This window comes from Pan troglodytes, chromosome 15 (assembly GCF_028858775.2).
Source record: "Pan troglodytes isolate AG18354 chromosome 15, NHGRI_mPanTro3-v2.0_pri, whole genome shotgun sequence".
Lineage (NCBI taxonomy): Eukaryota > Metazoa > Chordata > Mammalia > Primates > Hominidae > Pan > Pan troglodytes.
Window position 1 is genome coordinate 102,941,400 of NC_072413.2, and position 125,393 is coordinate 103,066,792.

Sequence of the window (125,393 nt, forward strand, 5' to 3'; positions counted from 1 at the left end):
GCGGGAGGAGGTGGTGGAGGGCAAATGGGCCGTGTGGAGAGGCCGGAGGCTGAAGGGGCTGGGTCCCCGGCGGAGGGGCAGAGAGGGCCAAGGACATGCCCAGCTCCTGGCCCAAGTGGCCCAGATGTGGGGACAGTGGGTGAGATGCTCAGGTGACAGTTGGGGATGCAGTCAGGGAGCTGGAGCTGAGGAGAGAGAACCCTGCGGGACAGAGGGGAGCTCAGTGGCTCAGGGCCTGCTTTGGGTCTTGGGTCATTTGCAGGAGTGAGTGAAGCACACATGTGGTTTGTGTCCAATTAATCTTGCTAGTGACAAATATGAGAAACCATTAGACAGAATGAAGCCCACACCTTTTCTATGCAAAAATTAATGGCTTTTTCAGAAAAATTCAAAGAAGTGATGGCCAAACATTCAAATTATGACAAAAAAGACAGTAAACTGTTTTTACTCTCAAATACAATAAAATTTTACTGAGAAGGCTGTCATGATTTAGCTTGAAGAAGAACTTAAAATCATGCCACAGGCCATTTCTCCTTTTGGCCGTGAGTAACGGGGTACAGGATGGATTTGCCTTCTCACCTTGAACAGTGAGAAAATGACAAAATATGTGAAACGGCAGTTTTCAGACACTGGACAGCAGGCAGCACAGGACCGTGATGTCAAGAAAGGAAAGAAATGAGGTGAGCCCGACCGCCCGCCTTGCTCACAGCATAGCTTGCAGGCCAAAGGGCGGAGCGGCTCCCACGGGGTTTGGTGATGTTGCCGAGTTGAGGCCCAGATCAGAGTTTGGGGAGGCCAAAGCAACTGGAATTTGCAGAGTGAAGCAGCGGTGAGGAGAGCACCACACACAGAGCCCCAGCGCCGGCAGAGGACCCCCTGCACACACGCGAGGAAGCCAGGGGAGGCAGGAAAACCACCCGCAGAACGCTGGAGCCGAGCACGCCTCGGATGTGATACAGGCCTGGAAATGCTTGCACCCCCACTGGCTGGGGGAGAAAGGCTCGTGGTGCACAGGCCACTGGATGGTCCTCAGAAGGGAACTGCCAATGAGTAGGGCACCATCAGCCCACAGCCCTGCCTCCCCTCCCGCTGCAAAGCTTGGGTCTGGTTTTCTCACTGTCCGAAGTGAGAAGGCAAACCATCCTGTACTCCTGTCGCTCACGGCAAGAAGCAGCCTGTGGCATAATTTTAAGTTCTTCCTTAAGCTATCAATTATAAGGCAATTTCTTTCTTTCTTTTTTTTTTTTTTTTTTTTTGGAGATGGAGTCTCGCTGAGTGCAGTGGTGTGATCTTGGCTCACTGCAACCTTCTCCTCCCGGGTTCAAGCAATTCTCCTGCCTCAGCCTCCTGAGTAGCTGGGATTACAGGCATGTGCCACCACACCTGGCTAATTTTTGTATTTTTAGTAGAGACGGGGGTTTTGCCATGTTGGCCAGGCTGGTCTCGAACTCTTGACCTCAGGCAATCCGCCTGCCTCAGCCTCCCAAAGTGCTGGGATTACAGGTGTGAGCCACCGCGCCTGGCTGGGAATTTCTTAGTAAATTAGGCTACCTGAAAACTAGGAACCTCTATTCATCCAAAGACACCTTGAAGAGAGTGAAAAGGACAAATAATTTGGACTCAAAATGTATAGTAACTATTATAAGTCAGAGAAAAAAGATGGGCAACCCAATAAAGAGCAGGGAAAGTGAACAGGTGCGTTGCAGGAGGGTGTCCAAGTGACCAAACACCTTTATGAAAGCAAGCCCAATATCATTTGTCAAAAAAAGAGAAGTGCAAATTAAAACCATAATGAGATACAACCATACCCACCAAGGTAGCTAAAATTAGAATCCTTGGCTTGGCAGGTGAGAGTGTAGTGGTTCAACTATTTTGGAAAAAGTGGCAGAATTTACCAACGCTATACATATGCCTACCTAGGACCCAGCAATTCTACTCCCAGCTTTATACCCAAGAGAAACAAGTGCATTCAGCCCTTCAAAGGCATGTCCAAGACTGCTCATAGCAGCTGTATGGGTAAAATCTCCACATGGAAAGCAACCTCATGGCCCTCGACAACAGAATGGGTGAATAACATCTGGTATGTTCGAGCCCTGGGCTAGGACATGGCAAGGGAAAAAAAAATGACTACACTTCATAAAACATGGATGACTCTCCAGACATTGCAATGAGCAAAAGTAGCCAGACACCAAAGTCTACATGCCGTAGGATTTCAAAAGCAGGAAAAAGCGATCCATGACAGCAGAAATCACAACACTGGTTACCTCTTGGGGGGAAGGTATTAACTAAGATGTTCAAGGAAATGTCTTCCACCTGTCTCCAAAAAAAAAAAAAAAAAAAAAAAAGGCCAGGCATGGTGGCTCACACCTGTGGTCCCAGGCTTCCAGGTAATAGATGGATTCAGGGATTTTCTGGTTGCCAGTTGATTGAAAGAGTTATCTGAAGACCTGGAATCAGGCCGGGAGCAGTGGCTCACGTCTGTAATCCCAGCACTTTGGGAGGCCGAGGCAGCTGGGATCACCTGAGGTCAGGAGTTGGAGACCAGCCTGAACTGGTGAAACCCCATCTCTACTAAAAATACAAAAAAATAGCCGGGCGCGGTGGTGTGCACCTGTAGTCCCAGCTACTCTGAGGGCGGAGGCACAAGAATTGCTTGAACCTGGGAGGCAGAGGTTGCAGTGAGCTGAGATCGTACCGCTGCACTCCAGCCTGAGAGAGAGAGCAAGACTCTGTCTCCTAAAATAAAATAAATAAATTTGGTCACTCTACATATGTATGTTATACTGCAATACAAATTTGAAAAAAATAAGGATAGAAAATATCTAATAGCATCAAATTGTTCCTAATATCCTCTTGTCTTTCTCGCCTCTGTAGGAGCCGCTGACGCTCTCATTTTCACTCCTGATGTTGGTGATTTGTGCCTTTTCTCGCTCTTGTTTCATTCTTGCTGTGGTTTGCCAGTTTCAATACTCTTCTCATAAAACCAACTTTTTGGTTTTACATATTTTCTGTTGCCTGTTTATTGTTTTCTCTTTCATTGATTTCTGCTGTTAGTTTTAATTTTCTCTTTGTTTGTTAGCTTTTTTCTTTTCTTCCCTATCTGGGGTTTCTTTCCTACTCCTTTCTTTCCTTCGTGACATGGACAGTCACTGATTTTTCTGCGAATCTTCTTTTCTAATACACAGATTTAAAGCTATACATTTCCTTCTAAACATAATTTTAGCTGATCCCATAAGGTTTGATATATTTTCATCACTATTTAGGTAAAACAATTTCTAGCATTTTGTGATTTCTTTCTTGGCCTGTCAGTTATTTAGATGTGTGTTGTTAAATTACCAAACATTTGAGAATTTTCTGGTTAGTCTTTTGTTATTGATTTGTAGCCTCTTTTCACTATGGTCAGAATATATGCTTAAAATTATTTCAGTCACTTGAAATGTATAGAGAATGACTTACGGCCCAGTATATGGACACTTTTGATAATTATTACATGTGCCCTTGAAGAGAATATGTAAACTTCCAATTTTTTTTGGAGAGGTGTTATTTTTTGTCAATTTGACCAACTTCATAATTTATGTTCAAATAATCTATATCCATATGAATTTTCTTCCATCTGCTTATTCTACTAGTAACTGAAAGGACTGTGTTGAAGTCGCCGCCGTGATAGCAGATCTCTCTATTTCTCTTTTCAGTTCTGTAAGTTTTTATTTTGTTTTATTTTATTTTATTTTTTGAGACGGAGCCGCACTCTGTAGCCCAGGCTGGAGTGCAGTGATGTGATCTTGGCTCACTGCAACCTCCACCTCCTGGGTTCAAACCATTCTCCTGCCTCAGCCTCCCGAGTAGCTGGGATTACAGACTCCCACCACCACACCTGGCTAATTAAAAACCCCATCTTTTTAAATGGAGATGGGGTTTCACCATGTTGGTCAAGCTGGTCTTGAACTCCTGACCGCAAGTGATCTCCTGCTTTGGCCTCCCAAAGTGCTGGGATTACAGGTGTGAGCCACTGTGCCAGGCCTATAAGTTTTTCTTTATGTATTTTGAAACTATGCTATTAGGTGCATACAATTTAGAATTATTAACTTCCCGGTCGATGAGCCCTCTTATCATTATGAAGTCTTTGTTATCTCTAGTTATTTTTTTATCTGAAGTCCAGTGTGTCTCATATTATTATAGTTCTGCCAGCTTTTTTTCTAGTTAATGTTATCATGATTTATTTTTTCCATCCTTTTATTTATTTATTTAAACCAACTCACTTCAAAGAATTTCTATCCTTTTAACGAAATTTTTGTGGGGCTTGTTTTAAAACATTCAGTCTGACAATATTTCTTTTAATTGGAGTATTTTTAGTATACATCTATTATATTTATCAATGTACTGAGGTTTAAACCTGCTATATTACATCTGCTATTTGTTCTTTTTTCTCCCTTTTTTTCCTTTTTTAGGATTAATTAAAATATTTTATTTTACATCCTCCGATTTGCTTGTTAGTCATACTTTTACTGTACTAGTAGCAATTACCCAAACAATTATAAAATTAATCCTTCACTAATTATGGTCTAAGGCAAATTGTTCTTTTTACTACTTTCTGGCAATTATACAATTATAATTATAAAATCATTTACAATTATAAAATGTAATTATAAAATTCATCCTTCACTTACCAGGGCCTAATGTAAATGTGTACTTTTATCACTTCCTGGACAACGTAAAGACCTTCTAACGCTTTATTTATTTATTTATTTTTTGAGACAGAGTCTCGCTCTGTCGCCCAGGCTGGAGTGCAGTGGTGTGAACTCGGCTCACTGCAACCTCTGCCTCCTGGGTTCAAGTGATTCTCCTGCCTCAGCCTCCGGAGGAGCTGGGGCTACAGGCATGTGTCACCATGCCCAGCTATTTTTTTTATTTTTATTTTTAGTAGAGACGGGATCTCACCATGTTGGTCAGGCTAGTCTTGAACTCCTGACCTCAAAGGATCCACCCGCCTTGGCCTCCCAAAGTGCTGGGATTACAAGTGTGAGCCACCACGCTCTGCCCTTCTAATGCTTTAAATCCATCCGCCTCTCCCCCACTTTTTGTGCTGTCATTCTCAGGCATTTCAGTTCTGCACAATGTTAAACCACACAATAAATCATCTTATCATTTTCTACAGCCGGCGTGCATGGAAACGCACTGGCGTGTTTCTTCTCTGCTGCTCTTTCGTTCTTTCCCTCCTGCATTTCCATGTTTCCATCCAGGACCATTTTCCAAAGGCCTCCGTTGTGATTTGTCTTGTTTATTAGTGCATGTTTGCTGTAAGGAATTCTCTCAATTCACTGGGGAGGGTGTCTGAAAATGTTTTTGTTTTGCCTTTCCCTTTCACTTGAAATAGCATCCCAAGTTGGCAGTTATTTTCTCTTGGTACTTAGAGAATGTTGTTCCATTGTCTTCTGGCTTTCAGTGCTTACGTGGAGAAGTCAAGAGCCTCATTATTGCTTCTTTGAAGGTGGCATCTTGTTTTTTCCTGGCTGTTATTTGTTTAATTTATTTTTATTTTTGTAGAGACAGGATCCTCCTGTCTCGGCCTCCCAAAGTGTTGGGATTACAGGCGTGAGCCACTGTGCCCCTCCTCCTGTTACTGCTTTTCTCCTAGTTAGTGGGTTTTCAGTGGTTTTACTACAATGTGCTTAGGAGTATCTTTGTATTTCTCTATCTTGAAATGTGTAGCACTTCTTGCATATGCAATTGGTATGTCTTTCATTGGTTTTGGAAAAGTTGCACTCATTTTCTCTTCAGATATTGTTCTGCCCCATTTGCAATCTCCCTTCTTGGATTTGAGTGACAGATGTGGTAGGCCTGTTGACGGCACCCTATGTGTCTCTGATGCTATGTTCCATGCAGTTTTCTCTGCGTGCTTCGGTCTTCTGTCGGCTGCTGACCTCAATCGGTGCTTGTTAATCCTCTCTTGAGTTCTGTCCACTAACAGTCTGTTAACCCATCTGTCACAGTCTTTACCTTGGTTATTGTATTCTTAGTTCTAGAGTTTCTATTTGATTTTTTCAAGATTTCATTTCTCTAGTGAAAATTTCCATCTCGCCGCTTATTTCTCAGAGCAGTCATCAGAGTCACTTCAAAGCTCCAACAGTTTCATCCCCTGCTTTTACACTTGGGTCTATATATTTTTTAATGTGTCTGGTGACTCTTGGTGTAAAACGACAGACACTGTGACTAGGGAAAAAAAGTACAATCTCTGGATGATATTGTGGCCATCAGAGAGGACCCGCCCTGTCCTCTGCCACAGAGCAGGGACAGATCACCAGTCAAGTCAGGACTGAGCTGTCTAGGACAGGCTGTAGACATGGTAAGACTGGTTCCACCTCTTGTTTGCCCTCTGATTTACCTCTTTGTCATGCTTCTAGGGCACACCCCTCTGGGGTCTCAACTGCAAGCCAGGAGAGTTAAGCAGCACCTCCCTCCTCCCTCCTCCTTTGAAGGAAGTCCTGGGCTCAATTTTGCTTCCCCCGAGCCATAATAGAGTGAAGTTTCACTGAACTCTTCAACCACTCAATGCTCAGCCTCTTAGCTGAGCTGAACGTGACTCTCATGTCAGGTGAGAATTAGCCACTGCCTCAAGAGGAAAACCAGCACAGGAAGTCCGCCTCTCTTCTCAGATCCTCTATTCTCTGAATAATTTCCACCCCAATCCTGGTGGTCCTGGCAGGGTTGAGAGCCAATGTCTATCTCCTGAGACTTGTGAGTTTGCCAGAATCTATTATGCATGTCTTTTCTGCCTCTTAGCAACCATCCTCTGCCCAACTTCTCAGCCCCTCACCCTCACTGCTTAATCTCTACCCCTTGAAACAGCTAGAATTGTCAGCTAAAAGTAAAATCAAAATTAGACATCATTATAGGCAAGAAAGGGAAATCCCCATATGCCAAAAATGGAGTGGGAACCGCGAGCCAGGACGGGCAGGGAGCTGTCGCTGCAGGTGGGAACCATCAGCCAGGATGGGCAGGGAGCTGTCGCTGCAGGTGGGAACCATCAGCCAGGACGCGCAGGGAGCTGACGCTGCAGGTGGGAACCATCAGCCAGGACGCGCAGGGAGCTGACGCTGCAGGTGGGAACCATCAGCCAGGACGGGCAGGGAGCTGTCGCTGCAGGTGGGAACCATCAGCCAGGACGCGCGGGGAGCTGTCGCTGCAGGTGGGAACCATCAGCCAGGACGCGCAGGGAGCTGACGCTGCAGGTGGGAACCGAGAGCCAGGACGCGCAGGGAGCTGTCGCTGCAGGTGGGAACCGCGAGCCAGGACGCGCAGGGAGCTGACGCTGCAGGTGGGAACCGCGAGCCAGGACGCGCAGAGAGCTGTCGCTGCAGGTGGGAACCGCGAGCCAGGACGGGCAGGGAGCTGACGCTGCAGGTGGGAACCGCGAGCCAGGACGGGCAGGGAGCTGACGCTGCAGGTGGGAACCGAGAGCCAGGACGGGCAGGGGCTGACGCTGCAGGTGGGAACCGAGAGCCAGGACGCGCAGGGAGCTGACGCTGCAGGTGGGAACCGAGAGCCAGGACACGCAGGGAGCTGTCGCTGCAGGTGGGAACCATGAGCCAGGACGGGCAGGGAGCTGTCGCTGCAGGTGGGAACCGCGAGCCAGGATGGTCAGGGAGCTGACACTGCAGTATCTCTGGGACGTTTATGGGCCCAGAAATAGCCCTACTGGCTAAGCACCCGAGATGTTCCAGCCACCCGGTCAGGGGATGAGGCCTTATGCTAGGAGAGGAGAGAGATGACATTGAGAATCCTGCTCAGAGATGTGTGTTCAAAGGGCAGGGAAAGGGGCCAGATAAACTTGACTTGTGGCTCCAGTGAACAGGCAAGGAAACTTGTCTATCCCCTGACTGTGGGTGAGAAGGAAAATTCCACAGTGAGAAATTGAAACCTCAGGGAAAGTTGACCAACTAATTAACAGAGCTGAAGAAACAACTTGCAAATGGGAAGGTTGATCATCAGAAATTAGGCAGATGCAGGAATGGGATGAAGACATGTAAAATGTCAAAGGAGATTATGAGGCATGGAAGATAGAATGAAAATCTATTTAATGAGTTTTATAGCATGAGGATAAAGAAATAAGAGGAGTCGATATTCAAAGAGATAATGGCTGAGATCCTTACAGAAATAACCAAAAGCATAAATCCTTAAGTTTAAGCTGCACGAGTCCCAAGGAGAATGCATAAGAATAAATCTAACCTGGACACAGCATGTTGAAACTGCAGAACTCCAAAGACAAAGAGAAAGCCTTAAAAGCAAACAGAGATAAGAGAAACTGTTTTCAAAGGAACAACAATTAGGTTGGTGCATATTTCTCCACAGCCACATTATGTTTCAGAAGTCAGTATCTTCAAATTGTAAGAATATAACAACCAATACCCAACTTAAGTATTATTCAAGAGTGAAGGAGGGAGCAGGGCACAGTGACACATGCCTATAATCCCAGCACTTTGGGAGGCCAAGACGGGAGGATCACTTGAGCCCAGGAGTTCCAAACCAGCCTGGGCAACGTAGTGAGACCTTGTCTCTACAAAGAATAAAAAAATTAGCTGGACATTGTGGTGTGTGTCTGTAGTCCCAGCCACTCAGGAGGCTGAGGTGGAAGGATGGCTTGAGCCTGGAGGTCAAGGCTGTGCTGAGCCGGGATCACACCACTGTACTACAGCTTGGGTGACAGAGTAAGACCTTGTTTCCTAAAAAAAGAAAAAAGTGAAGGAGGAATAGCTATTTTCAGACAATAAAACCTGGCAATTTACCACTGTTAGAGCCATGATGAAAGAATCACTTAAGGATAATAAACTTTAGGAAGAAAAAACCCTTTAATTCAGAATTCAGAAGGAAGTTGGGGCATGCAAGAAGAAATAGTGAGTAAAGAAATTGGTAAATATGTGGTAAATCTAAATAATCATTGAATGTTAAAAAGTTATAATGGCTATGAAAGTTTATACCAAAAGGTAAAACTAAAATACTGAGGAATAAAAGCCAGCATCCCTCAGGAAGCAGTTGGAACAAAACATTCTGAGCCCGTTTTGCTGTTCAAAAGGGTGGAGAGATGAAGTCTAGACTTCTGAAAGTCAAGTATCATGTTACAAATATAAATGTAGCCACTAACAGCACAGAAAGATAATGGGTTCTTTTCTGTCAGCTGTATCGTAGGTTCCCAGGAACCAGCAAGTACGATAAAACCTTTAAGCTTTCCTGTTCTGTCTCCTCATCTGCAACTGGTCCTACCATTCCTCCCCTAAGGTAACATGATTAAAGCAGGGAGAAGGACCACAGCCCTGAAAAGTTCTGCACTCTCAAAGGGAAAGGGAGAAGTGAACGTGTGGGAGACCATGCAGTGGCCTCATTATCAAGGGGAGCTTCTGGATCTCAGGACTTAATATCAACTTGTTCTCTTATTAGCCTCATTTGGAACTGTTGAACCAGCGTCTTACCAAGCTACAGGCAGAGATGAAAGTGAGACCTCAGCCCACCTGGGTGTATCTCTCTTCAGTCTCCCCTTGTTTCACGTGGTCTCAGGGTTGACATTTATGTTACAGCTGACCATTAAAGAATCTAAGTAGGCCAGGTACAGTGGCTCCCACCTGTCATCCCAGCACTTTGGGAGGCTGAAGCAGGCAGATTGCTTGAGCCCAGGAGTTTGAGACCAGCCTGGGTGACATGACGAAACCCTGCCTCTACCAAAAAATATAAAAATTACCTGGCTGTGGTGGCACACACCTGTGGCCCCAGTGACACAGGAGGCTGAGACAGGAGGATCATTTGAGCCTGGGAGGTTGAGGCTGCAGTGAGCTGTGATCATGCCATTGCACTCCAGTCTGGGTGACAGAGTGAGACCCTGTCTCAAAAAAAAAAAAAAATTAGAATCTGTAAGTAAAGAATTAGAGAAATTCATTCAAAGTTTTGTGGGTTGATGGTGACCCCTGCAGAAGCAGAAAGGCAAGCATCTCCAATCCAGGGCCCTCAATGCTCCCATGCAGCAAAGCCTGGCAAATATGAGCTCACATCAAAAGTTGGTTTTTTTTTTGTTTGTTTGTGTTTTCTTTTTTTGAGACAGAGTGTCGCTGTGTCATGCAGGCTGGAGTGCAGTGGTGTGATCTTGGCTCACTGCAAGCTCTGCCTCCCAGGTTCACACCATTCTCCTGCCTCAGCCTTCCGAGTAGCTGGGACTACAGGCACCTGCCACCACGCCCGGCTAATTTTTTGTATTTTTAGTAGAGACAGGGTTTCACCGTGTTAGCCAGGATGGTCTTGATCTCCTGACCTCGTGATCCACCTGCCTTGGCCTCCTAAAGTGCTGGGATTACAGGCGTGAGCCACTGTCCCTGGCCCAAAATTTATCAAGCAGCAACACCAGCAAAAAATGGCAGATGGACACAGTACTGGAAGATGCAAAAGGAACAAAAGAGCATGGGATACAGCCAGAGTCAGAAAAGCATCACATGGAAAACTATAATGACTGAAAATAAAGATCTTTCAAAACCTCAATGAAAGAGTTAAACAGCAGATTAGACACAGTTAAAACAAGAATTAGTCAACTGTAAGAAAGATGAGAAGAAATTACCCAAAATGCAATACACAGGAACATGGTGGGAATAGAAAATGTGAAAGACACGTTAATAGGCATAGAAGACTGCGTGACAACATATAACATACATCTATCTGGAGTTTCTGAATGAGGGAGTCGAAAGGATGAGACACAGGAAATATTCAAAGAGATCAGGCCAGAATTTTCCAGAACTGGGAAAGACACATGCCATGGATGAAATTGTCTCTCAAAAGATGTTAAAGTCCTGATGCCCAGTGCCTGTGAATGTGGCCTTATTTCGAAATAGGGCCTTTACAGATGATCAAGATAAGATGAAGTAATTGGGGGAGATTCGGTAAACCAAAAATAAAAATCTAAGCTCCCGACCGACTGATGGACCCTCCCCTCAGCAAAGGGCATTCCAAAGTTAACCTAAAAGCCTAGCTCAGGCCGTGATGCGAATTAGGGGTCATATGCTTCATTATACCCTCTTCCCTTTGGAATTCTGGCACAGCTGACCAGCATTAACATTTCAACAGAAAGATTAAAATTAGGACTGATAGAACAGACTCTTGAAGTCTGATAAGAAACATCTGCAATCCATTCTCTCTGAAGTCTGCTACGTGGAAGGCTTCATCTGCATAGTAAGAACCCTGGTCTCTACAACCGTTATCTTAACCTAGACACCCCCTTCTATTGATTCCAGGTCTTTAGATAACTCTTTTTTTTCTTTTTTTTTTTTGAGATGGAGTCTTGCTCTGTTGCCCAGCTTGGAGTGCAGTGGTGTGATCTCGGCCCACTGCAACCTCCACCTCCCAGGTTCCAGCGATTCTCCCACCTCAGCCTCTGGTGTAGCTGGGATTACAGGCATGTGCCACCATGCCTGGCGAATTTTTGTATTTTTAGTAGAAATGGGGTTTCATCATGTTGGCCAGGCTGGTCTTGAACTCCTAACCTCAGGTGATCCTCCAAACTTGGCCTCCAAAAGTGCTGGGATTACAGGTGCGAGCCACCATGCCTCGCCTATATTAACTCTTTCAACTAACTGGCAACCAGAAAATCCTTGAATCCATCTCTGACCTCGAAGCCCCCACTTCAAGTTGTCCCACCTTTCCAGACCAAACCGATGTACATCTTACATGTATTGATTGATGTCTTATGCCTCCCTAAAATGTATAAAACCAAGCTGTAGCCAGACCACCTTGGAAACATGTCTCAGGATCTGCTGGGGCTGTGTCACAGACCATTAGGCACTCATATTTGGCTCAGAATAAATCTCTTCAAATAGTTTACAGAATTTGACTCTTTTTATTGACAACCCTAATCCAATGTGACTGATGCCTTATGGTAGGGGAAATTTGAGACAGACATGTACAGAGGGAAGGCATGAAGACACAGGGAGAATTTCATCTATAAGCTAAAGAACACCTGGGGCTACCAGAAATTATGAGAGAGCCACAGGATCCTCCCTCACAGCCTCAGAAGGAATTAACCTTGCCGACACCTTGAGTTTGGACTTCTAGCCTCTGGAACTGTGAGACAATACATTTCTGTTGCATAAACTACTCAGTTTGTGAACTTCACTACAGCAACCCTAGAAATGAATACAACATATATCCACAGAAGATACAAAAACATAAGGGATGCCAAACAGAATAAATGAAAGTAAAACTACACAGTTACATCACAGTAACATTGAGGAATACTGTAGATAATAAAATTTGTTTAAAACAGCCACAATAGTAAAGAAAGATTCTCTACAAAAGAATGGTGGTGGCCAGGCATGGTGGCTCACACCTGTAATCCCAGCCAGCACTTTGGGAGGCAGAGGTGGGTGGATCACCTGAGGTCAGGAGTTTGAGACCAGCCTGGCCAATATGGCAAAACCCCGTCTCTAGTAAAAATACAAAAATTAGCTGGGTGTGGTAGTGTGCACCTGTAAACCCAGCTATTTGGGAGGCTGAGGTGGAAGAATCACTTGAACCTGGGAGGTGGAGGTTGCAATGAGCCAAGATCATGCCATTTGCACTCCAGCCTGGGTGACAGAGTGAGACTTTGTCTCCAAAATGAAAAAGAATGGTGGTGGATTTCTTAACAACAATGGGACCCTAAATACCTCAAAGTTTCCAGAGAAAATAATTGTCAATCTGTAATTCTATACCCAGAAAAATGATCTTTCAATACTAAAGGAAAATTAGAAATATTTTTATGTTACATAACAACTAAGAGTTTACCAACACATCTTGACTCAAGGAAAACAATTGACAACCCAAAATTTTATACCCAGCTAAACTAATATTCAAGTAGACTTTAAAGGATATATTTCAGGAAGGACAATGATCACAGAGGGAGAGGCTGAAGTCAAAGAAGGAATAGTGAATAAAGAAATTGCTAAAAGTGGCTGGGCACAGTGGCTCATGCCTGTAATGCCAGCACTTTCGGAGGCCAAGATGGGTGGATCGCCTCAGCTCAGGAATTCGAGACCACCCTGGGCAACATGGTGAAGCCCCACCCCTACTAAAATACAAAAAAATTAGCTAGGCGTGGTGGCATGCACCTGGAGTCCCAGCTACTCAGGAGGCTGAGGCATGAGAATTGCTTGAGCCCAGGAGGCAGAGATTACAATGAGCTGAGTTATGCCACTGCACTCCAGCTTGGGCTACAGAGTGAGACTCTGTCTCAAAAAATAAATAAATAAATAAAAATATTTTAAAAAGGAAATCATTAAAAGTGGATAATTCTAAACACACTCTCACTAGATAAATAATATCTAGTTAGACAAATATATAATTATAGTAGTTAGATAAATATATCATCCTTATAAACATTTAATTTATGGAGTTTAAAATAATAATATTACAAGTGCTATGGTCAGGCAAGTATTAATAAAAAGAAAGCTGATGTGGCTAAACTAATATTCTCTCTTTTTTTTTTGAGACAGAGTTTTGTTCTTGTTGCCCAGGCTGGAGTGCAATGGTGCAATCTCGGCTCACCGCAACCTCCGCCTGCTGGGTTCAAGTGATTCTCCTGCCTCAGCCTCCCGAGCAGCTAGGATTACAGGCGTGCGGCAGCACCACGCTGTGCTAATTTTGTATTTTTAGTAGAGACGGGGGTTTCTCCATGTTGGACAGGCTAGCCTCGAACTCCCAACCTCAGGTGATCCACCTGCCTTGGCCTGCCAAAGTGCTGGGATTACAGGCATGAGCCACCGTGCCCAGCACTAAATTGATTTTCAAAAAAAATATATTTTAAGACAAAAACCATAATTAGGGAAAAGAAGGCCGGTATATAATAATGAATAGTATTGTTCAGAGGATGTAAAGATTCAAAACATGTATGTACCTGAAAACAGCCATAAGTATGGGGAAAAAATGAACAAGACTGCAAGTAGAAATTGATAATTCTATCATAAAAGAAGATTTCAACACAACTCTCTCAGTGACTGCCAGGTCAAGCGGATAAAACATTAATAAAAGGTGAATAAGATTCCAATAGCACATTTCGCGAGCTGGATTTAAAGCCATATCTAGACGTGACCGTTAGAGAGGACACATTATGCTCTGGTACGTGTGGAGCACTTACAACAATGAGCACACGCTTAGACATAAGGCAGGGCTTAACACACTTCAAAACCCACTTAGGACAATGAGCACACGCTTAGACATAAGGCAGGGCTTAACACACTTCAAAACCCGGTGTCATATGACTTTACTCTCTCAGCCAAATGTAATTCAACTCTCAATCACTCACTGAGGAAGAGTGTTAAAATACATCTGGAAACCTTATAACAGATTTCTAAATCATTCATGAATGAAAGAAAACGTAAAATATTTAGAACTAAATAATAATGTATCCCTGACACACTTACATTAGTAAAGAAGAGCAGCTGAAAATTAAAAAGTTAAGAATCCGGCCGGGCATGGTGGCTCATGCCTGTAATCCCAGCACTTTGGGAGGCCAAGGTGGGCGGATCATGAGGTCAGGAGTTTGACACCAGCCTGGCCAACACGGTGAAATCCTGTCTCTACTAAAACACAACAATTAGCCGGGCATGGTGGCGCAGGGCTGTTATCCCAACTACTCAGGAGGCTGAGGCAGGAGAATTGCTTGAACCCAGGAGGCAAAGGTTGCAATGAGCCAAGATCGTGCCACTTCACTCCAGCCTGGGCCACACAGCGAGACTCTTGTCTCAAAAAGAAACAAACAAACAAAAATGTTAAGCATCCAACTGAAGGAAGTCTAAAAATGACAATAGGAATATACTAAGAAAGTAGAAGGATGAAGATAAAGGTGAAACATAAATAAATGAAAAACAAAACAAAACTAGAACTAAAAATATCTAAAACTAAATTAGAACTAAAAGCAGAACTAACATATATAAATTTGATTTCTTGAAAAAATTAATAAAATGGCCACAAGATCTCTGAAGGGAAAGACCGGCAAGAGGCACAAAACCCTACTGAGAAATGAGAGGAGGGCTGCTCTACAATGCCGCAGAGGGCAACATGAGTGATCTCACAGCAAGGCAACTTGGAAAATTACACAAAATGGACCATTTCTAGAAAATATTATTTGCCAAGTTTGATTCATAGAGAAACAGAAAGCCCAAAGAGTCCTATAATCCTAGAAGAAATTAAGAAGTTAAAATCTTCCCACAAAGATGTCAAAAATCTAAGACAATTTTACATATTCTGCCAAAATTAAAAAGAATATTTTATCCCATTTTACAAACTTCAAAATGTAGGCAAAAGTGGGCACATGACCTAGTTCACTGTAGGACTCTATCATAATCTCAATACAAAGACAGGACAAGTGTGTACCACAAAAGAGAAAGCACACTCTTGGGCACGGATGAAAAATCCTATATAATTATTGCCCTATCCAATCTCAAAATGTATAAAAAGTACCGTTAACCACTGCACCCCCAACACACAGTCAAAAATCTACGTATAACTTTTGACTCCCCCCAAGTTGATGACTAGTAGCCTACTGTTGACCAGAAGCCTTACAGATCACACAAACAGTTGATTAACACATATCTTATGTTGTCTGTATTATATGCTATATTCTTACAATCAAGTAAGCTAGAAGAAAGAACATATTATTAAGAAAATCATAAGAAAGAGAAAATATATTTGCACTTCATTAAGTGAAGTGGATCATCCTAAAGGTCTCCATTCTCGTCGTGTTCACAATGAGGAGGCTGAGGAGGAGGAGGAAGGGGAGGGCTTGGTCTTGCTGTGTTAGGAATGGCAGAGGCGGAAGAAAGTTTGCGTGTAAGGGGACCCATGCAAGTCAAACCTGTGTTGTCCAAGTTTCAAACTGTGTGTGATATTTTGGTTCAGTTGGGATTATTCCAGGAATCCAAGGTTAATTTAATTTAGAAAATGTCTAAGTCACTCCATTCACATATTAAAGGAGAAAAACCATATTGTCATCTCAATAGTTGCCCCCAAAGCACATGGTGCTTCTAAAGAAGGGAGAGACTTGCTCATCAGACCGCGCACCTCAGAACAAAGGTGATGATGAATATAGAACAACACAGCATGGAGAGAAACGGATCAACGGAATGGGAAAGAGAACCGGGACAAAGATCCACACATGTGGCGACTTGAGTTCGTCACAGCTGGCCAGACACATCTGTTGGAGGAAGACGGAATAGTCCTAAATACCCACGAAGAAAAGTGAAATGGAACTCTGCCTCCAGCCTTCCAAAGCAATCAGTTCCAGGTGTAGACAACACCTCAATGTGAAAAAACAGGGGGGCCTTTAGAGCAGAGTATTTGACTTTATACACTTAGATAATAGCAAAAGAAAAAAAATACTTGCAAAGAAATCTTAAATTTCTCTTACTAGTATTACTGGCTGTAGAGATATTGGAATTGTTATTTTGAAAACATGTTAAATATAGGGTAAGCTAAAGCTAGTAATTACATTAAAGTTGTTAGGAGCCAAAATTTTCCATATAAGAGAAATGAAATACAAGTACAAAACCAAAGAAATTAAGAAAAACTTTTTTTTTTTTTTGAGACAGGGTCTCTGCTCTGTCACCAAGGCTGGAGTGCAGTGGTGCCATCTCGACTCACTGCAGCCTAGACCTCCTGGGTTCAAGCAATCCTCCTACCTCAAACTCCCACATAGGTGGGACTACAGGTGTGCACCACCACACCCAGCTAATTTTTTGTATTTTTTGTAGAAATGAGGTTTTGCTATGTTTCCCAGGCTGCTCTCAAACTCTTGAGCTCAAGCGATCTACCCATCTTGGCCTCCCAAAGTGCTGGGATTACAGGCGTAAGCCACTGTTCCCAGCCTAAGGAAAATTTTTAATGTTAAATTTGAATTGGAACTATCGATAGGAACTCATGATTTAACCTGGGTTTCTAAATGCCATTTCCCCACTTTAAAGACCCACGGACTCCTCAGTAAGTAGCTGAGTCCAGGTCTGGTGCGGGAAATGTGTAATAAGGTAAGGCTGGAAGATCTTGTTGTGGCAGAAAGCAGCTGAATTAAGATGCGTAGATTATTGGAAATATGAAAAAAGAATATAGTGGCCAGAATGATGGATTCTGTTAGTGGGGTAATGAAGCTGTGATTATGCAGGAAGCTTTCCTTCTTTATTCAGAAAGGCATACTCAAGTATTTAGAGGTAAAATATCATTTATCTCTGCCCATTACTTTTAAATTTTCCAGCAAAAATGATGAAAGAGCTCCCACTGACCAAAGAATGATGACCGAACTGGATCAAAACACATTAAATATATAATAATCCGTGAGTCCATAATGATACATCAAAAAGTCAAAGAAAGAAAACTAAAGCAAAAAGCAAACAAAAACTCATCTGCCACCATCAGAGACAGCCCATTGCACAAACCCCTTACCCTGAAAATTGGTAATTAGAGAGAAAGATTCAAGCTCTTCTCCTGCCTCGCCAGCAAGAACTACACATATGTTGCAAGTATTGTCGACTCAATTCCAGGCCGCTGCAATGTCACATACATGTTTCAGCTTTCCAGTGCATACAAAAGTTATCTTTATACTTTACCGTAGTCTAGTAAGTGTACAATACCATTAAGTTGAAAAAAAACTGTACGTACCTTAATTTTAAAATATCTTATTGCTTAAAAATGCTAATAATCATCTGAGCCTTGGGGGAGTTGTAATGTTTTTGCCGGTGAGGGTCTCGCCTCAGTGTTGATGGCTGCTGACTGATAGGGTGGTGCTTGCTGAAGGCTGGAGTGGCTGTGGCAGTTTCTTAAATAAGACAACAATGAAGTTTGCCGCATCAGTGGACGCTTCCTTTCATGAAAGCGGCACTCCCCACGATTCAAGTACAGATGGTCCCATCTTAGGACAATTCGAGTTAATGATCTTTCAACTTTATCGTGGTGCAAAAGTGACACACCTTCAGTAGAAACCATGCTTTGAGCACCCACACAACCATTCTGTTTTTCACTTTCAGTGTAGTTTTCAATAAGTTACACAAGGTATTGACACTTTATTATAAAGTGGGCTTTGTGTTGGGTGATTTTGCCCAACTCTAGGGTGAAATCATATGCCTGTTGGCCATGTTTTTTTGGTTTTTGTGTTTTTTTTGAGACAGAGTCTCACTCTGTTGCCCAGGCTGGAGTGCAGTGGTGCCATCTCAGCTCACTGCAACCTCCGCCTCCCGGGTTCAAGCGATTCTCCTGCCTCAGCCTCCTGAGTAGCTGGGACTAGAGGCACCTGCCACCATGCCCGGCTAATTTTTGTATTTTTAGTAGAGACAGGGGTACACCATATTGGTCAGGCTGGTCTCAAACTCCTGACCTCAGGTGATCCATCCGCCTTGGCCTCCCAAAGTGCTGGGATTACAGGCGTGAGCTACCAAGCCCGGCCTTTGTATATCTTCTTCTCAGAAATGTCTGTAAGTTGGCCAGGTGCCGTGGCTCACTCCTGTAATCCCAGCACTTTGGAAGGCCAAGGAGGGCAGATCACAATGTCAGGAGTTCAAGACCAGCCTGACAAACATGGTGAAACCCCATGTCTACTAAAAATACAAAACCTAGCCAGGCATGGTGGCGCTTCCCTGTGGTCCCAGCTACTCCGTAGGCTGAGGCATGATAATCCCTTGAATCTGGGAGGCAGAGGTTGCAGTGAGCCAAGATTGCATCACCAAACTCCACCCTGGGCAACAAAACAAGACTCCGTCTCAACAACAACAACAACAAAAAGAAATGTCTGCAAGTGTTCTGATCACGTTTAAGGTCAGGCTATGCTATGATGTTCAGTAAGTTAGGGGTATTAAATGCATAATGCATTTTCTTTTGAGACAGAGTCTTGTTCTATTGCCCAGGCTGGAGTTCAGTGATGCAATCTTGGCTCACTGCAACCTCTGCCTCCCGGATTCAAGGGATTCTCGTGCCTCAGTCTACGGAGTAGCTGAGACCACAGGCACACGCCAACATGCCCAGCTAAGTTTTGTATTTTTTGTAGACACAGGGTTTTGCCATATTGCCCAGGCTGGTCTTGAACTCCTGGGCTCCAGTGATCTGCCCACCTCAGCCTCCCAAACTGTTGGGATTACAGGCATGAGCCACCTCACCCAGCCTGCATTTTTGACATGATATATTCTTAATTGATACCTAATTTTTGTACATATTCACGGGGTACATGTAAGATTTTATTACCTGCATAGCATGTGTAATGATTAACTCAGTATTTAGGGTGTCCATCACTTCAAGTCTTTGTCATTTTTATGTGTTGGGAATATTCCAAGTCCTCTCTTCCAGCTATTTTGAAATAAACAATACCTTGTTGTCAACTATAGCTACCCTACTCTGCTATCAAACATTAGACATATTCCTTCCATCTCACCGTGTATTTGTACTCATTAAGCATCCTCTTTTTGTCCTCCCCCTCCACTGGAAGGAAATAATGTATACAGTGGTCCATTTTCAAGACAAAGTGCCTTAAATCGGCTTAGGTCAGCAAACTACAGAAGAAACAGGATATACTAGGCCCTGGGTTGGATAGCCAATGCCTGCTTGTCGCCCACCCTCCCGCCACCTACTTAAGTTGCCCTCACCCAAACCAAAGAAGTTTGGTCTAAGATAAAAGTTTACTAGCCTGTAAAATAGCTTGGTCTGTTCGTATCAGCCTGCCCAGCTACTTAGGTCATAAGTCAAACACTTGAAGAGCCCCTGAGCTAACTAGGATTGCAATGCATTGTGGGCTGCAACAAAATGCAGCAAGACCACCCTAAAGAAAACACCTAAAGCCCCTGCCCAACAACCAATAGGTGACGTCCAGGAAGGTTGTGACCCCATAGTACTCAGCCTATGAGGAACCGGGGGAGGGACCTGCACATGAGGGGATAAATTGCTTGTTGAAACTGTGCTGGGTGTGCCTGCCCACCAGACACCCGATCTTGCAAGACTGTCATTAAAAGTCTCACTTTGGCTTTCCTCCGGGTCTCTAAGTCCATTCTTTGGGTTTGGATGGGTGAGTTTGTTTCTCACATACCCACGCACCCTTCCTAGACTCTGGGATCTATCGTTCTCTTCTCTGCCTCAGAGGTCAACTTTTTTCACTCCCATGTGTGAGTGAGAACATGTAATGTTTGTCTTTCTGTGACTGGCCTATTTCTCTTAACATAATGACCTCCAGTTCCATCCATGTTGCTGCAAATGACAAGATTTCATTCTTTTTATGACCAAACAGTATTCCATTGTGTGTGTGTGTATATATATATCACATTTTCTTTATCCATTCATCCATTGATAGACAGTTAGGTTGATTCCATTTCTTGGCTCCATGAGTAGTGCCACAGTAATCATGGGAGTACAAGAATCCCTTTCATATACTGATTTCCTTTCCTTTGGATAAATACTCAGTAGTGGGATTGCTGGATCGTATGGTAGTTCTATTTTTAGTTTTTTGAGAAACTTCCATACAGTTCTCCACAATGGCTTCACTAATTTACATTCTCACCAACAGAGCATAAGTGTTCCCTTTTCTTGGCATCCTTGCCAGCATTTATTTTTTGTCTTCTTGATAACACCAATTCTAACTGGGGAGAGATGATATCTCATTGTGGTTTTGATCTGCATTTCCCTGATGACTAGTGATACTGAGATTTTTCTCATATGCCTGTTGGCCATTTGTATGTCTCTTGAGAAATGTCTATTCAGATCTTTTGCCTGATTTGTTTTTTCAAGACTGAGTTTCGCTCTTGTTGCCAAGCTGGAGTGCAATGGCACAATCTCGACTCACTGCAACCTCAGCCTCCCGGGTTCAAGCGATTCTCCTGCCTCAGCCTCCCGAGTAGCTGGGATTACAGGCGCCTGCCACCACGCCCAGCTAATTTTTTATATTTTTAGTAGAGACAGGGTTTTGCCATGTTGGCCAGGCTGTTCTCAAACTCCTGACCTCAAGAGATCCGCCCACTTTGGCCTCCCAAAGTGCTGGGATTACAGGCGTGAGCCACCGTGCCCGGCCTATTTATTTTTTAAACAGTGTCTTGCTCTGTCACCCAGACTGGAGTGCAGTGGCATCATATTGACTCACTGCAACCTCTGCCTCCTGGGTTCAAGTGATTCTTCTGCATCAGTCTCCCGAGTAGCTGGGACTACAGGCATGCGCCACCATGCCTGGCTAATTTTGTATTTTTAGTAGAGACAGGGTTTCATCAAGTTGGCCAGGCTAGTCTCAAACTCCTAGACTCAAGTGATCTGCCCACCTCGGCCTTCCAAAGTGCTGGGATTATGAGCTACTGCACCTGGTCACATTAAAAAAAATTTTTTTTAGCAACAGGGTCTCACTGTATTGTGCAGGCTGGTCTCAAACTCCTGGTCTGGATGATTCTCTCACCTTGGCCTCCCAAAACTCTGGGATTGCAGGCGTGAGTCACCTTGCCCAGCCTGCTGTGAGTTTTTATCATGAAGAAGGGATGTCGAATTTTATCACATGCTTTCTCTGTATCTATTGAGATGATCATACGGTTTTTGTCCTTTAGTCTGTGATTTGACGTATTGCATGTATTGATTTGCCTATGTTGAACCATCCTTGCATCCCCAGGATAAATCCCACTTAGTCATAATGTATTATCTTTCAATGTGCTATTAGATTCAATTTGCTAGTATGTTGTTGAGGATTTTTGTGTATCTATTCATCAGAAATATTGACCTGTAGTTTTCTTTTTTGTTGTTGTGTCCCTGCCTGGTTTGAGTATCAGGATAATGCTGGCCTCATAGAATGGGTTAGAGAGAATTCCCTCCTCTTCAGTTTTTTGGAACAGTTTAAGGAGAAATGGTATTAGTTCTTTTTTGTAAGTTTGGTAGAATTTAGTAGTAAAGCCATCTGGTCTATAGGCCTTTTGCGTTGTTGTTGGGAGATTTTTATTACTGTTCCAATCTCATCACTCCTTATTGGTCTGTTCGGGTTTTTTTGTTTCTTCCTGATTCAATCTCGGCAGCTACGTGTGTCCAGGGATGTCTCCATTTCCTCCAGGTTTCCAGTTTCTGAGTGTATAATTTCTCATGTAGTCTCTGGTGATCTTTTGTATTTCTGTGATATCAGTTGTAATGTCTCTTTTTTGTTTCTGGTTTTGGTTATTTGGGTTGTCTCTCTTTTTTTCTTCATTATCAACTTAGAATATTTTCAGCTTCCATTTATGATGGGCTTATCAGGACATAGCTCCACCATGAGGTGAGGTGTGTCTGATGTGCTTACGGTGGGGTTTAAGTGCTCCCACAAGCCTGCTCTGACAGTCTGTACTTATTTGGGGTAAAAAACAAAAAAAAACAAAAAAAAACAAAAAACTTAGCTCTGCTGACAAATAATGAGTCATATTTTCCCACAAAGATAATTTTTGAAATAACAAAGGAAATTAAAGAAAAAATGTTCAGGCTGGGCACGGTGGCTCACGCCTGTAATCCCAGCACTTTGGGAGGCCGAGGCGGGCAGATCACGAGGTCAGGAGATTGAGACCATCCTGGCTAACACGGTGAAACCCCGTCTCTACTAAAAATACAAAAAATTAGCTGGGCGTGGTGGCGGGCACCTGTAGTCCCAGCTACTCGGGAGGCTGAGGCAGGAGAATGGCGTGAAGCTGGGAGGCAGAGCTTGCAGTGAGCCAAGATCACACCACTGCACTCCAGCCTGGGCGACAGAGCGAGACTCCGTCCAAAAAAAAAAAAAAAAAGTAAAATGACAGGAAAAGACATAACATTCAAACAGCAACTCAAAGAGAGGTGGAGTTCCTATACTAATATTAGAAAATATAGATATTAAGACAAAAATTATTGTTAGAGACAAAGAAGGATGTGTTATAATGATAAGAGGGTGATCCATAAGGAAGATATAATAACTAGAAACACATATGCACTGGCCGGGCGCAGTGGCTCATGCCTGTAATCTCAGCACTTTGGGAGGCTGAGGCGGGCGGATCACGAGGTCAGGAGATCGAGACCATCCTGGCTAACACGGTGAAACCCCATCTCTACTAAAAATACAAAAAATTAGCTGGGCGTGGTTGCACGCACCTGTAGTCCCAGCTACTCAGGAGGCTGAGGCAGGAGAATGGCCTGAACCTGGGAGGCGGAGCTTGCAGTGAGCCGAGATGGCGCCACTACACTCCAGCCTGGGCGACAGAGCAAGACTCCGTCTCAAAAAAAAAAAAGTTTTGCTTCATGGGAAATCCCCAAAGTCCCTCCCCACACCCCATGGGACCAAAGGGCCCTAGACCTCAGGGTGGGGCCTGCAGCGCAGGGAGCAGAGCCGGCAAGGAGCTGCCCTCAGGTCGTTCCTGGCCACACAGCCAGCCTCGGAGCCACTGAGGGGCCTGCCCTGGGCCCCGAATCTAGACGCCCCTTCCAGCCTCAATCTTTCTTCCAGGGTAAGCAGCCTGAGAGGCCAAGAGGACAGTCCACCGAACCCTGAGCCCAAGGCCCAGGATTCCTTGCTTAAATGTCCCCAAGCCTGGATCCATCCTCCCGAGGTAGAGCTGCCGGAGCTGTACCCAGTCCTGCTGGCCTGAGGGGCAGCCAGGGGAGGCGACGTGGTGGTTTTCTGGGGCTGCAATGAGCTCAGACCCACGGGCTGGGTGTAGCATGTGGGCTCATTGAGGCCCCTCACAATGTGGGGAAATCGGAGAGGGGACTGGCTGGGGCTGGCCCTCCTGCAAGGACTTCTGAGAGTGCTCCAAGGAGCCCTGGGGTCCTCCACTTGCCCCTGGCCTTCCAGGCCCTCACACACCATTGTTGTCCAGACAGAAGAGACTGGGCGCTGTGGTTCACGCCTGTAATCCCAGCACTTTGGGAGGCCGAGGCGGGTGGATCATCTGAGTTCAGGAGTTCGAGACCAGCCTGGCCAACATGGTGAAACCCCGTCTCTAATAAAAAATACAAAAATTAGCCGGGCGTGGTGGCAAGTGCCTTAATCCCAGCTACCTGGGAGACAGAGGCAGGAGAATCGTTTGAACTCGGGAGGCAGAAGTTGCAGTGAGCCGAGATAAAGCCGTTGCACTCAAACCTGGGGTACAAGAGTGAGACTTCTCTCAAAGGAAAAAGAAAAAAAAAAAAAGACAGAAGAGAACCTGTTCTGTCTAACTGCCTTTTGCTTGAGTGCAGGGAAGGCAGCCTCCCTTCATACTCATGCCCCAGCCCTGCAAATGTCACAGCAGGACCCACCTGGCTGCCCCTCCCCATACCCAGAGTAACCCTCACCCAGAGTCCCTGGAGGACCCAACCCTCGGGGGCACGCCTGGGGCCCAGCTGCATTCAGGCATCCAGCAACCCAGCCAGAGGGCTGGGGCTCCCCAACCATGGCCGGGAGGTAAGGGCTGAACCCAAGGCCAAATCAGAGCATCAAGAAGGTGAAGAGAGATCTGGAAGGGGCTAGGGAGAGGATGGATCTCTTCCCCATTCACTTCCTGGCCCACCCAGACTGGCCCCAGGGGTGCAGCTGACAGGCCCCACCCTTGGGAACTGCACCCTCCTGACTGGTGTCCTGCAGGCACCCTGAGGCCATCACCCTGGACCCCTGCCCTACATAGGCCTTACAAGGAGGAGCCGGGGTGGACACCCAGACCTCATTGAAAGTAGGGGTGTTCTCAAGGTCCCAGACCTTACTCAGGGACCCCAGTCGGGGAGGGGGCAGTGGGAGGCAGAGCCCCTTGCTAGGAGCTTCTAGCCAGGCCCACCTTTTCAGATATGCCAGTGAGCAGCCCCAGCTTCGTTCTCCAAGATAAAGACCCTAGTTACCTCCACTGCTCAGCCTCCCTTGCAGCTAAGTGTAGCCATGTGACTAAGTTCTAGATCAAGTTCCAGATCACAGATAAGTGGAAGTGCCCTGTGGGACTTCCAGGAAGTCTCCTCTGGGATGTCCCTTATTCTCTGCTAAGAACACAGAGGCAATGGCTGAGCTCCAGCAGCCACTGTGAGGCCATGAAGGCAGGGATCCTAGGGACTGGGATCTGAGAGCCTGGCTCCCAATGGCAGTGGAGCAATGCCATCATCTCTAGCAAGGCCGTCTCTAGCCTGCCAGCCCCTGGACCTGCTTAGTGTTCGAGAGTAATGAACAACCTTGCTGAAGCCACTGTTCCTTAGGTGTCTGTGGCCTGCAGCTGAGCTTGACTCTGATTCGTAGGCCCGCAACTGGAGGGCCTCTACCTCAAGGGAGTGGGGTGTAGATTTTTCCTGGAGGTGAAGGTTCTCAGCCCTACCCTCTAGCCCGCCCACCCAGCTCCAGTCGTCTGTTTCTGTCTCGGATGAGAGGGGGCCTCTCAGGACAAAGAGGAAGTAGCTGGAAGGGGAAGGAGCCAGCTGCAGAGAGGAGGAGGTGAGCTGCAGAGAAGAGGAGGTTGGCGTGGAGCACAGGCAGCACCGAGCCTGCCCCACGAGCTGAGGGCCTGCAGTCTGCGGCTGGAATCAGGATGGACACCAAGGCAGGACCCCCAGAGGTATGTGCCAATGAGGCCAGGGCAGCTGAGAAAAGCCAGGCATGGGGAAGGGGCTGCTGTCTGCCTCCCTATGGCCTCAGCCTCCCAGCAACCCCAGGTCCAGAGAGTCACACAGCCTCCAGCTAGTCCTGTAGATGACTCGCTCCTTCCCCAGTCCGTGCAGCTGGGATAAGCAGGGCCCTGGCTCTCCAGCCAGGTGACAGCTGGGCCCCTACCTCAGCCTGGGACTGGCAGCCGTGCCTAATGCCCTGCAGGGCAGGAAATCTGGCACCTTCAGCCATGACCTCTGATGTCTGCAGGGTCTTAGGCTATCTACCATGGGACCAGGGGGCTACAGCCCTACTCTGCAGGGGTCTCTCAGCTTGAGCCAATCTGGCTGGCGGGCCTCCCAGGTTCCATTGCAGGAGGAGGTGGTGAGGCGCTCTGGGGTCTGTAGTCCTGGGAGGGGCCTTGGACAGGCTCCAAGTCTGAGATGGGGCCTGCAAGAGGCAGCGCCTCTGTGCTCTGAGCTGCCCGTCTGCCTGGAGCATTTAAGGGAGCAAGGGTCCTCTCTGGTAAGGGCAGGGAGGGTGGGGAGCAGCTGTCCAAGAACAGCCCTGGCACCTCGTTGCCCAGCCACAGCCCAGGATTCCATGTTTCCTCTCATTGACCAGCCACAGCCCAGGATTCCATGTTTCCTCTTCTGAGAGTTAATGGGGGAGGGCAAAGGCCCGATGCTGGGCCCTGAATCCCTGGGGACAGTGGGGACACGGTGGGCACCCTGAGGTCTCCTCTGTGGGGTGGGGGGAGCATCCCCCAGAGTTCAGCTCTGGGGTGGGGGCGGCACCCACCCACCTTTGCAGGACCCCCCAGCGTGGGGGGAGTTGGGCCGCAGTGACTTGGCCTGAGTCCCCTGTCCCCACACTTGGTTTATGCTCCTACCCCCAATCCCCCATAACGCTTGGTCTCCAGGGCAGACACAGCCCAGGCCCGACTCCTGTGGCATTCCTGGCATTTCCGCCCCATGCTGAGGCAGGCCAGGTTCTCAAAGCCCTCAGCCCTGACCCGTGGGAGGACAGCCCAGACGAACCCCAGAGGCCTGGAGGCTGAGCTGGCTGCTCCTGGGTGGACAGCCGACCCACAGAGCCCTGGGTCCCAGCGCCCAGCCTGGCTGCAGACACTGGCACTCAGTACTGCCCAGGCCCAGGCCCCAAACCTCGGAGACCTCCCCATCCCAGCCAGGGGCCAGCCAGCTCCTGCCCTGGTGGATGTCTCAGTCAGAGGCTGGCCAGCCAGGTGACCGTGCTGGGCACAGACCCCTCCCTGCACCCGGGGAGGGCGCCTCTGTACTTGTGAGGCACCCTTCCCCCATGGTGGCACCTGGGGCAGCCTGACTGCTTGCTTTGGGGGTAGGAGTGGGGGTGGGAGCCCACATCCCACAGGGCCCAGATGGCCTGGCTCCCAGCTCCTTGTGGGGTGACCACTCTGAGGAGATAAGGCGAGTCCCTGCAGCAGAGGACAACCCGCTCCCCCAGCAGTGCAGGGGTCCCACTCTGCCGCCATCTCTGCCCTCTCCACGCCTAGCCTCTCCAGCCAGGGTACTGCCCAGCTGCCCCCTCTGACCTGTGGCTCTCTGGAGGGGCTGCCGTGGGGCCAAGACAGGAGCCCAGCCCAGGAGGGAAGCAGTTATTTATAGGCCAGCAATAAGAGGACCAAGCGACAAAAGCAGAAACGGCCCTTTCAGACGCAGTTTCAGTTGTGGTTGAAACAGGGAACTGAGATGCAAATACCTAGATACTCACTGAGTGGGAGACCCTGAAAGGGGAGACACAGAAAGCCGGGGCATGTGGCCAGGCACAGACGCCCACCAGCCCCTCATGCTTGGCCCAGGCTCAGCCCTGGGGACCGCCCTAGCAGCAGTCCCTCCGGCTTGGCCAGGGGGACAGGGCAGGTGACATGTGGCCAGCTGCGGGCTCCAACACCCACACGGCTTGTCCTTGTGGAAAGCACACCCCCAACATCCAGGGCGTGACCTCGGGCATGAGTGGGGGGCTTTTGGGGGCTTATGTGGGTGTCTGTGCAGGGGTGTCCCCAGTGCCCAGCTGCCCAGGCACTGAGGGGCAGTTCTGGGCAGAGCTGGAGCTGCTGGTGATGCCAGGCTGCCCTGTGCAGATGCTGAAGCCTCTTTGGAGAGCAGCAGTGGCCCCCACATGGCCATGCTCCATGCCGCCCCGCCGCCTGTGGGACAGAGAGGCTGGCACGGTAGGACTGGGGGGCCCCAGGGGGGAGGTGGCTGGGATCAATAGCCTTTCAAGAGCCCCGAGCCAGAGTGGAGAGGTCACAAGCAGCCTTGAGGGGGCCTCCAAGCAGAGGTGCCCTGAGTGGTGGCCAAGGGAAGCCTCCCTGGGCTGCTCCAGACCTTCCCTTTATCCCCCTGCTGGAGGTGCTGGGGACAGCCAGTTACCACGAGCCACAGCATTGCAGAGTGGGCTGCAGGCCCCCTGACCCCTGCCACCACCCTGGGCTGGGGGCCTTCTCTGTATCACCCTCCCCTCTCCCTTGTCCACCCTAGTCCCACCCCAGTGGCAGCCCAGGTCCGGGAAGTCAAGACGGTCTCTGTCTCAGCACTGGAGGGGCCATCGTGGCCCAGCCAGAAGTCAAGCCCCGCCCTGTCTGGTGACCCTGCGGGTGCTGCCCCATCCAGTTGCAGGTCCTGGGAGCGCTGGCTGTGCTGTGGCTGGGCTCCGTGGCTCTTATCTACCTCCTGTGGCAAGTGCCCCGTCCTCCCACCTGGGGCCAGGTGCAGCCCAAGGACGTGCCCAGGTCCTGGGAGCATGGTTCCAGCCCAGCTTGGGAGCCCCTGGAAGCAGAGGCCAGGCAGCAGAGGGACTCCTGCCAGTAAGTGAGCCCATGGAGGCCTGCGGGGGCAGGTCTCAGTTTGGGGCTGCTGCCTGTGTTTCTGCCCTTGGATCTGCCCGTGACATAAGGGCGGCCCTCTATCAGCTCCTCCAGGAAGGTGCAGGTCACCAGGGAGGGCCACGACCATATGAACTGGAGTGGGGGCTGGGGACGGGGCAGGCGTGTGGTGCTTTTTGCAGCAAACAGAGGCTGCCACCTGGGGGCTCTGACAGGCTGGAGAACACTGCCTGTGCTGAGGCTCACCCCCTCAGTCCTTCCACCCCTGGGGGGTAATGTCACTGTCCCCTCCCGCCCCTCAGCCTTCCCTCCCACCCTTCTTTCCCTGCGGTTGGGGTCCTGGAATCCCAGGACTGCCCCGGAGGAACCTGTTGGGCCATCCTGCACACATCCCCTGGAAACGGGAGCTTACCTGCCCCTGGCCCAACCTTTCCCTTCCAGGCCAGCTCTGGCCACCACCAAGGGCTTCCACACCAGGAGGCCACCCCAGACCCCAGACTCCACAGCTCTGCTCTATTCTGCCCGGCTTCAGGAGCAGCTGCTCCCTGTGGGCAGTGCCTCAGGGCTGGGTGGGGCCAGGACCCCCCAGTCTAGCCTGCTCTGGACCAGGCAGCCCCTCTCAGGCTCCTTCCCAACTTGCTCCTGGGTGTCACCACCCCAGCAGCATGCTGGGCTCAGGCCCGCCCTGCCCAGTCTGTTTTGTTGCCTATACCTTAAACCCTTACCCTGCACACTTGGCCTGGGCTCATCCCGGGGGCCACCTGAGCAACGGTTGCTCTGGCTTGGCAGTGGGATGGGGCAGGTGATGTGAGGTGGGCTGGGGGCTCCCGCACCCATACTGAGCCCAGTGTGGCTCTCTCCACAGGCTTGTCCTTGTGGAAAGCATCCCCCAGGACCTGCCATCTGCAGCTGGCAGCCCCTCTGCCCAGCCTCTGGGCCAGGCCTGGCTGCAGCTGCTGGACACTGCCCAGGAGAGCGTCCACATGGCTTCATACTACTGGTCCCTCACAGGGCCCGACATCGGGGTCAACGACTCATCTTCCCAGCTGGTGCGCCCCGCCCTGGCCCCACCGCATCCTGGTGCTGGAAACACAGCAAGTCAGGCTGCCTATCTATGCAGGCGTCTCGGGCACCAGGCCCGGGGGCTCAGCTCGGTGGTAGGGTCTAGCATGGAACAGGGATTAGGCCGCTCCTTTGGGGGCTCTAACGGCAGAGGTGTCAAGGAGCTGGGCCTCTGGGTGACTAAACACTCAGACTGTGCCTGGTGCAGTTTGGCTCTCACCAAGGGTCATCCAGATACTTGACCTGACCTTGAGCTGTGGGCAGTCATAGGTGGGCCTCCTGAGGAGGACATGGGTCCTAGTGGGGATGCGGAGGAGAGGGCAGCCTGAGGTCAGCTCTCATAGCTGGCCTGGCCTTGCAGGGAGAGGCTCTTCTGCAGAAGCTGCAGCAGCTGCTGGGCAGGAACATTTCCCTGGCTGTGGCCACCAGCAGCCCGACACTGGCCAGGACATCCACCGACCTGCAGGTTCTGGCTGCCCGAGGTGGGTACCTGCACCATGCTGGGCACCACTGCCCTAGTGTCGGGCATGGGCTGTCTGGCTGGCACCACAGGACAAGGAAAAGAAGTGGGGGTGGGAAAGGTGCCCTGGACTTCCCTAGGACACCCCAGGAGGGCAGGACCCAGGGCTCTGAGGTCCTTTGAGTCAGCTTCACCTGGGCACAGGGCTGGTTCCAAGGATCCAAAAGTGCCATTTTCCACAGGGCAGAGCACGGGTGGCCTCGGAGCCCTGCTGAGCCCAGCAGCTGACCTGTGGGTGGAGGCTCAGGCTGGGACCTCTGGCTGGGCAGTGAGAGGCCATGGGAAGTCACCACAAAGGCAGGCTCTGGAGCTGAGCTGCCCAGAGGGATCCTGGGCCAGTCTATCCCTCTGTGTCCTCACCTATAAAATGGGGATGAGGATAGCAGCAGCTTAGTAGGACTGTTGTGAGGACATCTGAGTCAACCCCACTGTCAAGAGCTTGGGGTCAGGCTCACCATGAAGCTAGCACTTAGCAAGACCTAGTTCATCCCATTGCCTGAACTCTCCACCAGGTGCCCATGTACGACAGGTGCCCATGGGGCGGCTCACCAGGGGTGTTTTGCACTCCAAATTCTGGGTTGTGGATGGACGGCACATATACATGGGCAGTGCCAACATGGACTGGCGGTCTCTGACGCAGGTGAGTGCCAGGGCCCTAACACAGGAGGCCTGCCTGAAGCGTTTCCCCGCCTGCACTCCTGGGGACTTGGCCTGACATCTCAGTGCATCTGGAGAAAGTCGTGTAGTCCTGTTTACAATTCACTATGGTAGAAACAATCGGAGACTGGTCTAATAAATGATAGAATTCTACACAACCACTGAACTCATGCTGTGGAATCACATTCAATGACATGGAAAGATGTTCAAGTCACATTACCCAGGGAAGCATGCAGATTACAAAACACAAGCCTTTTTAGGAAAAGCAATGCATGAAAAACGTGTCAGAATGGTCATGGCAAAGGCAACCATGGTTATCACTTGACAGTGGGATTAAGAATGATCCCATTCTTAATGGCTTGATGCATTTTCTATTGTTTTTGTAATAAACGTGTATTGCTTTGATCATTGGAATACAATGTTCAAAAACACAGGCAGCCGCTGGGCACTCCTCCCACCAGCACACTCTATTACAGATTCCTACAGGCAATGCTTCCCGCAAGTGGGGACCAGTCGGTCAGGGGCTGCACCTGCCCCAGCATCCCTGGCCTGGGTGGAGAGGGGTGGAGGCCCCACAGAGGGGTTTTTCTCCCACAGCGCCTGACTTTGGTCCCTGCAGGTGAAGGAGCTTGGTGCTGTCATCTATAACTGCAGCCACCTGGCCCAAGACCTGGAGAAGACCTTCCAGACCTACTGGGTGCTGGGGGTGCCCAAGGCTGTCCTCCCCAAAACCTGGCCTCAGAACTTCTCATCTCACATCAACCGTTTCCAGCCCTTTCACGGCCTCTTTGATGGGGTGCCCACCACTGCCTACTTCTCAGTAAGACGGGTTGAGAAGGAGCCCATCAGAGGCACCTGTTCTCCCCTGGCTGGCCAGACCCACAGGGAGCCCTCTGGGCTGGCCCTGCAGACACCAGCAGCATCAGCTGGGTCCTCAGGCAGCCAGCACCATGGGTGGGGCTGTGGCCCTGGGGTGAGCAGCAGGCTGGCATCAGCAGGCTCTGGGCTGTGCCTGGAGTCAGGCTTAGCTCCAGGAGGACAGCTGGTCACCACCATCCCTGGGAAACAGGCCGCCTGGGAGGTGGTGGGAGGACCTGGGGCCCTGGGAGTCTCCAGACTGCTGGGTGAGGCCAAGGGGCTTAGCTGGGCACTGGAGAGGGAGGGGAACCCCACTTGCTCTGCGGGGAAGGAAGGGAAGAGTGAGGGGTGGGCAGATCCTCCTTTATCAGCCCACGGGGGTGGGGGTGGACAGCCCTCCAGCCAGCCGAGGGACTGGTCTGTAGTAGAGGCTGTATCAGAACAAGGGAAGCCTCCCTAGATGGGGGTGGGGGTGGCACCCTGAAGGGAGTGGAGAAACTTCTCTGTGGCCAGGAACTGTTTCTGGGAGGTCAATCCAGCCTGGAGCCCAGGGCAGTCCAGCTGCTTCCCCACTTTCTCCGCCAGGCCTCACAGCCAGTCCCCAGGACCCCTGTTGAGCCGACCCCTTCTTTCCTCATATTTCCAGGCACCTGGGCCCCCTCCCTCCACACCACATGGGGCCTCTTAGGTGGTGCATGGTGGGGTCACAAGTCCAGAATGGGCTGGGCTGGCAGAGCCTTCAGGGATTTCTCTCCCGTCACAGGCGTCGCCACCAGCACTCTGTCCCCAGGGCCGCACCCGGGACCTGGAGGCGCTGCTGGCGGTGATGGGGAGCGCCCAGGAGTTCATCTATGCCTCCGTGATGGAGTATTTCCCCACCACGCGCTTCAGCCACCCCCCCAGGTAGGTCTGAGTGGGAGGCGGGCGGCCTGCTGATGGGCAGCTCCTGGGCACGTCCCCTCCTGCTGGGACCCCAATCGGGCCCGGCTTGTAAGCAGAGCCCCGTCCCTCCCCACCCCAAGGTACTGGCCGGTGCTGGACAACGCGCTGCGGGCGGCAGCCTTCAGCAAGGGCGTGCGCGTGCGCCTGCTGGTCGGCTGCGGACTCAACACGGACCCCACCATGTTCCCCTACCTGCGGTCCCTGCAGGCGCTCAGCAACCCCGCGGCCAACGTCTCTGTGGACGTGGTGAGGGCGTGCTCCCGGCCGGGCGTGGGGAAGGCGGCCCTCCTGCCGCCCTTCCTGACGCGCTGCCTCTGCTCCCCTAAGAAAGTCTTCATCGTGCCGGTGGGGAATCATTCCAACATCCCATTCAGCAGGGTGAACCACAGCAAGTTCATGGTCACGGAGAAGGCAGCCTACATAGGTGAGCGCGAACAGATCACGGCGGGCGGGCCCCAGGGTGGCCAGGCACGGGCGAGGGAGGCACTGGCTTTGTGACCGGCGTGGACACCTCAGGACAGAGGGGCCGCTGCTGAAGGGGGACGGGGTCTCCATGGAGTTCCGGGGACCAGGCCACCCGCCTGTCACCTGGCCCCACAGGGCCCCAGAACACTGAGTCAGGACGCCTGTCCCCAAGTGATGAGGGTGGAGTTCTACCGCGACCAGCTGTCCCTCCCGCACCTAAGCGAGGGGCTTCCCCGGCTGGAGTCTGATGACAGTGGAGGGGCCAGCTGCCAACCGTCCCCAAACCCGTAGCCGGGCCTGGCGCTGAGCCGGCTGCAGAGGGGCCTGTGGGAGCCGGCGCCCCAGTGTCTCCTCCATCCTCCCCGCAGGCACCTCCAACTGGTCGGAGGATTACTTCAGCAGCACGGCGGGGGTGGGCTTGGTGGTCACCCAGAGCCCTGGCGCGCAGCCCGCGGGGGCCACGGTGCAGGAGCAGCTGCGGCAGCTCTTTGAGCGGGACTGGAGTTCGCGCTACGCCGTCGGCCTGGACGGACAGGCTCCGGGCCAGGACTGCGTTTGGCAGGGCTGAGGGGGGCCGCTTTTTCTCTCGGCGACCCCGCCCCGCACCCGCCCTCCCCTCTGACCCCGGCCTGGGCTTCAGCCGCTTCCTCCCGCAAGCAGCCCGGGTCCGCACTGCGCCGGGAGCCGCCTGCGACCGCCCGGGCGTCGCAAACCGCCCGCCTGCTCTCTGGTTTCCGAGTCCAGCCCCCCCTGAGCCCCACCTCCTCCAGGGAGCCCTCCAGGAAGCCCCTTCCCTGACTCCTGGCCCACAGGCCAGGCCTAAAAAAAACTCGTGGCTTCCCGGTGCCTCTGTGTGAGTCCCGCGCGGGCGGCCCTTCATCCTCTTGCCAAGGGCCCGCCTCTACGCGCCCGCCCCTGCGAAACTGCGCCGCGCGACCGCCGTGGCAGCGCCTCAGCTAGTCCCGGGTCCGCGAGAACTTGGGGCGGGGCGGGGCGGGGCGGGGACCAGACGGGCCTCCCAGGCGGAGCGAACCCTCCACCTCCCACCCCGCGCCGGGCTGCCGCGCTCCGGAACCCAAATTCCCGCCCCGAGGCTGCCGGGGGAAGCGAGAGGCGCGGAGCCCACGCCCGGGACTCCAGCGGAGGAAACGCAGACCAAGGCGCAGCGCCGCGCACCCACCGCCAGGGGGCAGCTCCTACGGCGCCGGACAGGTGCGGCGCGGGCGGGGAGCGGGGCTGAGGGGACGGGGAGGGCGGGAGGGGACCCGGGGCTGAGGGGACGGGGAGGGCGGGAGGGGACCCGGGGCTGAGGGGACGGGGAGGGCGGGGAGCGGGGCTGAGGGGACGGGGAGGGCGGGAGGGGACCCGGGGCTGAGGGGACGGGGAGGGCGGGGAGCGGGGCTGAGGGGACGGGGAGGGCGGGAGGGGACCCGGGGCTGAGGGGACGGGGAGGGCGGGAGGGGAGCGGGGCTGAGGGGACGGGGAGGGCGGGGGGGGACCCGGGGCTGAGGGGACGGGGAGGGCGGGGGGGGACCCGGGGCTGAGGGGACGGGGAGGGCGGGAGGGGAGCGGGGCTGAGGGGACGGGGAGGGCGGGGGGGGACCCGGGGCTGAGGGGACGGGGAGGGCGGGGGGGGACCCGGGGCTGAGGGGACGGGGAGGGCGGGGGGGGAGCGGGGCTGAGGGGACGGGGAGGGTGGGAGGGGACCCGCGGCTGAGGGGACGGGGAGGGCGGGAGGGGAGCGGGGCTGAGGGGACGGGGAGGGCGGGGGGGGACCCGGGGCTGAGGGGACGGGGAGGGCGGGGGGGGAGCGGGGCTGAGGGGACGGGGAGGGCGGGAGGGGACCCGCGGCTGAGGGGACGGGGAGGGCGGGAGGGGAGCGGGGCTGAGGGGACGGGGAGGGCGGGGAGCGGGGCTGAGGGGACGGGGAGGGCGGGAGGGGACCCGGGGCTGAGGGGACGGGGAGGGCGGGAGGGGAGCGGGGCTGAGGGGACGGGGAGGGTGGGAGGGGACGGCGAGGGCGGGAGGGGACGGGGAGGGCGGGAGGGGACCCGGGGCTGAGGGGACGGGGAGGGCGGGGAGCGGGGCTGAGGGGACGGGGAGGGCGGGAGGGGACCCGGGGCTGAGGGGACGGGGAGGGCGGGGGGGGACCCGGGGCTGAGGGGACGGGGAGGGCGGGAGGGGACCTGCGACTGAGGGGACGGGGAGGGCGGGGGGGGACCCGGGGCTGAGGGGACGGGGAGGGCGGGAGGGGACCCGGGGCTGAGGGGACGGGGAGGGCGGGGAGCGGGGCTGAGGGGACGGGGAGGGCGGGAGGGGACCCGGGGCTGAGGGGACGGGGAGGGCGGGAGGGGAGCGGGGCTGAGGGGACGGGGAGGGCGGGAGGGGACCCGGGGCTGAGGGGACGGGGAGGGCGGGGGGGGAGCGGGGCTGAGGGGACGGGGAGGGCGGGGGGGGACCCGGGGCTGAGGGGACGGGGAGGGCGGGGAGCGGGGCTGAGGGGACGGGGAGGGCGGGGGGGGACCCGGGGCTGAGGGGACGGGGAGGGTGGGAGGGGACGGCGAGGGCGGGAGGGGACCTGCGACTGAGGGGACGGGAGGACGTGAGGCGACCCGGGGCTGAGTGAGGGGAGGGTGGGAGGGGACCCGCGGCTGATGGGACAGGCGGGCGAGGGTAGGGGTGCACAAGGCTGTGTGGTTTGTGGGCTGTTGTGCAGGGTGGGTCCAAGAATGTGGGGGCAGGCTTGTCCTGGGGATGCAGTGCCCAGCATTGGTGGATGGGGCTGAGAGGACCAGCATTTGAGCTGGAGGGCAGGAAGGTGACTCCAGTCTGAGACCAGGACTTGGATGCAGCTCCACTGGAACTCACCCTATCCTGGGAGCCAGCTGGGCACCTGTCCTGCAGATGCAGGATTTGAACCCAGGTTTGGCAACTCAGTTCCCACTCTTCTGCTATGAATGCTGGGTCAGAAGGATTCTCAAAACACCCTGGCTTATCTCACCTGATGGTTCCTGACCAAGACCACGGGGTACCCTCCCCTGGTGGAGGTCCATGGGGCCACGCTAGGCTGGAGTTCAGGGATGGCTCAGCCGTATGAAGGAGCACTGGATGCTGAATGGACCCCAGGGTGCCCCGAATGCTCTCCCCGTCTTGAGGCACCACTTTCCTACCCTTCTCTACTTCTCTTCTTTTCCTGCCCTTCTCTACTTTTTTCTTTCCTACATTTGTGTCCCTGCCACACTGTGAACTCAGCCATATCTTCCTCTTCCCTCTTTGCTTTGGGGAAAGCTAGCAAAGTTCATCTCAGGTACAGTACAAGTTACTTTTCTGTTCGATTGGTGACCTCATACTTCCCCCATCTAAAGGACACCTTAGACTTCAGCATTCTGTCTGTGCAGAAAGTCTCCTACACCCATCCTGCCTCCCTGCCCAAGCTTGTGAAAAGCTTGCTGCAGATGCTGCAGGGGGGATAGGGATCCACATAGCCCTGCAAGGCCTTCAGGAGCCTCTGGGGGCTGCTTTGTATGTGAGCTGCACTTGGCCAAGCCAAGCTCTGGCAGTTGCAGTGGCTGCTCCCTGTGGCTTCCTATCCCTCATTCATGCTCCATATCTCCTCAGTAACCATCTGGCAAAAAGCTTCGTGGCAACACCTGGCTCAGAAGCCGATATCATCCCAGACTAAGCTCTGCCCTCCAGGGTTGCACATGTGGGTTTGCTCCCTGGTTCTTGGCCTTATACCTGAATGTGTCTCAGAGCACTTGGCCTGCTCTCTTGGCCTGCCAACTATGTTCTAGGAGGGCTCTGTGCTCCAGGCTGTGATTTGGACAACTGGCTGGTGGCCCTCAGCCAGTGAAAGGCCTCTTTCCACACACCTGGGGACTGGCAGTCACACCTCAGTGGCACTGACAGAGGCCTGCTTCAAGGCAGATGCCTATTCCAAAGGAAATCCAGCTTGACAAGGCTTGGGAGACCCCAGGAGGGTGCCACAATGTGGCCCCTTCTGGGCTATAGCAGACAGACTCTAGAATGGCTCCCTTGACCCCCACCTGCTGGTATGCATGCCCTTGTGTGATCTCACCTTGAGTGTGTGCAGGACCTGTGCCTTGTTGTAACCAATAGAATACAGAGGTAAGGGGATGTCACTCCTGTGACACCTTGTGATCATGTGACATAAGATTATAACATTATCAAGGAATAGCAGTCTATCCCTTGCTAGCTTTAAAAAGTGAGCTGCTAGGCTATGAGCTGTCCTATGAAGAGGCCCATGTAGCAGGGTACTGGGGTTGCCTCCAGCCCCCAACTAGCAAGAAACTGGGGCCCTCAATCATCCCATCCACAAGGAGTTGAGTGCGGCTAGCAACAACGTGAGCTTCAGAAGTGGCTGCTTTCCTGGTCATACCTGAAGGGGAGACCACAGCCCCAGCTGACATCTTGATTGTAGCCTAATGGGACCTTGAGCAGAGAACACAACAAAGCCACACTTGGGCTCCTGATCCACAGAAACTGGGAGATCATAAATGTGTGTTGTTTTAAGTTGCTAATTTGTAGTGATGTTCTTATGCAGCATAGATAACTCATACACAGAGAACCAAGGCCACGCGAGAACCCTGTGGGGGCCCCTGCTGCTCAGCCACTCCTCACATGCTGGGACAGCTGTCTCTCTGGCCTCTAGCACCAAGGTCCCCACTATCCCAGGCCTTGACTCTTGGATCAGAGAGGGACAAAAGCCCCATGGAGCCAAGCAGACTCCTCCCCCTGGGCTGCACTCACCTAGCTTGTCTGGCACACACAAGTTGGAGTAGAGAAGGCAGGAAGCCCTGGGAAGGGAGAGGGTGATGGCATTGCTTAACTGGGATGAGTGTCCACCAAATTTCCCTTCCTACTTCCCCTGCTCATGAGCCCCCAGGGGACCTGTGTCAGTTCACTTTCTAGAGGCTTCTATGTGCCCTAACTTGGATGACACCCACGGGCCTCCCCAACTCAGCACAGGGAACATATGCCCATGGTGGCATGGGGAAAGAACCCAGCCTCTCCCCTGCCCAGGCTCCTGCACCCCATAGCTGTCACCCCTCTGGAACCTCTCAGGGCAGCACGAGCGGTAGCCTCGGAGTGGCCTTCACCCTCCAGGCACTGCGGTCCTCCAGATTGGCTCACAGCCCAGCTCTTGCTCCCATACCCACAGCCATGAGAGCAGCCACCTCCCCAGGGGGCCATAAGTGCTTCTCACCAGGAGCCCACCTAGGCCAGGAGGGAGCTGGGGGCAAGTTCCAACTGCCCCCTTGAACACTGCATACCCATGAATCTGGCGGGGGCATCTGGGAAGAGATTTGACCACTGAAAGACTGTAGGGAACCCGTTGAACCTCAATCCGCTACCCCACGTGGATTTGCTTCCTGTGGGCTGCCCAAGAGCGCCTCTGTGGTGAAGGAAGCTTCTGAGGATGGGCCACTGAAGATGGCCAAGGGCACCTTTCTGTGCTGTCCCCACTCTGCACTCCATCTCCCATCCCACACTGCCTCCAGCTGGAGGGAGGGAGGAAGGGTTGTACGTCTGTGTCCCTGCCACACTGTGAACTCAGCCCTGTCTTCCTTGTCTTCCTCACAGCCTCTGGCTTAGAGGAGGACCTGGACAAATGGATGATATGTAGGCAACCACTCAAATGTTCCTCATTGACTGTTCTCTAGAGCTGCTTAGTAGAAACCAGGAGTGTGTGGGAGGAAAGCCCTGGTAAACTTCGACCCTGAGACAGAAGACCTCAGCAGCCTTCAGCATGGGATGCAGCACTTTCTTTATTGCCCATCCAGGGAACAGCCAAGCCAGCTCCATCTGCATTCTGGCTGCAGCGTGTACATTAGGGGACTCAGGGGCCACAGTGTGGGACCGTGCACACTGGCAAGGCACTGGCGGATGCTGGCAGGCCAGTGGACATGGATAGATGAGAATGACAACTCACAGATGTCCTAGCTTCTGCTGGCCCGGCTGCCAACCACTGGCCATCACCCTTTTGCCCAGCATGTGTGCATTGTCACCCAAAACATCTTGAAGCTTGCCATTAGTGAGGCATTCAACAAAGAAGTAAGCTAAGTGAGTAGGAAACAGTGTTTCCTGGAATATACCGCACTCTGCCTGAAATAGGAAAACTATGTTTGCCGGGAAGCAGCAGCAGCAGGAAAGAAGTTATACCAAAAACGACTTGTACACCACAGACATTATAACCCTTTCCTCAAAGAAACAGTCATGTTCTGTTGGGTATTATGGACAGGTCTCTGGAAATTTATCTAATAAAGACCAACAAACTTCCCCAGCAGTGCCTCTGAGTACCGTGTGAATTCTGGTGTCTTGTGGAAGTCAGGGTGCCTTCTTTGCATCCAAAGCTTTGAGGGAGCTGGGAAGCTTTGGTTCCATTTTAGGAGGGCTGTGTGATGGTGACAAAGGTGTTCTGGTCATTTCTGCTCTGTTCTCAGTTCTGTGAAGTGAGGTGGATGTAATGTGCTGTGGGATGGGGTGCTCCATATGTGTGTGTAGCCTTTACTTTCCAACTTAGTTTTTTGCACCTCTCTTGTACTGACGAGCCATACCTCTCAGCCTTCATTTGGTCCCAGGCCTGACCCTTTGCCTTCATCATCAGCTTTTCTGTCCTGCTCCGGCAGGATTAACTCTGTTCTTGCCGCGGATGTCACCATCACTCTGGAGTCCAGCCCAGTGCCCACAGGCCCGATCAGTTCACCCTCTTCCTTCTCTTCAGGGGAGAAACTTTCTCGGGCATCGAAAAAGGTGATTGTTTCTTCTTGAAGTTTTTGTTCTTCCAGCTCTGCCTCATCTTCGGTGCTTTTGCTTTTCTTGGTAGGAGATGAGGAGAACCCTAATTTGGGAAATCGGAACCAGCCTGCCTTCTCCTGTTTTTTAGGCAGTTCTGCCTCTGGTCGTGCCTCAGGCTGTGTTTGAATGGGAGCAGATCTCTGGACGTCATTTTTGGAATCAACACCTGTCTCATCAACAGAAGAGGAAAACCCAATGTTTGGAAGCCAAAACCAGAGCAGACCAGATTTTTTACTTTCTGGTTTGTCTTTTGGAGCCCTGCCTTCATCTGCCAGTGGTGTGGTTGCCTCTTGGCTATCATCAGGGGGAAACTCAAGAATTTCTGCTGGCTCCTCATCTGAACAGCTGTCTGCAAGCTGGTGGCCAGAAGGAACTTCAAATGTGAGTGTTTGCTGTCCCAGTACATTGACACTGGAAGAGATCATCTCAAATGGTTCTCCAGTGTCAGGCTGGAGATCTCCAGAAATGGAGTCTACTCCTGGGGTGGCTTGTATGGGAGCCTCTTCTGTGCCCTCCTGAGTCCTAGAGTGTTGAGTCATTGTTGTGTACACTCTAGCCTGCGTGTGGGGCTCTGGGATTTTCACTTTTAATAAGGAAAATCCGTACGAAGGTGTTTGAATCTCTGACGTGGGGATCTCTGATTCCCGCACAATCTGAGTGGAAAAAGTCCTGGGTACTGAGAGATCTACAAACTCTGGTGTCACTATGCTGTGTATAGTGACCTCTTGACTTTCAACCTGAGCACCCTGAATATGCACTCTGACCTTTGAAATTGGGGGAGCTTCCAAAGGCAGGTTAAGGTCCACAGGCTGCTCCCCGGGGACCCCAGCACCTGCCTTCAGGATGCTGGCTCCCCAGAGCCCCGGACTTCCCTTACAAAGGGCTGTATCAATATTGGCCTCTGGACACTGCACTTCCCTCACAGTGGGGATGAACACATCATCCTCTGAGCTGGGGGCAGGGAAGGAGAACCTTGGTACCATTAATTTGGGGAATTTGACAGTTAGGACAGAATCTTCCCACAGTTGATCTACATTAACCACAGAAATCTGGGATGGCGTATCAGTACTTGAAGCTTTCAATTTAAGTGGACCTTCAGGCTGGGAAGACCATTTCTCTGTTTTATCCTCCATGCTGACAAGGTCATGTCCTGGCTTGGAAAGAGGAGTCTCATCTATTTCTCCTGGAAGAACCTGGGTTTCTGGAAGCCTCATTCCAGGCATCTGAAAAGGGAGAGGTCCTTTGGATGGATGGATCCTGACCTCAGAAGTGGAAAGCTCATCCCCAGTCATCCCAGCAGTGGAGAGGTGCAGCTTCAAGCCTGTGCTGTCAAGATCACACCTTAGAATATCTGTGGATGATTTGCTCTCAGAAGCTGTCACTTCTGCATCTGCCTCTGGGAGCTGTAGGGACATAGCTGCCTCCACATTTGACCCAGAAACAAGGAACTCTTTGACTTTAGCTGCTGCTTCACCCCCTGTTGCTGCCAGTGCCTGTGTCTGAGCCACTTCCAGCTTTCCAGCCCCGCCTCTGTCCTTGAAAGAGCGCCTAAGGCTGGGCATGCGGAACTTGGGCATTTTAAACCAGCTTTCCTGTGAGTCCTTGGTCATGGCTTCCTCCTCTGGGCTTTCCACTGTGAGGACTTCAGCATCTGGTTTTCTACAGGATGGCTGGAGGGGATCTTCAGGTGTGGGGGCTATCCCCTCCCCACAAGGCTGGCTCGCTGGGACATCCCCGAGCCCACATCCTCTGCTGTCACCTTCGGTAGACAGATCATGTTTGGGAAGAGGCAGGTCAGCTTCAGGCTGGCTCACCTCCACCTTGGCCTTGGAGGATCTGAGATCAGGTTTGGCAAAGCCCAAACTGGGAATGCGGACCTGTGGCCGGTGGAGGTTCACACCCTCACTTCCTGTGGCACTTGCTGTTGCACCAAGTCCTCCCCTACCACCGTCACTGCTGGCCTTTTCTGTGTCTTGAAAGCTACCCCCTGCTGTGGCACTAGAAAGGGAAGGATCCACGTCTCTCTGTGGCAGGCTGACCCCACTCTTAGAAGCCTTCATTTTGGGAAGTGCAAGTTTTGGCATGGCAAAGCCAGGCTTTGTGCTCCTCCCCTTCTCTCCATCCCTCTCAGGAGGCAGATCCATGTGGATGGCAGACTGCGGGGCCACTTCATCCTTGTCTAAAACCAGGCTGAGTTTTGAGTCCTCCACGCTGCATTCTGGGTCCACCTGTGGCCCTGTTTCCTTCTTCGGGGACCACCTAAATGATGGAAGCTTAATCTTAGGCATTTTCAAGGGACTCCCTTTCCCTTCGTGGTCAGCATCTTCAGAAGGGGCTTCTCCAGGGGCCACTACTGATGTCTGCAAGGAGGCCACAAGCTCTTCTGGGCTCTGGGACACAGAGGTGCCTAGGGATGGCAGCTGGGTGCTTGGCAAGGGGCACTGCACTCCTTCTCCAGGGCTAAGAGGAGACATGACTGGGGCACCCACTGCTGCATGTAGGTCTCCCTCAGGAACTGCCATTTGGGGGACTGAAAACACAAACTTTGGTTTATAGAATTTAGGAAAAGACACCTGACCAAGAGAAACAGGAATCATGGAATTCAGTGGGCCAGAGTGACTCTCAGCTTGAGATGTTGGAACTCCCTCTGGAGGCTGCAGGTCAGCAGAGCACTCTGTCTTGGGAAGAGAAATATCAGCCTGAGACCCAGAAGGAATTTCCAGAGCGAGCTCAGGGGCCAAGACAGCTCTGGGAACAGTCACCTGGTATTTTGTAAGTGTAACATCCTCACAGGGAGAGAGAATAGAAGATTCAAAGTGAGGACCAGTGAGATCAAGCCGGGATGATGGAAACCCAGCCAAACCCACCTTAGGCATCTGCATGGATGGCTCTGAACAAGCCGAAACCTGTTGTAATTCAAAACTTGAGGATTCTGAAGATGATAAAGGAATCGTGGAAAGACCTATGCTAGACTTTGCACCTGGGACTAAACTATCTTTAGGAGTTTTGGTAGAAGAAAATGAAACTTTGGGCACTTTAAAATGCAGTTTCTTAAACTTTGAATCCATTCCAACTTCTCCAACAGCAAGCCCCAAGTTACCATCGCGAGATGGATCATGAAGATCACCTTCATGAACAACAGATTCCACAACGGGAAATGCGGAAGTCTTCTCATGGAATGTAACATTTCCTTCGATTTCAGAGGAAGACATGGAAACTTTCTTTGACGACCATTCAAAACCAGACGTGCTCAGTTTTGGCCCTTGAAACTTACTGTCTTTCCCAGCTACATCCTCGTGGGCCAGGGACAGGTCCCCCTCAAGCTGCACACCATCCAGCATGGATCCTGGGGCCTGGACGTCCATCTCCACACTGGGCAGAGACACCTCCACGTCGGGGGCCATCACCTCTGCCTCTGGGCCTTTCAGGTCCAGCTTGGGGCCCTTGAGGTCCACTTTGGGCATCTTGAAACTGGGCATCTGCACCTTGGGCAGGTGCCCTTTGAGGCCGGCTACCTCGGGCATGTGGCCTTCTGGAAGTTTCAAGTCCACCTGGCCAGCCTGGACCTCCAGGTCGGCGGAAGGGGCCTGAATGCGGAGGTCAGTGGTCTTGAGGTCCCCCTGCATGGAGGGAAGGCTCATGTCGGCCTCCATCTTCGGCGCAGACACATCCACCGAGACCTCGATGGACTTGCCTGGGGACAACATCCCAAAGGATGGCATCTTGAACTTGGGCATTTTCAACTTGCTGTCTTTGGCAGTCACGTCCTTGTCAGCCAGGGACAGGTCCCCCTCCAGCCGCGTACCGTCCAGCTTGGCTCCTGGGGCTTGGATGTCCACCTCCATGCTGGGCAGAGACACGTCCAGGTTGGGGGCCGTCACCTCCACCTTGGGGCCTTTCAGGTCCAGCTTGGGGACATTAACGTCTATCTGGGGACCCTTGAGGTCCACTTTGGGTACCTTGAAACGGGGCATCTGCACCTTGGGCAGGTGCCCTTTGAGGCCGGCTCCCTCGTGCACGGGGCCTTCTTGGAGTTTCACATCCTCTTGGCCAGCCTGGACCTCCAGATCAGCGGAAGGGGGCTGAATGCTGAGGTCAGTGGTCTTCAGGTCCCCCTGCATGGAGGGGAGGCTCACGTCAGCCTCCACCTTCGGCGCAGACACATCCAACGAGGCCTCGATGGACTTGCCTGGGGCAGACACCCCGAACGACGGCATCTTGAACTTGGGCATTTTGAACTTGCTGTCTTTGGCAGGCACATCCTTGTCGGCTAGGGACAGGTCACCCTCCAGCCGCGCACTGTCCAGCTTGGCTCCCCGGGCCTCGACGTCCACCTCCACGCTGGGCAGAGACACTTCCACGTCGGGGGCCATCACCTCCGCCTTGGGGCCTTTCAGGTCCAGCTTGGGGCCCTTGACATCCACCTGGGGGCCCTTGAGGGCCACTTTGGGCATCTTCAAACTGGGCATCTGCACCTTGGGCAGGTGCCCTTTGAGGCTGGCTCCCTCGGGCAGGGGGCCCTCCGGGAGTTTCATGTCCACTTGGCCAGCCTGGACCTCCAGGTCGGCGGAAGGGGACTGAATGCTGAGGTCAGTGGTCTTGAGGTCCCCCTGCATGGAGGGGAGGCTCACGTCGGCTTCCGCCTTCAGCTCAGACACATCCACGGACGCCTCGATGGACTTGCCTGGGGCCGACACCCCGAACGACGGCATCTTGAACTTGGGCATTTTGAACTTGCTGTCTTTGGCAGTCACATCCTTGTCGGCCACGGACAGGTCCCCCTCCAGCTGCGCACCATCCAGCTTTGCTCTCGGGGCCTGGACGTCCACCTCCATGCTGGACAGAGACATCTTCACATCAGGGGCTGTCACTTCCGCCTTGGGGCCTTTCAGGTCCAGCTTGGGGCCCTTAACATCTATCTGGGGGCCCTTGAGGTCCACTTTGGGCATCTTGAAACTGGGCATCTGCAACTTGGGCAGGTGCCCTTTGAGGCTGGCTCCCTCGGGCACGGGGCCCTCTGGGAGTTTCACGTCCACTTGGCCAGCCTGGACCTCCAGGTCAGCGGAAGGGGGCTGTATGCTCAGGTCAGTGGCCTTGAGGTCCCCCTGCATGGAAGGGAGGCTCACATCGGCCTCCACCTTCGGCGCGGTCACATCCACTGATGCCTCCATGGACATGCCTGCGGCAGTCACCCCGAACGACGGCATCCTGAACTTGGGCATTTTGAACTTGCTGTCTTTGGCTGTCACGTCCTTGTCGGCCAGGGACATGTCCCCCTCCAGCCGTGCACCATCCAGCTTGGCTCCTGGGGCCTCGACGTCCACCTCCACGCTGGGCAGAGAAACCTCCACATCAGGGGCTGTCACTTCCACCTTGGGGTCTTTTAGGTCCAGCTTGGGGCCCTTGATGTCTATTTCAGGGCCCTTGAGGTCCACTTTGGGCATCTTTAAACTGGGCGTCTGCATCTTGGGCAGGTGTCCTTTGAGGCCGGCTTCCTCGGGCACGTGGCCCTCCAGGAGTTTCACGTCCACCTGGCCAGCCTGGACCTTCAGGTCGGCAGAAGGGGGCTGAATGCTGAGGTCAGTGGTCTTCAGGTCCCCCTGCGTGGAGGGGAGACTCACGTCGGCCTCCACCTTGGGTGCAGACACATCCACCGAGGCCTCCATGGACTTCCCTGGGGCCGATACCCTGAACGACGGCATCTTGAATTTTGGCATTTTGAACTTGCTGTCTTTGGCAGTCACGTCCTTGTCAGCCAGGGACAGGTCTCCCTCCAGCCGCCCAGCATCCAGCTTGGCCTTCGGGGCCTGGATATCCACCTCCACGCTGGGCAGAGACACCTCGACATCGGGGACTCTCACTTCTGCCTTGGGGCCTTTCAGGTCCAGCTTGGGGCCCTTAACATCTATCTGGGGGCCCTTGAGGTCCACTTTGGGCATCTTTAAACTGGGCATCTCCACTTTGGGCAGGTGCCCTTTGAGGCCGGCTCCCTCAGGCACGGGGCCCTCCAGGAGTTCCACATCCACTTGGACAGCCTGGACCTCCAGGTCAGCGGAAGGGGGCTGAACGCTGAGGTCAGTGGCCTTGAGGTCCCCCTGCATGGAGGAGAGGCTCACGTCAGCCTCCACCTTCGGCGCAGACACATCCAGCGAGGCCTCGATGGACCTGCCTGGGGCCGACACCCCGAAGGAGGGCATCTTGAACTTGGGCATTTTGAACTTGCTGTCTTTGGCAGTCACATCCTTTTCGGCCAGGGACAGGTCTCCCTCCAGCCGTGCACCATCCAGCTTGGCTCTCGGGGCCTGGACGTCCACCTCCACGCTGGGCAGAGACACCTCCACATCAGGGGCTGTGACTTCCGCCTTGGGGACTTTTAGGTCCAGCTTGGGGCCCTTGATGTCCACCTGGGGGCCCTTGAGGTCCACTTTGGGCATCTTGAAACTGGGCATCTCCACCTTGGGCAGGTGCCCTTTGAGGCCAGCTCCCTCGGGCACGTGGCCCTCCGGGAGCTTCACATCCACCTGGCCAGCCTGGACCTCCAGGTCTGCAGAAGGGAGCTGAATGCTGAGGTCAGTGGTCTTGAGGTCCCCCTGCATGGAAGGGAGGCTCATGTCGGCCTCCACCTTCGGCGCAGACACATCCACCGAGGCCTCGATGGACTTGCCTGGGGCAGACACCCTGAACGACGGCATCTTGAATTTGGGCATTTTGAACTTGCTGTCTTTGGCAGTCACATCCTTGTCGGCCAGGGACAGGTCCCCCTCCAGCCGTGCACCATCCAGCTTGGCTCCTGGGGCCTCGACGTCCACCTCCATGCCGGGCTGAGACACCTCCACGTCGGGGGCCGTCACGTCCGTCTTCGGGCCTTTCAGGTCCAGCTTGCGGCCCTTGACATCTATCTGGAGGCCCTTGCGATCCACTATGGGCATCTTGAGACTGGGCATCTGCACCTTGGGCAGGTGCCCTTTGAGGCCGGCTCCCTCAGGAACATGGCCCTCTGGGAGCTTCACGTCCATCTGGCCAGCCTGGACCTCCAGTTGGGCGGAGGGGGGCTCAATGCTGATGTCAGTGGTCTTCAGGTCCCCCTGCATGGAGGGGAGGCTCACGTCGGCCTCCACCTTCGGAGCAAACACATCCACCGAGACCTCAATGGACTTGCCTGGGGCAGACACCCCGAACGACGGCATCTTGAACTTGGGCATTTTGAACTTGCTGTCTTTGGCAGGCACATCCTTGTCGGCCAGGGACAGGTCACCCTCCAGCCGTGCACCATCCAGCTTTGCTCTCGGGGCCTTGACATCCACCTCCACGCTGGGCAGAGACACCTCCACGTCGGGGGCCGTCACCTCCGCCTTGGGGCCTTTCAGGTCCAGCTTGGGGCCCTTAACATCTATCTGGGGGCCCTTGAGGTCCACTTCAGGCATCTTGAAACTGGGCATCTGCACCTTGGGCAGGTGCCCTTTGAGGCCGGCTCCCTCGGGAACGTGGCCCTCTGGGAGTTTCACATCCACCTGGCCAGCCTGGACCTCCAGTTGGGCGGAAGGGGGCTGAATGCTGATGTCAGTGGTCTTAAGGTCCCCTTGCATGGAGGGGAGGCTCACGTCGGCTTCCACCTTCAGCTCAGACACATCCACCGACGCCTCGATGGACTTGCCTGGGGCCGACACCCCGAATGATGGTATCTTGAACTTGGGCATTTTGAACTTGCTATCTTTGGCTGTCACGCCCTTGTCGGCCAGGGACAGGTCCCCCTCCAGCCGCGCACCATCCAGCTTTGCTCTCGGGGCCTGGACGTCCACCTCCATGCTGGACAGAGACATCTTCACATCGGGGGCTGTCACTTCCGCCTTGGGGCCTTTCAGGTCCAGCTTAGGGCCCTTGACATCTATCTGGGGGCCCTTGAGGTCCACTTCAGGCATCTTGAAACTGGGCATCTGCACCTTGGGCAGGTGCCCTTTGAGGCCAGCTCCCTCGGACACAGGGCCCTCTGGGAGTTTCACGTCCACTTGGCCAGCCTGGACCTCCAGGTCAGCAGAAGGGGGCTGAATGCTGAGGTCAGTGGCCTTGAGGTCCCCCTGCATGGAGGAGAGGCTCACGTCGGCCTCCACCTTCGGCGCAGACACATCCACCGAGGCCTCGATGGACTTGCCTGGCGCAGACACCCCGAACGACGGCATCTTGAACTTGGGCATTTTGAACTTGCTGTCTTTGGCAGGCACATCCTTGTCGGCCACGGACAGGTCCCCCTCCAGCCACGCACCATCCAGCTTGGCTCCCAGGGCCTCGACATCCACCTCCACGCTGGGCTGAGACACCTCCACGTCGGGGGCCATCACGTCCGTCTTGGGGCCTTTCAGGTCCAGCTTGGGGCCCTTGACATCTATCTGGGGGCCCTTGAGATCTATTTTGGGCATCTTGAAACCGGGCATCTGCAGCTTGGGCAGGTGCCCTTTGAGGCCGACTTCCTCGGGCACAGGGCACTCCAGGAGTTTCACGTCCACCTGGCCAGCCTGGACCTTCACGTCGGCGGAAAGGGGCTGAATGCTGAGGTCAGTGGTCTTGAGGTCCCCCTGCATGGAGGGGAGACTCACGTCGGCCTCCACCTTTGGTGCAGACACATCCACCGAGGCCTCGATGGACTTCCCTGGGGCCGATACCCCGAACGACGGCATCTTGAACTTGGGCATTTTGAACTTGCTGTCTTTGGCAGTCACGTCCTTGTCGGCCAGGGTCAGGTCCCTCTCCAGATGCGCACTATCCAGCTTGGCTCTCGGGGCCTGGACGTCCACCTCCACACTGGGCAGAGACACCTCGACATCGGGGACTCTCACTTCCACCTTGGGGTCTTTTAGGTCCAGCTTGGGGCCCTTGATGTCCACCTGGGGGCCCTTGAGGTCCACTTTGGGCATCTTGAAACTGGGCATCTCCACCTTGGGCAGGTGCCCTTTGAGGCCAGCTCCCTCGGGCACGTGGCCCTCCAGGAGCTTCGCATCCACCTGGCCAGCCTGGACCTTCAGGTCAGCAGAAGGGGGCTGAATGCTGAGGTCAGTGGTCTTCAGGTCCCCCTGCATGGAGGGGAGACTCACATCGGCCTCCACCTTGGGTGCAGGCACATCCACCGAGGCCTCGATGGACTTCCCTGGGGCCGATACCCCGAACGACGGCATCTTGAATTTGGGCATTTTGAACTTGCTGTCTTTGGCAGTCATGTCCTTGTCAGCCAGGGACAGGTCTCCCTCCAGCCGCGCACCATCCAGCTTAGCCTTCCGGGCCTGGACATCCACCTCCATGCTGGACAGAGACACCTCCACATCGGGGGCTGTCACTTCCGCCTTGGGGCCTTTCAGGTCCAGCTTGGGGCCCTTAACATCCGTCTGGGGGCCCTTGAGGTCCACTTTGGGCATCTTGAAACTGGGCATCTCCACCTTGGGCAAGTGCCCTTTGAGGCCAGCTCCCTTGGGCACCTGGCCCTCTGGGAGCTTCATGTCCACTTGGCCAGCCTGGACCTCCAGGTCTGCAGAAGAGAGCGGAATGCAGAGTTCCGTGGTCTTGAGGTCCCCCTGCATGGAGGGGAGGCTCACGTCGGCCTCCACCTTCGGCGCAGACACATCCACCGAGGCCTCAATGGACTTGCCTGGGGCAGACACCCCAAACGACGGCATCTTGAACTTGGGCATTTTGAACTTGCTGTCTTTGGCACTCACATCCTTGTCGGCCAGGGACAGGTCACCCTCCAGCCGCACACTGTCCAGCTTGGCTCCCTGGGCCTCGACGTCCACCTCCACGCTGGGCAGAGACACCTCCACATTGGGGGCCATCACCTCCGCCTTGGGGCCTTTCAGGTCCAGCTTGGGGCCCTTGACGTCCATCTGGGGGCCCTTGAGGGCCACTTTGGGCATCTTCAAACTGGGCATCTGCGCCTTGGGGAGGTGCCCTTTGAAGCCGGCTCCCTCGGACACAGGGCCCTCCGGGAGTTTCACGTCCACTTGGCCAGCCTGGACCTCCAGGTCGGCGGAAGGGGACTGAATGCTGAGGTCAGTGGTCTTGAGGTCCCCCTGCATGGAGGGGAGGCTCACATCAGCTTCCACCTTCGGCTCAGACACATCCACCGAGGCCTCGATGGACTTGCCTGGGGCCGATACCCCGAATGATGGCATCTTGAACTTGGGCATTTTGAACTTGCTGTCTTTGGCAGTCACCTCCTTGTCAGCCAGGGACAGGTCCCCCTCCAGCTGCGCACCATCCAGCTTTGCTCTCGGGGCCTGGACGTCCACCTCCATGCTGGACAGAGACATCTTCACATCAGGGGCTGTCACTTCCGCCTTGGGGCCTTTCAGGTCCAGCTTGGGGCCCTTAACATCTATCTGGGGGCCCTTGAGGTCCACTTTGGGCATCTTGAAACTGGGCATCCGCACTTTGGGCAGGTGCCCTTTGAGTCCGGCTCCCTCGGACACAGGGCCCTCCGGGAGTTTCACGTCCACTTGGCCAGCATGGACCTCCAGGTCAGCGGAAGGGGGCTGTATGCTCAGGTCAGTGGCCTTGAGGTCCCCCTGCATGGAGGGGAGGCTCACGTCGGCCTCCACCTTCAGCGCAGACACATCCACTGAGGCCTCGATGGACTTGCCTGGGGCAGACACCCCGAAGGAGGGCATCTTGAACTTGGGCATTTTGAACTTGCTGTCTTTGGTAGTCATGTCCTTGTCAGCCAGGGACATGTCCTCCTCCAGCTGTGCACCATCCAGCTTGGCTCCTGGGGCCTCAACGTCCACCTCCACACTGGGCAGAGAAACCTCCACATCAGGGGCTGTGACTTCCACCTTGGGGTCTTTTAGGTCCAGCTTCGGGCCCTTGATGTCTATTTCAGGGCCCTTGAGGTCCAATTTGGGCACCTTGAAACTGGGCATCTGAAGCTTGGGCAGGTGCCCTTTGAGGCCGGCTCCCTCGGGCACGGGGCCCTCCGGGAGTTTCACGTCCAATTGGCCAGCCTGGAGCTCCAGGTCAGTGGAAGGGGGCTGAATGCTGAGGTCAGTGGTCTTGAGGTCCCCCTGCATGGAGGGGAGGCTCATGTCGGCCTCCACCTTGGGTGCAGACAGGTCCACGGAGGCCTCGATGGACTTGCCTGGGGCAGACACCCCGAAGGAGGGCATCTTGAACTTGGGCATTTTGAACTTGCTGTCTTTGGTAGTCATGTCCTTGTCAGCCAGGGACATGTCCTCCTCCAGCTGTGCGCCATCCAACTTGGCTCCCGGGGCCTGGATGTCCACCTCCACACTGGGCAGAGACACAGCCACGTCGTGGGCCGTCACCTCTGCCTTGGGACCTTTCAGGTCCAGCTTGGGGCCCCTGACTTCCACCTGGGGGCCCTTGAGGTCCACTTTGGGCATCTTCAATCTAGGCATCTGCACCTTGGGCAGGTGCCCTTTGAAGCCGGCTCCCTCAGGCACGTGGCCCTCCAGGAGCTTCACGTCCACCTGGCCAGCGTGGACCTCCAGGTCAGCGGAAGGGGGCTGAATGCTGAGGTCAGTGGTCTTGAGGTCCCCCTGCATGGAGGGAAGGCTCACGTCGGCCTCCACCTTCGGCATAGACACATCCACCGAGGCCTCGATGGACTTGCCTGGGGCTGACGCTCCGAACGACGGCATCTTGAACTTGGGCATTTTGAACCTGCTGTCTTTGGCAGTCACATCCTTGTCGGCCAGGGACAGGTCCCCTTCCAGCCGTGCACTGTCCAGCTTGGCTCCCGGGGCCTCGATGTCCACCTCCACGCTGGGCAGAGACACCTCCACGTCGGGGGCCGTCACCTCTGCCTTGGGGCCTTTCAGGTCCAGCTTGGGGCCTTTGACGTCTATCTGGGGGCCCTTGAGATCCACTCTGGGCATCTTGAAACTGGGCACCTGCACCTTGGGCAGGTGCCCTTTGAGGCCAGTTCCTTTGGGCATGTAGCCCTCTGGGAGTTTCACATCCACCTGGCCAGCCTGGACCTTCAGGTCAGCGGAAGGGGGCTGAATGCTGAGGTCAGTGGTCTTGAGTTCCTCCTGCATGGAGGGGAGGCTCACATCAGCCTCCACCTTCGGCGCAGACACATCCACCGAGGGCTCGATGGACTTGCCTGGGGCCGATACCCCGAATGATGGCATCTTGAACTTGGGCATTTTGAACTTGCTGTCTTTGGCAGTCACGTCCTTGTCGGCCAGGGACAGGTCCCCCTCCAGCCGCGCACCATCCAGCTTGGCCTTCGGGGCCTGGACATCCACCTCCATGCTGGGCAGAGACACCTCGACATCGGGGGCTGTCACTTCCGCCTTGGGGCCTTTCAGGTCCAGCTTGGGGCCCTTAACATCTATCTGGGGGCCCTTGAGGTCCACCTTGGGCATCTTGAAACTGGGCATCTCCACTTTGGGCAGGTGCACTTTGGGGCCGGCTCCCTCAGGCACGGGGCCCTCCGGGATTTTCACATCCACTTGGCCAGCCTGGACTTCCAGGTCAGCGGAAGGGGGCTGAACGCTGAGGTCAGTGGCCTTGAGGTCCCCCTGCATGGAGGAGAGGCTCACGTCGGCCTCCACCTTCGGCGCAGACACATCCACCGAGTCCTCCATGGACTTGCCTGGGGCCGACACCCCAAAGGAGGGCATCTTGAACTTGGACATTTTGAACTTCCTGTCTTTGGCAGTCAAGTCCTTTTCGGCCAGGGACAGGTCCCCCTCCAGCTGTGCACCATCCAGCTTGGCGCCCGGGGCCTGGACGTCCACCTCCACCCTGGGCAGAGACACGTCCACGTCGCAGGCCGTGATGTCTGCCTTGGGACCTTTCAGGTCCAGCTTGGGGCCCTTGAGGTCCACTTTGGGCATCTTCAAACTGGGCCTCTGCACCTTGGGGAGGTGCCCTTTGAGGCTGGCTCCCTCAGGCAGGGGGCCCTCCGAGAGTTTCATGTCCACTTGGCCGTCCTGGACCTCCAGGTGAGCGGAAGGGGTCTGAACACTGAGGTCAGTAGTCTTGAGGTCCCCCTGCATGGAGGGGAGGCTCACGTCGGCCTCCACCTTCAGCGCAGACACATCCACCGAGGCCTCCATGGACTTGACTGGGGCTGAAGCCCCAAACGATGGCATCTTGAACTTGGGCATTTTGAACTTGCTGTCTTTGGTGGCCACTTCCTTTTCTTTCAGAATTTGTTCCTTTTTTAAGCGTTTTTCGTCGTGTATTAGTTGTATTTTTGTTGTGTTTGTCATTGAGTCACTGTCTTCTTTGTCTTTTAATCCTTCCTCTGTGCGTCTCTGTTCTCTTCTATCAGCTGTTGCTGTGGCCTCTCCTTCCTTTCCCTGCTCTGTGTCTTCTGTGGCTTTTTCTCTGCCTGTCTTTGTGTGCTTGCTTGGCGACCATCCTAAGGAGGGTATCTTGAACTTGGGCATTCTTATCTGTCCTTCTGTGTCTTCCCCGCCCTTGTCCTGTTCCTCAGTGATCCCTGTCCTCTGTAGTCCTTCCTCTCCATCTCCTTCACCCTCCTGTGCTTCTGCATGTGTGGGTGGTTCCCTGCCCGGCACCCACCCTGCTCCTTCCACCTCCTCACCCTTCAGGCCAGTACCCGCTTTTGAGGACGCATCCTGTCTCTTCCCTCGCTGTGGGGTACTAAGGCGCCTTTCTCCTTCTGGCTCTTTTTCTGTGGAAAATGCAAATTTTGGTGTCTTTAAATCGTGTATTCGCACCCTAATTTCTGGTGGGCCAATCTGTGTGCCTCCTTCGGTTGTGTCTCTCAAGGACAGTCTGGCGATCCCGATTTCCAGGCTCTGCAGTCCCTCGCCTTCACCCTCCCAGCTCATTCCAGGAGTTGGCTGGGCCCTGGGCTTCCTCTGGGCCACTGCTGTCTCCTGTGCCTGCCCCTCCAGGGTCTTTCCGTGGAGCCTGGCTGCCCTGAGTCCCCCTTCCTGAGGGGTTCCCTCGCAAAGTCTAGGGTCGCCGAGCTCTGTGGGCAACTGCATGCTCTGAGCAGGCATCACTTCTCGATCCTGTTCTGCCCTCTCCTCTCTCCTGCTGCCTGTGGCAGCCCCAGTGTCCTCGAGGCTAACACCCCAGGGCCCCAACTCTTCCAGGACCCCAGCACGGCCCACCCCACTCTGGGACCCCCTGCCTGGCTGTCCTGTCGATGAAGGGTCCTGTCCTGAGCCTGTCCTGAATCTCAGGTTGAGGAACTTCCGCCTCCTCTGGCTGCCCGGCCCTGCCTTCTGCTCTTGGCGCTCCACCGTGAGCTGGGCCTCTGTGTCTGTGCTTGTAGGGGACACGTCATGTGCGTCCCTGGGCTCGTAGGCCTCTGATGAGCTGTGTGACCTCTGGGGTCCTGGCCCCCGCTTGCTCTTTATGGATTGAAATTTTGGCCAAGAGAGCCTCTCCCTCTGGGTCTGCCTGCTTCTCCCCACCCTGGGTTTGGAGATGAGTCTCTCTTGGTCCCCATCTCCTTCCAGAGTTTTCGTGGGGGTCTCTCTGCACCCATCAGCAACATCCGTGTCCTGAAACATAGGGAGAGGGAATCTGTTGGTGCCAGTCCAAGAAGCCTGAGGCCCTGGCCCAGGAACAGATGGAGTGGGAGTGCTATCCCCTCCCAGGCTCAGCCAGCAGGGTAGTGAAGCCAGCTGGGGCCCTGCCCCCCGGGCATAGTGGTCTCACCTCCTTCTCCTTGCCCTGTGGGCCATGCTGGGCATCGCTGGAAGCCCACTCTTCATCCTGTGGGGCAGGGAGCTGCCGTCTGATTTTGAACTGAACCTTGTACGGCTCTGAATATTGAAGGATTTTGAGAGCATCTTCATATTTTATGTTGTCAAAGAACACGGTTGTACTGAGCAGCTGATCCCCTAGACCAAGAAAGAGCAGCCCCAGGGCCGGGTGTGTGAATGAGACGGGGTCTGCTGTCTTGCCTTGGCTGGCGAGGAGGGCCCCAGGGGCATGAATAGGGGGAATCCCACTGAGTCTGCCCCACCAGTCCCCCACTGAGTGCCTCAGGCACAGGCAAGGTGGATGGGGTCCCCCATTTTACTAGATGCAGTGGGTGATCCCAGCCTCAAGCTGTTGAGCAGAGGCGTGAGGAGGTCATCCTAAGCTCCAGGTGTGGTTCCTACCCCTCAATACCCCCTCCAGGTCCCTCCCATCCTGGTGGGGAGAATGGTGACCCCAGGGATGGAACTGCCATGGCACCTTCTCTCAAGTTAAAAAGCTTGGCGGCTGAGGAGTCCTTCAGCACTTGCTTGACGAAGATCCCCTGGTCCCCACCACCTGTGACACTGTAGCCACTGGCTCCTGCCTCCACCTCTGTCTTCAGCGTCACCTCTGTTGCCTCCTGGACAGCCTGGAGCAGAAGCACATCAGGGCCATGGTGAGCATGTGCCAGTCCCACCATAAGCATCCCTGCTGGGGCCTGTGTCTCCAGAGGATGGGCACCCCACCATCCTTTCCATCAGCCCAGACAACACAGAGCAGGGTAGGGTACCCACCAGGTGGGCGCAGGTAGCTGTCTCTGAGCTCTGGAGGAAGCCAGCTGGAACCTGCCAGAACTCTTGTCCCCACCCCAACCTGCCAGGACTTAGGCACAGCCTGTCCATGCCACCAGGCCCAGCAGGGCACCAGGAGCAGCGCAGAATGGATTCTGCTTTCCCTGTGGCCAGTTTCCCTTTTTCAGCTCCTTCATGCATTCTTCACAAACACGTGAAGCACCAGTTGTGTGCAAGGCACCTGATGCTCAAGACAAGGAAGCACAGCAATGCCAAGGAAAATACGGGACATTGGGTGCAGCCTGCCAGACCTGGGACAGGATGGGGCCTGTGTCCTGCAGAGCTCTTGGACTGCTGGGGCCTCCAAGGAAAAAAACTAGTTGCTTAAGAGGCAGAGTGCCCTCATCATTGGGTGCTAGCAGAGTCTAGCACCTTCCATAGTTACATGGCCTGGGTGCTGACTGGCCCTTTCAGCCCCACGGCTTGAATATGCAACAGACACCAGCACTGCCCCATTGCACAGAGGAGAAAATCGAGGTCTGTACAGCCAGGTCTACCTGGCCAGGAGCTTGGCTATGCATCAGACTCCACCCCAGGGAGGGGTGGAGAGGGCCAGGACCAGATGTAGCCTTCTGGAGCCCCTGCCCTTCCCCAGGCCTGACAAGGGGGACAAGAACACCCCTCCTCCCCAGGGCACGGGGCACACTGCCAGCCTCTTTGCTCCTGCTCTGACCTCGGACTCTCTGGCTGGATCCCTTGAGGACCGACACACCTCTGTGACCCTCAGCTCCTGCTGTACCCACCTCTGGACGACTCATCCTGAAAAATGTCCGTGAGTCCCCTGAATCTCGCTTCCACCAGGATCTCCGTCTCCCAGCAGAACCTTGCCTGCCGGGGGCGTCTTCCTGCAGCCACAAGTGTTGGGAGTTAGGCACCTGCCCCAGCTCAGGGACAGGGAGGGGCACAGGTAGGCTGGTGCCAGACCAGGAGCCCTCCCTTCAGAGGGGCCCAGAACTTCCAACACACAGCTGTGTGCAGAGGCAGCCGAGTTCCTCCAGGCACATCCACAGAGAAAAGACAACTCTCGGCCTTCCTGCTTCCCAACAGGGCCCAGCCTACAGCCCACAGCGCCCATAGGGAAGCCCCACAGCAACTGGAGTTTTGTATGGAGGGAGATAAGAAATTCAAATTGTACAAAAATGAATCCTTTCATAGACATGCCTCCTCTGATCCCTTCCCCGAGTCCTTGTCTTCAGAGGTAGCCATGGGGCCCTGTCCCCAAAGACAGCATGAGTGTGTTACACAGGTGCAGGGATGCACACACCCTGTGCCCCTGAAACACAAACACAGTAACACGAGGCCTGTCCCCATCAGCCCATACGCATGCTCACAAGAGCTGCAGGGCACCTCCATCCCACTGTGCCCTGGCCAGCCGCAGGGAGGGAGCCAAGGGCACAGAGGAGTCTGAGAGGACATCTGAATGGGCACTGCCCAGTGGGCAGCGGGGCAGGGCAGCAAGGCTGCACAGACATGCGTGAGTTGCCCACACAGGGCGATGCAGGAGGAGACCTGGGTGCCTGTGGGGCTCTGCCCAGCAGGCTCACCTGGAGTCCAAAGTCGGCAGCCTCAGTCGTGTATTCGTAGACAGGTGAAGACCCCTGCGGCCGTGGTCGAATGACCTCATCCACAGGCCCTTCAGTCACCTGACGGGAGAGAATCCAGTTATTTTTGCCACTCGGTTCTCCCAGGGCCCAGGGAGAATGGGGGCAGGGTATGAGGAGGACACACTTCCTCCTGCTCTCACTTACAGAGCGGTCATCTTCCGTTTCTGCACCTGGCTCCCCGGGCTGCAGCTGTCGGCCGGACACTGCAGAGAGAGTGGCTGTCAGTGGAGACAAGCAGGCTGGGGGAGCAGATCGGGGCCCGGGGGAGGGAGCCAGGAGTGTATGTACACTGTGGAGGTGTCATAGTCCTTTCCTGGACACTGGATCGGAGAGCAAATTCAGGGGCTGGGGGAAGATCTATAGCCACTGGGCTGGAGAGGCTGTGGCATCAGGTCAGGTAGCAGTGAATTGAGACTGGACTTATTCCAAGTTGGAACAGATTTAGTCCAAGAAAGTGACTAAACAAACACAAGGTGTTTGTTATTGTATAACCACACCCTGGGAGGATCAGAATCCAGAGCTGCCAGAATATATTATCTAAAATGTCCAGCAGCCACCAAAAAATTACAAGTTACGCGAAGAAACAAGAATGTATGGTCCATACTGAGAAACAAAGCAGTGAATGGGAAGTGTCTCTAAATGTCTACTAATGCTGGGTTTAATACAGACTTCAAAGAAACTATTAAAAGTTTGTTCAGGCCGGGCACGGTGGCTCATGCCTGTAATCCCAGGACTTTGGGAGGCTGAGGCGGGTGGATCACCTGAGGTCGGGAGTTCGAGACCAGCCTGACCAACATGGAGAAACCCCATCTCTACTAAAAATACAAAATTAGCCAGGCATGGTGGCACATGCCTGTAATCCCAGCTACTCAGGAGGCTGAGGTAGGAGAATCACTTGAACCTGGGAGGCGGAGGTTGTGGTGAGCCGAGATTGTGCCATTGTACTCCAGCCTGGGCAACAAGAGTGAAACTCCGTCTCAAAAAGAAAAAAAAAAGTTTGTTCAAAACACAAAAACAAATCATGTTTAAAAAATTAATGGAAAATATGTTAACAATGGCTCAATGAAGAGAGAATCTCATAAAGAAATAAAACTTATTTTTTAAAAGCAAGCAAAAATTCTGGAGTTGAAATTTTACTACTGGGGTTCACCAACAGATTTGAGATACCAGAAGAATTATCAACTTGTAGATTAATATAAATTAACCAATTTGAAGAACGGGGTCAGGGGGAAGATTGTTTGAAGAAAAACAGAGTCTCAGAGCATTAACCATAAGATAAAGAGGCAGAAGAGAGAGTTGAAGAAGTGATAGCTGAAAACAATCTGCAGAATCCAAGAAGCGCGACCAGACCTAAGCAGGAGAAACACAGAGATCCACACCTAGACACGTCACAGTCAAAATGCTTAAGAGAAAGGGCCCCATCACATAATAAGGGCACAAAAATACAACTAACACCTGAATCACATCAAAACCATAGAAGCTACGAGAAAGTGGAACAATATATTCAAAGGGCTGAAAGAAACTGTTGTCAACGAAGAATTTGATATCAAGCAACCTATCCTTCAAAAATAAAGGCAAAATAGTCTGGGCATGCTGGCTTATGCCTGTAATCCCAGCACTTTGGGAGGCTGAAGTGCGAGGATTGCTTGAGCCCAGAAACTCAAGGCCAGCCTGAGCAATATAGTAAGATCTCATCTCTACAAAAAAAAAATTTTTTTTTTGAGACGGAGTCTCACTCTGTCACCCAGGATGAAGTGCAGTGGCACGATCTTGGTTCACTGCAACCTCCGCCTCCCAGGTTCAAGTGATTCTTCTGCCTCAGCCTCCCGAGTAGCTGGGACTACAGACACGCGCTACCATGCCCAGCTAATTTTCATACGTTTAGGAGAGACGGGGTTTCACCATGTCGGCCAGGCTGGTCTCGAACTCTTGACCTTGTGATCCACCTGCCTCAGCCTCCCAAAGTGCTGGGATTACAGGCGTGAGCTGCCGTGTCCGGCCCAAAAATTTTTTTAAAAATTAGCGGGGCATGGTGGTGCATGCCTATAGTCCCAGCTGCTCAGGAGGCTGAGGCGGGAGGATAGCTTAAGCCTGAGAGGTTGAGGCTGCAGTGAGCTGTGATTGCACCACTTCACTCCAGTCAGGCAAAGCAAGACTCTGTCTCAAAAAAATAAAAATTTAAATTTTAAAAAAAGGAAAAATAAAGGCATTCCCAAATGAACAAAGACTTGGAAATGTCATTGCTAGCAAATCTGCCTTACAAGATATACTAAAGAAGTCCTTCGGACTGAAAGGAACTAATACCAGACACTAAGTCAAATGCACAGGAAGAAATGGAGAATGCAGAAAATGGTAACTATGCAGGCAAATATAAAAGACTCTATGAATATATATTGTCCTCATTTTATTTCTTAACTCCTTTCAAAAACAGAGGATTGTATAAAGCAAGGATTGACAAACTTTTCTTGAAAAAGGCAATATAGTGGATATTTTAAGCTTACCAGGCCACATGATCTCTGTTGCAACTCTGCAGCCATAGTACAAAAGCAGCTATAGATTATAGATAATATGTAAATAAATGAGCAAAACTGTTTCAACAAAACTTTACTTGTAAAACAAAAAGGAGGCTGGATTTAGAAGACAGGCAATCGTCTGTGAACCACTTATATAAGGCAACAATTCTAACACCATATTGTTAGGATTATAACATATATAGATACAGTATATAAGTGACAATAATAGCAAAAAGGAGTAGGAGGAGAGGGTATACAGTCAGCCTCTCATATCAGTGGTTTCTGTATCCTGAGTTCAATGAAACTTGGGTCAAAAATGTTCTCCCAAAAATTGCATCTGTACTGAACATGTGTAGACTTTTTTTCTTGTCATTATTCCCTAAACAATATAGTATACCAGCTATTTACATAGCATTTACATTGCATTAGGTATTATAAGTAATCTAGAGATGATTTAAAGTATAGCGGAGGGAAGATGTATGTAGGTTATTTGCAAATACTACATTGCTTTATAGAAGGGACTTGAGCATCCATGAATGTTGGTATCTGAGGGAGGTCCTAGAAGCAATCCCTCATGGATGCTGAGGCACAAGTGTACCCTGGACCAAAGTTTCTATAATTTACCAGAATTAAGCTGGCATTGCCTGGGGCTGGGAGTGGGAAGGGAGATTGATTGTAAATGGGGTTGAGAAAATTTGGAAGGTGATGGAGGTCTTCCAAAACTGGATTGTGGTAATGTTTGCACAACTCTATAAGGTTAGTAAAATGATTGAATTGTACATTTACAATGGGTGAGTTCTATGGTTTATAAACTGTACCTCAATGAAACTGTAAAAGAAAAAGGTAATTAACTGTATAAAACAAAAATAAGTCAGCACGGTGGCTCACACCTGTAATCCCAGCACTTTGGGAGGCCAAGGAGGGCAGATCACTTGAGGCCAGGAGTTTGAGACCAGCCTGGCCAACATGGTGAAATGCTGTCTCTACTAAAAATACAAACATTAGCTGGGCATGGTGGTGCACGTCTGTAATCCCAGCTACTCAAGAAGCAGAGGCAGGAGAATCACTTGAACCCAGGAGGTGGAGGTTGCAGTGAGCTGAGATTGTTCCACTGCACTCCAGCCTTGGTAACAGACCAAGACTCTGTCTCCAAAAAAAAAAAAAACAAATAAAATAAAATGTATCTTAGAATTTTACAAATATAGAAGTAAAGCATATGACAGGATGGGGATGGAGTGCAAAAGTTGCTGTTGTGGGCCGGGCACGGTGGCTCACGTCTGTAATCCCAGCACTTTGGGAGGCCGAGGCGGGCGGATCACGAGGTCAGGAGATCAAAACCATCCTGGCTAACACAGTGAAACCCCATCTCTACTAAAAATAAAAAAAAATAGCTGGGCGAGGTGGCGGGCGCCTGTAGTCCCAGCTACTTGGGAGGCTGAGGCAGCAGAATGGCGTGAACCCCGGGGGGCAGAGCCTGCAGTGAGCCGAGATCACGCCACTGCACTCCAGCGTGGGCAACAGCGAGACCCCGTCTTAAAAAAAAAAAAAGTTGCTGTTGTGAAGATCTTACATTATACTTAAAGTAGGACAATCTTACTTGAAATTATACTGTAATAAGTTAAATATTCAGGGTATAAACCATAATGCAACCATTAAAAAAATAAAAAGATGTATAGGTAATAAGCCAATAGTGGAACCAAAATGGAATGCTAGGCTGGGCGCAGTGGCTTGTGCCGTAATCCCAGCACTTTAGGAGACCGAGGCAGGAGGAACACTTGAGGCCAGGAGTTTGAGACTAGCCTGGGCAACACAGTGAGACCTCATCTTTAGAAAATATTTAAAAATTAGCCATGCATGGTGGTGCACATCTGTATTCCCAGCTACTCGGGAGGCTGAGGTGGGAGGATCACTTGAGCCCAGGAGGTTGAAGCTGCAGTGAGCCAAGCTCATGCCACTGCACTCCAGCCGGGGCAGCAAAGCAAGACCCTGTCTCAAAAAACAAACAAACCAAAAAACACCTAGATCTCCTTTTTGAAACACTGCAGTAAAAACTGGCAAAACTGAAAGGAGAAATAAATCCACAATTATTATACAATAGGAGATTCTAACACTCTTAGGAAATGATAACCTTACAAAGTAGAATAGGGGAAGATACAAAACACTTGAAGTACCCATCAACCAACGAGACCAAACTGGCACTGGGAGAACACTCCTGACAGCAGCCGGTGCATGCTGCTCTCAGGTGCACAGGGGACAGTCACTGAGACAGGCCCCACGCTGGCTCAGAAACCTGTCTCGACGAATTTAAAATAACTTCAGTCATCCGAGTTCTCTTCTCTGACCCCCAGTGGAATCAAGACAGTGTGGCAGAAACACAAATCAGTGAACAGAAAACAAAGTCCAGAACAGCCCCACACTTACATGGCCAATTCATTCTTGTTTGTTGGTTGGTTTGTTTTGTTTTGAGACAGGGTCTCACTCTGTCTCTCAGGCTGGAATGCAGTGGCACAATCTCAGCTCACAGCAACTTCTGCCTCCTGGGTTCAAGCGTTTCTGGTGCCTCATCCTCCCAAGTAGCTGGGATTACAGGCATGCGCCATCATGCCTCACTAATTTTTTTTTTTTTTTTGGTACTTTTAGTAGAGATGGGGTTTCACCATGTTGCCCAGGCTGGTCTTGAACTCCTGGCCTCAAGTGATCCACCTGCCTTGGCCTCCCAAAGTACAGGCGTGAGCCACCATGCCCGGCCAAATTCTTGTCAAAGCAGCCCAGTTATTCCAACAGAAAGCAAAGTCTTTTCACCGAATGGTCCTGGAACAGCTGGGTATTTACTGGGAAACCAATAGACCTGGACCCTTCCATCCCATCACTCATGAAAATGAATTCGAAATGAATCATAGAGGGGAATGTAAAACCAAAAACTATAAAACTTCTAGAAGAAAATATAGGAGAACTTCTTTAACACCTCGAGGGCAGCAAAGTTTTCTTAGGATACAGAAGGTAAGGATCATAGAACGAAAACTGATAAATTTAAGTTCTCATAATTTAAAACACTGGCCTTAAGAGCTTTCATTTTCCTCAGAAAACGAAAAGGCAGTGAATGTATCTGGCAAAAGACTTGCATGGAGCCTGTGTACAACTCAACGGAAGAGAAAAAGCTCAACTAAAAATGGGCAGCAGATTTGAACAGACATTTCACAAAAGAAGATGTACGAGTGTTCAATAAGTACAAGGAAAGATGCTCAACATTTTCAGTCATCAGGAAAATGCAAATCAAGACCAATGGAACAGAACAGAGATCCCAGAAACAGACACACGTACACAAAGCTGTGATGATCTGTTCAACACATGGCCTGGGATCCATGGGATAGCCATATGGAAAAACATTAATCTTCGCCCCACCTCAGCCAGAGAAAATTAATTTCATGTGGATTACAGATCCAAAATTAAAGGCTTAACAATAAAATTTCTAGAAAATAAATAGAAATTACTTTTGGAGTAGGGGAAAAATTCTTAAACAGAACACACAAAAATGACAGATATTGGTCTATATTAAAATTAAGAGCTTCTGGCCGGGCGCGGTGGCTCACGCCTGTAATCCCAACACTTTGGGAGGCCGAGGCGGGCGGATCACGAGGTCAGGAGATCGAGACCATCCTGGCTAACACGGTGAAACCCTGTCTCTTCTAAAAATACAAAAAATTAGCCGGGTGTGGTGGCAGGCACTTTTTGTCCCAGCTACTCGGGAGGCTGAGGCAGGAGAATGGCGTGAACCCGGGAGGCGGAGCTTGCAGTGAGCTGAGATCACGCCACTGCACTCCAGCCTGGGCGACACAGCGAGACTCCATCTCAAAAAAAAAAAAAAAAGAAAAAGAAAAAAGAATTAAGAGCTTCTGTTCATCAAAAAACACCACTAAGGGCATGAAATGTAAATTAGTATAGCCATGATAGAAAACACTATGGATGGTTCCTCAAAAAATTAAAAATAGAACTACCATTTGATCCAGCAGTCCCACTACTGGGAATATATCCAAAGGAAATGAAATCGATAAATTGCAGCTATCTTTGCCCAAAACACAGATTGGGCAAAGATACCTGCAATACATTTACCAACCAAAGGCCTCCAACCCAGAATGCACAAAGAATTCTTGCAAACCAAAAGACAAACAACCAGATAGAAATATGGGCAAGAAAACACTGGAAAGGTAGCTCATTGAAGAGGATATTCAACCAGCCGATTAGTATATGGAAAGATGGCCAGCATTTCTAGTCATCTGGGCAATGCTAACAAAACCACGAGGTGCCATATGCTCCCAGGAGAATGGCTGAAATGGAAAAGTCGAGGCGGACCACCTGGAGACAAGGCCTGGGGCAGCTGGAACTCCATCCTGGTGTGGGTTGGGGGTCAGCTGGCGCAACCACTTGGAAACAGCCTGGTAGAGCCTTACCCTGTGGCCCAGCAACTCATAGCCAGGGGCAGAGCCAAGAAATATGCGCACATATGTCCCTCAAAAGATGGATGCAGGAACATCCATCTCAGTATAATCTGCAGCACCCGGAAACCAGAGATTCAAATGTCCATCAACAGTAGAATAAAAAAAATGCGAGGTATTTGTCCAATGGAACAGTATATGGTATAAACTATGCCTACGTGCAACGTGGAGGAAGTTCACAAACACAAGGTTGAGACACAGAAGCTAGATATAAAAAGCGCTCGTACCGGGGGAGCCCGTCACATCCAGCTCACAGTCAGGCTCAGGCCACCTAGGGCTGAAGTCACCAGGGGAAGCAGGCAGACAGGGTCTCCTGGAGAGGACTAATTACTTGGGTGTGCCATGGTTTGTACCCTTTCTCCATAAAAAATTTTAGAATTCTATATAAAATCAAACACAACTATAAACTTTACACTAATAAATCTGAAAATTTCGATTGATTGGATATATTCCGAGAAAACCCACAAGAAGAACCAAACTTGTCCAACCCACGGCCCACAGGCCGCATGTGGCCCAGAACAGCTTTGAATACGGCTTAACACAAATTCATAAACTTCCTAAAACTTTATTACACTCTTTTGCAATTGTTTCTTTTAGCTCATCAGCTATCATTAGTGTAGTTTATGTGTGACCCAAGACAATTCTTCTTCCAATGTAGCCCAGGGGGGCCAAAAGATAGGACGGACGCCCCGATGGATAATCCAAGTATTTTTGTAACGATTTAAAAATCAACATGGTGAAACCCCATCTCTACTAAAAATACAAAAATTAGCCGGGCATGGTGGCAGGCGCCTGTAATCCCAGCTACTAGGAAGACTGAGGCAGGAGAATCACTTGAACCCAGAAGGCAGAGGTTGCAGTGAGCCAAGATCATGCCATTGCACTCCAGCCTGAGCAACAAAAGCAAAACTCTGTCTCAAAAAAAAAAAGAAAAGAAAAGAAAAGAAAAAATCAAATCCCTTATTTAAAACCGTCCCACAAAAAGGACTCCAGGCTCAACCCCACTCTGAATTATACTCTAAATATTCCAAGAAGAAACAGTACCAATCTTACACCAACTCTGGCGCCCTGGCCTGGGCTCCAGGGCCTCCCTCCTGCAGTGACGAGGAGGGTCTCAGACCTAAGGCCCCCATCCCTGCCCCAGACCCAGTTGCTGGTAGGACACTGATTGGGAAGGAGCATGTCCCTATCCTTTGGGGTGGTGTGCTGGCCTCGGGGACCAGCTGCTCCCTGTCCCCTGCGGTAGGTGTCCTGGCCTTGGGGACTGTCCCACGAAGACAGATGGGGAGGCCCAGTCCCAGCAGTGGTCTAGGTCTGGCTGCTCCTCTGGCCAGTGTGCTGTGTGGCCCTGAGTAAGCTCATCCCCTCTCTGAGCTTTCATTCCCTCATGGATACGTGGACCACCCTGCCTGCCCTGACTGTAGGTTGCTGGGCTACAGACACTGCTCCCGCAGAGGCACCCCCAGGGCCATGCCTGCTCATCCCAAGAGCACCTCTGCCTGCGCAGGCCCCTGCCGCTCCCTCGCTGCTTCACGGGCCTTTCCTTGCCCTTCTGCAAGATGGCTCACAGCCCAGGGCCCCTCTGGCTCTGCTCGCAGGCCTGGCAGGGCTGGAGGATGGTGTCTCCTGGAGGAGTTTCTCTCAAGCGGAGGAAGAGGAGGGCAGGGGGTGAGGGCACGCAGGGCTGGGTCAGTGCCAGGGGGCATCAACACTCACCCCCACGCCATCCCGGCCCCGCCACCTTCCTACTGCTCCGGGGGCCAGGCCCAGACCCCTGGCCTCCATAACCCCCCAGCAGAGCCACAACCTCCGTTTCCCCCACCTGCCAAACCAGCCTTGCCCAAGGCGTCAGCCCAAGAATTGTACCCCTGGCAACCCCACAACACGATCTCCTCCACAGGCCCCTTCTCCCTAACCAGGCAGTGAAGGGGCAAGACCCTGTCTCCCTTCTGCACAGCTCTGTCCTGGCCACCTGGGCCCATCTCACTCACCTTTGCATTCAGACACTGCCCCACCACCTGACAGGGCCCCTGCTGCTCCCACCTGGACGCACCCCCAACCTGCACAGACAGAACTTGGCCAGCCCCACCGCTCTGCCTCCCAGATGGCTGCCAAACCCTCCACTCCTTGCCCACCTGCCCCCTCCCACTCCCTCCACGTGGCCCTGCCAGGGCTCCCCAGTGCACCCCACAACCCTGAGGGACCACCAGCTGGGGCCACCCCGGCCCCTCTGGAGCTGCCTGGAGCTCCAGCCACACCAGACCCACAGCAAATTCGTGGGATGGGGCGGTGCCAAGGAAAGGGACAGGAATCTGGCCAGAGCCTGCCCACCGCTAAGCCAAGGGCAATGGCAGGTAAGCCACTCTCTGGCCTCAGTTTCCCTTCCTGCTCCGCCCAGACCCTGCCGCTCAATCCCCAAGGTGGGTAACATATGTGAAAACTGAGGCTGGGGGAGGGGAGCCACTTACCCAAGGGGACCCAGCCAGTAGGTGTGGAGCTGGGGCAACTACCTAGCAGGGCTGGGGGCAGAGGAGGGTCCCTGGGTCACTTGGCCCACAGCTGCTCCCCTGGCAGCAGGTGCAGCTGGGGTCATGAGTGGGGAGGGGCTCCACTGCCTCGGAGACCGGGTGTCCCAGGCCCTGCCCAGCACTCAGGGTGGGGCAGGTGTTCTGAGGCTGCCCAGAAACCCAGCCGCCTCCCCGTCCCTCCGCAGCCTCCCCAGCCAAAAAGCCCCACCCAGCTGGCAGAAGCCTGGATGGGTTGGGGGTGGGGGGCAGCTGCCGTGAGGCCCAAGAAAGGGTCAGGAGGGCAACTCCTTGGAGAAGGGACTCGCCAGGCAGGGAAACACAGGTCTGCTGGGCTGGGGGTGGGCACCACGGTCAAGGGCCCCTGAGCTGGGCACAGCCGGCTGCACTCCCAAATCTCTCCAGGGTAGTCTTGTGGGTGTTGGGGCCGGTGAGGGAGGGTGTCGACAGCAAGCCCTGGGCACACCCTGTGCTGGGAACCTGCATGGGGGAAGGAGGAGGAGACGTGACCAGCCCTGCTCCTGCTGGCCCTCGTGCCTGGTCCTGCCACGGGCCCACGCGGGACAGTCCTCAGCCCCACCCTCAGCCACCGCACTGGGAGCGGCTGTTCCTACACTGCCTGTGGTGGGGATGGAGTGAGAGGCTCCGCGAGCGGCAGACCTGCCTCTGGCCACAGAGCTGCGCAGTGGGGACCCCTCCAGCCACTGGGCTGGCAGGAGCCTGGCCCAGGAACACAAACAGGAAGGGGGAAATCCTGCCCACAAAGGGATAAGGCTGCGCAGCCAGGCTACCGGCCTCGGAACCGCGCCAGTGGGGAGAGAGAGGAAGGCCCCCAGTATCCCAGTCCCCCACCAAGAGCACCGCCTCCCAGGCCCGAGCTCCTGAGGAAGCCCCGCCTCGGCCGCAGAGCGCAGGGGAGGCCGCCTTTGCCCGCCCCACCTCCGGTTCTCCCAGACAGGCTCTGCAAGTGGCCCCATCACCTGAATCATGACACTGCTTGTTGACGGTCACCAAAGCCCCACTTCACAGAGGAGAATGTGGAGGTGACTTGCCTGAGCCAGGCCCAGCTGGTCAGGCTGTTGGCACCTGGTTCCTTCCCCAATGCCCTTCCCCCACTCCCTGGGCCCCCCAGCGCCCTGGCCTCAACACTACCATTAACATTCCTGCGGGTGAAAACTTGAACCTTGTGGAGGGACCCCGGGACCCAGGTCAATCCCTTGCATGCCAGGGCAGGTGGGGGTGGTACCACAGTGAAAGCCGCAGAGGACACCCACCCTGGCCCAGAAAAGCTGCCTCCCCGAGAACTGGACTATCCTGGGGCAGGGCCTGAGCAGGCGGGGCCTCAGGAAGTGTGTTTGGGGGACGAGCAGATCCTGGCTGGGAGGCGGGGTGCGGGCGCGGGGAGGGGCGGAGCGGGAGGGGAGAAGGAACACAGGCTGGGGAGTGTGGCAGAGGCTCACCAACACCCCTGCTCCACAGCTGGGTCCAAATTGAGGACTCCCACCAGCCACCAGCTAAATGAGGGTTCTTGGAGGGTCCAGAACAGGTCCGTGGGGGGAGGAGGTGGATTTTGCTTAAACAAAATCCAAGTTTGCCTCTAAACTGGCAGCCCCAGGGCCCCATCTCTGGCCTCCAGGTGGGAGGGCATGGTTGGGTGCATTTGCAAGTCCCCAGGGCCCTGGGGGCTGGCAGGGAGGAGACTGGCTCTCCAGTGGCCGGAAAAGTCCATCCTGGGTGGGAGGAACGAATGGCCCACTCCAGGTTTGCAGGTGTGTGTGTGCACACGTGTGTGCTCACAGGATGTACGTGCTCAGGTGCTAGGGCGCGTGTGCACTTGTGTGTCTGGCCTGGGCTCCTCCCTCTGAACACCCATGGACAGCCCAGAGTGAGGCCGTGGAGGCGGGAGCCCTGTGGGAGTCACTGCCCTCGGGCTGGAAACCCGGTGCCCACCCAGACGCAGGCGCACACAGCCGGCTGCACTTGGGCCTCACCCAGTCGTGGAACTTCATGAAGAAGGTGCCAAGCGGCCTGACTGTCATGAGACCTTCAGACTTTCCTGAGCAACATTCCCCGCCCCTCCCCGATGCTTCTTGAGATAACTCTCTCGGGATGAGCTCAGGCTCTTGCTCCTGCCTCTGTCTGCCTCCAAGGCTGCAAGAGGGCTGGGGAAGCCAGACTCAGTCCCCTAGACCTGGGAGCTGGGCTCCTTGCCCATCCAGCAGCCATTCCCCACTGCAGCCCAGCTGCACCCGTGAGGCTGTTCACATCACCGTCTCCCGAAACAACCTTCCGTAGCTCCCTGGTGCCGTCCATCGGTCAGACTGGCCTGGCAGCCTCTCCGTGCCTGCTCTAGCCCTAGCCGACATCCCCAGCCTCTCCAGCCCTCACTGTGCCTGCCTGGGCCACAGGCGCTCTCTCTCTGGGCTTTCCCAGGCTGTCTTCTCTGCTGGGCAAATTCACAGACTGAGCTTGGCCACCCTGCCATGGCTTCTGGACACTGCCTGCTCCCTGGTCCCCAGAACACTTTGCTCACCAAGCACTCAGAGCCTGGCACACAGTAGGTGCATAATAAATGCTAGTGCAGGCAGTGCATGGGAAAAAGGAAGGAGCTTGTCAGATCTCCTGGAAAAGCCTGGTAAGTCTGAGGGTGGGAGCCAGTTGATGGGGATGGGAGGGCAGCAGGTGGGCCCAGTTCATCTCCTTCTGCTCCTGGAGAAACTGAGGCACAGGGTAGCACATGCGCCACCTCTCCAAGGGATTTGGCAGCCAAAAGGAACAGCCCCATGCTCCCATCCATCCCAGGCGGGCTAGCCTGAGCCAGTTTCCCTGGGCTGAAAGGCCGGCCCCACAGACGTCCAGGGCAGTGTGACCCTGTGATGGGGCTACCCATCGCCCCAGGCCCCCACAGCCCACCTCGGGCACCCCCAGGAGAGTAAACCTGGCCTTTGGAAGCAACCACCCTCCACAGCCACCCAGGGCCCCTGTGCACCAAGCAAGCACAGGGTCATCTGAGGACCCTTCCCCAGGCCCCACGCCCACCTTGGGGACTTGCAGACCTGCGGCTGCCCTGAGTGTGGGTGCTCTTGGCATTCACCTCCCCCCACACCCAGGCTCCTTGGAAACAAGAGCCACTGTCCCCTACCTGCCCAGGGCCCACAGCTCGGTGTCCTGCCACACACCTTGTATGGCCTGGGCTCCGCCAGCACCCCAGGGACCAGGACCCAGGATAAGGGGCTCCAGGGCTTTCTCCCTGACATCCCTGCCCAGCCCGCTGGCCCTGGCTGGAGCCACGGTGAACTAACACCCCTGCCCGTCTGTCAGCTGCAGGTCAGGGGGATGCCTAGCCCAGCTCTGTTCCTCCAGCCCCCCTTGCTGGTGGCCTGCTGGCCCCCACAGACCCGCGGAAGAGTGAGGCAAGCAGGTGTCCAGGCATGGACACAGGAGCCACTTACCAAGGAAGCTACAGACGCTCTCCCAACTGGCCCAGAAGTGAAGATCCCAACTGGCCACCTCCCCCTGCCACGCCCGGTTCTTCCCTCCACAGCTCCTCCCCCCATTGTCCCGCCTCCGCCTGCTCCTAGGGCTGGCTCTGGACCCTGCCAGGACCCCCACATCGCACCAGAGGGAGTGGGCGGGTCCCCTGATGGGCCAGGAGCCTGGCCAGCCCCCAACACTCACTAAGCTTCTTGGAGCTGGGGACCCCACCCTGAGTGCCCCCCCCCCCCCACCCCGCAGCCTGAGCAGCTGACTGCAGAGTAACAGACCGCTCTGAGTCACACAGCCAGCCCAGTCTGGTGAGTGCCTTAGTGTGCGCCAGGTCCTGCTGTGTGGACAGACACAGGCCTGAGGCAGGTCCCTCCCAGGCAGGCTCTGCACAAACCCTGTGTCTCAGTTTCCCTATGGGGGCCAGGACAGAGGCTGGCCCAGAAGGGAGGAGAGGCATGGCCTAAGGGCCTGCCCCCATGGTCACTGGGCCAGTGACCTTGGGGCCTGGTCATCTGCCACCTGCCTGAGCCCCCAGGGCAGCCGACCCTGGCATCCCTTCAGCCCGCTCAGCTCAAACTCACAGCGGCCACCACACCTCGAAGCACCAGGGTATCTGGTAAGCAGGGTGAGGTGGGGCTCAGGAACCAGCATTTTTTGAAACAGGGTCTCTCTCTCACCCAGGTTGGAGTGCAGTGGTGCGATCATGGCTCACTGCAGCCTCAAACTCCTGGACTCAAACCATCCTCCCGTGTCAGCCTCTCAAGTGGCTGGGGCTCCAGGTGACGCCACCACACCTGGCTAATTTAAAAAAATTTTTGTAGAGATAGGATCCTCCCATATTGTCCAGGCTGATCTCATACGCATGGGCTCAGGTGATCCTCCCGCCTTGGCCTCCCAAGTGGCTGGGGCTGCAGGCACACACCAGCATGCCTGGCTAATTTTTAAATTTTTTGTAGAGACAAGGTCTCCCTGTGTTGCCCTGGCTAGTCTCAAACTCCTAGGCTCAAGTGATCCTTCTGCCTCAGCCTCCCAAACTGCTGGGATTACAGGTGTGAGCCTCCGCACTGGCCTAGCTTTTTTTTTTAACAAGCCTCCCATCCTTCCCCGTCATTTCAATACAAGTGGTGGCTGAGAAACACCTGAGTCCCATGACCCCAAGTCCCCCACTATCCAGAGCTCCAGCTGCCTGGCCCACCTCCTGGTCACCTCACCCTGCTGCACCCTGGGCCCTTAGCCCCCACTCCTCTTTGCTCTGGGCAGCCAGGAGGCTCCAGCAGGACTCAACCAGCTGTGCTACGTGTAGCCCCACTGGGATCCCAGGGTGCCAGCCCTGTGCCCATAGCCTGGGTGTGGACGTGCCTCCAACAGGCAGTCTGGAGCAGGCCCGCACAGCCGAGGCCCAGCCCAGGCCTTAGGGGCAGCGAGGGGTCAGACCCAGCCTGGGAGGTCAGCGATGGAACGGCTTGCACCTGCACCAGGCCCCAACGGCATGGGAAGAGGTGGGAAGGTGCAGTTGAGAGGGATGCCAGGGCGGCCTGAGGTGGGCACACAGAGAAGGGGTCCTCAAGTAGGCCAGAAGACTTCAAGGGCAGGGAAGGCTCTGTCCCAGCCCCAGGGCAGGGGCACTTGCCGGCAAATGGGGTGGGAGAGGCCTCAGGGGCTCCTCAGGCCTGAAAGGCGGGGACCTGATTCCAGGCCCCTTCTGGGCCTCCCCCCATTGCAATACCCTAAAAAGGCTGACACAAAAACCTAACGGTCGCAAAGATAGAAAACGACTCTATTTACACGGAGGCAGGAAAGCTGGCCACGTCTGCTCCAGGGACACTCCCAGACAGCTCTCACCTGGGAACGCTGTTTACCTGTTTACCACCTGACACCCACACTCAGCCAGGCAGGGCAGGGCTGGCTGAGTCAGCGCCGTACCCAGAGGCCCAGCCCGGCTGGAGTGGGACAGGAAGGAGACGCTGGCACAGAGCGGGGCCGTCACGCCAGACACAGCACTGACCCCCACAAGAGCCTTTGCTGGGGCCCCCACCCCAGCTACGCCCACCTCACAGCAGCCAGAGGGAGGTGCCCTGCACAGCTGGCCACAGCGCTGGCCACGCAAGCCCTTCCCAGACCCTCGCTGCAGTGCGGCCAGTGTGGTCCGCCAAGCCCTGGAACACATGACCGAGATCTCCTCCTGGTGCACCCTCCCCAACGCGGACAGCCATGGGAACGCACCACACCCTGCCCCAGGCCCTCTCCAGACTCTAAGCACGTGCCACTGGCTCTGCCTGGGGCACCCTCCCAGCTCAGATCCTGGACTTGCTCCCCCGCCAGGCACTCAGCACCGAGCCCTCGGCTCCAGAGCCCCTGGCGGTGGGTGCCCACAGCACGGTGCAGACACACAGCAAGGGATGGGGTCAGGCTGGAGGCCCTGGGCTCTGGCTCAGGAGGCCACTTACTGGGAAGGGTAAGAGCTGGAGAGCCATGCTTCACACCCTGCCCCTGTTGCTACCCAGTCCCAAGAGAGGCACACTTGACCACCAGCAGGCGGGTGCTGGGCAGGGCCTTGCTCACCTGCCTCAGTTCCCGGGGGCCCCACCTACCGGACCCCTGGCACCACGTGGTGGGACTCAGTGGTCAGGCAGGTGTCTGATCAGCTGGAGGGTTGGCAAGCAGGGGCTCTGCTAAGCCAACACATCACAGACCCGGAGACCTAGGCCATCCGGCATGTCCCGTGATGCGCACTGCACAGCTAGTCCTGGCTCAGAGCTGCTAGGACCCAGGACCAGCTAGGAGTCGCCATGGGAACTCGGCTGCTGGCGGGGGCCAGGGAGGGCTGAGGGCAGCGGATGGTGAATCAGCCGGGAGGAGGCCAAGGCGTGAAGCTCGGCATTCTCAGGGTGTGTGTCACCAAGGAGCCCGCGGTGCTGGCTCACCCAGGAGCCAGGCCTGCCAAGCAGCAGGAGCAGGGCGAGGACCGAAGGCTGTGGCCCTAAACAAAGGGGCCTTAATTCCACCTGGTGGGGGTGAGTCATGGGGCCTCCTGCCCACCCAGGCGCCATCACCTGACAGCCCCTCCAGCCGGCAGGGCTCACACGGACATAGCCCAGTAAGGGTCCCCCAAGTGTCCCGCCCCTGCCGCATCCCGGGTACCCCCAGCTGCCCCTGCTTGGCTATACCCTCAGCAGCGCCCAGGCAGGGGTGTGGCTTGAGATCCCTTTCCGGACTCCTGCCTGGAACAGCCTGTGCAATTGCCTAGCCTCCCACCACCACCACCCCTGCAGGAAGGAGTCCCTCCGAAGAGCTCTGCAGAGAGGAGGCCCCGATGCCACTCCCACCCTCACAAGCACACACTGGGTCAGCAGGTCCGAGTGCGCAGCAGAGCTGGCAGGGCAGGGACCCGCAGCCGGAGGGGAGGGGAGGGCGGTGGCTGCAAAAACCTCTGCCTGGCCTCTGTGGGGTGCGGGGATGGGGGAGTACCGCCTCCCGCCCCAGCCCCTCCCCACCCCCTGCCTCCTGGGCTCAGCTCCATGTTTCCATTTTAGAAAGTGCTTCTGACTATTAAATATTTATCCCAGCAAGGAAGGCCTTGACTCCCGGCCAGCCGATGACTTCCAAAAAAAGAAAAATAAAGGGAAATCTGGAGGCCCAGGCTGAGTGCAGGTGGGGCTTGGTGGAGACACCCTCAAGCTCGCAGCGTGGCCGGGGATCCCGTCACCCTTAGAGCGGGTGGAGGGGAGCAGAGGAGCATGCCCCGTCCTCCTTGTGTGTCCAGTTAAGCCTCCGCTAAGCTCCCTTAGCTAACCTGGCCTCCACATCCCCCACGGAGCAGCTTCCTTCCCACCAAAACTGCCCTAAGACCTATGGGGCTCCCCGGTGCCCTCAGGACAAAGCCCTCCCTCCAGCAGCTGACGCTGCCACCTCTCCATCCTCACCCCACCCCGTCCCAGATGCACTGGGTTGAACACCTTGCAGGTCCCTGACTTCGCCCTCAGCCTCTGCAGGCTCCTGCTGCTTTGCCTCCGCTTCTTTTTCATGACCAGTCCCGGTCTCCATTGGGCCAGTTGTCCTCCAGGGAGCCCTCTCTGGCCCTTCTGTGCCCCCTAAGGCTGCACTGGCCACAAAAATGGGATTCACATTTGTTGACTGAACAATGGGTGGATCCTTCCTCTGCTGAGCTATGACCTCCCAGGTCCCAGGGTTCCCGGGGTGGCTTTGAGACCCAGAAGGATGGGTGAACAGGCCGCCAGACAGACGGGGAAGCACCCCCACAACTCACACCATCCCTGAGCGCAAGGTCTGCCTCTGCCAGCCGGAAGACCAAGCTGGGAGAGTGTGGCATTTTACTCCTGAAGTGGGTGGCAGGGACCCCCAGATGGCCAGTGTCCCCCACTTGCTGGGGCTTGGGGGCCTTTCCTCCCCAGCACCTATACTTCTCCACACCTGGCCAAGCCAGCCCCTAGCTGAGCCTGAAACACAGAGGCCTTCCGCATAGGTGTCACAAGAGGAAGGACACAGAGCGGGCCAGAATCTAAGGGAGAGCTGGGAGTGAGCCCAGCAACCCAGGGGACTTCCCAGAAGAGGCAGCTCCTAGCCCAGCCCAGGACAGAAGAGCTTGGCCAAATGGAGAGAAGGCAATGAGGGCATTCCTGTTGTAGGCCCAGCCACGATGAGCCCAGATGGGAGTGGGCACTCAGCTTCCTGGGCATGGAGAAGGCCGGGAGGGAGCGGGCTCCTGGGGCATTGGAACTGGAGGCTCTGCGGGCTTGACCCTCCTGTCCACTTCTGAGCCTCACCCCCTTCCCTGAGCTGCACCAGGTGGGCACTGCCTGAGGCTTGGGGCAGGAGCCAGAGGCCAGCAGGCAGCCCAGCCTCCCTCCCTGGTGGTCCAGCTTCTGTTTCCCCACCAGGGAAAGAGCTGGGGTTGTTAGGAACACACGTACAGCATCACTGTCGGTGGCTTCTGAGAGGCCACCTCACTGGAGGGCACTCCAGGATGCCCTCTGCTCCCTCCTCCTCAAGGCCCATCCCTGCCACTAGCGGCTACAGAGGGGCTCCTTTGCCTGCGGTCACCCTGCCTGGTGGGGCAGGGCAGAGCCAGCACCTGTCAGAACAGCATGTCACCGACCAAAGCGTGCGACATTCTGCTCTGGCCCCTAAGAGCCCAGGGAGTCACTGCCTCACTGTCCCCAGCCTCAGTGTCCTTGTCTGCAGAATGGGAATACAGCCCTCCCCCAGTGTAGAAGACCCAGTCAGGGAGACACCAGGGTGGCGACAGACCCGCCCGCGCTGTCACTCGGCATCCCTGGCTGCATGGAGCTAGCAGCACAGGCAGCTGCAATCACTCCTGACCCCGAATGTGAGGTCCTGACCCACATGTGCAGCCTGAGGCCCTGAAGAGGGCACCAGCGAGGCACAGAACAGCGAGACCACCTCCACAGCTGCCCTGCTTTGCACCCTTCTTGGGAAAGGGCCCGGCCATCTCATGACCCCCACCCCAGAGGAGAGACCACCAGCGAGGCACAGAGCAGCGAGACCACCTCCACAGCTGCCCTGCTTTGCACCCTTCTTGGGAAAGGGCCCGGCCATCTCATGACCCCCACCCCAGAGGAGAGACCACCAGCGAGGCACAGAACAGCGAGACCACCTCCACAGCTGCCCTGCTTTGCACCCTTCTTGGGAAAGGGCCCGGCCATCTCATGACCCCCACCCCAGAGGAGAGACCACCCGCACATCTTCGCATGGTACCACCACCTGGGGCCTTCCCAACACGGTGGTGCTTTCTTGGGGGGTCGTGGGAGGTGCTCAGGCCACGCCGGGGCAGCAGGTGCAGGGTGGGGGCTGGGGCCGGGGAGGGGTTCCCTGTCTCCCCAGTTATCAGGGGCCCAGCTCTGCCCCTGGGAAAGAGGCAACCTGCCCCTGGAGTAGGCAAGGGTGTGACACCCAGAGCCCACTGGGAGTGAACTGGCTGGTGTTACAGTCGGCAGCGCTGCGTGGGGTGGTCCCAGCAGGGCCACCAGGGGGCAGCCTCGGCACAAAAGCCGCCCAGGAGATGGCTCCCTGCTGGGCTGGTGCCTGGTGTGTCTGGCAGAGGGCAGGTTTGGACTGGACAGGAAGACGAGAGCAGGGGAGAGTCCGCCCATCTCCAGCCTGCTGAGAGGAAACTGCAGGTGGAAAAGGCCTGGACCAAATCCAGGCTGGGAAAGGCAGTAGTTGGCAGGGTGCTTGTCAGGAATGCACGTTCCTGGGCCGCAGGGTTGGGGAGGGTCTGGGAACCGGTGTGCTGGACAGAACCCCCAAGGTCTCTGATCTTGCAAGTCTCCTACCAAAGCTCCAGCGAGAGCCACTGACCTTATTCCCTAAGAGCGGATGGTTCCGTAGGCTGGACACAGGGAGGGACTGCCCCAGACGGGCTGGGAACCACGAAGCCAGCACAAGCCTCTGTGGAGGCAAGGGGTGGATGAGATGGTCCTGGACCCTGCAGCTTGGGAGTCTCTGGGTGCCCGTGAGTGAGGAGGAAGCAGAGCAGAAAGGCTGTGCAGGGAAGCTGGGGGCAGGGTAGTGGTCCCATGCCTGGGGGCCCTGCCCTTCTCCCTCTGAGGAGGTCGACCTGCAGCCATGTGGGCAAGGCCAGTCATAGTGAAAGAGGAGGGGGCCAGGGGCCTCCAGCCCACCGGAGCCATCATCCTCCCGCTGCTGTGCCCAAACACCTTGGGCTCCCATCTGCGACACCGTGAAGCAGGTGCTGTAGGGGCCTCCCTGCTCTGGAGCCCCCCAGACAAGCCTCCCACCCTAAGTGTGCACCAGACAGGCCACAGGAGGGGCCTTGGTAGTGCCTGCTGCAGCTGGGGGGCATGCCCAGGCCAGGGGCACCCCTCTCACCTGCAGCATTGTCGGCACCATTAGCATTGACCTGTTTTCCCCAAGGAGTGGGGTCCAGCCTGCACCAGTGCCGGCCAGCCCAACCCCCTGGCCGGTGGCTGCCAATGCCCTGGGTGTGGTCAGCTGCAGCAGCATAGACCCAGCGCCCAAGGGACTGCCCCGCCCCCCTCAGCCCTGCCCTCCAAGATGCTGAGACACCCAGGCCCTGGAACCAGGCCCAGTGCAGGGACAGACACACAAAGAGCAGCAGGTACACATGCCGTAGCCTGCGGCTCAGAGGGAGGCTACTGACCATCCCTGGGGGCATGCCAGTAGGTAGCACCCACTTTCCCTTGCCCAGCACTGCGGGACCCTGTGGCCTGACTTTGACCCCATTCAGGCCCCTCACCAGGCCCCAGACCTCAGGCCTAGCCCTGCCACAGCCTCCACCTAGCCAGCGACCCCACCACACTGCCACACAGTAGACGCAGCCCAGCCCTGCCTGGAAGCCCCGGACCAAAGTGGAGAGCCCAGACTCCTGGACCAGCCTGGCTGCTCTCCCCCAAAGCAGGTGAGAGGGCAAGCCTGGTGCAGGTGCCCCGGGTCCCGGCGGCCCCGGCTTTCACGCCCCTTGCAGACAGCAGCCCTGCTCCAGAGTGCGGTAGCACCTCCCAGGAGGCCGCCTCTCGACCAGACAGCGTCCCAGGAGCGGGGCAGGAGCGAGAAGGAGAGACAGACAGGGACCGCGAGTGACAGAGGGAGTGAGCGACAGAGACGAGTCAGCCACCGAGAAACAAAGTGAGCGACAGAGACAGTCTCAGAGGCCGGGAGAGGAGCAGGGACCTACAGCCACGGACAGGTAGAACGCGAGGCACGGGAGAAGAGACTCCAGCGGCCGGGAAGGCCCAGAACCACGCGCGAGTCCCGCAGGCGTCTCCGAGTCCCCCGCCCCCAAGGCCCGCACTGCGCGCCCCTGGACACGCCCCGGCGCGCGCCCTCGCGCGTAGCCCACCCGCCCCAGGGGAGCGGGCTGCAGGCGGGGAGGGGCGCACCGCTGCCGGGGGTTCCGGGCCAGGTGGGCAGCACCATGTGGAAGCAGTCGCACATCGCGGCGGCCAGGCGGTGCGGGCCTGGCGGCCCGTCGCGTCCAGTCGCTGGTCCCGGCTCCGGCGCACCGGGCGGGCGGGCGGGAGCCGCGCTCTGCCCCGCTGCCCTGCGCTGCCGCGGGCGGCCGACCTCGGACTGCGGACACCGCGCGCCAGGCTACCCAGCCGCTCAGCAAGGACCCCGCCCGGCTCCGCCCAGCCCTGCCGGGCCACTGCGGAGCGCGCTCGCGGGCGGTGCCGTCGGCCTCATTCAGCCCATTGGCTGCCGTCGCCGCGGCCCCGCCCCTCCCAGCCAGACCCCGCCCCACCCCGCGCCCCCGGCCCGCCTGTCGCGTCCGCAGAATTAACTTTGGACTCCCGCCAGGGAGCGACCTCTGGATCCCCGCACCGAGGCTCCTGGACTTGCCGCTGTCTTCACCTCCCATTCCGGGGGAGACAGACACTTTAGTCAGAAGCTGGGGTGGGGGGCAGCCTGCGGGGACAACAGGGGTCGCGGGCACCGCAGGAGGTGATCTGGCAGCATAAGGACAAGATAGAATTCTGCAGGGGCTGGTGGGTGGCAGATACGAGGACGCGGCTGAGAGCGTGCAGCGGGAACAGGGCGCCCCGGGCAGGGCTGCGGGGTGGGCGCCGCGTGCGGGAGCGCCCAGCGCTGGGGGCAGTCCTGGAGCCAGAACCCCGCCCAGAGTCATCCTTTCTGCTGATTCTTGTCAAGAGCCTAGGGCCTAGGACACAGCGGCAACCAGCACCCCACTGGCCCTGCCCCAGGGGCTCCAGGTCTGGCGTAGACACAAGCAAGCCTGTAAGGATGAGGCGTTCTGCAGAGCGGCACTGCCCTGGGGGCGGGGGAACGGGGGTCCTGGAAGGCTCCTGGCAGTGTAAGCTGGGACCTTAGGGGTGAGACATGTGCCAGGCAGTGTAGGAAGCGTTCTGGAGAGAGGGGACAGAGTAGCGTGTGTGCAGAGAATGGGGGCAAAAGGGCTGGGGTTGAAAGTTAGGCCCAGTGGGCGGGGGCAGGGCAGCAAGGAGGCTGAGGGGGCTCCTGTCGGTAGGAGGTGCCACTTAAGGCTCCAAGCAGGGTCTCTGAGCGTGGTGAGAGCTGAGGAAAGACTGCGCAGGTGGCTAGGGGTGTTGGCATGGGGCACAGCTGGAAACAGGAGCAGTGGAACCAGGGCCATGGTATGGGAGGGAGTGAAAGGATATGCAGGCAGAGGGGACTTGGTGAGGATCAGAGTGCAGAGGGTGGGAGCCTCCCTGGGATCTAGCTTGGGCACCACACAGAGGCAGCACACCTGGGGGTGTGGACAGGCAGGGCAGGGGCCCAAGGGAGTTCTAAGAGTTTGGTGACGCCTGGCCTGGTGTAGACCCGAACCGGGCATACCCCAGAAGGAATGGAGTTCTGCAGGGATTGTCGGGGGAGGCAGGGCTGGAAGAGACCCAGGAGAGGACCGCCACCTCCATGAGGAGCTGCCTGGCAATGTCCAGGGGTGTGGGTCAGATGCAGGGACACACACACACACGGACACACATACGGATACACACAGAGACACACACACACATGGACACACATATGGATACACACACGGACACATATACGGATACACACACACATACATACATACAGAGATAAAGACACAGAGACACACAGACACACACGGACAGAGACACAGACACAGAGATACACAGGTACACATAGAGGCCCACTCACACACAGACACACACACAGAGACACACAGACACATATAGAGACACACACAAACACACATGCTCTGTCATACACACACACACACACACACACACACGGACACCTTTTCCTGGGGTGGGAAGAGGCCAGGCTGTACCGGAAGGGCCAGGCAGACACACACACTCATAGATAAAATCACAGACTCACCAAGACACAGACACAGGCCACCTGAGATATTTGACACACTCAGGCCTGCATGCATGAACACCCACACCAGGATACAGACCCATGCACATGTATACATACACACAGGGGCACACGCATTCCTGGGCTCATTTGGAGACCACGCACAGCTAGCAGGCCCAGGTGAGCCACCCGGGCACGATGACTCACCCTAGACAGTTCCCGTTAGCCGCGCTGCAGCCACCGGGCAGCCTTCCAGCAGCAGGTCAGACGGACGTCAGAGCCACTGCTGGGAAGAGGCCCTGGCAGCCTCCTGCCAATGAGCCCAGGCATGATGGGCACAACCTTTTCCCTCGTGTGGGGACCTGGCGCAGGTCTTACCCCACCCCCTCGCAGTGTCCTTCTTTCGGGGCTGAGCAGTGTTGCCTGGGGTCCAGAGGCCCTGCACTTACCTCCCTCCCCAGGAGCCCACCCTGCTCTACTCACCTGGAGTCAGTCACTCCCTGGGCACAGGGAGAGAGCCACTAGGGTGCCCGGGTGCATACACCTCTGTGTGTGTCCCTGGATGCGTCTATGCCCCTGCCTGGTCTGCCGGGGTTTCGCCCGCTAGTCCTCTGTGTCTGAGTCTGGCTGCAGGGCCTGGGAACGAGGGGCCGCTCAGGGCACTCACCCACCTTTGTGTCCTCAGCCCCTTTAGGTGTGTGCCCTTGACAAAGTCATGTGGCCTCCTGGGTCCCCATCCAAATGAAGTGGCCCCTCTCCTGATTGTCTGGCGTGATCTGCGCAGGGCTACGGGGACTCCCCTCGGCTTTGCGGGATGGGTGAGGATGGAGCCCTGGGTGGGGAAGCCGAGGTTGCCCCCGACATGTCCCTGTCCCTGGGCTACTACCTGCTGCCCCTGCCTCTGTTTTCCTTCAGCAAGATGAGAGAACCCTCCAGGCCATCTTGGTGGGGGCCGAGTGAGAGCGCAAGTTCAGCGTGGCATCACGGGAGTGTGGGGACCCCACACTTGGGAGGACTTTGCCCTGGTCCTGCCCCTCAGCCTGGGGTGGCTGAGATCTTCCCCTAGCTGTGTCCACTGGGCCTGTCCTCCCCTGGCTAAGAAATGGCCCCAGAACCAACCACAGCTGCCCAGGTCCAGGAACTTCGCCTCTGCCCTGCACGGGGCTGCCCACTTCCAAGGTGGGCACAGACACACGCACGCAGCTGCGCCATGCTCCCCTGTGGCCCCAGAATTCAGGATGGGGTCTGGACAGGGCCTGCTCCACCCGGAGGCCGTCCCTCCCTTCTCCTGCCCACTCTGAGACAGAGGGCTGGTGTCTCTCTGCAGTGGCCTCTGGCTCTGCGCTGCCCCAAGTGCTGGGGCCGCAGTCTGGTTGTGACTGTCGGGGAGCTGGGGACTGCCCCTCCCACCCTCCTTCTGGGGGTCTTCTCCTAGCTTGAGGGTTAAGCTGACAGTGTCATGAGTAAGACACCTTGGGGTGTCTGTCCAGAGAGCTTCCCCACCTCAAGGAACCTGGGGTCCTGAGAGCTCTATCTCACTCCAGATGCCTCTGGGAGGGCCTGCAACTTGGGCAGTGTACCCCCACAAACAGGCAGGCTGCCGCTATGTGCAGTTGAGGACTGGCTCCCCAGAGGCCAGCCAGAATCCCTCCTCCCGCCCACCAGGGCCTCAGCAGCTGAAACAGGGGTCCAGGGTCACAGCTGTGGGAGCAGGGGAGAAGATGAGAGGGGCTGCCAGCCCCCAGCCCGGGCCCTCCCCGCCAGCTGAAGCCTGCGCTCCTGTCATCACGCCCAGCTCCAGTCTCCTCCCCATGTGCCCCTCTGAGGACAGATGCCCAGCTAGGGAGGACCACAGAAGCGGGCCTGGGCTCAGGAATTCATGCCCCCACCCACAGCATCGCTGGACACAAGCCCAGCTCACAGCCGCCCCTGGCACATACAAGGCCCCACACCTGCTACAGGTGTCACCCCAGGGAGAGGGCATCGCATGCTGTCTCCTGTGCACACAGCCTCCACCTCTTCCCTGGACCACTGAGATGGGGACACTGGCCCAGCCCACTGGTTGCCCACAGCCTTCCTGAGGCTGGGTGCCAGGGCCTGGGTGAGGAGCCGAGGCTCCCCAGGCCCTGACCATCAGCAGAGCCGCTGCCCTGCCCCCATGGCCTGACTGGCGCTGCTTGCCTCCACCCTCTGCAGGCAGGGATGCCCACAGCATCAATGATTGATTCTTGCTGCGGCAGCTGCAGCAACATAAGCAAAAATAGCTCTGCTGTGGTCCCTGCCCCGCCCCAGCCACAGCCTTGCATCCAGCCCAGCCTCGTGCCCAGATGGAGTGGTGTGAGGTGAGGTGGGAGCATCTAGGACTGTCTCAGCCACTGCCTGCCCCTCCTCAGTCTTTTATACAGAGATGATGGGGGAGGACCCTGACCAGGTGGGGGACACTTGTCCACCCAGCCTCCCACTCTTGCCTGACCACACTGACTCCTGACCTCTAACCGCCTCACTCTCCCCCAAAGCTGGGTGCCCGTTTCAGGCCTGGGTATTGTCCCCAGGTCCACTTCCTCTGCACCCACACAGCTGGGATCAGGAAATGTGGCAGTGGTGGGGCATGTCAGGGTGCTGCCATCGTTCCACTCGGATGGGTTTCTTCAACCCATGTCTTCATCGGGCTCTCTGGCTCAGCAGTCCGTGTGGGCTAGCCTGGGATCCGAGCAGCAGCAGGTTCCCATGCTGCCGCCTGCAAGCCCTGGCACTCCTGCTGCCAGAGGTGAGGACAGGCACACTCCCCAACTTGCCCTAGGGACTTGGGGCTGAGGATCCCAGAGGACCAGGATGCCTGGGTGCTTCTGGGGACCCCTCCCCAGCCAGTCCTTGCTCATCAGGTGATGCTGGGAGATCCCAAGATGACTGTGGGGCTCTGTGCATAGGTGGCACTTGCCCCAGAACCCAAGCTGGCCCCTTCCTCCTGAGACTAGGGTAGGGAAGCTTGGCTCCTCTGCAGAAGGGAAGGTGCTCCCCACACAGCCATTGCACAGGGCTGGGGCTCAGGGTGAACCGAGGTGGCTGGAGAGATCCTGGGAGGGCCACATGGGCTCCTCGTCCCGACCACACTCCACCTGCCCCCTCCATGCCCCTCGGGAGTCATGGCTAATGTCCCCCACACCCAGGCTTTAATGGGAACCCATCCTCTCTGGCCCAGTCTCCCCTAGCAGCTGGGCCAATTCAATTTGAGCAGTGCCTGCTCCAATCGCCAACCTGGAAGCCTTATCCTCAGCTCGTGCCTTTCAGGCTGTGCCATGAAGCAGGATGGTCTGCCCAGAAGCTGGCCCAAGAAGCCAGCAGCGGCCTAGCAGCCACCTGGGCTGCCCCCACCTCCTCCTGCAACCAGGGTTGGGCATCTGATGTCAAGGTTGCCGCTGCCATTTCCTCTGCACCTTGGCTTCCCCGAGGCAGCACTTCTCAGTGGGTCACAAGGGGTCACTCAGGCATATTAGTTCCCTGCTGCTGCCATAACAAAATACCACCGACACAGTGGTTGAAAACAGCATGTGCGCATTTATCAACTCCAGTTCTAGGTGTGGGCAGGATGGTGTGCCTTCTGGAGGCTTCAGGGGAGATCTGTTTTCTGGTCCTTTCAGCCTCCAGAGGCATCTGCAGTCTCGTATCACTCTGGCTCCGCTTCCATCTTTGCGTCTCCTCTCTGACTCTGACCTTCCTGCTTCCTTCTCAGGACCTTTGTGACTACATACCAGGCTCCACTCCTCCTCTCAAGAGCCTTAATTTAAGCCCATCTATAAAGGGTCTTTGACCCTGTAAGGTCACATATCCACAGGTTCCAGGGGTTAGGATGTGGACATCTCTGTGGGGCTGTTCAACTGCCACACCAGCTCTTCAACCCATATGGGTCATTTTTATCCTCCAACCACCCTGGGAGTACTGTGCTCCCCACGCTCTTCACGTGGAAGCTGAGGCCCAGACGGGGGTGGGGAATTGCAGAGAACGAGGAGAGCACCTCCTGTCCCAGCTCTGCTTCTCACGCAGGCCTTTGGGGTGGGGCCTCAGTTTCCCCACCTGTACACAAGGACAACACTCCTCCTGCCCCCCTCCCAGCTCCCTGGGCCTCAAGGATGGCAAGGACGTGCAGTGGATGAGGGGCAGCAGTGGGAACGGACACTGCCCTTAAGCTGGCAAGACAGGCCCAGGCCTGGTCTACAAACCCAGCCAGCTCCTGATCACCATCCTTAGGGTCACTGCGGTGCTGGGGTGGCCAAGCCAAGGTCCAGTCCTGGGCAGTCTGACCGAAGAGCTTCCATACTGCATGGCCCGGCTGCTCTGCCCCTCAGGAAGGAGCGGGGACAGGAGGCTGGGTCTAAGGTGCAGAGAATGATCTCATCTTGTCATTTGTAAAATTAAATTGTTCTGTAGCTTGGCTGAGAAGGACCAGGGAGGGAAGGGGTGATTCAAGCAAGGACAGAGTCCAGGCAGGGCCCCAAGCCCCAGGGTGGGAGAAATGCGAGCCTGAGGTAGATAGGGGGTGGACAGTAGGTGGCATGGTTCAGGGCTTCACCAGGGCCAGGCCCTCCCCTTACCCAGAGGAGGCAGTGATGGGGGCCAGTCTGGGAAGGCCAGGGAGGAGATGGAGTCAAGGTTGACTCCTTGAGTCTGGGGGTGAGGGCAGATGGCAGAAGGCCTGGAAGCCCGGAGGGGAGCTGGCAGAGGCCAGCCTAGCTTCTTGGTCGTCCAGTGGCTGGAGAGGGGCTGTCCGCCAGCCCTGCTCTGCCCGGGTCTGGCTGGTGACAAAGGAGGGGAGCACTCCATGCGGCCTGCGAGGGAGGGGTGGAGCCTCCCCGCAGCTCCTTCCCCCAGGAATGGGGACGAGTTAGGGGCGGGCGAGGTTTTGGGATTCAGGAGTCAGCAAGACGGACTTGGCTCTCGCCAGGGACAGGTGGGGTCCTGAGGGGCCGTCGCTCAGCTGCACCCACAGAGGGGTCGGCGGCGCGGCAAGTTAGGCTGCGGGGCGCCGGGAGAAGGGGCTGCGGGTGACGGGTGCGCTGGGACGGACCTGGGGAGCTCATCGTGAGGAAGAAAGAACCACTCTAGGGCCAGGCACAGTGGCTCAAGCCTGTAATCCCAGCATTTGGGAGGCCGAGGCCGGCGGATCACGAGGTCAGGAAATCGAGACCATCCTGGCTAACACGGTGAAACCCAGTCTCTATTAAAATACAAAAAAATCAGCCGGGCGTGGTGGCGGGCGCCTGTAGTCCCAGCTACTCGGGAGGCTGAGGCAGAAGAATGGGGTGAACCCGGAAGGCGGAGCTTGCAGTGAGTCGAGATCGCGCCACTGCCCTCCAGCCTGGGCGACAGAGGGAGACTCCGTCTCAAAAAAAAAAGAAAAAAAAAAAAAGAAAAAAAAAAAAAAGAAAGAACCACTCGGGCGGCGAACTGAGCACGGACAGAAAGCTCGAGCGGCCCGGCGCCCAGGGCTCGGCCAGTGTGGAAGCCAGATCCCACCCGCAGCGGAGGCGGCCCGGGGCAGGGAGGGCGGGTCCGGGGCGGGTCCTGGACGGCGGGGGCCGGCGCTGGCCTCGCCCCGGATGCGTGCTGACGCCACGGCGACGGACGCCGGAAGCGGAGCTGGCGCACGCCGTTGCCAGGCAACGGGGCGGCGCAGGCAGGGGGGAACGGCTGGTTGCAGGTTTCTCTCGGCCTGGTCCCGCGCGGCCCCGCCGAGGCGGCGACCAAGGTGGGTGCGGGGCCCGGGCCCGGGCCCAGGACACGCGGGGACTCTCGGGAGCCGTGGGCCAGGCGCTTAGCCGGCCATCTCGGGCCCTGTCCAGGCCCAGGCGCTCCAGGGCTGCTCTGCGGGCCGCGTGCGAGAGGGACTCTCGGGAGGCCCCGGGGCGCCGCACCCACTCCTTCCCACTTGGGACTCCCGCGGGCGCCCGGCTCTCGCTCCTCTGGCCAGCGTGGGCCTCCCAGGCCCCCTCGCGGCTCTCTCCAGAGCAGGAGCCCCACCTTGGGCCGCCCCTCTCACACCTGCCGTGGGTCTGGTACGCGCCCCTGTATCGGACTCCGCGCCCGCGCGCGTGGGAGGAAGCCAGGACTCCCGGGCGACCGGACCATTCCTGTGGTTTGTGTCAGTTCCACAGCAGCACGTGGGCACTTTTCACCGTCAGCCACTGGGCAGCCCGGGGCACTCCTGCAGCGTCCCCTGGCCCTCTCCAGGGCAGGGGAAGGTTGGGCAGTCCTGGGCGGCCAGCACCCCGGCGTGCATGTCTCCTGAGCAGCTGCCCATCGGGCCTCTGCTGGCCTGGCGGCTCCAAGATGCAAGGCCGGCGGGAGCTGGGGGGAGAGCCTTTGAGTGACCTCCAGGAGGAAGCAGCCAGCGCTTCCCTCCGAGTGGCACCTGAGAGGCTGAGTGATGATGACAGTTTGGAATGGAGACGGACCTGCCCCGACCTTCTCCTGTCCGATGGGAAAGCCAGCATCTCCATGCCCCGTGAGGGCGGTTCCACCTGCACTGCCCGATGTCCTGACCCTGGGGAACACAGCAGCACTTGGGGGGAGTTTGAAGGCTTTCGAGAATCTTCAGCCAAGTCTGGACAATTCTCACAGTCCCTTGAACTCCTCGAGGGACCCACAGAACCCCAGCCACCGAGAACCACTTCTGCCCCAAAAGAGTGCAGTTCTCACCAACCATGCCAGGGTGGACCTTGGGTGACAGGAACTTCTGCTGTCCCACCTTCTGAGGTATTTCTGCTGTGCTGTGGTCACCATGTTGAGTGGGACGTGTACACACCAAGAGGCCTGCAGCCCTCGAATGCTGTGGCGTGCTGGCCAGGGAGGGGGCTGACAGCCCCAGAGCGTCTGCTTCTCTCCTGGCCTTCGTCCCTGGCCATGTGGTTGGCAGTCCCATCCTGAGGCCAGGGAAGCAATGAGTTGGCAGAGGAGGCTGCAGAAATGGGTCACACCAAGGCCAGGTGGGGGCCACCTGAGCTGGGTCGCTCTTTCTGACCATTCCTCCCCCAGCCTGTCCATTCCCCATTGGTGGGGGCTGCACTGGCCCCAGCTCAGGGCATTTGAGGAGGAGCTTTTTGTCTGAATTCTGAATCTGCTGAGTTCAAAAGTCTCAGAGATTCTAAAATCACATGATCACATTTCAACTTGCTTGTAATGAATTGGGTGACGCGGGATCCAACCTGTCCGGGAGCTTGTAATGAATTGGGTGATGCCCATTCCCACCTGTCCGGGAGCCAGGGTCCCAGCCTTCAGGCCCCTGCCCCCTGCTCTCTTTCAGAGCAGACTGTGGGTGTTTACCGTTTGGTGACACTTCCGCTCCTTCTCTTTTCCTGTCTTCTTCCTTCCATTGTTCCTCTTTCTCTGCCACTTCTTCCCAAATGGTTCATCCCAAGCACCATCATGAGAGATCAGAAATAAAACCAGTAAGGAAGGAAATAAAGATATTGTAGTTCTCAGGGCTGGCCTGTTTTCTTTTCCTTTTCTTTTTTTTTTTTTTTTTTTTTTTTTTTTTGAGACAGTCTCACTCTGTCGCTGAGGCTGGAGTGCAGTGGCACTGTGTCGGCTCACTGCAACCTCTGTCTCCTGGGTTCAAGCAGTTCTCCTGCCTTAGCCTCCTGAGTAGCTGGGATTACAGGCATCCACCACCACGCCCGGCTAACTTTATATATATATATATATGTATGTTTAGTAGAAACTGGGTTTTACCATGTTTGCCAGGCTGGTCTTGAACTCCTGACCTCAGGTGATCCGCCCGCCTCGGCCTCTCAAAAGTGCTGGGATTACAGGCGTGAGCCACCATGCCCAGCCGGACTGTTTTCTGAAGCAGTTTCCCTGGAATCCTGATGAGATCCACTCTTAATAGAGTAAGGTCTGCTGTAATGCTTGTTTTGAATACAGGATTTGTTTTCCAGCATGATTGATGTATTAGGGAACAATTAGAGCATAGTTGAAATTTCACAAGAAAGAGTAGATAAATGCAGAAAACTGCCCCCAGCTGAGCTGGGGCCCGTTGGAATACATGAGACTCGCACACGCACACCCACACACAGCGCTTAGTGCCCCGATGTAGCACACCTGTCAACACCTGGTGTTAGGACTTCACCCGGTTCAGACCACCCTCCTCCTACCGCTTCACACTAACTCAGCCTGCAAGCCTTTGTCTTTGCCAAGGTAAAGTGCTGTGCTTACTGTAGTATGTATAATTTCTTTTTTTTTTTTTTGAGACGGAGTCTCGCTCTGTCACCCAGGCTGGAGTGCAGTGGCACAATCTCGGCTCATTGCAACTTCTGCCCGCCCCCCCCCCCCCCCCCCCCGTTCAAGCGATTCTCCTGCCTCAGCCTCCTAAGTAGCTGGGATTATAGGCGTGTACCACCATGCCCAGCTAATTTTTGTATTTTTAGTAGAGATGGGGTTTCACCATGTTGGCCAGGCTGGTCTCGAACTCCTGACCTCATGATCTGCCCACCTGGGGCTCCCAAAGTGCTGGGATTACAGGCGTGAGCCACCACACCCGGCCGCATGTATAATTTCTTAACCAAACATGGAAAACAGCACTAACATTATTGGGTGGCCATCTTTTTTCATGTGTCACTGATGAAGTTTGAATGTTTTGTCCTAACCCCACCTTTCCCATGAGTCCTCTGGTTTTGTGTGATTTTGCTAACTTGGTGATTTTTAGGAATGAATATGTCAAGTGATAGTAACACTAATGGTATGATCAATTACAAATTTCATTTCTATCACAATTATTTCTTTGGAATAAGGTAACGTTATGTATGTCTTTCTCCTAACTTTGGTATGCTTTTTTTCTTTTCTTTTCAGCCCATTCTCAGCTATGAGAACATTTTAAAGTGTGCTTTTCAAGATATAACAGTCCAGCAGGCAGCTGAAGACATTTCCACCATAGACCATTTCCTAGAAATAAGCAGTGAAGAAAAACCTGGCCTTGAATGTGTACATAAATTGTGGTAATGAACTTAAGAAATATTTCTTACAGCAACTGCTTTTGTACTTTTGTTTGATAAAAGTAGGTGTGTGAGGCTTTGTTTTTGCCTTTATGGAGAGTAGCATCTCTCCTGAGGTCCCTGCCATCTGTGGGTCATAGGGGTCCTATGAGAAGGGGCAGCACGATTGACGCTCCAGCTGTGGCCTTCCACTCTGAGCCCTATTCATCCTCCTCCCCAGCCAGCTCACCTGGAGCAGCTGGACCCAAGCCCAGCTCCTCTTGGGTCTCACTGCCAGTGCTGGTGGAGTGGGTGGGGGCCTCGCATTCACTGCGAGTGGCTGGTGGGCCTGGGCAGTGGGCACAGGGGCCTTCTGGGGGACTTGGCTGAGTGGGCACCGGCTGCCTCATGGTTCTCAGCCACAGAGTTCTAGAAAACGTTCCACACTCTGGAGCCCCATTGTCAGCCCCAGGCCCAGCCCCAGGGGTGCTCCCGGTGCTGCCTGCAGGGCCACAGGCTCCTAGGGGAAAGTGCACCCACAGTCACTCGCAGATGGCCATTTTCCAGGGACACACTTTCAACTGAGCATTGAAAGACAAACAGCGCTCGAGTGGATTAGGCCGCAGTGGTTGAGAAGCTCAAGGTAAGTTGGCCTAAGGCCCCAGAGGGAGGAGGGAAGTGAAGGTTGGGGTGAGCTAGCTTCCCTGTCCCTTGGTGTGGTCTGCGGAGTGGGTCTCCCAGCAGCCAGGGGAGAGCCAGGTCAGCCTGCTGATTTTTGTGTCTCTGAGCAGGCCTGGACTTTCAGAGAGCTCTGCAGACAGGCCATTCTGGGCTCCAGCCCTGGCCCACCGTGTCCTCTACTGGGGTCCAACCCAGCACCTGCCCCAGGGTACCCTCTACGGGGGCTTGAGGACAGAGGCCTGGAGCCCAGAAGGCCGCAACCAGCATTGCCCAGATGGCCAGTGTGCCCTCTGTGTGTGGTGCTTCTGCAAATCATGATCCCTGGGGAGAAACTGTGGAGAATGTGGTCCCAGCAAGCTGACGGTGGGGGTGGGCTCTGTGCTGGCAGCATTGACATCTCTGTCCCCAGCAGCACAACTCGCGGACCCAGAGGCATGGGGAGTCCTGGGTGTCAGGACTTGGCGGGGCTGGACACTCGTGGGACAGAAGGCTGGATGGTACTTTGGGGGTGGAGTAGAGCATGGTTTGTGTGTTCTGAAACACTGGGGTATTTTTGGAAATGGTTTGGTGTTTAGCACATTTGCTCTTCTTCTGTACTCATCTGGAGTGCAGTGGCACCATCTCAGCTCACTACAGCCTCCGTCTCCTAGGCTTAAGCGATCTTCCTGCCTCAGCCTCCTGAGTACTGGGACTACAGGCATCCGCCACTACACCCAGCTAATTTTTGTATTTTTTGTAGAGACAGGGTTTTGCTATGTTGCTCAGGCTGGTCTCAAATTCCTGAGCTCAAGTGATTTGCCCTCCTCAGTCTCCCAAAGTGCTGGGCTTACAGGTGTGAGCTGCCGCACCTGCCCTTGCACTCATTTTCCCTTCCATACTAGAGCGTGAACTTCCTGCAGGCAGACCTTCTCAGTCCCTCACAGTGCGTAGCAGTGACGTGTGGCACATAGTAGACATTCACCGTTGGTTTGCTCATTTGTTCTCCTGAGCATGCACTGGTACTCGTAGTTTGGGAGCATCTGTTTTGTACTCAGCACAGTTCTAGGCACTTGAGTGAACAAAACCAGCAAAATATCTGGCCTCACGGAGCTTCCACTCCTTGGAGGAGACAGTAACGGCAGTAAGTCAGCTACTCCAGGGCAGGTGTTGTGAGGCATAGAGGGGGCACGGGAGGTGGGTTGGGGTGTTGAAGGATGGCACGTGTTGTTTGAATAAAAGTATAAATGAACAAATAAATGAGACGGCCCAGTGCTCCTGCAGGGAATGCTGTTTTTATTTGTTTTTTTGTTTGTTTGTTTGAGACAGAGTCTCACTCTGTCCCCCAGGCTGGAGTGCAGTGGCACGATCTCCGCTCCCTGCAACCTCCGCCTCCCGGGTTCAAGCGATTCTCCTGCCTCAGCCTCCCCAGTAGCTGGGATGACAGGCGCCCATCACCACGCCCGGCTATTTTTTTGTATTTTTAGTAGAGACGGGGTTTCACTATGTTGGCCAGGCAGATCTTGAACTCCTGACCTCCTGATCTGTCAGCCTCAGCCTCCCAAAGTGCTGAGATTACAGGCGTGAGCCACCGTGCCCAGCCTGGGAACACTGTTTTTAGGGTTCTTAACAGCCATACGCCTCTTGGCTTGTGCGCGTCTCGGCTTGCGGGTAAAGGCCAGGCGCCCCGCTGCGTGCCTCGGGCCGTGCCTCGTGATCTCCTCAGAAGGCTCTCAAGGTCACCTTTTAACAACTGCATCTTTTTTCCAGTAACGAATCCAGAAAACTCTGGAGAGCCCTTCAGAGCATACACACCACGTCTACTTCTCAGCGCCTCTGGAGCGAGTCCCGTTGCCAGGAGAACTTCTTTCTTGTTCTTGGAATAGATGCTGCGCAGAAGGTAGGCGGTTTGGGTTGACACAGGGCTCCTGGGAGTGTGGTTGAACTTCACTGTCGCCAGTGGCCCTTGGCCGCGCCCAAGGGGTGGGTGCAGGCAGAGGTGTGGGTTCAGGTGGGTTAAAGCCACTAGGTGGCCCCATAAACGTGTCAGGGCCACTGGATGACTCCCGAATGCTTGAGGCAGGAGCCAGCAAAGCCTAGAGCAGGAGGTGGGGAAAGGCTCTGGAAGGAACGGGCCTGAGCCTGCAGCAGACAACGCATTCAGAGATGTGCAACAGTGTGTGTGCACTCATGCTACTGCCGCCGCCACGCACATGCCACCACGCACACGCCGCCACGCACACGCCTCACATGCCACTACATGCCGCCATGCACACGCCGCCACGCACATGCCTCACCACCACGCACACGCCGCCATGCACACGCCTCACATGCCACTACATGCCGCCATGCACACGCCTCACACGCCACCACACACACGCCGCCATGCACACGCCTCACACGCCACTACATGCCGCCATGCACACGCCGCCACGCACACGCCTCACACACCACATGCCGCCACGCACACGCCGCCACGCACACGCCTCACACGCCACCACATGCCGCCACGCACACGCCGCCACGCACACGCCGCCACGCACACGCCGCCACGGCCACCACACACACGCCACCACTCACACGCCACCACTCACGCCGCCACGCACACGCCACCACGCACACGCCGCCACGCACACACACCACACACCACCACATGCGCCACTGCCACGCACAGACTGCCGTGCATGTGCTCAAGCTCCTGGGCTGTCGCAGAAAACACCAGTCATAGGGAGGGCCGCCTTTCAGAGATCTAGATTTCAATGATCTTTCCTCATTCTTAAATATTATGGAAATTTTCAAACATGGAAAACTCAAAAAGGGCCAGCCAGGCAGGCAGATTGGCCCTGGTGAAGACAGGGGCATGAAAATGGTTGCCCTGTTGGCCCATGGGGCACATTGGGCTGGCCAGGAAGGAAGTGAAGGGCAGAAAGGAACAGAGAGGCTCCCAGTGAGATCAGCCCTGACTGTGTCATTGTGTGAGGAAAACAGAGAACCAGGAGGCTAGGAAATGGGGGAGGCCTGAATAGAAGCCTCAGGTGCGGGCCAGCTCTGAGTGGCGGCAGCCTGAAGGGTGTGTCTGAAAGTGGCCGTGAAGACATTATTCCCATTGAGCAGCTGAGGGGCGCTGAGGTCCTGAACGGGAGCGAGGCCTGTGAGCCGGGCATGAGGCAGCGAGTGGCAGGGCGACACGGGAAACTGGTGCGCTGACCTTGAGAGGGGCCTGAGAGAACTTTGCAGTTTTAGCATGAAATTAGTAGAGGGGCTCAGGGGAAAAGGAAACAGGAGACAAAATGATGACTGTACTGGCTGTCTGATGGGGTCTGTCTCCTTAGAACCTTTCTGGAGGCCAGGGCCACATCATGGAAGATTGTGACCTCAAAGAGCCTGAAGGACTCCTCACTGTCAGCAGCTTCTGTCTCCAGCATTGCAAAGCCCTGATCCAGACCAAGGTGAGTGGTCACCAAGGAGAGGCCTCAGGGAACCGCGCTGGCGGTGTCCACACATGTGGAGCCCTCCGCTTTCTCTGATGTGAGTCAGTTGCTTGTTTTCTTCCTTTGAGTCTTGTGGACTTCCAGAAAACAAACATTTGTGCTATTTAGGGCAGACAGGCAAATTGTGAACACCACTGCAGGGTGCCAAGGAATATAAATACCATCCGGAAAGACTCTTAGGCCAGAGGACCCAGGTTATGGGTGGGTCACGCAGGAGAAGCCAGGCAGAGAAGAGAGCTGCAGGGAAGCTGAGACGCCAGGTGTGGATGACCAGGCTGGAAGGATGAGGCAGGACCAGGCTGTGACTGTTGGGCCAGGGGATGTTGACTCCGCCTGGGCAGCTGTCGTGAACGGATCTGACTGGCGGCTTCAGTCATGGGCTGCTTACCCTACACAGGGTCTGCCCACAGCTTTTCTCTCATGAGCCGCGGTTCTTGCCACAGAGTCACTTCATCACATCATCACAGCCGGGCTCAAGGCGGAAGAGGAGATGGGCAGAGAAGGGGACTTCTTCCTGCAGCTCTCTCTTTTATCAGGGGGAAGAAAAGCTTTTCTGGGCTGGAGTCTGGAGCCCACCCTCAGACCAAGTATTGCAGGAGGGGTGAGATGGCCAGGCCTAGCTCACCTGGTTTCCTGCTCACCCTGGAGACCCAGGACCCTGGAACAGTCGGGGCTCATTGTGTACACCCAGGAGATGGTGGGAGGGGCGCATGGGCGGCTGTGAGCATGAAGAGTGACATGCAGGGAGGCGCAGGGGTAAAGTACTGCCCTGTGGCCTGGTAGGAGGTAACAAGGACCTGAGACTGAGCTGGGACAGCAGGAAGGTTGCATAGCACAGGAGGCGGCCAGGGTCAGCTTCTGGGCAAGAATTAGGCATGAATGTGGCACTGCCCCCAGCTGACATGGGGTGGGTTCCCTGGATGGTCAGCACACAGGTGACAGGCGACAGGTGCCATGGGGCAACAGGAGAGGGCCCTGATCGGCCGTCTTCACAGGCTGTCCATCTTTTTGAAAAGCACCGTAGCACAGGAGGGTTATCCTAGAGCAGCAGCTGTAAAGAAATGTTCGTGGCTGTGTTGTTCACAGCAGCCGGCGGGGGAGACGTCCAGCCGCAGCTGTTTGGGGGAAGTCTGTGGTGTAGTCCAAGAGTGGCCACTGGAGGGCTGTGAGTGTGCAGGGTAGTGGCAGCCTCCACCAGGGAGTGCCAGACACGTAGCACAAGGGCCAGAGATCCCGCCTAAGATGTGGGCCCACTGCTGTCTTCGGGGCTGGCTGCAGGCCAGAGCCACAGACTGCACCATGAGGAAGCCCCAGCATGTTTTCCCTGGGCGCCTCTCTGGTGACATCCCATGATGAGAAGGTTTCTAAGAGGAGAACCAAGGAGAGAACACTAGGGGGCCGAGAGGCAGGGGGCGGCCAGGGGCAAACGCCCAAGCTAGCGCTTCTCATTGCCCGGGGTGCGCGCGCCTGACTGCTGTCCTCTCATCTCAGCTCTCGGGGCCGCCTGGCAGCAAACAGGGGAGGCTGATGACATGCAGCCGCTTCCTGAAGACCCCCTCATGCGGAGGTGGCCAGCACATCACTATTCCAAGGAAAAGGATGTTCACTCCACGCAAGCTCAAATTGACACTCTTTAATAGCGACGTTTGCTAAAATCAGGAGGACTTTGTACCTTTATGAGGAATTTTTCATTTTCTTCCTGGCTGGATTGATGTGGAAACCAGAGCTGTCTGTGGAGCTGTTTTCCAGACCCCAGGCCCATTCCTGGGATCTCTCCAACAGGACCTGTCCTGTGTTCTGGGCTCGTCTCGGGTCTGACCAGGAGATGGAGGATGTGTCCTTGGCAGAGCCAAGGGGAGACAGAGGTTTCTGGGTGCCATGACAGGCTGTCGGGGTCCAGGTGGCACCCATGGGCCCCCTGCCCCATGTGAATGCTGCTGGCACCTGGTGGGGGTTGCTCAGGGATGGACCCTGGGCATGGCTTCTGGGCTGCTTAGTCCAGGGGGAGCAACTTGTGGCCAAATCCATGAGTTCAGAGGAAAAGGGGAAGGCACTGAAACGTCACCAGAGAGACAGCTGTTGAGACCGCTCAGAAACCGTCTGTCTGTCACACTGTGTCCTGGCTGCTGTGTGGTCAGGGCACCATGAGGGTGTACAGATGTGCTGTGTCCTCAAAGCCTCGCAGGTGCCCTCACTTATTGCCTGGGCCCCTGCCCAGCAGCCTCAAGGACAGGCCTTTCTCCCTCACGGTTGTGGACAGGAGGTCGCACCACTGGCCTGCGAGAGCCTCTGGTGGGCCCGTGGCTTCCCCCAGTTATCTGCCAAGGAAAACTGTGCTCTTTGAAGGGCAGAGCCAAGAAGTCAGCCCTGACTTTTGTAAAATTTTATTAAATAAAACCACCTGGATAAGCCTGTTCTCACTGGTTCATCAGCTGGGGGGACTGATACCTGAAATCCTGTCCCCAGGGGAGGCCTGAAGTCTAAGCAGGCAGCCACCCTGGCTGTCTCTTTTCCTGCCAAGGCCACACGGGGGACCGTAGCCTCCATGTCACCGTGGTATCAGTGCGACGTGCACAGTGATGGGCAGGAGTTTCCATCATGAGGAGGAGGAAGCAGATGTCCCTGCACAAAGCCTGGCCTCGGCCACCCAGCTGCACAGCCAGCACCATGTTGCACGTGGCTCTAGGTCTGTGATGAGGAGAAGTCCTTTTTGTTTGTTTGTTTCTGGGACCACATGGCTTGGAAAGCTGCCTTTATTTTGCATTTTCAGCCAGAAAGTGGGAATTTGGAGACTGTTTTTCTAACACGCAGCTTCCTTCAAAGGCACTGTCTTTTGGGCCCTGCCAGCAGAGCCCCTCCAGGAGATTCCCTGGTTTCCTAACCTTTAAAAGTTAGACTTTAACAAGCCAAAATACTCCATCCTGCTCCTCCCACTCCAAGATTCGGGTTCAGACTGTGCCATGGCATCACGGTGTCACCCGTGGTGGCCCTTGCTCCTCACCTGGCTGGATGTTGGTGACCCACAGACCTCAGAAGGCCAAGCCTTTCTTCTGACTTCCCTGTGGCCTCACAGGAACCTCAGAAGCAACAGGTTCCAAACCTGACTTCTGTGGCACCCAGTAGAGAAGAGAGGCCCTGCTGCTCTCGTCCCCAGAGGGGAGTGAGAGAAAGAGGCCCCTCAGAGTCAGGTAAGGAGGGACCAGGCGACGTACATGCAAACCGCTTGTCCACTAGTGCGGCTGCCAAGCCCCCAGGGTCTGGAGGACCCTGCAACAGGCAAGTCCAAAGCTCCCTGGCCTCCCTCAGGTCCACACTGAGTGCTCAGGAAGAAAGTGCCAAAAGCTGGGAGTGGGGGCAGGGAGCTGACGGACACTCCCCCGAGAACGCCCCTCTCACAGATATGCTGGGATTTTTGTTCCCAAAGTCTGGAGGCCCAGCAGGGGAGCTGGGACAGTGGGCGGGAGGCAAGCCCCCAAAGGCTGAGGAAGAGGCTGCAAGACACCCCGGGCGCAAGGCGAGGGGGGCTGGAATGGAGAGCAAAGGAAGCCTCCAGTGGCCAAAAAGGACGGCAGTCCGGCTGAAGAACGGATAAATCGTGCAGCCCCCAAAGCCAGTGGCTTGGCTGCGACACACAGGCTGATGTCCAGAATCACTGTGCTCAAAGCTCAGACCCCACCGAAGCCATGCCCTGATGCCACCCTCAGGGCGTCTGAAGGCCTAACTACAGCTGCAGAGAAGTCCAGAGCTAGCTCAACTACCGGGAAGGACAACTCTGTTCCCACTCTGGCAGCCTCACAGTGGAAGGCACGTGCCCCTCTCTGGAACTAAACGTTGTTTGCTTCAGCCTCGATTGTTCTTTTATATGAACTGTCTAGCCTGCAGTAAGACATTACAAGACACATGAAAAGGCAAGAAAACGTGAGCCACAGTGAGCAGTAGAAGCAGAGACAGCCCCAGTGGTAAAACCGAAGTCAAGGGCTTTGAAGGAACTCTGGGGAGGTGGGGAGGGCCTGTGGAAATGGCGGGTGACATTCACCAAGAGATAAGGATGTTCAGCAGAAACAGGGACACTTCAGTAAAAGACAGAATGAAGATGCTGCAAATGAAAAATACAGGATATAAATGATCTTTAGATGAGTTTAACAGCAGACTGGACATCACAGAGGAATGGATCAGTTAACTTGAAGATTGGTCACTAGAGAAGATCCAAACACGGAGAGGGGAGGGAAGACGACAGAGGGTCCAAGATCTGTGGGCCAAAGTCAGGTGGCCTAACTGGGTGTAACTGGGTGTAACTGGGTGTAACTGGAGTCCCAGAGCAGGAACAGGAGAGAATAAAGAAGAAATATTCCAAGAGCGAATCACTAAGAACTTTCTGAAATTCATGAAAGAAAATAATCCACAAATCCAAGCATCTCTGTAACTGCAAGGGGGTAACGTGGAGAAAACCGTACCTGAACACATCCTACAGGCCTTAAAGGCAGCTAGGGTGGAAACAGGAGATTCATCTAGAGAAGCAATGATAGGAACAATGGCTCACTTCCCACCAGAAGGCCATGCACGCACCCACATCTGCGATGCTGAAGGGAAAAGGAAGGTCAACTTAGAAGTTCACATACATTGAAATATTCTTTAGGCTGGTCACAGGGGCTCACACCTGTAATCCCAGCACTTTGGGAGGCTGAGGCAGGTGGATCACCTGAGATCAGGAGTTTGAGACCAGCCTGGCCAACATGGAGAAACCCCATCTCTACTAAAGGTACAAAAATTAGCCAGGCGTGGTGGCACATGCCTGTAATCCCAGCTACTTGGGAGGCTGAGACAAGAGAGTTACTTGAACCTGGGAGGGGAAGGTTGCAGTGAGCCGAGATCACGCCATTGCACTCCAGTCTGGGCAACAGAGTGAGACTCTATCTCAAAAAAAAAAAAAAGAAAGAAAGAAAAGAAAAAAAATATTCTTTAAAAATGAAGGCATTATCAGCCAGGATACAGAAACCACACCAGTTATCTGAAGAGGAAAAAATATAAAGAATTACTAGGCCCGGTATGTGGTTCACACCTGTAATCCCAGCACTTTGAGAGGCCAAGGTGGAAGGATTGCTTGAGGCCGGGAGTTTGAGACCAGGCTGGGCAACATAGTGAGACCCCCATCTCTACAAAAAAGTAAAAAAAAAAAATTAGCCTGGTGTGGTGGCGCTCACCTGCAGTCCCAGCTACTCAGGAGGCTGAGGCGGGAGAATTGCTTGAACCCAGGAGGCATAGGTTGCAGTGAGCCAAGGTCGTGCCACTGCAGTCCAGCCTGGCAACAGAGCGAGACTCTGTCTCTAAATAAATAAATAAAATAAAATAAAGGCTGGGCATGGTGGCTCACGGCTGTGATCCCAGGACTCTGGGAGGCCAAGCTGGGCAGATGACTTGAGGTCAGGAGTTTGACACCAGCCTGACCAACATGGTGAAACCCCGTCTCCACTAAAATACAAAAATTAGCCGGGCGTGATGGTGCGTGCCTGTAATCCCAACTACTCAGGAGGCTGAGGCAGGAGAATCACTTGGACCCGGGAGGCGGAGGTTGCGTTGAGCCAAGATCGTAATCACTGCACTCCAGTCTGGGTGACAGAGCGGGACTCTGTCTCAAAAAAAAAAAAAAAGCAAAACTCAACCCAAGAGGTTGAGGCTGCAGTGAGCCATGTTTGCACCACTGCACTCCAGCGTGGGTAAGAGCAAGACCCTGTCTCAAAAAAGAAAGGGAAATTCACAGATGCAGAGTAGACTGGTGGTTGCCAGGGGCTGAGGGGGGTGGCTGGGGAGATGGTGGTCAAAAGATGCAAAATTTCAGTTGGAAGGAATGAGCTCGGGGGATCTCTTGTACACAGGGCCCGTAATCAGTAACAGTGGATTATATTCTTGAAAACCACTAGGAGAGACTGGCTACGGTGGCTCATGCCTGTAATCCCAGTACTTTGGGAGGCTGAGGCGGGTGGATCACGAGGTCAGGAGTTCTCGAGACCAGCCTGGCCAACATGATGAAACCCCATCTTTACTAATAATACAAAAATTAGCCTGGCATGGTGGCACATGCCTGTAGTCCCAGCTACTCAGGAGGCCGAGGCAGGAGAATCGCTTGAACCTGGGAGGTGGAGGTTGCAGTGAGCAGAGATTGCACGACTGCACTCCAGCCTGGGCGGCAGAGCAAGACTCCATCTCAAAAAAATAATAATAAAACCACTAAGAGAGTAGATTTAAGTGTTCTCACCCCAAAAAGTGACGAGTATGTGTGGCAGTGCATATTAATTAGCTCGACTTAGCTGTTTCACAGTGTACACATATTTCAAAACATGTTGTACATGATATACAATTTTTGTCAATTTAAAAATTAATTTTTTTTTTTTGAGACAGAGTCTCACTCTGTCACCCAGGCTGGAGTGCAGTGGTGCCATCTTGGCTCACTGCAGCCTCCGCCTCCCAGGTTCAAGCGATTCTCCTGCCTCAGCCTCCCGAGTAGCTGTGACTACAGGCCACCACGCCCGGCTAATGTTTGTATTTTTAGTAGAGACGGAGTTTCTCCACATTGGCCAAGCTGGTCTCGAACTCCTGGCCTCGTGATCTGCCCGCCTTAGCCTCCCAAAGTGCTGGGATTACAGGCATGAGCCACCACGCCCGGCCTAAAAATTAATTATTATTATTATTATTATTTTTTTTGAGAAGGAGTTTCGCTTTGTTGCCCAGGCTGCAGTGCAGTGGCACAATCTCGGCTCACTGCAGCCTCCTCCTCCCAGGTTCAAGCAATTCTCTGCTTCAGCTTCCCAAGTAGCTGGGATTACAGGCACCTGCCACCATGCCTGGCTAATTTTTGTATTTTTAGTAGAGACGGGGTTTCACCATCTTGGCCAGGCTGGTCTTGAACTCCTGACCTCATGATCCACCCACCTCAGCCTCCCAAAGTGCTGGGATTACAGGCGTGAGCCACCGCGCCCGACCAAAACAATTAATTTTTTAAAAAAGAACAGCAACACACACAACCTGGGCAAACCTCACGACATGTAAAGGCCAGGCCCCGCAGGTGCCCATTCACAAGCAGATCAGGCCCACAAATCCTGTTGGCAACGGTGGGGACACACCTCCCCTACCTTAACCCATAGCAGCTACAGGGTATCTTCCCGTGTAAACTGTTGCCAAGCGGACACTGACAATTCTGGCATGTTCTGGACTCTACTATGTACCTCAATTTTTAAAAGTTAAAAAGGAAATAAAGGGGCCGGGCGTGGTGGCTCACGCCTGTAATCCCAACACTTTGGGTGGCCGAGGTGGGTGGATCATGAGGTGAGGAGAACGAGACCATCCTGGATAACACAGTGAAACCCCGTCTCTACTAAAAATACAAAGAATTAGCCGGGCATGGTGGCGGGCGCCTGTAGTCCCAGCTAGTCGGGAGGCTGAGGCAGGAGAATGGCGTGAACCCAGGAGGCGGAGCTTGCAGTGAGCGGAGATCGCGCCACTGCACTCCAGCCTGGGCGACAGAGCAAGACTCCATCTCAAAAAAAAAAAAAGAAAGAAAGAAAAGGACAATTTAGGGAGAAAATCAGACATCTGACTATGAAGCAGGTGTTAGATATTAAAGAATTCTCCCTCATTTTCCAGTTACAGTATGGTGTAAACCAAAAAGCATCTGAGGCAGCTCTCAATCAAGTCAGAGGTTTATTTTGCCAGAGCCCAGGAAAAAGAAACACAAAACCACAGGAACAGTCTGTGATCTGTGCTTTTTCCAAAGAGAGCAAGATTTGGGGACTTCAATATATACACATATTTTATGAGACAGAGTCTTGCCCTGTTGCCCAGGCTGGAGTGCAGTGGCACGATCTTGGCTCACTGCAGCCTCTGCCTCCCAGGTTCGTCACGCAATCGTCTCGCTCAGCAAATTGTGCTTTCATAAGATACAGCAGACAAGCGCAGCTGCCTGTGGAGGCCTGTGGCCTTCTACCTGCAGCTGTTTGCTCAGAAACCGCTGCAGCGGTTTCTTGAATGAGTCAGTTTCCAGCTTAATTTTTCCCTTTGGCCTAGTGAATTTGGGGGCCCTGAAATTGTATTTTTCTTTCACAATGGTATTGTGGTTGTGTAAGAAAATGTCTTTTTTGGCTGGGCGCATTGGCTCACACCTGTAGTACCAGCACTTTGGGAGGTCAAAGCAAGAGGATCACCTGAGGTCAGGAGTTTGAGATCAGCCTAGCCAACATGTTGAAACCCCGCCTCTACTAAAAATACAAAAAATTAGCTGGGCATGGTAGCGGGCACCTGTAATCCCAGGTACTTGGGAGGCTGAGGCAGGAGAATTGCTTGAACCCGGGAGACAGAAGTTGCAGTGAGCTGAGATCACGCCACTGCACTCCAGCCTGGGCGACAAGAGCGAAACTCCGCCTCAAAAAATAAACGAGTCTTTTTTAAAAAGTTTAACCTGGCCAGGCATGGTGGCTCACACCTGTAATCCCAGCACGTTGGGAGGCCGAGGCGAGCGGATCACGAGGTCAGGAGTTCAAGATCAACCAGCCTGGCCAACATGGTGAAACCCTGTCTGTACTAATAATAGAAAAATTAGCTGGGCATGGTGGCACAGGCCTGTAGTCCCAGCTACTCGGGAGGCTGAGGCAGGAGAATTGATCATACCGGGGAGGCAGAGGTTGCAGCGAGTCAAGATCACATGCCACTGCACTCCAGCCTAGGTGACGGAGGGAGACTCAGTCTCAAAAAAAAAAAAAAAAAAAAAAAAAAAAAGGAAAGAAGTTTAACGTGTTTTTAGGGTCAAAATGTCTCAACATCTGGGATTTGTTTTAAAATTATTTCAGAAACTCAAAAAGGCCAGGTGCGCTGGCTCATGCCTGTAATCCCAGCACTTTGGGAGGCCAAGGCGGGCGGATCACTTGAGGTCAGGAGTCTGAGACCAGCCTGGCCAACATGGCGAAATCCCGTCTCTACTAAAAATAATTAGCAGGGCGTGGTGGTGGGCGCCTGTAACCCAAGCTACTCGGGAGGCTGAGGCAAGAGAATCGCTTGAACCTAGGAGGTAGAGGTTACAGTGAGCCAAGATTGCGCCGCTGCACTCCAGCCTAGGCGACAGAGTAAGAGACTCTGTCTCAAATTAAAAAAAAAAAAAGGATGAACAGTGCTAACACCTGGTCAGCCCAGGCAGCAGGCCCGGGGGCTCAGTGTCCTGCTTCCCAGCTCCGGGCTCCAGGTGTGTGAACTGTTCCAGGCAAGCCTGCCTGCTTCGGGACAGCACCTCTACCTCTGCCTGGCCCCCAACTCGCATCCAGAAGGCGAAGCATGGGGAACCATGAGGCCACAGTCGAGGGCCAAGTGTTTGGGGTGGTGGCAGGGGTTGTGGCCTCCTGGGGACCCTCCCAGTCCCCAGTGACCCTCAGCACCAGGCTGGCCAGGCCCACGGGCGAGGAGGAAAATGCACGGCCCGTGCTCCTCGCAGCCGCACCCAGTGTGAGCACGGCTGAGCAGCTCTGCGGGAGTGGTGGCCCCGTGGTCACAGGGACAGGATCACAAACCAGGATCTTCCAACAGGCTGGGATCTGACCACTTCCCCGGCCCTCACCCCCAGCACCCCCTCCAGCTGCACATGCACATACGTGTAGGTGCACACACACGTGCACACCCTCCTACACCACCCAGCCAGTCCCCACAGCAGGCAGCCAGGATGGAGGCAGCACCTTTCCGCCTGTGTCTCACTGTGGGACTGGGCTTAGGCTGACTCGGTACAGCCAGTCCCCAGGACGGGCTGGGCCTCTGGCCAGGGTCGGGAGGCAGAGGCACCGCCCCGACTGAGCTCTCGGAGCTGGGTAGTGCCCCTTCTTGTTCTCCTGCCCCTCAGTGGGTGGCTGGTCCTGCTGGGTGCCTGGGTCCAGCACAGCTGTCACAGGCCAGGCCACCAGCCGAGGTGGGAAGAACAGGGTGAAGACGGCAGAGCCCCTGGGAGAGCTTCCTGGGACCCGATCTTCAGCTTGTGGGCAGCACGCACCCCACCTGGCTCTTGCCCTGCAGGCTGCCCAGCTTTATCACTGGTGGGGTCATTGGTGGGGCAGCCCCTCCTGGGGCCCAGCACCACAGTGCCCTCTGTCCCCAGGCCTGCCCAGCTCTTTGTAGGGTCCTGGAACGCCCCTTCTCTGACCCCAGCGGGAAATGAACCCACCTGTAATGAAAGTCCTGTCTGTCAACCAAATGCAGCCCATGGGCCTGGCTGTGCTCTGCATCAGCTCCAGTAAGAGGATCACCGGGCAGCCTGGTGGGCAGGTTCGCCTGGCATGCCAGATTTCTCCGCAGCTTGCGATGGAGGCACTTGCAGGGAGGCACATGTGTGAGTGCAGGACAGAGGAGCTTTCATCAGGCAGAGGCTGCGTGTTCATAACATCCCGTCCAGGTTGCTTTGTTTTGAATCTGAGGTGGTTTTCGACTCCACTCTGGGCATCCACCCAAGAGGTGCCTGTGGACACCCACCCGCTCCCCCAACTCCATGCAACTTGCCAACCTTCAAGCAGATCGGTGTAACTACCCCCCAGTCCGATGGTCTGCAGGAATGTGGGGGCAGCAAGGTCACAGGGCCTCGGGCCAACCCAGGGATGGGGGTACATTTGGGGCTTTTTCACAAAAAGATGAGGGTGCTGAAGGGTCCCTGAAAGCCCCAGAGGTGGCAGGGCCGGGCCAGGCAGTGACCCCGAGCCTGGCGTCTACAGGCCGATGGGAACCACTGCACAGTGGCTGTGGCCAGCAGGCTGCTCAGAGCCTATCATTTTTAGGGCCTTTCCTGGACCTTCCACTCCAGCTCGCTGTAGGTTTTCCAAGCCTCTTGTTCTGGCATTGACCAAATTGTCACCCAAGAAGGAGGCCCTCAGTGCACCTCCAGTTCATCCAGCTGGTTCCGACAGCTTCAGGAACAGTCCATGGAGCTGCTCCCAGCTTCCTCTGCAAGGCCCCTGCCGGGCTCCTCTGCGCAGTGCAGAGGCTCATTCAGGCCCAGCGTGGAAGGCAAGGGGGGCGGATGTGAGAAGCCGGGGCTTATCTCCCAGGGGCACGGCAGAGTGAGGGATGGGCCGATGAAGTGAACGCCTGCAAGGGGCAGCAAGCAGCCCCAAGGGCTTAAACTGTCCAGCTGCGGCAAGTCTGCTGGAGCGACCAAGCAACATGTGTCACCTCAACTGAGGGCTGCACTTGGCAGTCACATCTTCCCAGACGGGTGATCGCCACTCCTGAGAATACTGCAAAGGCTCATCACTGAGAAAGGGAGGTTACCCTCGAACCCTCAGGCATCCACACATCACAACTCCCCTCCCTGCTTGGCTCCACTACAAACCCTGAGCAGGCACTGAGGACACAGCCACCTCCACACAGGGAATGAGAAGGAACAGCGGCCTTCCTGTGAGTAAATGCAGCAACGCAGCGCACACAGCACTGCCACGTAGAAAGTCTGGGTCAGGTCACAGCAAAATCCCAGTTAAGGCCCAGCACACACAGCGCTGCCACACGGAAAGCTTGGCTCAGGTCACAGCAAAATCCCAGTTTAAGGACACGGCTCGCTGGTTGCAGATAGAAACTTCTAGCAACCCAGAAACCAACTGTGAGAGTTTATGATGAGGGACGTGATCCCACCACTCTGTCTTTAGGCAGACACCAAGGCAACACATCAAGTGTCCGCACCTCAGACACCCACCCACCCACCCCAGCCAGGCCCTTTCCGGTGGCTCCGCCAGCCTGCTCATCGGGCTACCTGGACTCCACAGGGTGAGCACAATGTCCACACTTGTTCCGCAGTTGGCTGCTGCATTCTCCTTCCATCACTGCCGGGCCCACTTCACTAAGGAGTGAACCTGGGAGAAGGCGCCTGGCCCAGATGTGGCCCAGCAGGGATCCAGGCCCAGATGGCTGGGCTCAGCCCTGTGGAGACCACCCCCTCCCACCCCGCCCCGCCCCCGAGGAAATCCTGCGCAGGCACCTGTGGGCGGAGCAGGTAGCGTTCTCCAAGGTGCGTTGTCACCCCTGAAAGGAAGATCGGTTCCCTGGGAGGAGTCTGCTATCTTCATACTGGTTCCATGTCTTCAAATAAATGTGCATTACTTTATAACCCTAGAAACCGAACTTCTGAGGCAGAAGGGGCTCCGAAGCTGTGTGCAAGGCATGCTGCACGTGAGGGGTACCCACCACACGTCAGGAAACGCCCCTGGGAAACTGTCAACTAACATGCCCGCTCCCCTCAGTTTGGCCAGAAGCAAACCGCAGAGAACAGTGCCAAGTTTAGATGACTGGAATTTGTATTTCTGTTTCTGAATAAACATTTTGTAAACAAAATTATTAAACACTTGGAAAATTTCTTCCCAATTAAAGTCAATTTGTACCTACAGACTTAAAAATACCACATACATGGCCAGGTGCGGTGGCTCACGCCTATATTCCCAGCACTTTGGGAGGCCGAGGCAGGTGGATCACCTGAGGTTGGGAGTTCGAGACCAGTCTCATCAACATGGTGAAACCCCATCTCTACTAAAAATATAAAAATTAGCCGGGCGTGGTGGCACATGCCTGTAATCCCAGCTACTTGGGAGGCTGAGGCAGGAGAATCGCTTCAACCTGGGAGGCAGAGGTTGCAGTGAGCCAAGGTCACGCCATTGCACTCCAGCCTGGGCAACAAAAGTTAAACTCTGTCAAAAAACCAAGAATGCCAGGCGCGGTGGCTCACGCCTGTAATCCTAACATTTTGGGAGGCTGAGGCAGGTGAATCATGAGGTCAGGAGTTCGAGACCATCCTGGCAACACGGTGAAACCCTGTCACTACTAAAAATACAACAAATTAGCTGGGTGTAGTGGTGGGTGCCTGTAATCCCAGCTACTCGGGAGGCTGAAGCAGGAGAATCGCTTGAACCTGGGAGGCAGAGGTTGCGGTGAGCCAAGATCGCGCCACTGCTCTCCAGCCTGGGAGACAGAGCGAGACTCCATCAAAAAAAAAAAAAAAAAGCCACACACACGCACTAAACTTGCAGAGAAATGATGCTTGGAAAACAGCTGATTACTCAGCCACTGCGCACCACGGCGGAAACAAGCAGGCTTTGGTGTACAGTGTCACAGGTGAACACGGCGAGTCCAGGGAATGAGGCTCCGGCTACACTTCTAAGTCACAGCAGCTGTTCTCTCCTGTCTGTGGTCCTTCCACAGACCCAGTCTGATTTCCGACCAAGCACCCCTAAAGCACTCAAAAGTCACATTCTCTGAGCAGTTTATAATTTTGAAGGCTACCAAAACAGGCACTACAACTACTACTAATGCTGAACAAATGATGTTTCTAAAAGATAAAAATGCTATACAGAAACAAAATAGTGCTTTAGATTTATTCCTATAAAACACATACCCTTTAAACTAGGGTCCATGAGGATTAACTTTCGACATCGGGGGCTGTCAGAGGTCGTGGACACCCCCAGCCCCAGCCGGGTGCTGAACAACGTAAAAAGAATTTGCTCTGCAACCCTGTGGGGGGGGGAAATAAAAGTAACCCAGCGTCCATTTAATGCAGCCAAGTGCAATTCCTTTCCCCACCTTAGAAAGCACCATTAGATAATACAGCAGAACTGATCCTGCAGAAAGGTTGCTGGAGGGTCAAGGCCGTGGTCGTAACTAACACCACATTCCCATTTTGTTTGCTGGATAATTTTTTAATAAAGTGAGGTTTACATCACTGATATTTAAGAATGGCTATATGCACAAAAGAAAACACAGCTTTTTGGTTAAGGGGTGAGGAAGTTAGAGAAAGCATGAGAAACAGGGAGCATGTGGGGTGAGGCGGGGCAGGAGTGGAAGGCTGCAGGCACCCCCAGCTCACTCCCTGCCTGCGGCAGCACCCATGACACTACAGATCAAGGGGTTATGAATGACATGGATTCAGATTTCTTTCATTCTAGACTTCAACCTAGCCTTAACCTTTTGTTTCAGCACCAGTCTACCAGAGCAGCGCAGGCGTTTCTCATCCAGCAGCAATGCTATTTCCTCACCCAGGGCAGGTGCCTGGGCTGACCCTGACGGGAGCCTCCAGGAACACTGCCTTGAGAAGGCACCACCGAGGGGCTATGAGGTCCCTGAAGACCAACTGGTGCCTGTGCTCTACAAACAGACAAATATTTGACCTTTGTCTTCAATGACATTTACATATAAATAGACATAAATAAAATCCTCCATAATTTACTCTTAGGTCTAGGAAGATGTGGCTGTGTGCGGTTCCTGATTTTCACCCAGGTCTCACTGCAGTGCAGGACATAATGAAGAAGTATCACACACACATTTAAAGTAAAACATGATACATTCACACTGTTGACTCAGACTGTAGTGATGCTCACTGCAAAAAACAAAACAAAACAAAAAACCCTTATTTAAACCTTAAAAAATGAAACACACCAACTGCAATTGTTTAGGCTATAAAAGTTCTAATGTAGCAGCAAAGAATGTTTATAGAAAAATATACTTTTAAGAAAATAGCTGAAAAAATCTAAACAGATAAGGTATAAAAAGTTTAAAAAATATATCTTAAGACAAAATACTGCCCAAAACATGTAAAACTGACTTGTAAAAATCCACCTATCTAAAGGTAAAGGAGGTTGATGCAGCTGCGGCTCACTGTCCTCTCCAGTGGGGGGACACAAAGAGACACGAGGGGCCCAGGGCTGTGGGGACGTCAGAAGACAAGAAACCTTCCAGAACAGCCTCTGCCTGGCCCTCCACAGGGGGGAGGTAAGTGGGACGGGCCTAGGGCTGCAGCCCCACTGGTGATGGGCTGTTCTGGGATTTCTCAGAATCAGCAGACAGGGCAGCAAGGCTGGGCCGCTGGCGGCAGGCGCACCCTCCGTGGGAGCCAGTGCTCACGTGTCAATGCGTCAGAGGCGGCTGTGAGCACTCAGGGCTCCTGCTCAGGTCTCCACCAGGATCTCCACCACGTGGTCCAGCTCGCCCAGGTCGGACTTGCAGCTGGAGCTAGGGCCCGGGGTGGCCGGAGCCAAGCCCTCGAGCCCTTCACAGGGGCCCGGCCTGGCACCCCCCATCATGCCTGTCAGTACTGTGTCCAGGTCGTAGTAGGGGCTGTCCACGTCTGAGAACAGCTCTTCCATGCAGCTGGGGTTTTTAGTCTCCAGCGTTTCAAATATCTGATCAAGTGACTTGTGAAAGCTTCCTCTGTTTTCTCGAGGGCCATCCATCTCCCAGGCGCTGCTCTGCAGGTGCCTTGGTGCCTGTGCTGAGGTGACTGGGCAAAGGTCAGAAACTGGACCCTGTGTGTGGCCGTCCCCCAAGCCAGGAGCAGGATGTGCCCCCTCTTGCCCCCACGCTGCACGGCACAGGATCTCCGTGGAGACCAAGCGGTCGAGCGGTGCCCGCTCTGCAGCCTGGGGTGCCACTGCGCGCCACGTCCCATCCTGCGTCATCTCCTCTTGGATCTGCCGGACCGTGTTGGCAATGAGGACCGAGCGGCACAGGTTGGGCTCCACAAGCATGTGGCAAAGCTGCAGCTTCACCAGAGACATGTCCAGGAGCGACTGCCGCTGCAGGCTGTATGAGGACACTGTCTTCAAGCCGGCCAGGGCTCCCTCCACGTCTTCCTCGTGGCCAACACATTTCCTCTTCAGTCCTCGTGCAAACATTGTGTCCTGCAGAAACCAAGGAAGATACCACTTAGCACACGGCAGACTCTCTGCGGACAGCGCCCCTTGGATTTCGTCTGACTGCCCTCACTGTACGCAAGGAGCAGCGACTCCGTAACTGGCAGGGACGTGACAGAGCCGTAACTCCCTAACAGAGCTGAGACGTGGAGCCCAGGGGGAGACCCCCACCCCCAGATCAGCTGCCATCCTGCCTAAGCCAGGCACAGTCACGTTGTTAGAAACGACAAACCTCTCAACTGTAGCACGACAGTGTTTTATAGCAAAAAAGATAAATGAACTAAAAATAGGAGAAATATATGAGAAATGTAAGTGTTCGAGAGCTTGGCTGAAAATCTGTTTCAAAAAATCTAACTGTGGTGTGTACAAAAGAAGAGACCCTGGGGTAACATGAGATTAATGTGAACCGTGCCAGCCTGCAGAGGGCGCAGGGCTGGGGCCGGACAGGGCCGGGCACACACACATACCATTCTGACTTCCCTCAGGATCCTGCCTCGGACAAAGTCACTTCTGCGTTCAGAAGAGTTAGTGCCTTCCCCCTTAATGCTTTCACTAAAAGCCTCTATATGTCGCAGACAGCCGGGCTGGAAAGCTGTGCCACCAGGAACGCGCAGGGGAAGGACTGCAGGGCTGTATGCTCGTCCCATGCAGCGAGTGGTCTGTGTTTCGTGCACAATTCTCCAAGGGACACAGGGTCTCCTGGCCGAGCCTATGTGGCCCTGGACAGTCCCTTGCTCCCACACCCGCCCATGCTGCCTGCCTTAGGGATCACACCCATTCCTTGGCTCCCCCCACCCGCCCCACCAGTTCATTTCTCCCAAGGTGCACAGGCTCTGCCTGGCTGCTTTCTACTTGACATCTCTCAGGTCAATGCCCTCCACTCGAGAGCTCTGACCAGCCCGTACAACCATGGCCTCAGGGGCCACCTCCCCTCTCATCTCAACTCCTTTCTCTTCAAAGGAACCAAAACATGGCAGGGTATGTGTGTGTCCGGGGCAGGGGGGGTGGGTTCCTCACCAGTGTGTTGTGGCAGCCCAGAGCTGGCCAAGGCAGTGTTTCTCGGCGTATGCCTCAGCACTGGCGCTGTTGGTTGAAGATGCAGATTCCTGGATCTTACCCCAGACCTGGGCAACTCCGGGATGGCACCTAAGGCTCAGCCTTGCTGGGCAGGTTCCACTAAGACGCACAGCACAGATGCACTAGACGGACATTGGCCATGTCTACTCTTAGAAGTACAAGTCTGTGCAAACTGGTTTTGTTTTTTTTTTTTTAACTGATTCTAAATTGGGACATCTCTGGGGCACTAAAGGCAGAGCAGACAGGAGGGTGGGCTCTGGCTTTTGACAGGTGCCATTCTGAGCCAGTGCCGCCTGTGGGGAGCTGGGAGGGTGACCGCTGGCTCAGGGCCACACTGGCCGGCAGAGTCTGACAGGACAAGCATCTCACGCATGATTACGTTTCTCTCTTCTCATGCTTGTGATGTAGTGAAATATTATTTCAAATAATTCAAGTTATGCATAAATAGGGTTACAATCTTTTGAATATGCAAACTTTGGAACTTCTTTTTCTCTTAGTCAATCTGATGGCTCCCTGTGACCAGGGTATACCCAGGTGCTCTTGGAAAGCTGGGGTATGGGAGGCACATGCTGTCTCTGCTCGGGGTCTGGAGACCAAGGATGGGAAGTTTTGCAGTGCGGGAGAACTGGCTGCCAACCATACCCCTTCCCAGGAGCCCCTCTGGAGGCTCCCACCTGCTGGTCCTACCCTTGAATTAACAGAAGAAAGGGTCCCCCTGTTCTCTGAATTTCCCTTCAGTGTCACAGATCTCATCCCCTGTGTCTTTAACACACGTAAATTTTAAAAAACTAAGTGACCTCTTGGGCATTTATCCCAGAGAAAAAGCCAATGTTCATGCAAAAAACATGTTCCAGAATGTGCACAGCAGCTTTATTTGTAATAACTCCAAATCGGAAACAAGGAAAATGTACCCTTCACCTGGGCACGGTGACACACACTCTGCTCCATTCATGCCACCAAATCCTACTCTGCAATAGAAAGGAACGAACTGTTGATACACAGGACGGATCCTTCCACAGGGGCATTAGGCTGAGGGAGAAAAGCCAACCTCAGAAGGGTGCTTGCTATGGGATTCCATTTATGCCACATTGTCATGCTGACCCAGAGCTGAGGGGTGGCAGGGCTAGAAAGGAACCTGCGCAGGGAGATCTCGGGGGTGAGGGCCCTTCTGCTCCTGGGCTGTGGGGGTGGTCCTACCCTGACTGCACAGCGCCGGACACGCACACATGCGCCTGCGGCAGCCGTGTCATCACACGGACCTGGGGCCGGGCTGTGCATCCTACGAGGATGCCGGCCCTGGGGAGCAGAGGAAGGGCACATAGGACCTCCTGAACACTGCTCTGCAACCTCCCCTGGCTCTACAATTATTTCAAAATTAAAATTAAAAGAAAACTTCCCTAACCCTAGCTTATTTCCCCTACAGCACCCATTTCCCCAGAGCAGCATGCCAGTGTCACCACAGGCACAGCCCTCAGGCTGGGCACCGCCTCTCACACCTGCATACACCAGCTTCTCAACTAATTCTAAATGAAGGACAGTTTACCACCAAAACACATTTACACATTCCTATTACTTTTGGTAAATATTCGAGTTCTTTGTGTCAGCCACAAATTTAACTTTTCAGAGCTTTTCCATCCCAATCCATTGTTTAAATCACTGGCTTAAAATTGCTAAGTATATCGAGAATTAACATAAGGCTATGTCAAACTACAAAGGACACCCTGCGTTGGGGAAAAGATTAAGTCCCACGGGTTCCTCTGTGGGAAGTCAATATACCTTTTAGGTTTTTAGTTTCTCTTTCAACCTATCTGAATCCCAAGCCTGCGTAACAATGGATTAATTTAGGACCCAAACCAAATCCTTTTGAACAGCATGCATTAAGCCCAAGTTTACAGACAGAAGAACCCCTGGCTGCCTCCCCTGACTCTGGAAACCCAGCAGCACAACCCCCATAATGTGGGGCCTAGAGGAGGTCAGCGTGACTGAGCAGGGCAATCAGGGCAACTCACAGAAGGAACAAGAATACCGATGGGGCAGGCCAGGAAGACCCACAACCACACTGGGAACCAGTTCAAGAAGCTGTCCCAAGCCCCTAGGACCCTCTGGGTCCCACTTTCCTTTCCTCTGAGTCCTTAGAAATGCCAGGTCATGAGTCCAAACCCAACGACAGACCCTCCCGCCCTTTTCTGAAAGCCAGATATGGATACTAGAAGCCTCCCACTGGGGATCTTAAGAGGATGAATTCAGTGCTTGGCCTGGTGCTGTGAGCGGTCCTAACGGCGGCACTAGCAATACGTGACCGTCGGAAGTCACCCTAATAACATCTGCTCTGAGCGAGGGAATATACCAACAAACAATGGCAGAACCACATACAGAAACAGAACTCTCAGCCATCATCTGCGGCCATCAGTCTGAAACCAGCCCTTTACCTATAGTAACAGGCCAGGAAGCCAGGTTGCCCCAGTCAGACCTGCAGGAAGCCTGGCTGCTTTCTCTAGGAACAATCCAGGAAGCTAAACAATCATTTCCATAGCAAGCAGCCCAAAATGGCCAGGACATGATTAGTAACTGACAACCTCTCCAGTTTTTGTCCCTGCTTCCAATTTAGGACCAACCAGAGAAAGCCAAACGTGTTCTAGGCCATCTCACAGGAGCCCCACTTCTTTGTTGTTGTTGTTGTGTCGCCCAGGCTGGAGTGCAGTGGCGCGATCTCAGCTCACCGCAACCTCCGCCTCCCAGGTTCAAGGGATTCTCCTGCCTCAGCCTCCTGAGTAGCTGGGATTACAAGGGTGTACCACCAGGCCTGGCTAATTTTTATATTTTCAGTAGAGACTTACCATGTTGGTCAGGCTGGTCTCAAAACTCCTGACCTCGGGTGATCCACTCACCTTGGCCTCCCAAGGTGCTGGGACTACAGGTGTGAGCCACCGTGCCAGGCCAGGAGCCCCACTTCTAACTGGCCACCCCAGTCCCCCAAGTCAGCAGCCTCCATCAGCCATCCCTGAGCTTCCCTGGTTTCCACTGTAAAGCTCTCCTGTTCCCTCACCTGCCTATGAGTTTCTGCCAATCACGAGAGAGGAGGGCCACACCCTTGCTAGGGGAAGCTCTGGATAAACAGCCTCTGCCTGTTCTCACCTGGTTGCTTATTTCCACAGCTCACCATAGACAATCTGGAAGAGCATCAAAAACCATAAAACAAATTTTCTCCCAGGATCCCATCCACTCAGAAAAACACAGTCACCACCTGGGTTCCTCCTTTCCAGTCATTTCTCCCAGCACTTTCCTCTCTGCACAAGGGAGGGAAGTTTCACACTACTGACAATTTTCCCAATCACAAATGATACCAGTTTCTAACTTTAGGTGTTTTGTATTTCTAGCATTTGGCTTCCTTAGCCTCGGCTCTTTACTTACTAGGGTGATGTGCAGGTACATTTTTAAGAGGCTTGATAAACATTATTAAACTGCATCCTAAGAAGGCGGAACGCTCCACCAACTTTCTCCCGCACTATTTCTGCACACTTGATGGTAAAGCTTCCTCTTGTTTTGCCAAGTCTCTAAGCCCCACAGCTAAGCGTTCCTTCCCTCCTCCACTGAGCTCCACGTCTGTGTTCCTACCCTGTTCCACGGCTGCTCTCCTGCCAGGACCAGACACCCTGGCCTCCCTGTGTAGGTCCTTTTCTGGCCATGCCACCCTTCAGCTCTGGGTCAGCCCAACAATGTGGCATAAATGGGATCCCACAGCAAGCACCCTTCTGAGGTTGGCTTTTCTCCTTCAGCATAATTCTCTTGAGATCCTTGCAAACTCTTGTGTGTCAACAGTTCACAACAGAGTAGGATCTGGAGGCACAGACGGAGCAGAGTGTCACCACACCCCAGCTGAAGGGAACTTTTTCCTTGTTTCCAGTTTGGAGTTATTACACATAAAGCTGCTATGGACATTCTAGAACATGTTTTTGCATGAACGTTGGTTTTTCATTTCTCTTGGATAAATACCAAAGAAATAATCGTTTTATAAAATTTAGGAGTGTTAAATGCACAGGCAATGAGATCTATCACACCGAAAAGAAATTCAGAGAACAGGGGGAACCTTTTTTCTGTCTATTCAAGGACAGGACCAGCAGGTGTGAGCCTCCAGAGAGCCTCCTGGGGAGGTGGGGGGCGGTCCTTGGCCTAGTTTCATCACTCTCAGTCGTAAGCATTCTTTTTTTTTTTTTAAGATGGAGTCTCACTGTCGCCCAGGCTGGAGTGCAGTGGTGCAATCTCGGCTCACTGCAACCTCCACCTCCCAGGTTCAAGCGATTCTCCTGCCTCATCTTCCCTCAACTTCCCGAGTAGCTGGGATTATAGGCGTGCACCACCACGCCCAGCTAATTTTTTGTATTTTTAATAGAGCCGGGGTTTCGCCATGTTGGCCAGGCTGGTCTCGAACTCCTGACATCATGTGATTTGCCCACCTCGGCCTCCCAAAGTGCTGGGATTACAGGAGTGAGCCATCACACCCAGCCACAAGCATTCTTTTAGGACTTAAACAGCCCGGGCACAGTGGCTCATGCCTGTAATCTCAGCACTTTGGGAGGCTGAGGCAGGCGGATCACCAGGTCAGGAGATTGAGACCATCCTGGCCAACACGATGAAACCCCGTCTCTACTAAAAATACAAAAGATTAATCAGGTGTGGTGGCACATGCCTGTAGCCCCAGCTACTCGGGAGGCTGAGGCAGGAGAATTGCTTGAACCTGGAAGGCGGAGGTTGCAGTGAGCAGAGATTGCACCACTGCACTACAGCCTGAACAACAGAGCGAGACTCCGTCTCAAAAAAAACACACACACACACACACAAAAAACACTTAAAACAAGTTGAATGTATACGATCTGGTGTATTCTGACAAAGGAATGCAACTCAGCAACATACCTCAATGATTTATGCAACATGGATAAATTTCAAAACGCTGAATAAAAGCAGTAAGACACACACAAAAATATGTACCGTAGGATTCTATTGATCTGAACCTTCAGGACAGGCAAAGCTAATCTAAGTTGTGAAAACACAGAAGGGTAGCCACCATCAGGGTGGGAAATGCTACAAGGGGCCAGAAAGAATCCTCCAGGATGATGGAGATTCTCTCTCGCCCCTTGTAGGACTTGTGTAACCCAGGGACCTGCGTAGATGTGCCTGGGTTACACAAGTCCTACAAGGGACGAGAGAGAATCCCCATCATCCTCCACTGCATCTCATCCCACGCACAGATCCCATTCTGGTACCATGAGAATATCCCTGTTCAGTCACTTCAAATCATTCCTCTCCAATGTTCCAAATCTCCAGCAGCTGTTAATTCTGTGTTGTACCCAATATTTTAAAATGCTGACAAGTTTATTACTATTAATACAAAAAAGAGTAAAGCTCACAGGTGCTTTTTACAGTCGCGTGACCCCAAAGAGCTGTCACCCAGAACATGTGTTCAGGAGTGAAGAGGATAAGGTTGGGCCCAGAGGAGCTGGCCTGTGAGGATCACCCTGAATTGGGTTATATCTGTGTTTGGAACAAAGTCAGCAAGAGCATGGTCTTAACCAGCCCTGAGGGATGCCTGGGCTGGGCCCAGCTCCCTGAGGGCCTCCTGTGTGACTTTTGCCTGAGGCTGCTTAAATCCTTCTAATATGGAATGAGAAAGGGCCCTATACCATACCGGTGGGGCTGTGGAGCCTAGCTCCCTGCTCAATTTTTTTTTTTTTTTTTTTTTTTTTAAGACAGAGTCTCATTCTGTCCCCCAGGCTGGAGTGCAGTGATGCAATCTCAGTTCACCGCAACCTCCACCTCCCAGGTTCAAGCGATTCTCCTACCTCAGCCTCCCGAGTAGCTAGGACTACAGGCACGCGCCACCACACCCGGCTAATTTTTGTATTTTTTGTAGAGACGGGGTTTCACCATGTTGGCCAGGCTGATCTCGAACTCCTGAACTCAGGCAATCCGCCCATCTCGGCCTCCCAAAGTGCTGGATTACAGGCGTGAGCCACCATGCCTGGCCCCCTGCTCAGTTTTGAAGCTCTTTCTACACATCTAGTTAAATGCCTAAAATCCCTCCAACTCCACAGGTTGTTACCGGGACAGCCAAGCCCTCAGTCAACTCCCAGCACTGCCCTCAGGCTTCTAAACCGAGCACCGACCAGACAGAGAAAAACGAAGAGGGCCAGACGGACTGAGGACATGTCCGACATGGCAGGTGGAACAGCCAACAGGCCACTAGGGACAGAGCAACCTAGGCCCACCGAGGCAGAGGCCAGCAGGGAGCAGCCCCGCAGTGCTGCTCAGGCAAGCAGAGTACAGCTCGGGGACTGGTCCTTCACTACAGCAGCAGCGGCCACACCTTCGTGGCTGAGCAATACCACGAGGCTGGCTGAAAACGCAGATTCCCAGATTCTGATCAGTAGGGCTGGGACGGTTGGGGACAGACTCAACTCTGACCTAACCTGTCACCTTCACAGCTGGACTTGCAGCCACTTCGAAGTTTCGGGTTTTTAAGCAAATCATCAACAATTTCCATTCCTCACACATCAGATAAGCTTTGAAATACTTTATCGGAAAAACAGGGAGAAGAGGAGCAAGGTCTGCAGTCTTGAGTACTGAGTGGGAGCTCCACCTTCCACTACAAGTCTGCTGGAGGCTGTTCATGAACAATTACTGATATGTTAATTTCAGGTATTTGTGTTTTTTTTTTTGTTTTTTGAGACGGAGTCTCGCTCTGTCGCCCAGGCTGGAGTGCAATGGCACGATCTCGGCTCACTGCGACCTCTGCCTTTCGGGTTCAAGCGATTCTCCTGCCTCAGCCTCCCATGTAGCTAGGATTATGATTACAGGCATGCGCCATCACGCCCAGCTAATTTTTGTATTTTTAGTAGAGACGGGGTTTCACCATGTTGGCCAGCTGGTCTCGAACTCGGGACCTCAGGTGATCCACCCGCCTAGGCCTCCTCTCAAAGTGCTGGGAGGTGTGAGCTACCGCGCCCAACCAATTGCAGGTACTTTTGTTACTTGGAACGATACACACTCCTTTTCCCTGAAAACATGTTCCAGTGGCAAGTTGAGGGAAACTTCCTAGCCCCTTTTCCAAGATACAGCCTACTACTCTTCCTAGAAAAGGGGTGTAACTCACTTTGTATTCTGGATTTCCACCCTAATTATAAAACATGGTGACAACTGAAAACAGAGTGGTTGTACGTAGAAAGTTTATAAAACCTAAGTTTTGTGAACAGGCAATGTTTTTCTGTGGCTCACTTTGAGAGAACGGTTATCTGGGTCCCGCCGTCCCGTGCGTCCCACACGAAGGCCACAGGAGAAGCGAGGCAGCGGAGACCCTCTATTCCCGCAAGCTGGCGGAGCCTTTGTCACGACGATCCTGTTTGCGGGACAAGAAGCGTTTGAAAACGCGGAGGGAAGCTTGCGTCTGACTTCTGCAAGTGTCTCGGGGACTTTCCCTAGTCCCACCTCGGACCGCCGGAGGAGCCCAGGGAAGACGGCGCTGGCCGACCCGCCCGGGGTCTGGGCCTCCTCCCGCATCCGCGGCCCTCTCCGCGGCCGGGCTCCAATAGAGGGGGCTGCGGCGCGCCTGGCGTTCCCTCCGCTGCAACTAGAGCCGAGGTACGGGAAACGCCGCTGCGTACCCCAGCCGGGCCCTCGGGAAGCGGCTCCCGCGTGGGGCCGCCCGCAGGCCTCGGCAAAGCCCCAGCTCCGCGCTCCGCAAGGAACGCAGACGGCGGCCCGGGCCCCTCTGTTCCCCGGGCCCCCTCAGCAGCGGCCACCCCGCGGGGGAACCAGCGCCCAGGAGGGCGGCGAGGGCGCCGCGGCAGCCCCAGCGGTGGTCCCGGGCGCCGCCTCCGCCCCGGACCCAGCGCCAGGAGCCACAGACCCCGCGCACCGCCCCCAGGCTCCTCCGCGCCCTGCAGCACAAAAGTGCACGCCGCCGTAGACGCCCTAGCGGTCCGCCGGGCCCGCTCACCTGACCCGCGAGGCCGCCCGCCGGATCCTCTGCTCAGCCACCGCCACCGCCGCTGCCGCCAGCTTCCCGCCGCTAAGGGAGGAGCGCCCGACGGCGCGGGGCGGGGCGAGCGACCGCCACTCGGCGTCCACAAAGGGTCGACGCTGCGCTCTCCGCGCGCTGCGCCCGCTGATTGGCCACTCGCGGGCCGGGGGCGGGGCCTCTTGTTCAAACCCACGCGGGCGGGGCGTCTGCGGCGCGTGTTCCCGCGCTGCGGCGACGGCCGTTGGGGCTCGCGCGCGCCCTCGGTTGCCCCGCCCCCGCCCCTGCGCCCGGCCCCGCCGCGCCCACGCCCCGCCGGCTCCCAGGTCTCCCCGCGCCCAGTCCGGCCCCGCCCTGCCAGCTCCCAGGTCTCCGCGCGTCTGGCCCTGAACTGAACGCGCCTGCGCCTGGGGCCCACGTGGGGCCCTCGGGCGGGCGTGGCGGGGCAAACAGAGGTTTGGACTCTCGCTTCTGCCTGGCTCAACTTCTCTGCCGAGGCATCCGTGCCGGGGTCGGGAGGAGCCGGGCACGGCAATTCCCGGGCGGCCTGGGCTCCGAGGTCTATCCAAGCTTCTCCAGAGACCGGGGTTATCTCCAAAGGCTTCCTAGGTTTACTCGTAAGAAATGTAACGTGAAAGTTCAAAGCAGGGGACACGTGTTTTAAATCTCTTAGTGGAAAAGGTTTTAAATAGGATGCGAGAACCTGCAATCATTGACTTAAGTAATACTCTGAGCGCCTGCAGCAGGCCCGGCAGGCGTGGCTGCAGCTGAGAGCCAAGTGCTGGAAGTTGGGGGGGAATCCTCAGATCAATCCGCAGGTGCGGATGCGCCAAGGTCGGTGGTAAATGCTGAAATGCTGTCGGGAAACCTGGGAGTGACGTGGAGGCGCTGCTCACATAGGTCTCTAGGATAAGGGGCGTCTTAAAGCACCAAAAGGAAGAGTGGACGAGAATTCAGGAGAGGAATGGCTGGGGCAAAGCCCGAGGCAGGGGCAGGAGGCAGGAGCACGTCTCAGTGCAGTAAGAAAGAACCCTGTGATCTCGTGGGAAAGTTTAAGTGTGAGGGGTGGAGGGACTTTTGGGCTATTCTGGGAGTGGGATGGAGACTACTGGCATGGTCAGCAGAGAAGGAACTGGAATCTGAATTGTGCTTGAAAAGAATCACTGTTCTTATTAAAAAAAAAAAAAAAAAAAAGGGTCTCTTTCGCCCAGGCTGGAGAGCAGTGGCGTGATTATGGCTCACTGTATCCTCGAACTCTTGTGCTCGAGTGATTCTCACGCCTCAGCCTCCCAAGAAGCTGGGACTACAGAAGTGTGCCACTACACCAAGCTAACTTTTTTTTTTTTTTTTTGGCAATTTTGTAGAGACAGGGTATTGTCTTGTTACACAGGCTGGTCTCCAACTCCTGGCCTTAAGTGATCCTCCTACCTTGGCCTCCCAAAGTTCTGGGGTTACAGGCATGAGTCACCACAACCACCAAGAATCACTGTTGGTAATAGATTTGGAGGAGGTGGCAGGAAGGCTGGAAGTAGAAAATCCCATTAGGTTACTGCCCAGGGAAAAGAAAATGGGACTTGATAAAGGTGACTACCTGAGAATTTAAAGTTTATGCATGTCAAAGTGAAAAGACGAATGGGGAAAAAAGTTTTTCCTGGCTGTATCCCACATAAAGGTTAAATTCCTTAATATACAGATATTCTGCAAATGCAAATGAAATCTAGATCACCAAAGAAAAGTGGTTTGGAAATAGTGGCACCCACCTGTAATTCCAGCTACTCAGGAGGCTGGGGTGAGAGAATCCCTTGAGCCCAGGAGTTGGAGGCTGCAGTGAACTATGATTGCACCACTGCACTCCAGCCTGGGCAGCAGAGTGAGACCCCATCTCTTAAAAAAAGAAAAGAAAAGAAAAGTGGGCGTAGAATATAAACACAGTTCAGAGCAAAGAAAATACAAATGCTCCTATACAGGCGAATAGATGCTCAGCCCCAATCAGAACAAGAGCAGTGGAAATTAAAGCTATCCTGGAGTGCTGTTTGCCACGGGTGAAATTGGCAAAGATCTAAAATAATGTCTGGAGTAAGATAATATCTTCCAGAGCGTATTAGTCTATTCTTATGCTGCTAATAAAGACATACCCGAGACTGGGTAATTTATAAAGAAAAAGAGGTTTAATGGACTTGCAATCATGGCAGAAGACAAAGGAAAAGCGAAGGGACGTCTTACACGGCGGCAGGCAAGAGAGCGTGTGCAGGGAGCTCCCCTTTATAAAACCGTCAGATCTCAGGAAATGTATTCACTATCCGGAGAACAGAACAGGAAAGCCTGCCCCATGATTCAGTTACCTCCTGCCGGGTCCCTCCCACCACATGGGAATTATAGGAGCTACAATTCAAGATGAGATTTGGTGTGATATTTTGACATGTATATACAAAGTATAATGATCCATCAAGGTAGTTAGCATATCCATCACCTCAAACATCATTTCTGTTGTGTTGGGAACATTCAAAATCCTCTCCTCTACCTATTAGAAAATATGCAGTAAGTTACTGTTAACTGTAGTCATAAAATATTAACAGGCTTGCTAGGACATAGGACCAGAAAAAACATAGAAGAAGTCTATGGTTACACCAAGATTGGAGTCATATTTTTCAGTAACTAATGTATTCAGGAAACTTGATGACAAGGAGAACTAGAATCCGTTAAAAAAAAGACTCAAATTGAAGAAATTGCATCAGTCTTACACAGAGTCTTCCAAATGATGAAGGGGAACTCTTCTTACCAATTTGTTCTACAGGGCTAACAAATTTGATACTAAAACTCGAAAGGGACATGATGGGAGAAAACACACAGGCTATTCTCTCTCATGAACATTGTTTAAAATTCCAAACCACATATTAGCAAATCAGATCCAATGATAATGTAAAAAAGGTAACTCATCACAACCAAGTTGGGTGTACTCCAGGAACTGGAGTACAGTTGATTTCACATTGCAAGGTCAACATGATTCATGATAATAGAATGAAGGAGAAAAAAAGTATGAAAATCTCAGTGTAGAAGCATCTAGTAAAATTCAACACCCCTTCATGGTATAATCTTTAGCAAACTAAATATACAAGTACAAAGTTAGGGACAGCCCCAAGACCACCCTCAAGTTTGAAATTCATTAGAAGGACTCAGAGAATTCCCTAGAAGCTATTGTACTCGTGGTTATGGTTTATTACCATGAAAAGGCTCATTAAAATTAACCAAGGGAAGAGGTGCATGGGGCAGTGGCCAGGAGAGGCCATGCGGAGACTCCAGTTGTTCTTTTAGTGGAGTCATAGATAGTGGTATTGCTGGTGAAAATGTGTCACTGGGCCTGAGTCCAGAGTTCATTTACTTCCCAAATGAATATATACATTTATTCTATTGCCAGGCAAAACCCCAGGATATTTTTGAAACCTCACAAAATGCTATTAAAAATCTAGAGAAATGGCCGGGCACAGTGGCTCATGCCTGTAATCCCAGCACTTTGGGAGGCTGAGGTGGGCGGGTTACCTGAGTTGAGGAGTTCGAGACCAGCCTGGCCAACATGGTGAAACCCCGTCTCTACTAAAAATACAAAAATTAGCCAGGCGTGGTGGCATGTACCCGTAATCCCGCTACTCGGGAGGCTAAGGCAGGAGAATTGCTGGAACACAGGAGGCGGAGGTTGCAGTGAGCTGAGATTGTGCCACTGCACTCCAGCCTGGGCGACAGAGCGAGACTCTGTCTCAAAAAATAAATAAACATAAAAAATAAAATAAAAATCTAGAGAAATACACGTGGAAGGCTACCCTATAGATAAAGTAAGAAAAAAGAAAAGTATTAAGGAGGAGACCCACCTCTATATCAGTTACCTTTTGCTGTGTGACACACTTTCCCAAACTTAGTAGATTCAAAAGGCAGCCTTTTATTTGCTGGCATTTCTGCGGTTGGCATTTCGGCTGGGGTCACAGCATCCTGTGTCTCATGAGGCATCAGCTGAGCTCACTCAAGTGTTTGGGTCTTGGCAGAGATGACTGACTCATCTCTGCTCTGTCATCCTCCAGAAGGCCAGCCCAGGCAGGCACCAATACAGGGGCTCTTTTTATACTTCCCTCTGCTCTGCTCACATGTGCCAATGTCCAGGTGGCCAAACCACATGTGGCCAAGCCTAGGGCCAGTGTGGACACGAGAAGACAATTCCCTGGAGGACATTATTATTGTTACTATTATTTTGAGACAGAATCTCACTCTGTCGCCCAGGCTGGAGTGCAATGGTGTGATGCTCTCAACTCACTGCAACCTCTGCCTCCTGAGTTCAAGCGATTCTCCTGCCTCAGCCTCCCTAGTAGCTGGGATTACAGGCGCCCACCACCATACCTGGCGAATTTTTGTATTTTTAGTAGAGACAGGGTTTCACCATGTTGGCGAGGCTGGTCTCGAACTCCTGACCTCAAGTGATCTGCCCGCCTTAGCCTCCCAAAGTGCTGGGATTACAGGCGTGAGCCACTGCACCCAGCCTATTATCGTTATTGTTTTGAGACAAGGTCTTGCTCTGTGGCCCAGGCTGAAGTGCAGTGGTGCTCACTGCAGCCTTGACCTCCCCCAGCTGAAGTGATTCTCTCGCCTCAGCCTCCCAAGTAGCTTGGGCTACTGGCACACACCACCACACCTAACCAAACATTACTGTAGTCTACTAATTCTTACCACATACTTGAACATACTGTAAGTAAACTTAAATATATACTTAGTAATGACAGATATTGGTGTATACTGTAGTAAAATTAAACAAATATATACAGATGCTTCTCCACTTAGGATGAAATTATGTCTCAAAAACCCTATTGTAATTTGAAAATATGAAAAATAAGTTGAGAATGCATTTAATACATCTAACCTACCAAACATGCCTTAAGCCTAGCCCATCTTACACATCTCAAAACACTTAGCTTAACCTACAGTTGAGTAAAACCATCTTAACTCAAAGCCTATTTTATAATAAAATACTGACTATGTCATGGAATTTACTGAATACTTTCACTTTTTTCACCATCACTGAAAGTGAAAAACAGAATGGCCGGCTGGGTACTTGGAAGTACGGTTCCTACTGAATGCGTATTGCTTTTGCACCATTGTAAAGTCAAAAAATCGTTAAGTCAAGCAATCATAAGTCAGAGACCATCTGTATCTACAAGAATCCACAGGAAATACTAAAATGAATAGCGAAATGGTGAAAATGGTAAAGCTTTCTCCTATTACTGGTAAAGAGACAAAGATTCCTCATCTCCTGACTCATCTCCGCTCTGACTAATTTCTACCCAACGTTGTACTCTAGGACCTAGCTATTGTAAGAAGGCAAGAAAAAGAAAGAAAAGGTATGAAGATTTGAAAATGAACTAAAATTATCATTAATTTCAGAAAGTTGGAATTTGAACGTAGAAAATCCAAAGGATGCTGGGCGCGGTGGCTCACACCTCTAATCCCAGCACTTTGAGAGACCAAGGCAGGAGGCTCACTTGAGGCCAGGAGTTTGACACCAGACCAGGCAACATAGAGAGACCTTGTCTCTACAAAAAAATTTTAAAAATTAGCCACATGAGCCGGGCGCAGTGGCTCACGGCTGTTATCCCAGCACTTTGGGAGGCCAAGGCAAGCGGATCATGAGGTCAGGAATTCAAGACCAGCCTGGCCAATATGGTGAAACCCCGTCTCTACTAAAAATACAAAAATTAGCCGGGTGTGGTGGCACGCCAACTGTAGTCCCAGCTACTTGGGAGGCTGAGGCAGAAGAATCGCTTGAACCAAGGAGGTGGAGGTTGCAGTGAGTGGAGATTGTGCCACTGCACTCTAGCCTGGGTGACAGAGCAAGACTCCGTCTCAAAAAAAGAAAAATAAAATAAAATAATAAAATTAGTCAGGTGTAGTGATGCACACCTGTAGTCCCAGTTACTCAGGAGGCTGAAGCAAGAAGATTGCTTAAGCCTGGGAAGTTGAGACTAGAGTGAGCCATGATTGTACCACTGTCACTCTGGGTGACAGAGCAAGACTGTCAAGAAAGAGTCTCAGAAGAGAGAGAGGAAGGGAGGGAGGAAGGAGGAAGGGAGGCAGGGAGGGATGGAGGAAGGAAGGAGAGAAGGAAGGAGGAAGAAAGGAAGGGAGGGAGGGAATCCCCAGATAAATTGTTCAAATTAATAAAAAGTTAATGTGTAAACAAATTGTATACTAACCTAAGAGGATGGATGGGTTTGTAATAAGCAGCTCAGTCTCAGCCAATCATAGCAGCTGAATGTCCACCAGTCAGAGGCTGAAGGCTGCCAAAACATGACCAAACAAGGCAAACACCAAATGCAGCCAATCAGGTTATTTCTGTATGTCACTTCCTCTTCTCTGGCTATAAATATAGCTTGCAGAAATTGCTGGGTGATGCACTCTAAACCATTTTCAGTCTGGACTGTTTCCCAGGTACACGAATGTTTCCTCTGCTTACTTAAACTCAGTTATATTTAACTTGTCTTGGATTTTTATTTTTTAATATAGCCAATACAGGAAAATCAATTCTATTTGTATATATAAGAAACCATTGGCCGGGTGTGGTGGCTCACGCCTGTAATCCCAGCACTTTGCGAGTCTGAGGCAGGCGGATCATGAGGTCAGGAGTTCCAGACCAGCCTGGCCAACATGGTGAAATCCCGTCTTTACTAAAAATACAAAAAATCAGCTGGGCATGGTGTTGGGCGCTTGTAATCCCAGCTACTTGGGAGGCTGAGGCAGGAAAATCGCTTAAACCCAGGAGGCGGAGGTTGCAGTGAGCCAAGACCACGCCATTGCACTCCAGCCCGGGCGACAGTGTGAGACTCCATCCCCCCAAAAAAAAGCCAGAAACCATTATAAAATACTTTTTTAATGATGTCATTTGCAAACCACTAAAAACATCAGCACTAGGGATAAATCTAACATTGAATATGTAAGACCTCTACACAGAAAACTATACAACATTGCTGAGAGAAATCTAAATAAATGGAGGAATAAACCAGGCATATGGATTGGAAGACTTACTCCTGTAAAGATATCAGAGACCTCGAAATTTATCTTCAGATTCAAAGCAATCTCAGTCAAAATACCAACCTTTTATGGGAATTGACAAACTGATTCTCACATTTTTATGGCAATACAAAGTGCCAAAAAGAGCCAAAACAACCTTGAAGAACAAGAAAGTGGTGAGCTGGACAGTCACTTTGGAGATGTATGTGGCAGGATCTGCCAGACCTGAGCACACACCGAGCCTATGACTTAGCACTGCTCGTCAGGATGTGTCCCGTAGAAAGGCATGCATATGTTCACAAAAAGATTTATACAATAAAATTTATAGCAGGGTTACTCATAGTAGCCTGGTGAAAGTTGTCCGATTCAAAACGGAATCACTTGTGACAATCCCCTGGCTACATGGAGCTGGGGAAGGGCATGAAGGGAAGTCTCCCGTGTATGATGTGCGCGATTATAAGAACTATCATGAGATGTTTCCAAACCACAGGTCGCTACACAAGTCACACAAGGACAGCTAGCTGCTTATACTAGAACACTTGCCTGACACGTGGCCTCACAAGCCCAATCCAAAACTGCAGGAGCCTAGCCAACTCCCAGACTACAAGTCCTACCTAGCAACTACCAACACTTGCCAGTCAGAACTCACCAGCTCAGGGCCAGGCACAGTGGCTCATGCCAGTAATCTCAGCATCCTGAGAGGTTGAAGTGGGAGGATCACTTGAGGCTAGGAGTTCGAGACCAGCCTGGACAACATAGTGAGACCCTGTCTCT

General features: G+C 54.1%; 4 protein-coding genes across 13 annotated transcripts; 2 read left to right on the forward strand and 2 right to left on the reverse strand.

Annotated features, from left to right (window-relative positions):
• The first annotated feature begins 23,283 nt into the window (after positions 1-23,283).
• PLD4 (phospholipase D family member 4) lies at positions 23,284-33,735 on the forward strand. 6 transcript variants are annotated; one of them, XM_063793153.1, is made up of 12 exons: positions 23,284-23,432; positions 25,280-25,496; positions 27,648-27,737; positions 28,180-28,373; positions 29,257-29,440; positions 29,815-29,935; positions 30,486-30,613; positions 31,250-31,450; positions 32,252-32,391; positions 32,511-32,676; positions 32,758-32,854; positions 33,264-33,735. In XM_063793153.1, exons 2-12 carry the CDS (start codon positions 25,470-25,472, stop codon positions 33,461-33,463), a joined length of 1,548 nt encoding a protein of 515 aa, XP_063649223.1. In that variant the 5' UTR covers positions 23,284-23,432; positions 25,280-25,469; the 3' UTR covers positions 33,464-33,735. The 6 variants fall into 6 exon arrangements, with proteins under 6 accessions (XP_063649223.1, XP_016782316.1, XP_063649222.1 ...); XM_063793152.1 differs by having other exon boundaries at positions 23,285-23,432; positions 25,144-25,496; XM_063793154.1 differs by having other exon boundaries at positions 23,334-23,432; positions 25,267-25,496.
• Positions 33,736-38,666: 4,931 nt separating this feature from the next.
• On the reverse strand, positions 38,667-77,880 carry AHNAK2 (AHNAK nucleoprotein 2). Of its 3 annotated transcripts, XM_063793151.1 has the most exons (8): positions 69,835-70,076; positions 59,353-59,401; positions 56,996-57,054; positions 56,792-56,890; positions 55,991-56,092; positions 54,895-55,045; positions 54,370-54,554; positions 38,667-54,212 (listed from the first exon to the last, which is right to left on the reverse strand). In XM_063793151.1, exons 1-8 carry the CDS (start codon positions 69,994-69,996, stop codon positions 39,477-39,479), a joined length of 15,543 nt encoding a protein of 5,180 aa, XP_063649221.1. In that variant the 5' UTR covers positions 69,997-70,076; the 3' UTR covers positions 38,667-39,476. The 3 variants fall into 3 exon arrangements, with proteins under 3 accessions (XP_063649221.1, XP_016782313.4, XP_016782314.4); XM_016926824.4 differs by lacking the exons at positions 59,353-59,401; positions 69,835-70,076 and adding an exon at positions 77,770-77,880; XM_016926825.4 differs by lacking the exon at positions 59,353-59,401 and having other exon boundaries at positions 69,835-69,912.
• Positions 77,881-85,305: 7,425 nt separating this feature from the next.
• Positions 85,306-105,164, forward strand: CLBA1 (clathrin binding box of aftiphilin containing 1). Of its 2 annotated transcripts, none has more exons than XM_016926828.4 (5): positions 85,306-86,443; positions 88,535-88,680; positions 91,084-91,213; positions 92,646-92,762; positions 94,296-95,213. In XM_016926828.4, the coding sequence occupies exons 1-5, from the start codon at positions 86,018-86,020 to the stop codon at positions 94,455-94,457; spliced, it is 981 nt and encodes a 326-aa protein (XP_016782317.2). In that variant the 5' UTR covers positions 85,306-86,017; the 3' UTR covers positions 94,458-95,213. The 2 variants fall into 2 exon arrangements, with proteins under 2 accessions (XP_016782317.2, XP_016782318.2); XM_016926829.4 differs by lacking the exon at positions 94,296-95,213 and adding an exon at positions 104,926-105,164 and having other exon boundaries at positions 85,343-86,443.
• Positions 105,165-106,163: 999 nt separating this feature from the next.
• CDCA4 (cell division cycle associated 4) lies at positions 106,164-117,763 on the reverse strand. Of its 2 annotated transcripts, XM_016925786.4 has the most exons (3): positions 117,555-117,706; positions 116,834-116,954; positions 106,478-108,475 (listed from the first exon to the last, which is right to left on the reverse strand). In XM_016925786.4, exon 3 carries the CDS (start codon positions 108,467-108,469, stop codon positions 107,744-107,746), a length of 726 nt encoding a protein of 241 aa, XP_016781275.1. In that variant the 5' UTR covers positions 108,470-108,475; positions 116,834-116,954; positions 117,555-117,706; the 3' UTR covers positions 106,478-107,743.
• Between the last annotated feature and the right edge of the window lie 7,630 nt (positions 117,764-125,393).

Coding starts and splice junctions, on each gene's coding strand:
- PLD4 (XM_016926827.4), top strand. CDS start 25,470: ATGGACACCAAGGCAGGACCCCCAGAG. Junction 27,738..28,179: donor GGGACAGAGAGGCTGGCACG/GTAGGACTGGGG, acceptor TGCCCCATCCAG/TTGCAGGTCCTGGGAGCGCT. Junction 32,392..32,510: donor CGCTTCAGCCACCCCCCCAG/GTAGGTCTGAGT, acceptor CCCCACCCCAAG/GTACTGGCCGGTGCTGGACA.
- AHNAK2 (XM_063793151.1), bottom strand. CDS start 69,996: ATGTGGGGGTCCTGGCAGGGTCCAGAGCCAGCCCTAGGAGCAGGCGGA. Junction 57,055..59,352: donor AACAGAGATCATGTGGCCTG/GTAAGCTTAAAA, acceptor CTCTCTCTGCAG/TGTCCGGCCGACAGCTGCAG. Junction 54,555..54,894: donor GCTTTTTAACTTGAGAGAAG/GTGCCATGGCAG, acceptor TTCTTGGTCTAG/GGGATCAGCTGCTCAGTACA.
- CLBA1 (XM_016926828.4), top strand. CDS start 86,018: ATGCAAGGCCGGCGGGAGCTGGGGGGAGAGCCTTTGAGTGACCTCCAG. Junction 88,681..91,083: donor GAATGTGTACATAAATTGTG/GTAATGAACTTA, acceptor TCTTTTTTCCAG/TAACGAATCCAGAAAACTCT. Junction 92,763..94,295: donor AAGCCCTGATCCAGACCAAG/GTGAGTGGTCAC, acceptor CTCTCATCTCAG/CTCTCGGGGCCGCCTGGCAG.
- CDCA4 (XM_016925786.4), bottom strand. CDS start 108,469: ATGTTTGCACGAGGACTGAAGAGGAAATGTGTTGGCCACGAGGAAGAC.